Genomic DNA, 144,179 nt, shown 5'->3' with positions numbered 1-144,179 from the left:
TGTATCCATCTCATTCCCTTCTATTCAGAGGGATTGGAGGGGAAAAATACACACACTTTCACCTAATTTTCCCACACACAAACTGTTATATTATGAGAAGCTGCACCAGATCTGTCATGTCACACCCTGTGATGTGGCAACACCCTGTGATTTGCAATCCAGCATGAACCACCCAGGGGAAAGATATAAACCACCTGGGATCACTAGAAATCTATGAAGTTTAGGGAAGATCAAAAACTGAGGAAACCACTGTCAGGAAAAAAAAAAAATCCAATGAAATCCAATGTACTTTTAAAAACATGTAAGTGTTCAAGAGAAGGAGGAACTACAACAAACTAATTCCCCCATCATGCAATGTCAACCCTGTGCAAAGCCATTGTGTCATTCATGTAACCAAGAACTGAAATTGTGAATAGGGTCATGGGGCACTCCTGTAAAAAGTCAGTATGAAGTGGAAAAAAAAAAAAAAAAAGAAAAAAAAAAAGGTCTCAGAGGATAATTTATTAATTTTCAAAATAATAAAAATAATAATAAATTTAAAATAGCTTTAACACCAAAATGAAGTAGCTACTTTGTTAAATAGTGGCAACTGCTAATAGAAAAGACATTGTTTATTTCTTTCCTAACTTTTCACTGTTTTCTTCAGATTCTCCAAGAAATGTTTGGGCTCCCATGGGCCGCTATGTATCTGCTACAGCAAAAGTCCGCTCCCACCTATCATAGAATAAATTAACCTTTCTTCTTGAATCTGGCACTTCTACAAGCTGACATCTGCTCTGCTCAACCCAGCCAATATTTTGTTGATTGTCCTGACCTGTATAAATCACCTAAATTGTATCCACATACTTGAATATCTGTGTTATCTACAACACTGGTTCTTCAGGTGAGTACCACAGAATATATACTATTGCCCTTCAGTATGAATTTCTTGCACTTAGAGCTGGGCTGGTTGCCATTCACACCTGTATTAGGATGACCCTGCTAGCAGCCAACTTTCCACCCAGCTGCTTACTTACACCTCCATCTCAGCAGGACCAGGGTAGAGCCTAGGTGTGAAAAGCTGATGGATTTAGGTGAAGACTGGGCAGTCGCTTCCCAGTTGCCATTGGAGGCAAAACAGACTCAACTTTTGGAAATAATTTATTGACAATTTATTGTCAATTAAGAGAGTCTACATATATATATAATTACTGTTGCCTCCCTTTCCCTTTACTCCAGACTCCTCTACTCTCCCCCATTGGCCCTGTTATGTCACAGGTTACACTTAGTCCCTTCAGCATGGCAACAAGCAGTGGGGCAGGGAGCTGTCATGGTCAGTATACAACTGTTCCTCTCTGCTTCTTCTTCTTCCTCACACCTTTCGTCGTTTCCAGTTTAGGTTCTCAACATGCTGCAAGGGATTTCTGCTCTGTTATAAAGCATCTCCTCTTCCTCCTTCTGACCCCTAACATCCTCTGATCATCTTAATGCAGCGAAGCCTGGTCCAGCCTCTCCTGTTTATATATGGGTACAGGACACAGGGCCAGGATATCTGGGTACAGTACAATGCCACATGGACAACCAACGAATCTGAGTGTGGCAAGAGAAAATTTAATCACAATGGTAGTCTTTTTGCCAGTTGAATCTAGAGGACTGAGATACTGCAATGCATACTCTTTATATTATTAACAATGAAAATATAAATATTATTTAATTATTAAAAGAGGCTTTGAGATTTCCTGAGGGAATACCTAGAGGGCTTAGAAACTCTGAGTTAATTACCTAAACTATCTATGCAGTGCAGTTGATGTAATCGTGAGCACCTGAGGGATGTTTGCCTAATCCTTTTTCAGAAAGGAACCGCCTCATTCTGCCTCTGCTCAGACCTACTCATGCTTTAGTGCCTTTACACTGTAATCTAACCAGGATAGTGTGATCCAGCTACTAAGCCTGTTCATATTTATTGACTGGTCTTATTAACTCAGCACTGATGTTGCAACTAGAGCAGATTTTAGATTAAATGTGTGATTCTACAGCAAAAGGTTTACAACAATGTCCGTGCTAAGCGTTCTCCATCAGAGCCAGTAAGCAGACATTTATGCCAGCAAATCAAAGAAGTAGGAGAAGATGAGCTTAAAACTTCATCTCATCACTCAGGAACTGAAATCGTGAATTTTTAGTACCATACAGAGTAAAATTCTCTTAAACTTTTCTCTTGAAATTGTTCAAGGAAGGAAGAAAGGAAGGAAGGAGTATGTAGCCTGGTACAATTGCAACAATATTGAAAACTGGCTATCATACTCTTTTTTCCCCTACAACGTATAAATTATTTAATTTCCCTAACTTCTATTTTTTTTCTCCTTGTTTAGTCTCCTGATTTGCAGTCAGTAATACCATAAACTCATTTCCAGTAGATGCATTATATTTTCTATATATAGCTTTATATGTATGCTGCCCCATGGTTTTCTTCCCTGGGAGGTTAAGCAGACAATTATAACTTTAATTTCTTTCTTGTATTTATATTATGACATCTTATAACTTCTTTCATGTTGCAACAATGAATTATTATTACATACTTGTTAAAAAATAATAATAATAATAAAAACTTAGATCTGGATAGTTTCTAAAATGCTGAACCTTTACAATGAAATAGAGGATGTACCCAGGTGATTCACTAAAAAATGGTAAGTGGCTATCACTCTTTCTCTGTTCTTACATATCTGTAACACATATATTTTTACACAAATTTTACACAATTATTTGAATAATCAATTATTAAAACAACTTAGTATTTTATTAAAAATTTTAATATAACTTGCATTACCTTCTTTTGAAAGTTATAAGAAAACTTCATGGTTCACTTAGTATTGATTTAAAAAAGGTTCAATGATAAGAAACAAAGATCTTTTGCCGTTGCAAATTAAATTCACGCCACCATGAACATTTTTAAATTTACCCTACAATGGCAGAAAGTGACAATTCAAAACTGCATTGTGCAGACAGTCTTTTACAATTAGTATGGATCATATTAGAATATTTTGAATACTTCTGAAAACAATTATATATGATACAAATACTTATTTGGAGGTTTTTCTCTGTTTCAACATATGTTGTATACCTCTCCTAGGAACAAGCGTTATTGTGGAATGTTTTCCGGCTTTTCCTTTACTTTAGATCCATATTATACACTTTTTGTTACTGGGGAAACTCGTTTTCTTTCTTCTACTTATATAAACTTACACACTTACAGACAAATCCTCATATTCTTTTGGGTCAAGAACATGATTAATTTGATTGCAATTTAATTCCTGTATATGAATTTTCCAGCAAGACTGGATAACAGACACAGATACATTTCCCAATTGCTACAAACCGACACACTCCAAACATGAAACTGCTGCAATTTACTGGGAGACCAAAGTGCTGAGATCATAAGTACAATTTTTTTCCACGGAGGCTGAGCATTTTGAGAGTAGAATATGGCATGGAGAAGTTGCACCTCTATAACTTGAGCCTTTTAATAGCACACAAAACACACCATCCAAAAAACGCTTGCTCCTGTTGAGCTCAGTTCATATTCTGCTCAAGTGGTCATTTGGCCAGGACACCTGCCTCAGGTGCAACTTCACAGTTGCCTTATGCTATCATAAGCTAGCTGCACTTCTGAACAGAACAAGCTCTGCTCCTCCATGCCTTCAGTTTGACTTTCTCATTTTTTCATACACTAAGATTCACATGCATGAATTGTATAATACATGAACCACACACTCACAACTGTGTAACATAGGTCAAGGAACTATTCCTGATGTGTTTTAGATGCATATGTGTGAGTGCACAGGTTAATCTTCAGCTAGAGCCTTAGAAATGCATAAGGGAAGTTGCAGAAATATAACTGTGAAATGAAACCATCTTTTTAATTGCAAGTCCTAGCAACAATGAAGTTGGAATCCCAAGTTCTCATATATCCTACTCTTTCATTCTAAAACATACTTTTTCTTTTTTTTTCTTTTTCTCTTCTTTTTTCTTTTCTCCTTTCTCTCTTTTTTTTTTTTTACTTTCCTCTTTTTTCTTTTTCTTTTTTTAATCGTTTCCACTTCTTTCTTTCTGTTTTTGTTTGTTTGTTTTTCTTTTTCTTTTGATACTTTCCTCTCTGCCCCTTTTTTATTTTTTCCTTAATTCAATCCATTTCATTGAAGCAGATTAAACCATAATTTCACAAACTCTTCCACAGGTATAACCTGTGAAGCCAAATTCTGAAAAGAAAAAGAAAGCATAGGGTTATCTTTAATCAGCTATATCGTTAGAGAGAACTAATGTGAATTGGCAGTGTATATCACCTCACAAAAGTGATCACAAAAGTTACCCAACTTCCACATTGACTTTGAAAAATACTTATTAGGAGTGAAAATATTTGTCAAATATTTTAGACAATGGGTCTGTGCTAAATGACAGGAATTGAGAGTCTGATCCACAGAGGAACAGTTTTATGTTTTGCTGCTTTGCAAAACTGGTCTGCTTTATGTGTATACACATAAATCTTGTTACCAAACAAACAATAGATTTTCTGCTAGTTCACTCCACATTAAATGATTAGTAACTCTTGGGTGGTCTTTCCAAATGATGTGAAGATGCTCCCTATTTTTGTTTGCTATGTTGCTTACACTTGCAAAATGTAACAGGCAACCTTGGAGCCTTGGAAATCCAGCTTTATAAACAGCAGGTGGAGATGAGGAATATTGCTACTTCTCTGAGATAATAAGACAACTCTTGTGTACTGTCAGATTTGTTCACCAGCTGTGGTCTAAAACTCTCTCCCAACCCAAGACACCACGGTTTGAAGAATCCGATCTAGCAAAATATCTTATCACAGTTTAATTTCTTTTTTCCAGATGCACTTTTGCTTTTGTATACTGCTAATCCTAAAGTTGTTAGAATTTCAATTGGCAGATTTCTCTAATCTAATGTTTGTTTAGAAATGTTGCTGTTTATTAGTTATTTTTATATCAGTGAGCATAAATTGAAACCGACAATTGCTCTCACTTGTTTATTGGTAAATTAGATGGTTAGAGTTCTAAGGCAAATATTTATTTTCAGTTGTTTAGACACTTTACAAATTTTAGTAACATTTCTCTGCCTTAAATTTGATTTGGCTGTTCATGATGACTAAGTTCACTAAGCAAACTGAGAACAAGTTTTCAAATGCTCAGCAGACATACAAGAAGAGGAGCATGTGCTTTAATACAATACAGTATGCCTAAAAGTAATTGATAAGAAGGTTCCTGCTCCCTGGTTAAGGCTAGCTAACTCATGGGTAGAGCTGAATAAGGGGCCAAAGTGTAATTCATCATTTCATATTGTAGTCCTCTTAAGGAGCTGTGTGTTTTCCAAGTTCTAAATTTCTAAGTATTACTCAAAATACTTTAGATGTACTTGGAATACAAAATATTTTTCCCACTGTTTGAAAATGATATAACTATCAAACGAAGAACAAAGGGCAAGACAAGTTAGATCTAAAACCAGCAAATGAAATTAACTAGCTCTAGTTAGTTCAGGCCACTTATTCTGTAGCTCAGTCCTTGGGGTCATATAAACCTGATGCACTACTCTTGGCAACACTTCCTCACTTTAAAAAGTTATTGCTACAACTCTACTGTCTCAATTTTGAAACTTTGACTGGAATGTGTTTTGAGACTTTCTCCTATCTCTCTTGAGGCGATCAACTGCATCAAATGTTTTACCCTTGTTGCCAGAACCCTGAATGATCAAGCTCCAGGTTATTGAAATTCAAATTTTGTCACATTCCTGGTAACACCTGACTGTCCTGATGGTCTAGGTCCTTCAGCATTTCCCTGCCAAAACCCACCTTCCTACATTTGCCTTATCTTTGTTTTACTATATAAAAATACAGAGAAAAATTACATCATCCTCCATAAGAGGGCTTTATGGTGGTGGTATTTGGGTACGGAGATCAGAACAGTGATGAAAAATATGCATTTTGCTTTGTCTTTAGTAGGTGGCATCAAAGAAAGAAGTTTGATTGGCATGTTTTCTCCTTTCCATTTTTAAGATTACTGGTATTTTGTTTGAGGGCTTTTATATTTTAAAAGCTCAACAGATCAAAATCAGATAAGAAGATGCACAACTCTGGAGTTCTCATTAAAACCAAATACTGCAATTGTGGAAATGAGAAAAACCATTCTTTTCATTGCATATTTAGCTGGGCTTATCTACAAAATTATTACAAAGCCATGTTACATCTGGAAAAATAATAATAATAATAATAATAAAAAAAGTGTTTGAAAACAATTCTTCTGACAGATTTGTTTTGCAGTACAAATGATGTGGGCATCATATCTGTCCCAAGTCAACACTTCCTCATTAGAACTGCTCAGTATATGGATTTTCAGTATTTGGTACCCTCTGCATGGATTTTCAGCATTTGGTACACTTTTTCCTGAGTTAAAAACTGGCTAGATTTCAGGGCCCAGAGAGTGGTGGTGAATGGAGTGAAATCCAGCTGGCGACCATTCATGAGTGGTGTTCCCCATTGGTCAGTGTTTTCTCCATCCTCTTTAATATCTTTATTGATGACTTCGATGAGGGAATCAGTTTCGCCCTCAGTAAGTTTGCAGATGACGCCAAGTTGGGGGGAAGTATCAGTTTGCTGGAGGATGGGAAGGCCCTACAGAGGGACCTGGACAGGATGGGCCAATGGGATGAGGTTCAATATGGCTAAGTGTGAGATCCTCCACAACAACCCCATGCAATGCTACAGGACTGGGGGAGAGTGGCTCGAAAGCTGTACAGAGGAAAAGGATCTGGGGGTGCTGATGGATGCTCACCTGAACATGAGCCAGAAGTGTGCCCGGGTGGTCAAGACAGCCAACGGCATCCTGGCTTGTATCAGGAGTAGTGTAGCCAGCAGGAACAGGGAGGTGATTGTCCATCAGTACTCTGCTCTGGTAAGGCTGCACCTCAAGTACCGTGTTCAGTTTTGGGACCCTCACTGCATTGGAGGACATCGAGGCCTGGAACATGTCCAGAGAAGGGCTACGAAACTGGTGAAGGGCCCGGAACACAAGTCCTATGAGGAGTGGCTGAGGGAACTGGGGTTGTTTAGTCTGGAGAAGAGGAGGCTCAGGGGAGACCTTATTGCTCTCTACAACTACCTGAAAGGAAGTTGTGGGGAGCTGGGGGTCATCTTCTTCTCACAGGTAACTAGTGATAGGACTACTAGAGGGAATGGCCTCAAGTTGCTCCAGAGGAGGTTCAGGTTGGATATTAGAAGACATTTCTTCTCAGAAGGAATAATTAGGCATTAGAACAGGTTGCCCAGGGAGGTGGTGAGTCGCCTAAGGAAAGGTTGGACCTGGCGCTTAGGGACATGGTTTAGTGGGTGTTATTGGCAGTAGGACGATGGTTGGACCAGATTGTCTTGGAGGTCTTTTCCAAACTTAACAATTCTATGATTCTGTGATTAATTTGAAATAAAATACTGAGTGGAGTCATGGGGAATAACTGTAGTATGTCATTTTGAACTTCCATATAAACTGCACTTTTTTGTCATATCAAAAAAGCACCAGGAATGTAGAAGAACATTAACTTAACCTAAACATGTTGGTTGTTTTTGGTTTGGTTGGTTTTGGTTTTGTTCTTGTTTGTTTATTTGTTTCCTCTGGCTTCTGCAGAAATTACACAGCTTTTTTTAAATGGAACTTTTACTCTGCAAGTCATTTTGGACCTTGCTTGCCTTCTCTTTCTTCCTTTCTTTCACATATAGGCCAGATAATCCACCTCCACAAGTTTTTCCTACTCATCTGTTATGGAAATTACTGGGATGTTAAAATTTCAGAACTGAAATTTGTTTGGAAGAAAAAAGAAAATCAAGGCAATGAGAAAAATAACATTTCATCAAAGAAGTGTACATCAGGTTACAAGGGAGAAAAACAGATAAGTAAATGTATTGAAATTGTAATTAATAACTAGGTTTATGTTCCTTCAACAAAGTGACAATTTAAAATAGACTTTCTTAATGAAAATTTCACTTGAAAAACAGTGTTGTATCAATCCTCCATGACATTTATAATAATGACAAAATATCCTCATGTGTTTTCCTATGTAATATTGTTTAAATGGCATAATAAATGCAGTTTTATGCCCCTTCTGTGTACTAACAGAAAAGTGCGATCCTTTGTTCTGTGCATGACTGCATTTGCACATTATAGAACTATGAAATATTTACAAAGGGAAGGTTAAATCAATACAGCTTTAAAATTTGCACTCCTGTCTTCTGGGACTTATATCATCTTGATTTAATGAAGTAAAAGGAGAGAATGTTGACACACAGAAAAAATATTTCGTTTCCCCTTTATTGTACATACAGAGGGTATTAAAGTAGAATTTACTGGCAATTCATGCTGTAATTAATTATTACCTTTTATGCTCAGGCTATTATTTGAGTTGTCTCATTTGCAAAACACAGAAACTAGCTATTTAGAATAAGAGAAGGAAGAAATGAGATGCATTCAAAAGAAAAGAATAAAATCATTTAACTAGTGTGATCCATTATTAATGGCTTTAACATATAAACCATTCGCTGGGCTAAAAATAAAAAATAAAAAAGATAATAATAATTAAAAAATAATAATAATTTACCAGATTTTCCTAGAGACCATGAAAGAAAAGAAAAAAAAAAAAATAAATACCGGGATATATGAAGACAATGTTTAGACTGTAATTAAGGGAGCGTATACATATAAATGTATGGTCTTTTCTTGTTGCTTTGGTACCTAGGCTCATAAATCAAATTAGCATAAATTATTGTTGCATATACACATTTTTTCAGATCAAATCCACAGCAGGACAGGAATATACCCATTGCTATTCATTAAGCTCTCACTTCACCCATGCAAGAATGGCTATCTTTCTTCTTTAATCTTGAATACAGCTGGATATTTACAGCATATCATTTATTTTATAAATCTAAGGATCATGGCTTTCTTTAGGATTGTTTTCTTCAAAGAGACCTACATTTTCTGTAAATAAATTTTGTCCATTATCAATAATTTTTACATCATGTAGAAATATCTTTCAGAGCCCATTGCTTGGTATTAGCTTCCACATACATTTTACCATTTGCTTCTTCCCACTCATTATTTGTGGAGTATAAGAATTTATGCCAGAGTTCTGCTCCTTGGTTATATTAAATGAAACTTTGATAAACTATAAGAAGGGAATCAAAGTGATTTTAAATGCTTCCTATTATTATCTGCAACCATTCATTTGGAATCTGCTACTATAGAGGCAGGAAAACCTCTCATTTTTTTCCAGTTCTTACCGGCAGTTAAAATTGATAGTAGATAAAATTCAGAAGAAGGTGTGAGTAAATGCTTAATTTAATTCACTCTGTGGATGTTGATGAGTTTCAGCTACTGTACCTAAGGTTTAAGGCTATGTTATGAAATAGTTTCAAACAGAGTTTTTTTGGAAATTAGGAAGACGCCTTCTCATGGGCTGTAAATGTACTTAATGGGGCATTTATTCTGTGGGCTGCCATGGGTAAAGGAAACATGGAGTGAAGGAAAACATTTAGCAAGGGCAACTGAGGGGTATAATCTGAAAACTCTGTTTGGGAAACAATTTATTAGGTGTTCGTGATTACCGAAAATCACACCATTGCCCAACAACTTGTTTCCAAAGTAGATATTTTCCTCTTCTGGTCTGTCTCTTAGTCATGACAGCAAAGCAGCTATCCTAGCCTCTGTGTTGCCCACCTGCACACATCCTTCAGCAACATCTTTGACTTCATTCCAGCCTTCATGTTCAGTAGATATTAGCAGTTCTCCTTTCTTCCTTACCTTACCTCTCAGGACAAATTACACAGAAGTTCAGCCCTCTGTTTGTCTTCCCTTGCATCAGGTTTTCTCTCTAAGCAGCTCTCATTATGCCATGGGATTTTTTCAGGTGTCTATTTATTAAAAAATAGTTACATACATCTGACAATGTTGCACATGGTCCTTTAATGTAGCCAACTGCAAATACATTCCGAGTGTATTTAATTATATGATATATTACCATTACATTGCATATATACTGACAAGTACTCATCAGCTGTGAAATTCAGAGCCTACAAACCACCAGCAATGAAGGGTGTAGAGAACAAGTCTTATGAGGAGTGAGGTAACTGTATTTATGTAGCCTGAGAAAAGGAGGCTCAGGGGAGACCTCATAGCTCTCTCCAACTAGAGAGCTATATATGTATGTATGTAGTGGGGTGGGGATTGGTCTCTTCTACCAAGCAACAAGCAATAAGACAAGAGGTAACAGTTGCTCCAAGGGAGGTTTACATTGGATATTAGGAATAACTTCTTCACTGAAAGGGTTGTGAGGCATTAGAACAGGCTGCCTGGGGAAGTTATTCAGTCACCATCAGAGAGGTATTCAAAAGACATGTAGATGCAGCAGTTAGTGACATGGTGGAGTTATCAGTGCTAGGCTAATGGTTGCACTTGATGATCTTAGAGGTCTTTTCCAACCTAAATGATTCTATGATTCTAAGGTTGGTGGTTTCCATCCATTACCGCTCTTCTCTTACAGTATTTCTTTGTTACCACCAAAATACATCCTCAGAATTTTGCAGTGAGTGAGGCAAGAATATCATACATAGGTCCCATGGTGATAATTTTTAGGATAAGCTCATGTCAGAGAAAAATTGTTTTAAAAATCACAAAATAAGAACACATGACAATATAAACTATAAAGTGATTCAGTGGGCACTGTCAATCTTAAATATGTCTTTTCTCATTTTCAAACACTTTCTTCAGGAATCTGATCATATTTGTCTTTTTTTTTTTTTTTTTTTGTACAATAACATAAGGCAGACATGACAAAAGGTATGCTATGGAAACTAATTAAAATGTAAGAGAGTTTGTAGACTGGGTTTCTAATTTCAGAACAAGATGAACAAGTCACAGTGATCTCAATCAAAACAAAGTTGTTCTTTTTCTCTCATATCTTTGTATTTTTATACCATCCCTCAACAAAACAAAACAAACAAACAAACAAATGTCTAAGTATCTACGTGGGCTATTTCTCAGCAAATCTTAACATTTGCAATTGATTTTACAACACTTGCAATAGGGCTGTGTTGCAGAGCACTTGGGACATATTGCAAACTAAAGGTGCAATTTGAATTTGATCTGGTTAATTCACTTCTGGCAGCCCTGTTTGATAGATTCAGTCAATGAACATGAATGTGAATGTAGATACTGCCTGTTAGAGAATACTGTCCTGGAAAACAAGAATTTGATACCACTAATTACATAGAAAAGGAATAATAGGAACCCAAGTTTTTTGACTAAAACACAGCAGAACAAAAGATTATTTTTCTTCCTTAAAAGCTGTATGCACACAGAGATATCTGTACAGACACATACTTCTGACTTCTGAATTCACACGGTAATGACTTCATTATATGATTTCTGACTTCACAATGAAGGTAAAGGCAGGAGGATATTGATAAATCCAGAACTCCTGTTACAGCCCTTTACAGGTCCATATAGTCTCAGAAGCTTGCAAAGACGTGGCACTGAAGTTCTCTGCCACAAGTCAAATCTGGCAGAAAGCTCTGCATAAGAGTCCAGAACTTTCTCAGTATAATACAAATGTCTTTAAAGGTTTCACATACATTATCACTAAAGACAATTCCTGTCAACTCTGGTTCAAATCAGGATCAGGAAGCCAAGAACAAAGAAAAGCAAACCATGGATGGTCTCTTGACCTTGGAATAATTGTGAAATATTATTAGAGACCATACTGCGAAATAATAATAAATCAGTATTCATTTACATTGAACTAATTTGGTTTAAAGGCAACTTAGAAATATATTTCTATCTTGTGTTTAATTAATTATAATACAGAGTAAGTTGTTTTAGAAGATGAACAAGCTAGACTTTGAGGTAATAATACTTCTGGTAATCAACTTTTCTCTGTAGTCTGATAAAGTATCACCATCTTCACACCAAAGAATGTGATTCCATTTATTATACCACAGATTAACACCAAATTTTATGACATTTACATATTTTCAATCTCTCTAATGAGTTGTGGTTTAAGAACATGAATTGAAAAAATAAAAATTTATTGATATTTTAAAATATACTGTACATAAAGTCTGAGGAACATCTCAGCCAGAGTGTATTACCAATGAAATGTCTGTATTTACACCCTAAAGAGTAATCTAGCATATTTTTTCTTTGTGATTTTAACTCTTCTGTTTCAGGAACATTTAAGTTAAGTATAGCCAGTTCAGACTAAGAAGGTCTGGGTTGCTCTTCACCTTTGAAAATACTCCACAGAGAAAAGGTGGAAGCCAGTAAGTAATAACAATAACAATAATAATTGCATAGAAAGGCATATAGTCACACCTGTTTCACCTACTGTGTTTTGTTCAATCCATCAGCTAGAATTTTAAGTTCTTCTACATTCTCATCTTTGTCCTCCATTTAGTAGCTCTGTGGAACTAGTTTTGCAAAATATGAATTCTTACAGCAACATAAACACTTACTATTATTCTGCCCTTTTCCCAATGTGTACGCAACAAGTAAAGTCATCCTTAGCTGTCAGTGTTATGTGTGCAAGTACCAGCTGATATCAGGTGTGTGTTGACTTTACAGGTCAGACATACAACTCATAAGAAGTGACTGAGGAAAACCAAGCTGTTCCATAAAGACCAAGGCACATCATAACTACCTTATAATGCTAAATACAGTTTAAATTTTGATGAAGGACAAAAAGTCCTGTTTGTATATAAAAATATTTTCAGTTTCACTCACTGATGAAAACTGTTCAATGTTTTTGTGACTTTTGGGCAGAAAGCACTGACAACACTAATTTCAGATAAGGAACTGGAAGTGAAGTCAGAAATCTACATAAACTTAGTACACATTCCTGAATTGCTAGTATTAAACTTGTAAGTGTGCAGATGCATTTTATGCCAGGGTATATGCAAAACACTTGACAGAAAAGATACCTTCCCAACATAATTAACCAATATTTTTCTTTTTTATCATTTTTTTCCTATTATTTGTTTTCTGTCATACTTGGCAAACCCCAGGATGTAATGCTGTACAGAAAAGATAGATTTAATTTTTAATTTCCTTCATTAAAACTTAATCATAGGCAAGCAAATGGAAGGCTTGTTATTTATGGATGATGAACATAAAGTGTCACGGGATGCTTTATGAGACAGACTAAATACGACATAATATTCAGTAAAATAATACAAATAAATACCTGTGGTGCGATACATTGATTTGGAAAAAAAAAAAAAAGGAAAAAAAAAGAGGACTGCTGCTATAGACAATAGTATCTTGCTGCTATGTAAACACTGGCACTGAGCTGCCCTATTTCTTTCAGAGAAACCAAGATTATACCTGTGAAAATGGACCACTACACTGATTTTGTCTTTCCTACTGGTAGACTAATGGTAAGGTATATATTTTATGAGTAGTACAGTGCAATTTTGCTACATGCCATTATGCAATACTAACTTGTTTTCCCTTTACTGCTATTTTTCTGTTGAATTATGACTATCTTAAAACAACAGGATATAAACTGAAGGCAGCAGAATGTCTGGAATTTAGGTTTTTGGGTAGATCTTTAAAGTTTAATATTTTTTAATACAAAATCCCAGGTATATTATAGATCACAATACTATTTATTATTACATTTGCTGAGATTTAAAAGTAAGTTTTGATCACCAAATTATAATTTACAGTAATGATAACAACAAAAATAATAATACAGCTTTAACTGAAGACAGAAACCTATGCCTCACAGAGTGCGTCCTGAGCATCAATTTGCAAGGTCATTTGCTGAATCTTATAAGAAAGTATAAGGGAAAAAAAATATATACTAACTTACCTTGAAAACAACCCCTGCTTTCATCCTTCAAAAGTATGGAGTTCAGCCTAATCAAAAGCACTATGAATTTTATCTTAACATGTAATTTATCTGTAGGATCGCTTACAGTATCTTAAAACAGCCTATTGGATTCCCATGCTGGAATTTACACTAAAACCAGAGGACAGATTTGGTTGCACAACCTGCACCTCTCTGTCACCCTGCCAGAAGCACCACTGCCACTCAGTAGTAGTAGTAGTACTCATGGTAGTGACAAAAAAACAAGTTCTGGTCTGTACCAGCTACAGACCAGAACTTCCAAGTGCTCTGAGACATTTATTTAATACTTATGTCTAGTGTGAAGCAGAGGAAGATATATATTGGCTGATGACATGAAGAAAAATGGATAAAAGAACTGCTAGAAAGAACAATGATTGTCAGAAAGTTAATAACACAATATTGATAGTCCATTGAAATTTAAGGACAATTTAAACACCTATTATCTCCAATGCAGCCAGGACTTTACCTGAAGTTTACAATAGGTATGTACATTATTTGAAATATCATAGCAGTATCAAAAAATATATTCTGTAAAAAAAATTATCAAAAAATTATATTCTGTATTTCGCAAAGCCTCCTCTCCCCTAATTTTTTTCTCCTTTTCTAGAGATAAGAATTAGAGTTAAAAATACTCTGAAGTTCCTGGGGTAAAGGTCTGAAATTGCTTTTAATTAAATGAATAAATCAATAAGTATCATTGTGGCACGATTATGATTTACGAAAACTGAAGCTATATTTCTCACTTTCATAATCTCAGGGCATCATTCAAGGAAGATAAATGTAAAAATGAAGCTGATACTGTGTGAATCTTGCAGAACAACTGAAGATAATTCTGTGTGTTTCTCAAAAAGTCTCTATGATTTACGTGATTAGTTATGAAGGTTTGGATTTTATTTATATTTTTATAGTTTATTGTAAGTGAATATGCTTAGTGTTCCTTTTATTTTTTAATCTATTTGGACCAGAACAGATTAAAAAAAAAAAAAGCAACAAAGGAAAGAAAAAAAGATGTTTAGAAAATAAAATACACTGTATTTGCTATTCTCTATAATGCTATTCCATCAGAATAACAAATTCCCCAGAAAACAAATCCACAAATCCTCTATCTATAAAGCAGAATGCTTTACCTACAACTGCAGATTGTACACATTCCACACATTACCTGACATCTGTCCAGTTGCCACAAATAGCAAAATATAGAAGTGGTTATAGAAAATGTCTTCTGTGTCTTCTCAAAATGAGAGAAAGAAGATCCACCTGAACCAGGTGCCCTGTACCTACACAAAATGGAGCTGACAAGAAGACAAATGAGTAATGGCTTTGGAGATCATTGTCATCTATGTGCTCCATGGTTTCCGTTACATCAAGGACTATTGAAACACATACAGTATTTTCCTTCTAAAGAGAAGTTTATTAAATGTTCTCAGTGAAGTCATTGCTCTATTGAAGTTCAGAGAAGTCTCATTGATTTCAGTGGTTCTTCAGAAAAGCTCTAACAGAAAGATGTGTAATATCCAATATAGAAACACAAACCAGACAACTGCCAGATATATACCTGTGTGATCTATACTTAGGAAAACAACAACAAAAAACAAACAAACAAACGAAAACAGAGCTCTCTGCAGAAAAACACACAGAAATGTAGATAAAACTAATGATTTTGGAGCTGTTCTAAAGTTCCCTGAATCTGTCTCTTGGTGAGGAAATATCTGCTCTTGAGTCAACTGATGACACCTGTATGTACTCAGTTTCTTTTGTGCATGAGCAGCTACAATCAAAGATCTGGTTTAAGTTAAACAATATAATAATAATAATAATAATAATAATAATAATAATAATAATAATAATTTAAATAAATATTTAAATAATTATGGTTATCATTATTGTTATTATTTTATATAATAATACATAATTTATTGTTATTATTGCTATTATTAGGTATATATATTCGTACAATTAATAATAATTTCTGGTAATTAATAACTGATATTTCTATAGTTATTATTATTATATCTCAGGAAGTGTGAATTAAATGATCATGAAAGAGTTACTGTGACCATGAATAACATTTTAAGACTTCCATTTTGACAGAAAAAGGCCATAAATGTTTAAAAGTCACTCTTCCTTCTCCAGCAACTTCCTTTTCTTCCTTCAATCTTCTTGCTACCTCTGACTGTCTGGATGGACCAGTCTGAAATTAATTTGTGAGATGAACCAATGAGCTATCATAACTATGTATGGCGGGCAAACAAGTACAAGCAATTGTATTAATTGGTGAATATAACATAAAGTGCATAAAGATGCATGAACATAGGCATCATATTCAATATAAACACCACTATGCTTGGTGACAGACATCCATTTACTAATTCAAGCCTGTCTATATTGAAAACAATTTTTCTCAAGTATATAACCTACATGTCATGGGTTTAGTTAAGGCTTAACTTTCCCATATTCCTAACATTGAGTTGAGTATGAGTTTCCAAGCAATAACTCAACCAAGATACTACATCACTAGGAAGCTGGAAAGTTAACTGCAAATTTACATGCTAACCCTGAATTTTTATCCCTTTTCTGAATTTACTTTTATCTGTGGAGGCCAGTCTTACTACTCCAGAGGTTGTTGTGTGGACATTCAAGACAGGTTAATTGGGCAATAGCTTCTCCTCATTTTTAATCTCCAATAATGTATCTTGTAATAGTAAATGTAAAAGATTACATAACCTCCTTGCATATCGCCAGTGAAAGCTTTTGTAAGAAAAAGAGTTTCTTTCAGTTGGTATTAGTACTCTGATATTATTTAAGTAGGTGTTACACCCTTAACTTCTACAAATCATGAAAATTCAAGTATTTTTTTTTTTAGTCTTGTGACAACTGATTTATGCTTCAAACAAACAAAAAATATTTGATTTTGCCTGGTCCATGTATTCTTAAATACCTTACAAATCCATCTGAGTGCAAAAAATTGTCATTTTGCATGGGTAAAAAGACAACCATATTTGTTTCAAGGAAAGAATCTGTATCACAGCAAAAAAAATATTTTGTTCAAATGTTAAATATCAAAGAACAGTTCACATGTTTAGGTGTAGAGCAGTACAGCCTGTAAATCCTTTGAGCTATAAATTCAGTTTTACTATTTTAAGTGGGAAGTACAAATGAAACTGAAGACTGCCATTCATCTATGTTTGTCCATGCTACTAATCAACACACCATCTGGCATCCTGTGACCACCAAGCTCAAAGGCAAGATAAATTACAAACAGTAAAGCACGTTAGGACAAAGATGGAAACATGAGGTTTCCTATGATAAACCTGAGGAGGAAATCTATCCACTGATGGCATAGCAGCATGCTCCAGGGGCTCGTTTTCTCTGTGACTTTCATGTAACTTGTTACAACATTTTTTTAACCCATGTTTCTGGTTCATAGCCTTGGAGTGAGTTGACCTTGGTGTACAGTGTACCAGAACTGAGAAGCACTCAGCAAAACAATTCAATCCCCCTGAAGATATTACAGTAAATGCAGTTGAATTTGCCACCTTCACTCCCTGAAGTGCATCTTGCTCATCAAATGATTCTGTTGATTTTACAGTAATACTTTGAATGATTAATGATTAGGAAAGCACAGGGCATGTGTGAGGAAGAGAAGCAGAGTGAAGACCATTATCTAGACCTGAATGATACTGTTATCTGTGTTGAAGTGTTGTGCTAATGAGAATCTCAATGACTTCAGCAGAACTTGTCAGTGCATAAAAATATTTCTTTGGGTCAGTAAGGGTGGAAGGAGCTGGTCTATAATGACTCAGATTTTATAGTGTATCAAAACTGAATATAACTGAATATATTTATTATCCAGTTAGTAGCAGTTAGTAGGTATCGCGTTCCAGCTGACACCACAATGTCACTCCTACTAGCTGATTTAAAACTTGGAGAACATCACTGAGTAATTTTGATTCCTGTAGCTTAGTTTTCTAAATGCATTCAGTTCACGTGTTGCTCTTGATGGAACTGGCTGTCAGTCTGACTGTTCAGAAGGAACTTATTTTATGACACATTAAATATCAAGAAAAAAAAATGAAAAGATAATGAAAGTATGAACTAGAAAAAAAAAAGAAAAAGAAAAAAAATAAAAATAAAAAAAAGAAAGGAAATCACCATCCTTTGACAGTGTTTATGGCTTTTGTGAAAAGGCACAATCTCTTTGTATGTTCTCCATGTGAATATTTCAAGAGAAACCTATACCTTTAAGAGAAAATAACTACTCTCTTTCAAACAAAGCACTTGCACATACAAGTCTCTTGTCCGTAGCTTGTTTTTCAAGGTGATTTAAACCTCTACAAAGATCACCAAGGAGATACATCCCTGATACTTCCCACGGGCATTTTGCTGAGCCAGCCAATGTATGTACTCATGCCATACATCACTTTGGCACCATTAAAGAATTATGAGACCTCACATGGACTTGGAGAAATTAATCACTGCTTAACAGCCTGTGCTTCTGTGTTTATAAAGCCATTTGGAATATCTGCATGTAACCATTAGTTCTCTGAGGACAGCGTATATGCAGGTAATGAACCATGGCATTATGTCACAGCTGAGATAGATAGTTTTCAAATTGATAATTAATATTTTGGAATATTGTTTTATGTATTCTGTGATGTGTTGTTATGATATTTCCAGTCATGCCTAAATATCGAGTAGTGACAAGTACACTCTGAGATAAACACACAAAAATTCAATGAAAAAAAAAAGTGATTAAAAAGCAGGTATTTATATTTAGATATCTAGTAAAAAAATCCAAATTTTTTTCTTTTTAACTTTACCAAAATTATATCTTTTTTTTTAAATAACCATATTTTAGAAATTAGAAAATAAAACATTTTTCCAACTAAGCTGAAACTTTTTATGTATCAGATTAGATATTTATGTCTTTTCTAGGCTATTTTTAAAAATTAATGTTTTGAACAGACCTCTTAAGAATACGGAAACGTGTACAGAAAATGTTCCATTGCAAATGCATTTAACTAGACTCCCTTCATGTTAATGGTAAATGCAGATATACGAGAGGTATTTGTACATAATTCAGACAGTGTGTTTAATGGTGCATTGTAAAGTGAGCTCCACTAATAGAAATGGACTTGGGGAGGAGAACGGGGGTTACTTGTTTTTTTAAGAATAAAGCCAGCAGGTTCTTTACTAGAGTTCCCAAAAGATAGACCTCTTCTAAATATTTACCTTGTTTATATGATTCAACTAGTGTACTTGAACATCAATTAGTCTCCTCAATAAAATAAAAGATGTAGGAAAGTGGAGATTTCTGAAAAGCTGTTTTCTCTAATTTATTCCTCTGTCAAGTTGTTTATCATTATTGAGCTTTATTTTTAAAGTGGAAAAGAAGGTTTTTTGTTGTTGTTGTTTTGGGTATTTTTATTTTTATTTTTATTTTTTTATTGAAGCAAATGAATTTTGAATAGAAGTGCCTTCGAGTGCGTGTTCTCAAGTTTCAGTAGATTTCAGGGTCATGAAGCAATTGGTATGCTAAGATGTGAGTAGGTTATTAGATCATTAGAGATAGCTAGCACTGTGGTTCTGCCACTCATTTAAATCAGTTGTAGAAGCTCAAGAGTTTAATAAATACTAAACTCATTTATTTATTCTTTAGCATTCAACCTAAAATAAAAAAAAAAAAGAACAAAAAAACAAGTGTTTCTAAAAGATGTGACCTAATCCAGCTGACCTGCTGCACATATAATTATGCAAAAGGAAAGAAAAAAAAATCCATCTTGAACACATAACCTATAAGGAAAAGGTGATATTTTTTCCTTACTGTCAAAGTGTAAATGTATCAGCCAGTTTAAAAAGCTATTATGGAAATAAATTAATTCATTTTTAAGATGAGATAAAATTCCTAATGAATAGTTTCCTTTAGAAAATACAATTGGCAGAGAAATAATGTAAATAGTTATATTTACCCCAAACTAGAGAAAATAAGAGAGACCTCTGCTTACAACTTCAGGAATATTGAAAACACTTCCCATACAAGTCCCAGCTTTCTAACTCAGCCCAGGTTTCTACCTCAGCCTTTCCTCAGGGCTGTGTTGCTATCCTGTGTTCCTTATTCCATTTCCTTTTCAAGTTCTTGTTTTCCTTTCAGAAATCTCACTGTACCAGTAAACTTGTTTTGCAGATACTATTATGTTGACTAATAAAACCTTATAACATTCACTAATTAAATTCTACTAAGGCTTTGTTACTTTTCTGTTTTGGTTGGTAATATACTATTCCCCTCATTTTGGCTGAAATAGAGTTAATTTTATTCATAGCTGCTGGTATGTTGCTGTGTTTTGGATTTAGGAGAAAAAATAATATTTATAACACACTGATGTTTTAGTCATTGCAAAGCAGAGCTTATACAGAGCCAGGGACTCGTCTGCTTCTTGTGCTGCCCTGCCAGTGAGGAGGCTGGGGGTGCACCAGGAACTGGGAGGGAACAGAACCAGGACAGCTGACCCAGACTGGCCGAAGGGATATTCCATACCATATGGCATCAAGCTGAACAATAAAACTGGGGGGGAGCTGGCAGGGGTAGGAGGACGGCTGGTGTTCAGGGGTTGGTTAGGCATCAGTCAATGGGTGGTAAGGAATTCCACTGAGCATCACTTGTTTTGTGTATTTATTACTATCAATATTTTCCCCTCCTTTTCTGTCCTGTTAAACTGTCTTTATCTCAACCCATGAATTTTACTTTTCTTTCCAGTGCTCTCCCCCATCCCACTAAGGGGGAATGTGTGAGTGGCAGTATGGTACTTACCTGCCTGCCAGGGTTAAACCACAATGCCTATACCGTATCAGAATATGGTTATATGCATATTCCATATGTGTGTGTATAGTTCTTTCCTTACGTTCATCCTTGAATTAGTGAAAAAGCAAAATTTCCATTTCTCTTTCCAAAAAAATACTTAGTTCTTTTTAATTGGTTTTCAGGGTGAATTAGACAGAAATAAAATAAGTAAAATAGTAAATAAAGAACATAATTAGAATAAAGTAGAGTAGAGAGAATAGAATAGAATAGAATAGAATAGAATAGAATAGAATAGAATAGAATAGAATAGAATAGAATAGAATAGAATAGAATAGAATAGAATAGAATAGAATAGAATAGAATAGAATAGAATAGAATAGAATAGAATAGAATAGAATAGAATAGAATAGAATAGAATAGAATAGAATATTTCAGTTGGAAGGGACCTACAAAGATCACTAAATCCGACTGCCTGACCACTTCAGTGCTAACCAAACATTAACGCACAGTGCAAATGCTTCTTGAACACTGACAGACGTGGAGCATCAAACACCTCTCCAAGAAGCCTGTTACAGTGTTTGACCACCTTCACAGTAAACAAATTTTTCCTGATGTCCAGTCTGATCCTCCCCTGGTGCCATTCCCATGCATCTTGTCACCATTTACCAGGGAGAAGGGACTGGCGCTTCCCTCTCCATTTCCCCTTCTCCAAACATTTTAGAGAGCAATGTGGTCAACTCTCAGTCTCCTTTTCTCCAAAGTAGACAAACCAAGTGTTCTCAGCCTCTCCTCATAGGACATACCTCCCAGCCCTTTTACCAGCTTTGTTGCTCTCCTCTGGATGCTTTCAAGGACTTTACCACCCTTTTCAGACATAGGGTCTGATTTTTTTGGGTGGTCCTGTGTGAAGCCAGGAGTTGGGCTCAATGATTTTTGTGGGTCCCTTCCAGCTTAGGATATTCTATGGTTCTGCGGCTCTTTTTACATTGTGGCAACCAGAACTGTACAAGATATTCAAGGTGAAGATAGACCAATGTTAAATATAGCAGGATGACTACCTCCTTTGACCAGGTGGCTATGCTGTGTTTAATGCACCCCACAATGAGGTTTGCTCTTTTGGCTGCCAGGGCACACTGCTGGCTCATGTTGAGCCTGCTGTCAACCAGCACCTCCAGATCCCTTTCTTCTGAGCAGCTCTCCAGCCCCTCAGATCTCAGGCTTAACCTGTGACTGGGATTGCCCTATCCCAGGTGCAGAACCCAGTATTTACCTTTGTTGAATTTCATGCTGTTACTGGTGGCTCAGTGCTCCAATCTAGCTAGATCCCCCTGCAAGGCCTCTTGCCCCCGCAGGGAGTGAAAACAACCTCATTTTGTCCATAAGAATACTAGGAGGGACAGTATCAAAGGCCCTACTAATATCCAGAATGATTACACCTATCACCTTTCTTTCATCCACCAAGTGGGTGACTTTATCATAGCAGGAGATCAAATTATTAAGACAGAACTTTCCCTTGATGAACCCATGGTGACTACACCTGATAATAGCTTTGTTTCTTAACTTAATTTTAACAGGCTCCAGGATAAGCTTCTCCATAACTTATTCAGGGACTGAGTAGACTAACAGGTCTTTAGTTTCCTAGGTCTTCTCTCGTGCCCTTTTTGTAGATGGGTATTCACAGATTCACAGATTTCTCTAGGTTGGAAGAGACCTCAAGATCATCGAGTCCAACCTCCGACCTAACACTAAGTACTCCACTAAACCATATCCCTAAGCTCTACATCTAAACGTCTTTTAAAGACCTCCAGGGATGGTGACTCCACCACCTCCCTGGGCAGCCCGTTCCAATGCTTAATAACCCTTTCGGTAAAGAAGTACTTCCTAACATCCAACCTAAAACTCCCCTGTCGCAACTTTAGCCCATTCCCCCTCGTCCTGTCACTAGGCACGTGGGAGAATAGACCAACCCCCACCTCTCTACAGCCTCCTTTCAGGTAACTGTAGAGAGCGATGAGGTCGCCCCTGAGCCTCCTCTTCTCCAGGCTGAACAAGCCCAGCTCCCTCAGCCGCTCCTCGTAAGACTTGTTCTCCAGACCCCTCACAAGCTTGGTCGCCCTTCTCTGGACTCGCTCGAGCACGTCCATGTCCTTCCTGTAGCGAGGGGCCCAAAACTGAACACAGTACTCGAGGTGCGGCCTCACCAGAGCCGAGTACAGGGGCACAATCACTTCCCTCGACCTGCTGGCCACACTGCTTCTTATACAGGCCAGGATGCCGTTGGCCTTCTTGGCCACCTGAGCACACTGCTGGCTCATATTCAGCCGACTATCCACCAATACTCCCAGGTCCTTCTCGGCCAGGCAGCTTTCCAGCCACTCATCTCCCAGCCTGTAGCTCTGCTTGGGGTTGTTGCAGCCCAGGTGCAGGACCCGGCACTTGGCCCTGTTGAACTTCATGCAGTTGACCTCAGTCCATCGCTCCAGCCTATCCAGATCCTCCTGCAGAGCCTTCCTGCCCTCGAGCAGATCGACACACGCACTTAGCTTGGTGTCGTCTGCAAACTTACTGAGGGTGCACTGGACGCCCTCATCCAGATCATCAATAAAGATATTAAAGAGGACCGGCCCCAGTACCGAGCCCTGGGGGACTCCACTAGTGACCGGCCTCCAACCAGATTTGACTCCATTCACCACAACTCTCTGGGCCCGGCCATCCAGCCAGTTTCTAACCCAGCGAAGCGTACGCCAGTCCAAGCCCCGAGCAGCCAGTTTCTCGAGGAGAATGTTGTGGGGAACGGTGTCAAAAGCCTTACTGAGGTCAAGGTAGACCACGTCCACAGCCTTTCCCTCATCCACCAAGCGCGTCACTTGGTCATAGAAGGAGATCAGGTTCGTCAAGCAGGACCTGCCTTTCATAAACCCATGCTGACTGGGCCTGATCGCCTGCTTGCCCTGCAAGTGCCGCGTGATGACCCTCAAGATAATCTGCTCCATGAGCTTCCCCGGCACTGAGGTCAAACTGACAGGCCTATAGTTCCCCGGGTCTGCCCTCCGGCCCTTCTTATAGATGGGCGTCACATTGGCTAGCCGCCAGTCAACCGGGACCTCCCCCGATAGCCAGGACTGCCGATAAATGATGGAAAGCGGCTCGGCCAGCTCCTCCGCCAGTTCTCTCAGTACCCTTGGGTGGATCCCATCCGGCCCCATCGACTTGCGCACATCCAAGCTCCGTAGCAGGTCGCCAACCATTTCCTCATGGATAGCGAAGGCCACATCCTGCTCCCCATCCCCTTCCACCAGCTCAGGGCACTGGGTGTCCGGAGAACAACCGGTATTGCCGCTAAAGACTGAGGCAAAGGCGGCATTAAGCACCTCAGCCTTTTCCTCATCCTTAGTAACTAGGTTTCCCCTCGCATCCAGTAAAGGATGGAGATTCTCCCTATTCCTCCGTTTCGCGTTGATGTATTTGTAAAAGGATTTTTTGTTGTCTTTAACGGCAGTAGCCAGATTGAGCTCCAGATGAGCTTTGGCCTTTCTAATTTTCTCCCTGCACAGCCTCGCTACATCCTTGTAGTCCTCCTCAGTGGCCCGCCCTTTTTTCCAAAGATTATAAACCCTCTTTTTTCTGCTAAGCTCCAGCCGCAACTCTCTGTTGAGCCAGGCCGGTCTTCTTCCACGCCGGCTCATCTTTGGGCACGTGGGGACGGACCGCTCCTGTGCCATCACGATTTCCTTCTTGAGGAGCGCCCAGCCTTCCTGGACTCCTCTGCCCTTCAGAACCGCCTCCCAAGGGACTCGGCCAACCAGCGTCCTGAGCAGCTCAAAGTCAGCCCTCCGGAAGTCCAAGACAGCAGTTTTACTGGTCCCCTTCCTGGCCTCGCCAAGAATAGAGAACTCTACTATTTCGTGGTCACTCTGCCCCAGACAGCTTCCGACCACCACATCTCCCACCAGTCCTTCTCTGTTTGTGAAGAGAAGGTCTAGCGGGGCACCACCCCTGGTAGGTTCACTGACCAGCTGCGTCAGGAAGCTATCTCCCACGAATGAAGTTGTCTAGCTTGCAGTCATCAGGGACCTCCTCAGATTCCCATGACCTTTGGTAAACTGTTGAGAGGGGTCCAGCTGTAACAGCCTATAACTCTTTTAGCAATCTGGGTTGAATTCTATAAGGACCCATGGGCTTATGAATGTTGAACTAGTACAATTGTTTCCTTACAATTTCTGTGATCACAGATGGAAAGCCACTGCTCCCTGAGTCAAGGTCCTCCAGCTCTGAGAACTGTGTAGCTTAAGACCTGTCATTACTTACTTAAATAAATAAACAAACAAACAAACAAACAAACCCCTCACCCAGTAGCTCACTACGAAATAATCTTTAACTGCAAAGGCTATATAATCTAATCTCTCCCCTACACACAGTGCAACACCTCCACCCCACCTAGCCTGCCTATCCCTCCTGAAGAGCTGAAAGATGCTATTCCAGCACTCCAATTATGGGACTTGTCCCACCAAGTCTTACTAATACCAATGACATCATGGCTCTGGGAAAGAACCAAGGCTTCTAGTTCATCCTGTTTGCTGTTCATACTGTGTGTGTTGGTATACAAGCACTTCAGATGTGTTCCTCTGTAGTGGGTTTACGTGGCAAGGTTTTGGTAGCAGAGGGCCATAGGGGTGGCTTCTGTGAGAAGGATCTAGAAGCTGCCCCAAGTTTGGTAAGGGCCCCACTGCTGAGCAGAGCTGAGCCAATAAGTGATGTTGTCTTGCGCCTCTGTGAGAGCATATTTAAGACAGGGAAAGAAAAAAAATGCTGCTCCACACAGCAGCTGGGAGAGTGAGAGGAGTGAGATACAGCCTTGCATGCTCCAAGGTCAGTGAAGAAGAAGGGGGAGAGGTGCTCCAGGCGCCGGAGCAGAAGTCCCCTGCAGCTTGTGGTGAGGACCATGGTGAAGCAGGCTGTCCCCATGCAGCCCATGGAGTACCACGGTGGAGCAGGGTTCCACGCTGCAGCCCGTGGAGGAGACCACGGTGGAGCAGGTGGACCTGCACCAACAGAGGCGGTGGCCTGTGGAAGACCCCTGCTGGAGCAGATTCCGGTCCAGACCTGTAGCCCGTGGAGAGGAGATCACGCAGGAGCAGGTGACCTGGCAGGAGCTTCTGCCCGTGGGGGGATCCAGATTGGAGCAGTTTGCTCCTGAGGGATGGACCCCGTGGTACAGACCCACATATGGAGCAGTTCTTGAAGAGCTGCTGCCTGTGGGAAGCCCACACTGGATCAGTTCACCAAGGACTGCATCCCGTGGGAGGGACCCCACAGCACAGGGAATGAGAGTGACCAAGAAGGAGCAGCGGAGAAGAAGTGCTATAGACTGACCATAACCCCCATTCCCCCGTTCCCCTTTGCTGCTTGGGGGGAGGAGGTGGAAGAGGGTGGTTGGGGGGGAAGGTGCTTTTGGTTTCTTTCCTTTGTTTCTCACTTCTCTAGCTTGTTAGTAATTAGCAATAAATCTTACTATCTCCCTATGCTGAGTCTGTTTTTCCCGTCACGATAATTACTGTGTGATCTCCTTGTCCTTATCTCAACCCTTGAGCCCTTTTCATCGTATTTTCTCCCCGTTCCTCTTTGAGGAGGGGGAGTGAGACAGCAGTTGTGGTGGACCTTGGCCACCCACCCGAGTAAAACCAGCACATCCTGAAACCACAGGGGGGCTCCCTGGAGTAGTATAGAATCTCCATTAGCCTTGCCTCCCTCAGAGAGTGCCACACCATCACTTGGCTTAACCTCAGGATTCCTAATAGTATCCCCCTTCCCAACTCTTCCCCCCCTCCACTACCACCCTCCCCTCCAGTTTAAAGCCTTCTCCATCAGTCTTGCCAAGTTACAGGCCAAGACATGTTTCTCCACTTGAGACAGATGGGTTCCACCAGGCCCCAGCCAACTCCTTGCCTTGAATACTCTTCCCTGATTATAAAACCCCAAATTTGGAAGAGTCACTGGTCTTGGAGACGGGAGACTACACAAGCTACAGGCCTCCCTATTTTCTTCAAGGTTTCCTTGTTTTTTTTTTTTCTGGTGTTTTTTTTTTTTTTTTTTTTCACAGCTTTGGGACTACACTTTGAGGACATGAGCTCACTGGTTTCTTTCCCTGTTTCTCCCCATTACCAGGAAGATTGAAGAAAACATTATCTATGCACCTGAGTCCTTTAGTTTTCTCCCCAGGGGGCCTAAAATTCTTTTGTTAGACCTCAGGCTTCCTGTAGCTATGTCACTGGTACACACTTGAAAGAGGTGGAGTGGGTAATAGTCTGAAATCTGTATTTTGCTTGAAACTCAGTGGTAAGTGATCCTAGCCCAGAAGATGCAGCAAACTTCTCTGTGAAGAGGGTCTGGTCTGCAGATGGGAGCCTCCATTCCTTCCAGGAGGGAGTCACTTATGACTATACTTCTCTGCTATTTTTTCACAGCTCTGCACACTGCACTTGCTATGAGGGCTTGGAAGGTCTAACCTTAGAGGTTAGAAGCTATGCAATTTATATTCTGTGCAAGTTATATTCTATGTAAGTAGAAATATTTGCATCACTAGTTTCATCTATACCAAGGTTTTGGAAGTGATATAGTCTCAAAATTCCCACTCAGGAAAACTAAAAGTTTCGTTGAGACCTCCATTGTTAATAAGGAGATGATAGGACACTTAGCAGGTGTGGACATTCACTCTCCTCCTTCCAGGTGGAACAGTGACCTGCACAGAGAGGATTTACTGACAGGTTTGGTTTAATGAGAAGCACCAATACTACAGCTCTCCCTGTAGCTTACTCAGGAGTGATGGTGTCCTAGACAGCAGCCCACTGTTTCTGCCCATGTTCACTGTTCCCCAAAGAAACAGGTCCTACCTGGAAAACAAAAGCACCAGTTTCAAAGACAGAGTCTACCATACAGTCACAGCCTAGGCAATCTGGTAGAAATGCAGGCAGTTCTCCAGCAGCTCAGTAAAAACATGCTTTGAACAACGCATGTCAGGGTCAATTATTCAGTAAGTACTGATAAAGCTCTTTGACTTTAAGTTGTCCAATAAGTTGAGAACAAAGCAGCTTTACACTGAACAGTTTCTTGTTTTATCTGAGCACAACGTATAAAATAGAGCAATAAATAAACCTTATATATTATTTTTATACTTCCTCATCCTAGAGAGATATTAAACCTTGCCTTTGTACTTAGCTCCACAAGAAGATCTTCATTACATATAGAAGAAAATCTGCTGCACTTTCCTCATGGCATCATGGGACTTACATTCAACCATCCTGGATGATTTCTAAAGCAGTTTTGAAAATAGGATTTTGTCCTTTAGGAATCTCATATTAAAAGAAAACAGGACAAAGATTTAATTGCAGCTACTAATGGCCTTCCATCTGACATCCGGGAATGGATATGGACTTCCAGCCATTATCTACTACATTCAAGAAAAACATAGTCTGCTTCTCTGTACTGAATGTACCCACAAAGCACATAGTTTGAAGCTGTCTGAGGGTGATGTGTAGCTTGGGCTTTCCATCCCCATGAGGGACTGGAGTCCATTTGGTGAGCACATGAAGCTGAGTTACTGGTCTAACTTCCCCTCTGAAAAAAATATGGATTGTGGTGACTTAGCTTTAAAATCTCTCTTTTTTTTTTTTTTCTGAACTGAAACACTGAAATTGATTTTGAAATCGTGTATTCGTTTAAAAGAATAATTTCAAATGAGATTTCAGTGCAGTTGCACACATTAAACTGAACAGTAAGTTCACAAGAAATCATGTGGTTTCATGCAGCTCTGCAGTTCTAGCTCCCCAGAAGTTCCAGAACACAAATATCAGAAGCAAATAACATTGGACTAAAACTGAGTACACTGTGGGAGGTGGTTTCTATAATAAGTATGGACAAATGAAGTTAAAATTGTCTCCAAAAAGAAAAACTTTAAGTTATCCAAACTTCTTGGTTTGGAAATTAGGCATAAAATCTCACAATAACATGTTTTTTGTGGGATTTTCAAAGTTGTCTGGTTTTAACTGGATCTTAATTACAGAGAAAAAAATCTTTCTCATGGAATTTATTATTTCTGCTTTTAGCCTTGACATTAGTCAGGAACCACAAAGCTCTATGAGTATTTCAAAAGTTTATGAGTGACTTTAAAAGCTCATTAATAATAATAATAAGAAGAAAACAAATAATAATAATTTTAGGTTTCTGTATAATTATGAGAACCACATAAGCACACTCTTGTTTTTAATATAAAATACTAACAATATTTCATAAACTTTAGTGCCTTCAGAAAAACTGTGTCTATTTCCAGGACCACTTACACCAAACTGGGAGAAGGGAGGTTACTATTAAAAGCACACATTTTCCAAGACACATCTTCAGAAAATACATTAGAATTAATGCATTATTTTTAGCAGAATTTTTACTGTAGTATCTTACTTTGGTTTAATTCCTAAGGATACTATGAACCAATGTAAATTTCAACAACTGGTCTTATGATTGTAAACAGAACTTTAGGGAGATCTCAGCAACATGGCATGCAACCTCATGTATAGATGAATTCCTGTAAAAGACAACAGTTAGGCTCACTGTCTTTTACTTTTCCTAAAATCTTCTGTTTGCATTTGCATTTTCCTCTTAAGCCATATGTAATGTAAATTCAGGCACTCTACCCAGACCACCCAAAAACCACTGATACAAGTCTTTCTAGAGGACACACTTTCTCTCAGATTTTCTTTGAATCGTGTATTTTTCATTTTATAAGCCCCATATTTCTGGAAAAAAAAAAATAAAAGGAATGGAGGAAGGAAGGGAGGAAGGAGAGGAAGGAAGGGAAGGAGGGAGGAAGGAAGGGAAGAAGGAAGGGAGTGAAAAGGGAGGGAGGGAGGGAGGGAGGGAGGGAGAAAGGAAAGAGAGAGAGAGAGAGAAAGAAAGAAAGAAAGAAAAAGGAAGAAAGGAAGGAAGGAAGGAGGGAAGGAAGGAAGGAAGGAAGGAAGGAAGGAAGGAAGGAAGGAAGGAAGGAAGGAAGGAAGGAAGGAAGGAAGGAAGGAAGGAAGGAAGGAAGGAAGGAAGGAAGGAAGAAAAAAGAAAGAAAGAAAGAAAGAAAGAAAGAAAGAAAGAAAGAAAGAAAGAAAGAAAGAAAGAAAGAAAGAAAGAAAGAAAAAGAAAAGAAAGAAAGAAAAAAAGAATCTTCTCTAAGGATGCTTTTCCTGGACCATACCCTTCCAGACATCAGCTATACAGGAAATGACAGGTATTGCTATTTTATGAAATATCATGAGGCTTCATTAAAATGAACAGTTTGAACTCAAGAGAAGAGATGAAGACAGTAGATCATAGAATCATAGAACGGCCTGGATTGGAAGCAACATTAAGGATCATCTAACTCCAACACCCCTGCTATGGACAGGGTTGCCACCCATTAGATCAGGTTGGCCAAGGCCCCATCCAAACTGGACTTCAACACCTCCAGGGAAGGGGCATCCAAAACTTCTTGTGGCAACCTGTTCCAGTGCCTCACTACCCTTACAGTGAAGAATTTCCTCCGAATGTCTAGTCTAAATGTATCCCTTTTCAGTTTATGACCATTCTGCCTTGTCCTATCATTATGTACCCAAGTGCTTCTCCATCTTTTTTATTAGACCCCTTTAAGTATTGAAGAACTGCAAGGAGATCTCCCTTGAGCCTTCTCTTCTCCAAGTCTCCCTCAGATGGCATGCATGGTGTAACTTGTGTGTCTACTTTTCTTCACAGACAAATGAAATATAGAAGTGAGGACATATAAGTACACGACTAACCGTATATAACAAGCTAGATCTAACTATATATAAATATTGGCAGCCTGATATTGACTTCTGAAAAACAGAGCACAATGGAGGCCAAAGCAAGGCTCCTGGGCTATTTAGAATGATACTGTCTGATTTCCAGGTGGTATTTAGAAACATTTTGGTCCTGCCCTCAAAATCTTAAAGGAGAAATAGACAAAGCAAAGGATGAAATAAAAGAAATATTTTCTTCATATTACAGATGGAGAACTACAGCAAGAATATGTAGGTTCTTTTGTAGCATATTACTATGTAAGGTAAGCTATTGCAGGATATGAGATATGCTTTTCCTTTAGAATGTGTCATAACATTTTTTTTTTCTCTGTTTCTCTATGTTCGACAATTTCTTCACAGTAGCCAGACAACAACGGATTTTTATTTGAAGTAGAAAAATAAGGTGGGAAATAACTTCCTCAATCTATTTCTGCGTTGCTTGTAAAGTTAAGGCTTCCTAGATGCAAACTCCACTGCATTGGCTAGGAAGTGAATGCAACCTCATATACAATCATTGCACGCCTCAGTTATGTTTGATTTTTCATGCTCTTTGAACTCTAATTTAAGTGTGAAGTTCACATAATTTGAATTTGGACTTTGGGAATGCTTTTAAAGACTGTGTTTGTGTTGTGATTTGTTATTTAATCCTTTCTTCCAAGGGTAATGAAGAATATCAGGACTGAACTGAGTGACCACATACAGCAAAAGTAGTTTCTTCCACATTGCCTTCATCCTTGCTACATTATATTGTAATATTTCCTTTTTTTGACCAGTTGGTCTGTTTCTTCTATTACCACCTTTGTTCTATGCAGACTACCTGTGGCTCAAATGCCTGATCTGCAAAAATGATTTCAATGAAATACAGACTTCAGAAACTGCCAAGTTATCTCTAAGTCTAACTGCACTACTCTATCAAAAAGAACTTAATACTATAATGAATTCCTAAAATCCACAAGTTGTCAATCAAATAATAATATATTAGGTATTTCTGCAGAGGAACAGTAAATAAAAGTTACATGCCCATCAGGAAAAAAATATATATATATATCAAGAGTTTTGGAATAAATATAAATTCTCTCATCATCTCTAATTGTCACTTGCTGTAGATGTCAAACTAACAGACTAGCAGAATCTAATTTCCTTGTTTGATTCACCATGAAATTAAACTGAACCGACAATTTTTATTTTCACATGGTAAATTCGTCCAACACTATTTAAATCTAGCTAATCAAGTACAGTTATCTGCTGCACACACTCATCTCTCATACCACACCTCTGATTTGCAGTATCCCACATTCACATCTTCCTCTGACAATCTGGCATTGGATTACATTTACAGTTTTGCAAGGTGTAAAGGAATGCATGGACATAGTTAGCAAAGCTGCCATGAACTCTCTAAAGTCGTAGAACTATGGTTGAAAGTTGATGGGCAGGAGGCAAAAATTAAAGTATTGAAAACAAAACAAGCATGCAGACAAAATCTCTAGGATTATCTTTGAATGCATAACAAACAAGCCTAATGTTTTTTTCTTTATAAATAAGCAGTTTATAGATCACTAATAGATCACTTAATACGTTGCTAACTAAAAACATACAAAGAAATATTTGATATTTTAAGTCCCACATCCCACCTTGTGTCAAACATATGCTATACTGAGTGCAGTAGAGCTATAAACACAATGAATCTGAGGTAAGACTATAAACAAGGACCCTCACTTAAAATATTTCTTAATTGGATGAGCTGTACAGTCAACATTTTAAGTCCTGTATAGAGAGATAGAGCTGATCATCCATAAATCATATTTTCCTACAATTAAAAAAAAAAAAAAAAAAAAAAAAAACCAGACTCTGAAGTTAACAGAATAGTCCACATCTCCCTCCTGAACAGAAAAGGTGACTGCATATACTATGAAAAGTATTTGACCTCTTGTAAATTCAAACTCCACCTTTTGGCACTAACAGCAGAGGATGTGACGTATGCTGTAACTAGTGAGAAGAAGTCTATGTACTTCTTTGTAAACTCATAAAATGTGGTTATGCTGGGGAGCAACCTGAGGCCACTGTTTCCTCCTTCCTAGGAAGGGAAGGAAGACACACACAGATCATTAGAGTGCAAAATATTGCTTCCTTAGCTCCTCTTCACACACCTATTACCAGTGGTAGGAAACAAGAGAGAGGCAGTTCCCTGGGTTGCACTTTCTTCTTTGCAGTTCTCCTGGGGTGAGGCAGTGCATTGCAGACTACCTCCTTAGGGCAAGACCTTGTTCAGTTGTTTTGTTTCAATTACTGTCTTCTTGACAACTTTTTCCAAGAACAAACATCTTTCTTGTGGAAAAATTCAGCAAAGTTAGAGAGAGTCAAAGGAGACAATGAAATTACTAAACTGTTTCTCTTCTCCTGTTAAAATAACACAACTACAGTATTTCAGCTCACTTAAGGAGTAATTTTGCTTTGCTGTTTCCCTCCACCCAGGGAGGATTTTTTGTTAGAAACAGTCTGGAACCCTGTAGATTCCCTTCTAATATGGTAAATCATCTAAAGGTTAAAGAATCATGAATATTATAATTAGACAGATAATTTGCATTAGAACAGAGACAAAAGTGGCAGCTCTCTTTCAAGGCTAAAGAACTCTTTCCCTTGGATCAATCCAGAATTTGCAAATACATAGAATCATAGAATGAATCACTGAATCATAGAATGGTTTGGGATGGAAGAGACATTAAAGATCATTGAATTTGAATCTTCCTGCCATGGGCAGGTACACCTCCCACTACATCAGGTTGCTCAAAGCCCCATCCAACCTGGTCTTGAACACTTCTAGGGATGGGCCATCCACATCCCTGGGCAACATGTTCCAGTGCCTCACTGTTTTGGTTTAACCCGGCTGGCAGCTAAACACCACACAGCCGTTCGCTCACCCTCTCCCCTCCCTCTCTGGGATGGGGGAGAGAAACAGGAAAGTGAAGCCTGTGAGTTGAGATAAAGACAGTTTATTAAGACAGGAATATAATAATAATAATAATAATAATAATAATAATAATAATAATAATAATAATAATAATAATTAATAATAGTACTACTACTAACAATGTGTATGAAACAAGTGATGCACAATGCAATTGCTCACCACCCGCTGACTGACGACCAGCCTATCCCTGAGCAGCCGGCCCCCCCACCCTGGCTAGCCACCCCTATATATTGTTTAGGATGACATCAGATGGTATGGAATACCCCTTTGGCCAGTTTGGGTCAGCTGTCCTGGATCTATCCCCTCCCAGCTCTTGCTGCACCCCTAGCCTGACCACTGGCAGGACAGAGCAAGAAGCTGAAAAGTCCTAGGCTTGGTGTAAGCACTGCTCTGTAACAATAAAAACATGAGCATGTTATCAGCGCTCTTCTCATCCTAATCCAAAACATAGCACCCTACCAGCTACTAGGAGGAAAATTAACTCTGTCCTAACTGAAACCAGGACATACTCTCTGAGTAAAGAATTTCTTCTAAATAGCTAATCCAAATCTCTTCTTTTTCAGTTGAAAACCATTCCTCTTTGTCCTATCACCCCACTCCCTGACAGAGTCCCTCCCCAGCTTTCCTGTAGGCCCCCTTTAGGTACTGGAAGGCCACTATAAGGTTTCCCCAGGGCCTTCTCTTTTCCAGACTGAACAACCCCAACTCCCTCAGCTTGTCTTCATAGGAGAGATGTTCCAGCCCTTTGATCATCCTCATGGCCCACCTCTTGTGCTGGGGGCCCCAAAGCTGAACACAGTGCTCCAGGTGGGGACTCACAAGAGCAGAGTAGAGGGGGAGAATCACATCCCTTGAGCTGCTGGCCACACTACTTTTAATGAAGCCTGGTGTACAGTTGGCATTCTGGGCTGATGTTGAGCTTCTCATCAAGCAAAACCCCAAGGTCATTCTTCTCATAGCTTCTCTCAATCCATTCTCTACCAACCCCATATTTGTGTTTGGGGTTGCCTCAGCCAAGATGCAGAACCTTGCATTTGACCTTTTTGAACCTCATGAGGTTCTCACAGGTCCACCTCTCAAGCCTGTCCAGGTCCCTCTGGATGGCATCCCTTCCCTCTAGTGTGTCAACCTCTCTACACAGCTTAGTGTCATTGGTAAAGTTGCTGAGGATCCGCTAAATCTCACTGTCCATGTCACCGACATAGATGTTAAACAGCACTGGTCCCAATACTGACCCCTGAAGAACATACAAATTCGTTGTTTCTCTGCCTTGTCATTACAGCACCATTTCAAGTAGATAACTTGGTCCAAAACATATCATAGAGATATGTCTGAGTACTTTGAGGGAAGATTCCTTTAGGTTTCTAAGGTGCTACTTATCTTCTTCCCAAACAGCATTTGTTATCACCCACTTCACACATTTCCCATTAATTTTTACCTCTCTTTGTAACTTTTATTTCTGTAGCAAAGAAAAAAACTGACCTCAGCTTGAGAACATTTAATTTTCCTCCAAGGCCGACAATTTTTTCATGTATCATCCAGCTCAGACCACAAAAATCTGTTGTTTACAGCATCACCTAACTGCGGTTATTTCTTTTCCAGGAACTTTTCTACCTGTCCTTCTCCCTTTCTGTGCATATGTTTCATATTTTTAGGGTATCTAACTCCTCACATGGTGAAGACCATAAGGGGTCTTCTTATAAATAATTTTATTTGAAGTAACCTTGATGTATGTAACCAATCTCACCAGAATTCCTATTTTATAATCTACTTATAAGCCTAATTAAACTACTATCAGGTAGTAGAGTTAGCACAAGATCCTGTACAACTACCATTTTTTTTTCCAGTAACATCATTTTTCAGTCATTTGGTTCTTATCTCAGAATAATACACCTTATTTCATCCTAATTTTATCTCATAAAAGCACCACATGAATACTAATTTTATATAGAATGAAAAGTATTCTTTTGTTATGTATTTGCAAATCATTATTCTATTTTGTTGGAAGTGACATAATGTGTCAATATAACACAGGAAGTGACATAATATGTCCGTATTAACAAAAGAAATACCTACTTTATTCCTTTATGACAATTTTCCTGTCAAATAAATTAATGCAGTGCCTTGGAAACAGATATTATGTATCAAATTCATGCCTGGAGCTTCTTCGAAGATTGTGAAGTTACAGTAGAGAAGAATTTGACCCCATAAGCACATAAAAGTCAGATTGCCAAAAAATATTTTATAGGGGAAGACAAGGGCAGCTAAAGAAAAACAGTCAATGGATTATTGGGGGGGGGGGGGGAGGAAGATGGGAAGACTTAAAGACTTATGCTTTGGTTTAGGTTCTTCTGAGAGTTAACTACATTTTTTTTTTCAACAACTTTCATGATTTTTGAAGAAATTAAAAATAGAAAAAAAAAAGATTAAACAAATTAAACTGTGTATTTTAAATAAAAATGTAATCCAACTATATGATGAGGAGAGTTTTGTTCCCTGTACTATAACTGTTAGGGAAGCAGTCTTCTCATAAAGAATAGGACAGTGCAAGGGGACATATATATCTAATACCAGCCAGTGATAATGGATACTGAGCTGGCAAAGTGAAAATTTGCATGTAGGTACAAACCACAGAATCACGGAATCACAGAATCATCTAGGTTGGAAGAGACCTCCAAGATCATCTAGTCCAACCTCTGACCTAACACTGACAAGTACTCCGCTAAACCATATCACTAAGCTCTAAATCTAAACATCTTTTAAAGACCTCCAGGGATGGTGGCTGAACCACTTCCTTGGGCAAAATCAATCCTGTGCACCAGTTCTAGTGTGAGATCCTGAAATACCACTTGTTTCAAACAGCAAAAGGAGGCATCACCATATCTTGACAGCATAACTGTTTTCCATTACTTAGTGGCTAGAGTGTAGAGCCTCTCTCTTCACAAGGAGCCGCGTGGAGAAAACAAGAGGCAATGGGTACAAGCTGCACCAGGACAGGTTTTCTCTTGATATAAGAAATATATATATACATATATATATATTTATTATTATTATTATTTTTTTTACAGTGAGAATGATCACTGGAATAACATCCCCCTGGATGCATGTAGTGGAGTCCATGTCACTGAAGGTTTTCAATACCTGACTGGACACAGTACTAGATAATATCACCTAGGCTCTTTTTTTTCTTATGAAGGGCTTGACCTGATGATCTTTTGAGGTCCCTTCCAACCTGGGGTGCTCTATTATCCTCTGATCTTAATGTGTTAGAAAAGACACAAAATAATCCAATCTTGAAAGCCAAATCACATCGTCCTTGCTTACTCAAATGATTTCAGCTAAATTAATGTGATGGTTTTTGGAGCATGGTTGGTAACCTTGAGTGCAAGAATTTCCTTTTCTAGAATTTGAATAATAAATAAACACAATCACACTTTCCGATAATAAGCAATTACTTGAGAAGTTAACACTGCGTGGATCTCATACACATGACTGCAGGTTTCTGCCTAAGGAAGAGGTGAGGAATTTCTCTTCATTCATTTCACCAAATTTCATTTTGAATAGCAGTCTATAGATGTTATCTGTTAACCTTCTATGATTAGGATAATAGGGGTGTCAATGTAACTGACTGATTTTTCATACTGCAAAATTAATTAGGCAGAACAGATGACCAGAAACTTGTGATGAGGATAGTGTAATGAATCCTTGATTTACTAAAATGTACGGTGCCGAATTTATTCATGATCCAGTTTTATATAACTCAGTACAGTTATATCAGCAATGGCCTACTAAGTTCAACATAGTGCATACTCTCTGAATTTCTTAAGAACAAAGAAACAAAAATCCTTTCTTCAAGTTAATGACAAATAAGATTATCTGAAAGGATACTATGTTTAAAAATAAAAAAAAAAAGTGGGGAAAGGCAGAGGAAAGCACTGGAAAACAATAGTGAGAAAACAGGAGCAAAGAAATCCTGAATACAGTTGTATTCACTAATGTCATTATGTCATTGAAAATGTTAGCAATTAGCTTTTGTGCCCCTGTCCACCCCATCCCCCCCCACCAAACATATATATATATATATATATATATATTTCAATTTATTCTTTGGGGATTTTTTTAATTTTATTTTCTGGTGCTGGAGATAATCCACAGCTTTTGTGTTTTAACAGTTGTAAAAATCTTTAAAAGAAAGTAGAGAAGAAAAATTCTAATAAAAAAGGAAGTAATATTTACAATTCCTATTTATGGCTATTATTGAAATAAAAATATGTATTTGGCATTTTAAGGAAAAGACTATAACATTTTTTATATAATCCTTCCCTAGAGATCCAGTAAGGTCATATTGATTCAAAGCACATCTTGATAGATCCAAATCCACAATATGACTCGTGTTTTGAGCTACGTGTGGTTAAGGGCAAAAGAAAAAAAAAGATAATGCTGATGGTATTTTGTTCGGTCAGGAGCACTGTACAGACAAACACAGATCTTAAATCTAAGGTGCAAACTTCATAAAACACAAACAGGTTGTAAACAGTGCAGTTAATTTAAGAAATTGGTCACTGCCTTAACTACAAAGCCACTAACTTGCGAGGCTTAAGCTGCAATTCCAAGATACAGAACGTTTTCTCCTGTTCTCCTACAATATCCCACAGCAGTGTATTGTGTTTTTTTTTTGTTGGTTGGTTATTTTTTTGGTTGGGTTGGGTTGGGTTGGGGGTGGGGGGTGGGGGGGGAATAAGTCAGAAGGAGTTGTTTTTTTTGTTTTTTTGTTTCTTTATTTTAAGCCTGGATCCATTCCATTAGCCACTGTACAGCATGATCCCAATGACTGTTACTCTAATACACAGGAAAACATATTTGAAGGGAAACTTCTTTATCTGTACTTATTTCTCAAACCTAGTTTAATTTTATAATTAAAATACTGTCTCCATTTTCATTTTTGTTGCAAAATCTCAGATTTAGATAATAAAGACTGAAGTATTTAAATTACTTAAAACTGAAAGACAGTGCTTTCTTTCACACTGAAAACCACATACAGCTATTTAAACCTTCAGTCAAGTACAGGCTTTTCACCCTATATGTGAAGAAGGTAAAACGAATAGCTGTCTTCATTAACTGCAATAATGAAAAGAGTACATATATGTTAATATAGTGTCTTGCCTCATGACTTTTATTTTCCAGTCATATGTAGCAAGCATGGTACTTGATTCAGGGTTTCATACACACTTTTATAGTGTAAAGGGACTGTCCAAACTATATTCAACTGAGAATATTTCTTTAACCATCAAAAATGATAAGTCGCCTACACTGATAAAACAGAATGCCTGGCATAATGCACAACATGAGGGAACAAGTCCTTAACAAATATTTCCACCTTTGAACACTGGAATTTTCCAAGGTTTCTGCACAATTTGATATCTGAGGGTAAACAAATTTGGACTTCAAATTTAGAAGTGAATTAGGAAAAACTGACTTCAAAACAAAGCCTGCCATTTCACAAATAGCTATGAAAGAATACAAAAGGTGTTTTAAAATACCTGTTCCTCTTTATATATACAAACCTCCTGAACATTTTCAAGTAACTCTTCCCCCCTTGCAGTTTTAGTAGGTCCGTATTTGTAACAAACTGACCATAAGTAAGTGAAAGAGCTTTTGCAATCATACAGAAAAAAGAGGGAGATAAAATAGATCAGCCATCCACCACATCCACAGGAGGATGATGTTTCTTTGTCATGAAAAAGATAAGAGTTGCACAATAGCGTGGGCGATGAAATGAAGCTGAGTATCTTAAAACACATTGAGATATACTGTGTTCTACTCGATGAGTGTTATTGTAGAGAAAGATATTACAGCAATCTTTTTGAAAATGAGCTCAAGTATATATACCCAAATGAAATGACAATTACATTACCAGAATGATCAGAAAGACTATTTCACTAAATAAAATCATGCTAAATGCTTCTCTAAGGATTCAACACCTACCCATTACAGCCTTCTCAAAACCTGGAATAATACAGCCGGAGCTATTCTGGTGTTGTCTCCAGAGCCCATTACATAGATCAAGACCATTTCTCAACTTCCTTTAGGGTTCAAGTCCAATGGTCTTTGGAACAGATCTGGACAATGGGACTGAAGGCAGCCTCACCTAGTTTGGTGGTGACATTAAACTGGGTGGTGAAGTGGACACATCAGAAAGCAGAGATATTACAGACAGACTTATACAGGTGGGGAGCAGCCTTGCTGAAATGGACCTTGGGGGTCCTGGTGTATGTGACGTAGCAGTGTGTCACTGCAGCAAGGCAAACTGGATCCTGCCCTTTAAGGAAAGACTGCAGGAGTTAGGTCTTTTCACCCTGGAGGAGATGAGGCACTCAGGGACCTCATCTTAGTTTTCCAGTACTTAGAGGGTGGCTAAGTGAGGACAGAAGCTTTTTTAAAAATAGAAGACATATGGAGAAGACAAGGGCAAATGGGTACAAGCTGCACCAGAACAGGTTTGATCTTGATATAAGAAATATATTATTCCCATCAATGGAACAACATCCTCAGGGATGTAGCGGCGTCCCAATTTTGAAGGTTTTCAAGACCAGACTGAACAGGGTGCTAGAAAATCTCATCTATGCACCCTTTTCCTTGACAAGTTGTATCTGATGATCTTTTGAGGTACTTTACAACATCAGCTGTTCTTTCACTTTGTGATTCTGTGAAAACTAACTGAAGAGTTAGCGGTCATGTAATTTGATCCCTCTTTTCAAGGCAGTATTTTACTTCAGCATACCTTCTCTGGTTAGAGGAAAAATAAAGGTAAAGCTTTGTCTGAAACCAAACACCACAGAATACCTGTTTCTAGTTATTCCTCAGTCAAGAACACTACCAGTCACCAAAATGATTTCACAGTTTACAGCAGGGTTGGTCATCTCTCTCTGAGGTCTGTTCATGTTTTCTGAATGCACACCAATGACTGTAAGCTAATAACCTTGTGACAGTATGAAGAGTCCTGAGAAAATTAATACTCTGTGTTTAGCATGGTCCCATTACCTTGGTGTCATAAAAACTCTGAACTGTTGGTATCAGTCCCACATTCACAGTTCTGATATCACTTAAGGATACTAAAAAAGCATATACAACCTTTTAAATGATTAACAAGACAAAGGCCTCTTAAATGGGCATTTTATGTGAGATAAGAGGGGAGTGAAGTCTTCAGTAATTGTTCATATTTCAGGGGGACTTGGCTTTTCATGAATTCATCTCAGTGTCATCTTTCATACATATTACAGTATCGGTTCATTAAAATTCTTGATGCAGCACTGAACTTGGTCAGACTGAAATGGGGCTGACAAACCTCATGTCTGCTGCACAGATAACCAGACCTTATGAAGGTGAAATTAGTTTTCAGGAGCTGTACTGTTCACTTGATTGATTCCGTCTTAGAAGTCATATGACTTAATGTTTCCTGCATGGGCTGCCACTGTCATGCAAACATGACCTGATAACACATTGTCAGGAGCGCTCCAGAGAGCTAACAGCAATCTAACATCTTTCTACTGAGTGTGAAGTTCCATCTGAAATGTGCATACTTGATAAGCAGTTCCTCTTCTTCTATCTGTCCTTTTCATTTTCAGAAAGTTAATCTTCACTGCTTCACTGAGTCTTGTGTTGAAATGAGCTGGCTCAGAAATACAGCAGGTGGCCCCACATGACAGTACATGTGCCTGCTGAGCCCCTGAGGACTGGAAGGTTTTGCCACCATCTCTGGAAACTGATGTGGTTACATTGTGCTGCTCAGCCCCTTTTGAGCAGGTGAACTTTCAGGTATCAGGATAAAAATTCCAATGAACTCAGTTTTATTACTCTTTGGTCCTCAGGTTCAGGATCAGGCATAGAACATAAAACATTTTTTATCTTGAAGAGATATTTCTACTGGGTGTGCCATACAATGTAAGAAATTTATGTTTCCCATGTAACTTCTGTACATAATCTCAGGACATTCCAGAACAATTTCAAGCAATGGCAAGATTCACAAATTATCACAGCAGTGTTTTGTTACACCTTTGTCCCTGAGCAGATGGTGACCTGAATCACCCCTCAGATGGTGATCTGAGTGTCTCTCCCCACACTGTCAGGGGTGCCATCATCTTTCATGGCATACCAGTCAGACCTATATGGTAACACTAGTTGCCCATGCAACTATTGAAATAAATATTTCAAAAAATTAGCTGAATTAGCTCTGAGCACTTTTAAACTTTCTATTCTTTTCAAAGTAGCAGGATTAAATTTCTCCCAAAAAATGTTTCGGTAGACTGTAACACACAGGAAAAATCAAAGTTTAGTTGCTTCGACTGTTCTTTTCACATCTGTTTTCTTGTGACTCTGCAATTATACTGGAGCAATTGATGGAGTTCTCTTCCTTGTGAGATGTGTGCTTCCAAACGGGAAAACAGGAAGAGTTTGCCCAGCACACACATTTTTCCTCCCAAACATCTGGTGTCAGTGTTTTATCTCTTTCAAGAGCTTGATTCAAATACCAGCAAAAAACAAGTAGAATGCTTCTCCAGCTCAACTATAAAAAAGACAACTTTTTCAGCAGGCCGTTTCACCAATTAGAAAGAGTCTGTTCAAATGCTTAAGAATATAACTTTGTGCCATATGTGCTATACAAAATTCGCTCTTACAAATTCACAGCTCTCTTAAACTTTATTTAATGAGCACTGTCTGTACTGCACTACACTGTGAGTAGTCCAGTTGAGCTGTAATAGGAAGCAAGAGCTGCCTTTCTAGGCATTTGAAAGAGGAGAAAACGGAAGAATGAAAAATTATACTTTATTTCCCGTCCACCCTATGGGAGTGCCTTGACAGTGAGACCACTGAACTCGCTTAAAATTATTGTGAAGGCAAAATATATACCGAGATGGACGAACAGAGCTAAAAAGTGCAACCAACTACAGGAGCAGAACCACCCTCCCATTAATCACACTATCTGCAAGAGCCACACTTCTGTCCCTCCATACTGCCTTTGAAAGGACCGTTTATAGTGCAATGGTCTACACCCAGCTAGATTAACCAGGCCTCTTTTTGCTGTCTAATCATACCAGCTATTTTCCACACAATAATGGATTTTCCACATTTGTTTGCAGACATATTGCATAAAACAGGGCACTTGACCACAGTTTGGCAGAGGTGTTTAAATTTAAATTTCCTGTATGAGAACAAAGTCCAACAGCTACTGAAAATCAGGTCTTCCAAATAAAATAATTTTAAAAAGGACATCAGGAGAGGGTGAATACTCCTAAAACAAAATTTCTAGCCATATTTCAAAACCATAACTATGAGAATCTCACATTACATACTGGTAATCACCAGGTAGAAAACTGGGTAGGCAATTAGAATACCCAGTGAATCCACTGCTCAGAGGTTTTGAAAGTAGTCCAATTCAAGAAATGTAGCAATGCAGTGCTCATGAGATAAGGGAATCAGAGAGCACTGGCTTAACAGAGAAGCAATAGACACTGCTGATTCTGCCATTTTGGGTGATTAATCTCCTGCCACAATATTCAAGTCCTGATGGTCCTGAAAATGTCAATGTTTCCACTCCAAAGTATTTTTCTTCTTATAATTTTAAATCCTGACTTAGCTTTGAGAGATCTCTAACACATTAGTGAAGATCAGGTTTGAGACCACCTGATGAAACTAAACATGTACAAGTCTATGGGGCCTGATGACATGCATCCCAGGATCCTGAAGGAATTGGTTGATGTAGTTGCCAACCCTCTCTCCATCATATTTGAAAAGTTCTGACAGTCAGGTGAAGTCTCTGGTGGCTGGAAAAAGAGAAACATCACTCCCATTTTTAAAAAAGGTAGAAATGAGGACCTGGGGACACAGACTAGTGTGCCTCAACTCTGTGCCTGGCAATATCATGGAAAAGATCCTCCTGGAAGCAATGTCGAGGCACATGCAAGTCAAAGAGGTGATACAAGACAGCCAGCATGGCTTCACTAAGGACAAATCATGCCTGACCATTCTGGTGGCTTTCTGTGGTGGAGTGACTACATCAGTTGATGAGGGAACAACAATCAATGTCATCTACTTGGACTTCTGCAAGGCCTTTGACATGGTCCCACATGACATTCTGGCCTCCAAACTGGAGAGCTATTGATTTGACGGGTGGACCATTCAATTGGATAAGGAATTGGCTTGAAGGTCTCACCCAGAAAGTGGTGGTCAATGACTCTATGTCCAAGTGGAGGCTGGTGATGGGTGGTGTACCTCAGGGTTCTGTCCTCGGACTGATATTGTTCTATATATTTATCAACGGCATAGACAGTGGGATCGAGTGCACCCTCAGCAGATTTTCAGATGACACCAAGCTGAGTGGTGTGGTTGATACAACAGAAAGAAGGGAAGCCATCCAAAGGGACCTGGACAAGCTTGAGAAGTGGGCCCACGTGAACCTAATAAGGTTCAAAAAGTCTAAGTGCAGGGTGCTGCACCTGGGCCAGGACAATCCCGGACATGAATACAGAATGGGAGAAGAACTCATTGAGAGCAGCCCTGCAGAGGAAGACATGGGGGTTCTGATGACATGGACAAAGCTTGACGTGAGCCAGCAGTGTGCACTTGCAGCCCAGAAGGCCAACAGCATCTTGGACTACATTAAAAAAGGAGTTGCCAGGATGTTGGGAGAGGTGATTGTCCCCTTCTACTCTGCCCTTGTGAAGCCCCACTTGGAGTACTGCATCCAGGTCTGGAGCCCCCAGCACAAGAAGGATGTGGAGCTGTTAGAGTGGGTCCAGAGGAGGGCTACAAAGATGATCATAGGCTCTCCTATGAAGAAAGGCTGAGAGATCTGGGGCTGTTCAGCCTAAAGAAGAGAAGGCTCTGGGGTGACCTCATTGCAACCTTTCAGTACTTGAAAGGGACTTATAAAAAAGTTGGAGAGCAACCATTTGCTCAATCAGATATTGACAGGACAAGGGGGAATGGTTTTAAACTAGAAGAGGGGAGATTTAGTTTAGAGGTTAGGAGGAAATTCTTCACTCAGTGGGTGGTGAGGCACTGGAACAGGTTGCCCACGGAGGTTGTGGATGCCCCAACCCTGGAGGTGTTCAAGACCAGCTTAGAGGAGGCCCTGAGCAACCTGATCTAGTGGGTGGTGTCCCTGACTATGGCAGGGGGGTTGGAACTAGATGATCTTTAAGATGCCTTCCAACCCAAGCCATTCTATCAGTCTATGATTTTGATATCAGAACTTAAGACTTTAGCCAGATGCACACTGTTAAAACTGTACCTATCATCTGAAACTTAGGAGTTCCTCTAAAGTAAACATGACAACGCACTTAGTCACATGGTCTAAACTTTTGGGCAGATCTGTGCGGTGCCAGGAGTTGGACTTAATGATCCTTATGGGTCCCTTCCAACTCGGGATATTCTATGATTCTATGATTCTATGAAATCCTATTCAGTAGCAAAATAGACATCAGTTTGCCTAAACTAGGTCATTCATTAGAAATTCCTTCTCTGTTAGACTCTTAGAGACTATTTCTGCTTTGGATTTTGGAAATGGCCTACCATTTACAAGGCACTGTTAATATTCAGTCTGAGTAGCACTCATCTGCCATTTCAAAAGTTTCCAATACCTACCTAGGTTCCTTACGAAGACTTAATTTAAGTATTAGTGAATATCTGTAGATCAGAAGTTAATACTATTAGCATAGCTACTTACAGACTTATGAAACATAACTTTAACTCTCAATAATGGCTTTTGACTCCCTAGCTGGCCTTCCAGTAGCATTTACATAACTGATAAATCTTGATTGCAGTTAACAATGAGCATTACTAGACTTTTAGAAATCAATGATGGAAATATGCTAATTGTATTTATCAGATCTTTATGAATAGCTAGTTATTTGGAACACTTTTTTATTCTGTGCATGTGTATTTCTCTTTGTTTGAATTTTACTCTTCTTGGAGCTACCAATCCTGCTTTAATTGCACAAGTGTCACCTAAATCTCACAGGTACACAGGGAGTGTTGTCTTACAGCTCCATTCTCTCAGGTGCTTTACATTTTGGCTCTGCTTGAACATGGCACTTAAACACAGGCATATCATTAAGCGTGTAAGTAGGTCCATTGTATGTAAGCAATGGGTTTAATCAGAAGAGAATGCTTAGCACCCAGATTTCCATCCCAATTGGGCAAAACAGCCCTGATTCTTTGTTTTTCTTTTTTTTTTTTTTTTCTCAATAACATCTTGTTATAGTACTTGAGTATTTTCAGGGTTGATTGCAAGGCATTTCCCAAGCTCTGTCTCTTAAGGAGAATGTTGCTGAGTTTGAAGGGAACCTGTATAGCCCAACCAGAAGTGTACTCTCTTTACTATTTTTTACACAAAGCCTATTTCACTAGTCCTACTTTTCCCTTCCTTCACATTGAAAATGTACATATTTTTTTGTCTGCATATGCTATTCAGTTTACATTTTTCTAACAAGACACCATGTGACTGGATGTCAAAATGTTATTGCATTTTCCTAAGAGTGATGTTACTGGGTTCCTAGTTTAAGAATTACTTTTCCCATGGGCTCAGGGAATCCTGTGTAGGAAAAGACCAGGCAAGAAAGCAATGGGTTGTTTTGTTAAATTACCTTTCCTGCAGTGTTCACATTGATTATATCCTGGCTTCAACTTTATCAGAAAAAGTTCTCAAGATACTTTGGTAATGTAACCATCAAAAACTATAAGAAGTAAGTGTAAAAATTACAGTTTTTTATTTTGGATGCAAAAACACTAAAAAAAAATGTTCCTTAGCCTGTGAGATTTTGTAATGGTATACATGTAGATCTTATAGAGATTTCACTAATAGTTTCACTTTGTTACGATCTGCAACAGTAATACTATACCATCAACCTATTAAGCACACTTAAGTACCAGTTTGATCATCCTGCCTAAAGAAATACATAAGCATTAACATATGAAAATGAGGTATTTATTAGAAAAGTTCTGGAATTCCATAGAACATTTTCTCCCTTCTCTTACGTTTCTCTCTTCCTCATCCTTGTCTCTCCCTCTCCGTTATATATTGAAATATATACACAGTGGAGAAATACTTGTATGTGTGTACAAGTCTACTTATGCACACAAAAAACACACTTCGAAAAAGAAAGGCCTGGTGAAAAAAGAAAAAAAAATGTCCATCAGTATTTTCATTTGCTTTATTTTTATTAACATCCTGCTCAGGAGAGAGATTCAAGTATATACAAAATCCCCCAAAATGATGCACTTGTAAATATTAATTTAATTCAGACATTGTGAAGTTACCATTGTGCAAGTTTCTCTAGATGTTTTTGCAAAGCTTGTTCAGTACTAACTTGTTGACTTATCAATATATCTTCAGTGTTCTGTAAAAAAAAAAAAAGGTCTATGTGGAGATTGCACCAGCCTGCAAGAACTTTGTCATTTGTGTAATAAAAACTGCAAAGGCAAACCCTTAATTTCTTGCACAGGAAAATAGAGTATGCACAGAAGTATGTGAAGTATGGAGAAGTAATAAGATGCTTGCCTGAAGCAACCTCTGATAAGACTGAACCAGGAGAGAATGATCAAGTGAAAGAGGAATGCAGATTTTTATTTCCATGTCTGTCAACTGCAATGGAATCATATCAGAGGCAGATAATGACAAGCAGAATTGTTTCATTAGCTGTGATTAGTCTGTTTGAACATTAGTTCATTGCAGCTACAGATTTAGTACTGGTTTATCACCAGTACATACGTGAGTGCTAGGCAACACACAAGTTAGGTTAGAAAGGGTAATAACTGCAAGAAGTTGTTGAATTAACTTGATATCGCCTCAGAAACAGCAACGAGCAAAGTTAATTATGGCAATAAAATGTGTGGAAGTAACTTATGTGGCCCATGAATATGAAAGTGATGGACTTTATCAGCCTAGGTACTTCAATGGTGCAATAAACTGAAGATCCTTCTTTTATCATCACTGTTACTCAGTGACTCTAATAGCTAAACCAAAAACCTTTGTTAATAAGAGATGGTATGGCCTGCTCTTCAAGCAAGGGCTTGATACTTACTAGGATTTCTTGGACCATCTACAGGCAGCTTAAGTCATGTCTCTGTGTCATGCTCTGGAAAATTCTTCTCCTGCACAGGTAGGTTTAATCAAACAAGCATTTGTTTCAGTGCAGTAGATGAAAGCTGTGAAAAAATGGGGGGAAAAATATGCTGTTTACCTTCCTTTTCTTAAAATGGCACCAAGAGATATGTGATTGCCTAACAAGTTACCTGGCTTGGGTAACCTAACACCTTGAGCATTTTGTTCTCATAAAGCCCGTGGCTACCTGGTTTTGAATTATACTGTTGTGCTGGGGAGTACCAACCACCTGGCTGTAGGCCTGTCCTTACTCCAGCCATTTGACCAGACATTGCCTTTTACATTCCATGTTGATATGCTAGATGCATACTGGATGCCTAGGGGCACTCAATAGATTAATAAGTAGTTTTGTAGCCAGCCCAACCCAAGAATCCCATGAATAATCAATGGTACTTGAGGCTTTTTGGGTAATTGAATTGCAAACCTAGTAGTAACTAGAAATGTATCAGCAGCAGAATTACACTTATGCCTGCCTCTAAATGTACAGGCTAATGGGACCAAAAACAAAACAAAACAAAACACAAACAACAACAAAAACAAAAATCTGATTGTGAGATTTATTTGTCTAATTCTATACTTATATTAAAAAAGGAGAAAAAGGAGTCTCTATAAATTTGTGAATTTGATTAATGTTTTTCATCCTTGTGTCACCTTTTAACAGTGAGTAAACGTGATTCTGGAACACACAGTGACAAGATTTAGAAAGAATCAGAATGCACTAAAGTTAATTTATATATATTTAAAATTACAAGGAAAACTGAACACTGGAAAAGAGATCTCAATAAGTTATTCATGTGTGAGCAGGTAAACAATATCAGATGATTAAAAGTTTGTGTGTAGAATCATCTCTAAATAGGTATTTTAGAACGAGTTCTCTTGTGGAAAGTGAAAAGCAAGGTCAGACTTTCTCTCTATGAAAGAGATTAGAGAACAAATGAATGTTACAGGTTGATGACTAGGATGATGAGGGTTTTCTGATGCATGGTTAAAATCAGTTCCAAGAATTAGTATTGTTTTTTGATATATTTTTTTTCCCCTCCATCAGCAATGACCTCAAAAGATCGAATGATTAAGTCCAAATACCTCACAGAGTGCTAAAACAAAAGCAAACAAGAAAGAAAAAGAAAATTCATCACAATTATCTGTGTTTAACTGCTGAATTAGTAAAAATGTCTTACTCAACAGTTTGAGATTTGTTAGGTGTGGGATGTCACCTTTGGAAGCGGTCAGAGCTAAGATTTTACCACAGGGCTTGTTGCATTTTTTTCAAGTACCAGTGCACTTGTCATATGGCAACTGTTAGTTTCATTATTTCCACAAGCAACATCTGGCACTACTTTTTAATCATTAAGAAGAGCTTCCTCCCAGACCATTATCTTCAGTGGTTTGTTCCCATCTCCCTACCATAGGATTCTGCATTGGATCAGGTAAAGCGACTGTTGTAAGTTGCTATACTGGGCATTTGGCACACTTAAGGGGACAGAGGCACTTCAGAGGACAAGAGATATGAAGAAGTGAAGGGGCGTCTTCTTTCCTGGTGGTTCTGTTATCAAGAACATTTCTATGCCATCACAAACAGGCCTGTTTTGGAAAATTTCTGTCATCCCTCTGAAAATTTCTGATCTCTCAAGCATGTGAAATGCTGCTTCAACTATTTGTAAGGTTACACCACATCAGAAGATTTGGTGTAGTGGAATAGGAACAATAATTGTCTTTACCATTATTCAAGTCAATTGCTAGTTGTGCTTATAAAGCAAAATTAACAACCTCAGAAGAGAATTCACCCTGCCAGACAACAACAGAAAAGCCATAATTGACTACACTAAGTTATTAGTAATACCAAGTACTTCCTCATTGCCCAGCATATCAACTCCATGCAGACTTTTCTCCTGTCTGTTCCTAAATATGACATGTTACTCCAGCTCCTGTGATGATCTGTCATTTTCTGTAATTCAGTTTTTTGTTTCGGTCACATTCCTTCCCACTTCCTGTTAGATAACAGCTATCCACTGTACTTCACATAAAGCTGTAAAAAACTCTCCTGAAATTATTTCTTCACACAAGACTTCTCTTCCATGATTTTTCTTTCAAAACCTTTAGACATACCTGCAGCTTTCTTTCTGTCATTCTTTCTTCTTTCCACCCTCAAGTCCAATCCTCAAATGAACTGTCCAAACCTAAAACTAGGTCAGCCTTTCCCTTCCCTTGTTAAAGCTTCTGCTCACTCTTACACTGGTCTAGTTCCCTCACTCTCCTTTTCACACACCCAAGAACATAACACTTAAAAAATATAAAACTGTTATTTTACATTTCCAGTAGTGACCATTTCCAATTGGTTCCTCATTCAAATATCTCTTTGCATACATTTCTCCAGAGTTTCTCTACTTATTTCGGATGGTCTCTAACTATTTTTCTCCTGCATATGTGCCTGATAATACAACTACCTGACTACCTAGAGGGTAATGTGATTAAATTGAGCATCCTAACTTTACCCTTTAATTTCAGGTAAATAAACCGTGAACACCAAAAAGAAGTCTTACGTACCAAGATAGAAAATGCTGACTGTTAAAAACAATCATGATCTTCCTTAATATCTACCAAATGCTGAAGGCATCTTGTAGCTTGACTGAAAAATTCCCCAGATGATTGTTTCTGCAAACGTCCAAATTTGTCTTCACCTTAGTAGATATCTAAGACCAGGAAAAAACAATGAAAAACTGGCAAAGGGGATGCTTTCAGAACTTACCCAGGACAAGGAAGACTGAGATTTTATACCTCTCTCAGTCTGAAAGAGTTCAGAGACATGTCATAGAGACTAATATATTAGTTGATCAAGTGGCAGTATTTTCCACACCACCTGCTGAGACTAGTCCACTGCACAGAGACATGTTAGATTTGTGAGGCCATAAAAAGAACTGAAGAAAGAGTAACTCTGTAGACTACAAGTTAGGGCATTCAACAAGGAATTAAGATTGTTGGCTAATGCATAAATCACTTTCAGAACATGGAATGGAACTCAAAATTCAGTATATAATACAATATTTGTGTTTATTTTACATACATGTAGCAAAGAAATGTAAATGTGAAAATACTCAGTTTTTAAGCTTCATGTCTGCTCCTGAGCCTTCAAATCTGGAGATGACCCAAATAATGGAATTTTGTGAACAAAGATGAAGAAAAAATGTGAAAGCCTTATTAATTTGTACATGTATTTTATTCCTCTGCATCCATAGAAATGACATCCTGCATTAGCAGAGGAGTTATGGAAAGAAAACAAGTATTGCCTTCAGGAACTTGATTATTCTTAAAACAGGTCAGTTTCTTGATCAGTGTAAATGCACAAAATCCTTCAATCCAAATGAAAATTGTCTTTGAGGTAAGAATGATCTATTCTTAGCCAGATCAAAGACCTGATCCAGCTTTATTAGCTCTGGTGTCAACAAAGAGCGTGGACAGGAATGGGGAATTGGCAGCAAGTGCTGGTCTGCTGCTTTGGTGTGGTCTTAGACCGAATTAGATGTATCATGAAATCACACCCTTAGTTCAGTCAATTTTTGAGGTGACTGATTACAAACCCCAAATACCAAAGCACATGAATTGCTGTGGAAAATAGGTTATAAAACACTCTTCTGGCTGAAACACCATGCAATAGAACATTAATTTAAAACACAAAAGCAGTTGCTACTTAATGGTTACATTATTTTGACATACTATTTGATCAACTACAATCCTAATGGTATTTAGCAATGTTAATTAATTCAACTGTATATAATGTAATATGCTAGACTGGGTGGACAGGCAATATGCAATTAAATGATCAAAGGCAAACTCACCCAGTAGTGTGCTTTCATACCTAAATACATTTCCTTTTATATACTGAAGAAATCTGCATGCTTTACTCATTTCTGATTAGATTTAGACACACACACACACACACGAAAATCTGAATGCACTTATTAGCTAATAATTTCAGGTTAATCCTTCCACCATTTGTTCATAACAGAAAGCTGATTTATCACTATTCAACTGCCACTACTCAAAAAAAAAAAAAAAAGTGAAGCATAACAACTTAAATCTGTTTCATCTGTCAAATATCAAAAGAATTTGATGGAACTGCTGCTGTTTGTAGTCGATATGTTTAAGCTTCCTTATGCTTGTAGGGCAGGGTGAGTTTGGCTTTAATTTAGGATGTAGATTTCATTACAATGAACCTCCTGACATTAACACAGGGCTTTCTTTTTAAAGCTTCACTTTAATTGCTATTCTCATTATTTTGCAAGCTTTTGCCCTAACATATCTCAAGGGTCTTGACAACACACTTCTTCTCTTTTTAAAAAACTGAAGTCGTGATTGTGATAAATTGTTAGGGGCTGTGAATAAACACTAGTTAAATTACAGTATCTAAAATAGCTAATAAGGGAACAATTTATGATGTGGAATTTAAAAGGAATCCCTAATTGCACTTCAGTTTGCTGTGAGGATGCTCCTTCTATAACATTAACAGCTATTTTGTTTTGTGAGCTGGCTCCTTGCCAAGGTTTGAGAGCTAATTGGAATTAGAATAACATTTCTCACAGGCCATTCATTTGCTCAGACTGAGTACAAATTACTATGCAAGGGAGGCTGAGGTTTCCTAATGATACAGGATAATGATGTTTTATTCAGATTTTAACGAGGTGTAATCATTCTGGTTGAGAGAGAAAAAGATTAAGAGGGTGCAACAATTACCAATTTTTACAACTGATTAATCACAAGCCATTACTTGTTCTTGGTCAAATAGGCATTATAATGACTATTACCATTTTCAGCTATTTTTAATGCAAATTGCATTAGCTTGTAAAACCTTGCCAACTATGCCACATAAATGATGTGCCTGAATGAGCAAGAGCAATGAACGCATTAAAAAAATTCACATTGACAATGTACAGAGGAAGGTTTGAGTGATGAGCACATATTTCTAAAATGCTCACCCAGCACAAGGGCCTTTCTAGGCTTTTTCTGCTGCTCAACACATTTTCTTTCTTTCCTTTTCTCCTGCTTTTCTTGTTGAAGTCTGGGTACGTCGTCAGCCTCAAGTAGACACTGTCGCTGGGGAAATGAACAGAACAGTGACTCTATTGAGGTATTCTTCTTTGGAAACTGAAAATACGCTGGTGACATTAAGACCATTCCAGCTGCCAAGCTTTTAGTACACAGGAACTTAGCTTTGACAGCTTCAGAAGCAGAAGGCCTTGTTTAATACCGCACAGTCTGTAAGTATCCACACTCTAAATTCATATTTGGTTTTGGTTTGGCATGTTCCCCAAAACACTTCAGAGTCTTTATTGATTTATTTACTGTAACATCTCTGTAGATGTATCTATACAATGTGAATTGACAAGGTACTTTTAAAAATAAAAAGAGAGAAGTTGTTCTGCTACCACAATGGATAAGGTTCCCTTTCACAGCTAAAATGACTGGCAGATTTTGAAGCAAATGATTAGATGTGAAAGCGTAGGCGGGAAGGACTTAACATTCATAATGTGATTTATTTATTTATTTATTTTTAACACAGATATAAAAGGACCTGGCCATCTGCTGAAACTACTGTGCAAAGCCTTCTCAAAGGGAAATTTGAGAAAATTACTTGTGCTCTGTCTGAGTATCTGTCATCATTAAATCTATAACAATAAATAATGATGTTTGAATTGTTTTCAATATACCAAAATAAAAGCAAATTTCTCAGAAATTCAATGACTGCTATTTAAAATAAATAAATAAATAAATAAATAAATAAAATAAAAGTGTCTTTCTGGAGGACATCATTCTCAGTGATTGCTGTTCAGTCATTTATTATGCCATAGCATCAAGCAGTAGCTGCTCTGCCGTATTACATTTGAGTGGAGATGTAAGTGATATTAATAATCAGGTAGCTTCCCAAGAGGTTCTACAACACTATGCCATATAACTAGACTTCCTGTGCAGTGCAGGTTTATGGTTCCATGGCAAAGAAAGAACTCAAAAACACTGAAAATATCATGATCTTGGAAGCAGATAGATGATATTACGTGAAAGAATATAGTATGAGATAGCCCCTTAAAGTACAGACATACTATATCTGAGAAGCTGGGAGTATTTGACTAGGAAGCACTATGATACACTTGTTGTATATACAATCATCCATAGGTATCAACTTGTGGCTTCATTCCCACATCTCCTTTGGTAAATAAATCACAATTGAAGATAACTTCTCAAGTGTTTATATCTTCAATGTTCTTGGGAAAAGGGTATTGGTTTAAGTGGTCTTAGAAGTATCTCTTACAGGAAAGTCACATTTGTGTATGAATAAGTGTTCATACACATCCAGAGAAAGAGAAAAAAGAAAAAGGAAAGGAAAAAAAAAAAAAGAGAAAGAAAAAAGAGGAAAAGGAAAAGGAAAAGGAAAAGGAAAAGGAAAAGGAAAAGGAAAAGGAAAAGGAAAAGGAAAAGGAAAAGGAAAAGGAAAAGGAAAAGGAAAAGGAAAAGGAAAAGGAAAAGGAAAGATTGTATATATTTTTTGAATATATTATTGAATTCATTTAACAGAATTTTCACATTTCAAGAATGTATTAATAACATTTTACTGTGGGCTTCTAAAAGTGCATGTTATGTATGCCAATCAAAAATCTATATTTTGAAGAAATATAGTGTGGATCAAATAGAGTGACACCAATTTTTATTCAAGCAAGATGAAGATACATAAATTGTTTTTCACTCTGTTGAATGTTTGTTAAATGTATAGTCTAGATCATAAATCAGACCTCTGTTCTTTTGTCAGAGGAATCATATACATGGAAATTTGTATATCGGGGACTTATAATTTGAGAGACTTATAATGTCTCCAAAGATAAGCTTTTTTAAGTCATATATAGACTTTATACCCTGAAACCTACAGAGAGAATATTCTTATTTACTTTTATAGGTTTAATTTAGGTTTGACCAGAAGTACATATCTGATGATAGATAAATGGCAATTGCCACTGAAAGATATGATCACTGGGAAGATTCATTGATGATTTCATCACAAAAGATTATGTCATCAGACATGTCATACTAGACTGAAGAATCTTGAGCACCTAGTTCTTTAGTCAAATCACTGGAGTGCCAATTCATCCACTCCTTATGGCCAGTCTTTTTATTCACCCTCCAGTTTCTGAAGGGGACTGAGAAGTTCTTTCAAGATACTATGGCTGCCTGTTATTTGCCTTCAGGCAACAGAGGAGCACAGCAAGCTCTGATCTTAGAGATGGCTTTTGTTAAAGTGAAACATTCTTAGATATTATCAAGATTATAATTGGTAGTATATGCTCCTTTTAATGTTATTTTTGCAGAAACACATTTGAGATTTTGCTGTACTTGGTTCTTCATTTATTTCCAAAGATATGCAACTTGGAAGTGACATTCTTTTCATCAGACAGGCTCTGTAGCAGAGGAAACAGCCTGGAGCTGGGAAAATGAAAGGAAAAGAGGAAAACTTGCTATGATTCAAATCATTCTTTCTTCCAAAATCAAACTGGTTTAAGTTTTCTGCAACTCTCTCCATCTAATTCTGATAATAACAGGTTGATATGTACAAAAGCTTTTCCTTCAGCTATGTCTGGGCGTTCTAATAATTTACCAGGTCTTTGTTATAAATCTCTTCAAACAGAACACCAAGAGTCTCTGCCCAAAGGACTTTCAAGGATTATTCAGTAACATAGAAAAGTAAAACAGGAGCTTCCAGTTTAATGTACTTGTTCCCTAAGATCAAAAAGTGAGAAAAAATACTGCATGTATCTCTAGAGCAGGCTTCTTCATTTCTGTGAATAAAATGGCTCCTGTGTCAGCAACCATGATACGACTTCTTGAGAAGGAGAGCATGGATATCATTTTTAAAATGCTATACATACATTTTAATTACTATTTTTTTCTTAGAATTTCCCACCAAGTTTTCCTCTAGTTGTGTTCACTCTAATGAGGACCTTTGGCTACTAAGTTTCCACTGAATATTGGATGCACCTATGTGAAAGTTAAATGCTGACCGTGTTTCTAAGATGCTTATGAATAATGCCAGCGTAGAAGACAGAAGAAAGAAATTAACAATAAAGAATTAAATTAAACAAAGTAACCAAGCATCCTACGTGTTTTATCATGAATGTCTGTTTTATTAATTTCTTCTGGATCTCACAGAGGATAAAGGAGAATAACTATAATTAGACCTTTCATTTGACCTTTTCCAATAATTCTATCTTGTATCTGCAGATAAATTTTACTCACCATAATAGCTTTAAGCTAATTAAGTGTTCTTTTAATAAAAATAAATGAATAAAAAAAAAAAAGATACATTTTAGTCCTAATATATCAAGTAGGTTGCAAGTGTTTGTTTTTACAAAATAATGGTTATGGGTGTTTCTTCCCTATCTTACATAAAAGACCAGTTGCCTTTTGTTTTTACACAGAATTGAAGACGTAATTCTTTCAACAACTTGATGAGTTTTGTTTTATTCAATCTGCCCCTGGAAATATACGAGTAAAAGGTCAGGCATCAAAAGATTTATGCTTTCTTTTATGTGTTCTCTTTGTAAAAGACCCTTTCCTTCTCTTGTCTTTGCATATGTGGTTTCTTGTCTGTTTACTATGCAGATTCTAGTAAAAAATAGAAAACTTCTTCCAATCAGAAGAAAGTAATTCACTCACTTTGCAGATTGCAGCAAATATGGAACACAGTAGTCATACAGGGCCAGCAGCCAAAATCCTTTCTGAGTGGGCCACATGCAACAGTGAGCTTTGTAAATCTTTTTTTTTTTTTTTTTAACCTCAGTCACAGTCCTGGATTTATTTTATTTTATTTTATTTTATTTTATTTTATTTTATTTTATTTTATTTTATTTTATTTTATATTTATTTTATTTTATTTTATTTTATTTATTTATTTTATTTTATCTTATCTTATCTTATCTTAATCTTATTTTATTCTATTTAATTTAATTTTATTTTATTTTAATTTAATTTAATTTTTAGGCAGACTGATCTGGCTGCCTTCAGGCCCTACAAAATGATCTGTCACTCTCTACCCAGACAACCTGAAGCAGGCAGTAATGAAGTCAGTTTACCTTGCCTTGCAAATGGGCCTGGTATCTTAGATTGCATAAGACCTTTTAATTTACTAGATTTCCCTCTTAGGGCCTCCTATGCCCTCTTTGTCTTTCTCTGATATTCAAGCATGCTTGCAAACACAGTAATCTGCCCAGGAGGTTCTGGGACAGCCAGAGAGCAACTTGGGGATTTGATTCAGGAAAACTGGGTGTTTCCAAATTAAAGTATGTTCTTCTCCTAATTTGATCTTGTATTGATGATCGTGTGACTTTAATGGCCTTGGAGGCTGATCTATAATAATAAGATAATAATAAAAATAAGTGTAGAGAATGGATGAGCACCCAGCTAAGTCCCATGCTACAGATGTAGCTGGTGTATTTCAAAAAGTCTCATCTCTTGGAGTCACACTGGTGTGAACGGCTGCTCAGGAACAAAAAGTGTGCTTGGTAATTAGGAGGTTTCAAGTCAGACTCTCTCAATGGATTTGACAATTTGATATTGATATTTGGCCTTTCTTTTTGTTGATAATATACAACAGAAGTTCATTGCAATTGTTCACTTCATAAAGGCTTACTTGGCAGATCTGCTGGAGTGTTTCTAATACTGTTTAAAGAAGATCTCCATTCACAGGCTGAATGGTAAAATTTGACCTATGGTTACATTTCATGCAAATTTAAACACGGGTGTGGGCTGAACTACACTTTCCACTGCAGGTGGAAGAGGATAAGGTCACAAAAATCAAAATCTAATGTTTCTGAGAGTCATTGGTATCCATAATGTAACACCTCCATAATAAATTATTGCACTAATTTATTTTACATTAAAAATGAAATAATAATTGATTTTTCCACCTAGAAATGATAAATTTTAATATACAGCTAGAAATTTAGCCATGAACTGTCATTAATTTCCCTAGGAATCATACATCCATTTATTATTAGTAACTTTGAAAACCTTAATCTGTAATTACAAGCACACACAGAAAACTCAGGTTCCAATTATTTAGACTATCACATAGATTATAGACTATCAGGGCAGTGGGAGATAAAAAGAGATTAAGGAAGCCACCCTACAGAGAGCTAAAAACGGGTAATATAGTCTAAGAATGTTTAAAAACAGGTAGAAGTTTAAAAACAGGTAATACAGTTTAAGAAAGTCTTACATTAGCAAGAACAACAACAACAAAATTACTTACTGCAAATACCAATTGTTGTCCTAAGTTTGAGAAATAACTTTATGGAAATACTTAACATCTTATAGGTTGCCAACTGGACCAGAAAATTATAAATCAGATTAACTTAATTGACTAACTCAAATCAATTTCATCATGAATCTAGTTTTTGTTGTTGTTGTTGTTTTGTTTTGTTTGATTGTCTGTTTTTAATGTGTTTTAGACTATTTTTTTCTATTTTTATGAGAAAACATCATGAAAAAAAAAAAAGTTGGAATTCTGCCTTTGACCACCATAAATTAGAAACAATAGTCAGTGGCACTTTAGCAATATAAACACTATCATACATTATATATATATATTTATTATATATATATATATATATTCTTGGTAAGGGTAACCAGGAATTTGCAAAATATGCCACTGGTGTGCAGATACATCAATGGAGTAATTCACTAATAAATTTCTGATCTGAAATATAACACACTCAATGAAAGAACTACCAAAAAAAAAAAAAAGTGTGAGTTAGGGGAAATTCATTTTGAAAGAATTTATCTTTCTCTTCAAAGGCTCATGGTCTCTGGAGTAAAAATGGGAATATTTTCACCTATGTGAGACGCAGAAGCACTTTTAAAGTGATCTTTCTTTTTTCCATTAAGCTTCTGTCTGACAGTAACTTTTCTCTTTCTAAAGACCAGTAAAGAATCATAAGAAAATAAAAATCACTCTTTTACATTTATACTTTCTTTTTTCCCTTTCATGTGAGTGTAGTCAGATTGGTGGTACTTGATGGTAATAATACTTTATATAAGACTATGCATTAGGAAGTGGGATGTAGACTTTGTCAGAATTCAGAACCAACAGCTAATAGCCTTATTTTCAGGTAAAGCTTTCTAACAAGGCTTTGTGGTGGCAGCATATGCTGTATAAAGATGACTGGCAGACAGTAAGAGATCAATACTACTTAGAGATGACGATGATTACTGTCAGCACGCAAGCAAGTTATTATGACCTTATGAAGGGAGTTGAGAAGATGAGCCACACACACATTTGGAGCAAAGCTCTGGCTTTTCTGACTAACGTGCTTAGAAGATCTAGCATTACATATTCATCCCAGATCATTTCAGCAGCATCTTATAAATATTACATCAGTCTGACTTGGGCAATGTCTTATGTCCATCTGTTCACATGACAGTGTAATCCCCAGTTTATAGTAGTTGTACAGTCTCTTCACAGAAAAGCCCTGGAGTGAGTGCAAGGAGAATAACCTCAACACCGACGTCTACATTTTACCTGGATAAAGTGCATGACAGGAACATGAAACAGGGATTTATTTTGGGAATAATCACCACAGGCCTGGCAGAAACTGCATGAAACATTTCTTCCTTCATAGTGCCCTGGTTCACAGGGCCAAATGCACATTCTGCAGAATCCCAGCATTAAGCCCAGGGAAAGGTGGGCTGTGTGTTCTTCCCATTCAGACTGAAGAAAAAGATTACAGAATTGCTTGATATTACTTTATGAATTAATTCCCTTTAGCTACATGTCTTTAAATCATCTATGCCAATAAATATAGCTATTCTGATGACCTATATCACAGTGCAAGTGATTGTTGTTTACGTGCCTCAGATTTTCAGAAATCCTTTTATATCTCTCTTATTGGTATCTAGTTTATAAAAGAAGAGGAAAAAAAATGATGCAGAAATGAGATAAACACAGTTTTAACCATCTTGCACAGGGTTGATGACCTGTTTTCCCAACTCCTCTTCATCATGTTTCTACATCTTTTTTTTTTTTTTTTTCTCATTATATTCCTTCAGAGACCCACTTTTGATACATTCTTTACAAAAACAGACTGGTGCTTTAGAAAAGTAAATGTATTTATGTACCTCCACTAAAAAATCATCACCCACATGTGTGTCATGTCATGATTATAAACCCTTTAATGAAACCATCTCTATTTTGCTACTTCCATGAAGTATTTACCACATGTAGAACTAACATTTTTTTTCTGTGAAAATGAATTTCTCCAACATAGAAATAGCTCTTCATTGAAACAGAGAATCACAGAATGGGAGAGGTTGGAAATGACCTCTGGAGGCCATCTGATCCAACCTTCCCTGCTCAAGAAGAGCCACCTAGAGCAGGTGTTCAGGACTGTGTCCAGACAGCTTTTGAAGATCTCCGAGGAGGGATACACCACAACCTCTCTGGGCAAGTTGTGCCAGTGCTTAGTCACAGTAAAGAAGTTTTTCCTAATATTCAGACAGAACCTCCCATGTTCCAGTTTGTGCTCACTGCCTCTTGTTCTCGCACTGGACACCACTGTAAAGAGCCTCGCTTTGTCTTAATTTCATCCTCCCTTCATGTATACATTGGTGAGATCCACCCTAAATCTCCTCTTCTTCAGGCTGAACAGTCCAAGGTCTTTGAGCCTTTCCTCACAGGAGACGTGCTCCAGTCCCTTTATCATCTTTGTGGCCCTATGTTGGATGCATTCCCTTATGTCTATTTCTCTCTTGCATGAGGGGGCCCTGAACTGAACAAATGTTTTCTCAAATGATCTTCTTAGTGTTATAGTCATGACACGGCAACATAGAGGCTAAGGCACAAAAAAAAAAAAAAAAATGGTTGAAGAACATTTAAAAAGCTCTTTGAGGCCAATGACCATAACCAGAATAAGATTGCTGAGAAGCAGCACGTTGTTCAAAGGTCACAGCAGGGAACACAGGGGAAGAGGAGTGACCTTTTTCTGCAAATGTGAGATACTTAAATTACTTAGAAGCTTAAATAATTCCTGCTCAATCTCAGGAATTCTCAAGAATGAGCAACATCATAACCTGAAATTGTGGATCTAAGCACTTATTCTCCAATAGCATTTAGGAAATTAAAAAAAATAAATAAAAATAAAAAATAAAAAATAAATCCAACAATCTGGGAAAATTTGTCTGCAGCAACAACAAAAAGAGGGAGAGAGAAAGAGAGAGAGAAAGAAATGAAGGGGAGATTTTGCTTTCCTTTTTATACTACTGCTTGAGTTCCACTATGAAGAAATGACTTCCACGACACACATCATCTTTGCCTTCAAAAAATGCTTGCTCCATTGTGCCACCACGTGGAAAGAGAGAAACAAGGGCAGTTGCAGTCAAGCTATGAACTTTCTGGGACTACATCCAATGTGTGAATGGGCATAGCAGAAGAAGCAACATAATGTTATACACAAGCAGAGGGAAAATGGCAAAAAAAAAAAAAAGTCAACACAAGCAGCAACTGAATCAATGTGAAAGCTCCACAGGGATAAATAAACTTCCCCTTCCCTTCCCACCACATCTTGCATAAACCAAACTAATAATAGGAAAAATAAATAGATAGATAAATAGATAGATAGTCAGACAGATAAAAAGAAAAGCCTCCAGCCTATCCAGAAGCAACAAACTATTCAAGTTAGAATTTTACAGAGAGCCAAAAGGAGTCACAATTCAAGTCAACATACACCATTTTCAGTACCCAATCCTAAAGTCACAGAAATCACACCCAGAAACTGTAAGAACCAAGGTAATCCTTCCTAATTGCTCTCCTGTCCAGCCCACAAGTCTGTGATACCTCATGCAAATGACTGAAAGCTAACTTAGGGCTTTTGAATCAAGTTAAAGGTGTCAATGGAGGAAAAACAAACAAACAAACAAAAACTGTTCTGCTTTAGACTCTTAGTCAGCTAGACCAACACCTGTACCATTCCTGCAAACTGGCAGTGTCTGTGTCAAGAAGCTAAGTTGTGGGGAATAAAGGAGAGAGGTTCTAAACACCTGTTTAGTAAAAATTAATGAAACAGCCACTACAAAAAACACTGGGGAAGGAGGCTTAGTTTCTGTAACAACCTAAGGGGTTCAGAATTAAAAGACCTACTTCAACTGATGAGAATACTTGTTACTTGTGAGTCTTCAGACATTATTTGCATACTGGAAGAACTCATAATTTTCCATGATCTGGATCACAAATCATCTCATCTGGCAATCACTACTAACAAAATTTCATTTATTATTTTCTTGGGTTTGGAATTTGAATAAGATATAATAAAGGATCCGAAATTTTGCAACTAAGACAGCTCAACATATGGCACAAATGTAGAAATTACAAATCAGAATGATGAAATTCTTACAAATAATAAATATACAAAACAAAAATCAAGGCAAATTTTCTACAAAGACAATAATGATTGCAAAAGCAACTCAGTTTTCTTTTTTTTGTTTTCTTTTTTTTTTTTTTTTTTCTGCAAAGTAGTATAGCTAACAAAAAGCTGAAGAAGCTCTGGCCTTCAATTCCATCTTTCATTGCACCTATATTACAGTGACTACTCAGATCATTACTTCATGCAGAAGGAGAAATGATTAAAATCACATTGTGACACTTTACTGTTAACACTTTCAGCTGTAAGCTTAAGCACATATAGACAAAGTGCATGCTTTCTCCTCCTCTGCTCCAAGCAAATCAAAGCCACTATGGAATATGATTTTAAAAGATAACAGTGATTGTTCAGCAGAAAGGAGTAGTTTAAGATATTCAGGAAACAGCTGTTCCATAAGTCTTCTTTCATACAAAAAAAAAGATTTTAAATCACTGATCTTTACCTACTTCCATTATAAAAATAAGATGTTTAAAGATCATCATATTTATTTGTAGTCTTATTTGTAGTCTTATTCCAGTTTATATATATATTCATAATATGTAACTATTTTCCTCAAAAAGACAGTTTTATCAAGGTAATATCTTTGAACACAAGCAATTTTGCTCTAGCAATGCGATGTTGCAGGTAGCAGATCTGCCAAATCTTACTATGCCAAGAGGCACAGAAGGACTCATTCTCCTCCACGTTGTTCAAGGAAAAATAGTGACTAAATCATTAAGTTACAATAATCATTAACTTGGAGTCCACATGTACATTTAATAATACTAGTAATACTTAAATATGTCAAATATATGTTAACATTTTTAACAGTTAAATATGTCAAAATGTCAATGATTATTACACTCCTGTTGCCCATCATTCACCCATGTGATCAACATCATTTCTCTGTAATTCTGCCTGCTGTTCTTCAGGGCTGGGATTGTAACACCTGCAAGCTGGAAGCAATTAGGTAACCTTGTCTGCAATCAAATATGAACACACATTATTTAAATGTTGTTATCACTCTGACTGATAGACGTTATCCTGTCAGACACCACTGAAAATCACTACTGAAAGCCCTTTCTACTTTCTCACTTCTAATCTTGTAAAATAACATACCAAAATGAACACAAAGTATTTTTTGTTTATTTGTTTTCAAAATCAGTATTACAGTACCTCATGTGTTAATTATCCGACTTTTCAAAAGTACCAAATACAGATACTTCAGTAAATGTCACAGGATGGAACTGCAGATGCTCAGAAGCCCTAGCAAGACCTATATATCCATATATTCAATCAAATTTTACAATCATTTTAGTTTTTAAAAATAAAGAAAAGTCCTTAAGAACATAAACATCACACTATGTTGGCAACCATGTTATTCTTTGATATTAGGAAAACAGCATATCCATGATTTTGTGCATGTTTACATCACAGTTAAACTCAACACAAGAATCAAACCCCTTTATATAGGAAGTTCTGAGATATAATGTCTTCTTGAGGTATTCATCCTCTAGTACTTTTTTTAAAAAGTTAAGGTATTAAAAAAAAAAAGTGTTTTTTTTCAAAAAGAAAAAAGGAAAAAAGAAAAAGAAAAAAAGGAAAAGGAAAAGGAAAATGGGAAAGGGAGAGGGAGAGGGAAAAGGAGAGGGAGAGGGAGAGGGAGAGAAACAAAAATCTAGTTGTCTGTTAGGTGACAGGAGGAGTCAATTTTGACATTCTTCCTTACATGCTTAAGAACCTTTGTATTAAAGAACAGCAAATATGATTCATAAACATTTCTTGAATGCCTGTATGTCAAGTGTCCAGGCATTTGTCATTTGTACACCTTTTATTGTTCATTTTCTGTATCATTTAGAAACAACAATTTCCAGAAATGTAAAAGCTGCAGTACGTAGGCTTGTATTTCTGTTAGCAAGTCTATCTAAATAGCCTCCAACTGAAAATTTATCAATGAGTAAAAATGTTAATTTCTACTGAGGGAGAAGCCTATAAAGGTATAAACATACTCATTAAAGCTCTCATTAACATGCCCAGACTTTTCTGATGTGAATTAGCAAGGCACACTTTTAGTTCTTTTAGTCCCCATCAGTTGGAGTTGCCAGACTGACTGTGTGAGCTGAGTGTGAAACTGCACCTACTGCAAGGACGGTGGTGACACTGCATTAAATGAAAGCTGAGCAGGAAGCTTCTTCTACAACAGTGAAGCCACAGGCTGTTGGTTTTTCCACTAGTTTGGAGGGTAAAAAAAAAATAAAAAAAAACATAACTATTTTTTTGGCTACAATGATTTCCAAGCTTTGTGACTCCTTGTTTATGAGTGTTTGGTTCACAAAAAAAAAAAAAAAAAAAAAAAAACACGAGTGACATCACCAATCTCAGGGCAATTGGCAAAGCAACACACAAACACACATATGGCTGTATACAGATTTGATGGGAAATGAATGGATCCTAATGAAATTTGGATGCTATACTTGAAAATAGCAAAGGGCAGACCCACCAGCATTGGTAGGTCTGTGACACAAAGATCTAGTGGGTGTTATGTTGATTTACTGTGCATTTGGTGCATACACATGCATGCACATGGTAGGCATTTGCCAGAGCTGCCAGATGTCTAGAAACTGGTAAAACCCTGCCCAAAGTGAAAGCCCAGTAAATAACACCAGAGTGATGAGTTTGGTAGATCTGGACCTTCCTTGCAAGAACTTTAAATAAACAAGACACAAAAGGTTAGGGAGAAATTCATAGAGCTATGTCATCACAACTGTCTTGGCAAATTATACATATAACAAGTTAGGGACTGAGAAAGATCTCCCAGGGCCTGATCTTCCATCCTTCTCCCTAGGACCAACCTTGCTTCCCAAAGAAACTATTCAATAAAATACATTCATGGGTTTTCCATTCCCAGCCCCCACTAAATACACAGAGTCTCAGCACAAAACTAGAGTGCCTGGAGAGAAAAGATTTCTCTCTTCAGCTCTACATCAGATAATCACTTCTATTTCCTCACAATAAGTTTTTTCCATGAAATGAAAATAATTTCAAAGAACACGAACTGGCTATTGAAAGCTATCATTGATGCCTACAGGATGTCATACATCTCCCTTTCAGGAAATTAAAGCAGTAACAAGAGCAGGCAGAGACAGTAAAATGACAATAAAAATGTATTTTAATTAAATTATTCTACAATAAAGCTAAAAGGAATCTAAAAACAAAGGCTGATTATCATCTTCATCATGCTTGTTGAATGGCTTGAGCACAAAATCATTTCAAAATGAGCACTGAGCTAGTTGCAAACAACATTAAGAGTCATCTCTGTTTCTCTTCCCTTCCCCCAATGTCATGCCATCACGACCAGTTTAAATAGCCCTAGTACAACTCAAAATATTACCTGTAAGGAAAAAAATAATAACAATAAAAAAAACTATTCTGAAGAACTTCTTTCCATTGAACATGAAATTAGTTCTTTCTCTGCCAAGAAAAACATTGTTCAAAATATGGCTACATTCTCTTTTCCCACTTTACATTTCATCTTTTTTTAAGGAATAAAACAATCATTTCCTAAGATATCCAGAGAAAAAGACAACTTGATTACAGGGAAAAACTCTTTTTTCATTCCTTTAAGAAGCAAAAGCAAAGATACATTATTAATGACTAAACATACCAAAATAATACTATATGTATTCACAATCCAGTTACTTTTTTCAAACGATGATCATAATCACTTTTTATTTTTATTCATCTTTTATTTTTAGGTGATATTTTCCATTATTTTGGTAAACACCTTCTAACTATAATTTATGAGCCTTTTGGGCTAACTTTCTTGTTTAAATCCAGACTTCTTTTTACAGCAGAAGGACTAGAAATTGTAAATACATAAACATGCTGCTATAACCTGAAGTGAGTTTCTTCACTTTTGCAGTTGTGTGTTAAAGATGTTATTGAAGAAATTCTGATGTGTTAGTGTGAAAATAGGGTTTGGGGGTGGCTATGAATGAGACAGCTGATATTTTAGGAGTGGACGTAGCCTGGGAAAATAATTGAAAAAAGATTATGAGTTAACAAAGCAGAAAAAAAAATGCCTACCCAAACCACATTTGTTTCAAGTTTCCCTTTGTCATTTTGCATGAAACTATAAATAAAAGTTTTTATATAAAGCTTGTGAAAAATTCAAGGGGGGGTGTTAGAGCTTTCACACATTACAAAGGCATGGTTACCCTGGTAAAATTTATACTTTCATAATTATTTTGTTTCTGTACTTCAAATTAACCTTCTATAGTACTGATTTGTTGCTAACATTAGATACTCCTGCAGCAGCTGCTGCTGGTGGGTAACAGCACTGAAAACACATGTTCAGGGGTGCTGAGAGGCAGCTTGAGGGACGGAGGAGAACAAGCACCTTCCAGACCATCATTCTGAAGCAAAATGGGAACACCAGCCCACAGGACAGGATTTACAGATGGTGTGTGATCAGAGACAAAGAGTATAGTGAGGAAACTAGTGTGAAATCTAGGAGGATTGAAGATGAATGGAAAGACCGGAGACATGTAAGATGGACATTGGACAAAAAGGGGCACAGTGGGCACATATAATTAGAACAGGACTAATGGAAAGGGAGTAACAAAACAGTTGACTGGAGTTCCACAATCAGGACGTGACAGGGACAGACACACAGAGTTGCCTACCAGTATCAGACAGAACATAGTAAACTAAATGAAATGTGCACCACTGAAGAAAGCAAAGTTTGGAGAATGAAAAAGGAAAAAAATATATATATTACCTCAAACTCTTTTTTTCTGAAAGCAATTTAAGTATAAAACTTTAGAGTTTATTAGCTTAGATTTTTACATTTATGTATGTGTATATATTTTCACTTTCTAAATTACATATCCAAAATTTCCATACCTTCTATTGATGTCTACAATATGCTGTGGGTTCGACTCTTAATTCTGTGATAACTCTGCCTGATGTAGAAAGAAGAGCAATTAATTTTATCAACACACCTTCCTTCCTTAGCCTATTGTATTCTAATGTATGTGTCCAGGGTGTTTGTTTTTCTTTGGACCTGGTAGATCAGGATCATACAAAGCCCAAAGAGTGAGCAGCTGTAGACTTGAGAAGAGCCTAGCACAATGCAATCTCTTCAGGATCAAAAAGGCTAACTGGATCAGTAGGATGAAGCAATTACAAAGTATTCTCTACAGACCTGGTGGGTTTTGTATGAAAAATGAACAAGGTTACAGTTTCTGCCTTTGTCTAGAAAGCTGTATCAGAAATTGAAGTCTTACTGGTCTCTCAGCAGACAGACCATCATTTGGGGAGCTCTGCATCCAATCACACATTCCCATCAGAAGTAAAATAAAATAAGTGAACCAGCAAATGCCTTCATAAGTCTCACTACCAATTACAAAGATGATCTATTCCTGTGGCAGAAAAGCCACAAAAGTGTGGATGATAGGGTTCACAAGTAAACAGGTCTGCATTCAGCCCTAGCTTGTATAGGGACAGAAATTTCACTATGGTGGATGGACTTGGCCCTGAGGAAACCCACACCCATTCAACAGGAGAGATTTTACAGCTGCAGGGGTTTCACAGTGCATCCTTCTGTCAGAAGTGCGTCTATTCTCCAGGACAGTGTCATGGATAGTCTGCAGCAGTATCTATAACTATTGGCTCAATCATCACAATCAAACAGAACAATCAAACAGAAGTATCTGTTTTCATTTAAAAAAAATATTTACTGTGAGGGTGGTCAAACACTGGAACAAGCTTCGTGGAATTGGTTGATGACCCATGCCTGTCAGTGTTCAAGAGACATGCCCTCACAGAATCACAGAATGGTTGATGTTGGAAGGGACCTCTGAAGATCATCCAGTCTAACCCCCATGCCAGACAGGATCACCTAGAGCACATTGCCAGAAGGGCTTCCAGGTGGGTTTTGAATATTTCCAGAGAAGGAGACTCCACAACCTCTCTGGGTAACCTGTTCTGGTGCTTGGTCACCCTCACGGTAAAGTGCCCCCTCATATTCAGCTGGAACCTCTTGTGCTTCAGTTTGTACCCATTGCCTCTTGTCCTCTCACTGGGCACAACTGAAAACAGACTGGATCCATCCTCTTGAGACCCTCCCCTCAGATATTTATATGCATTGTTGAAATCTCCCCTCAGTCTTCTCTTTTCCAGGCTAAACAGGCCCAGTTCTTTCAGCCGGTCCTCGTATGACAGGTGCTACAGTCCTCTGATCATCTTTGTAGCCCTCCTCTGGACTCACTCCAGTAGCTCCATGTCCCTCTTGTACTGGGGAGCCCAGAACTAGACACAATACTCCAGCTGTGACCTCACCATGCCTGAGTAGAAGGGGAGGGTCACCTCCCTTGACCTGCTGGCAACACTCTTCTGAATGTACCCCAGGTGGTGTGGTAGTTTTCTCGGCAGTTCACGCAGGTCAAGCAGGGAGGGCAGAGGATCCCTCCCCACTCTGGAGACCAGCCCACCTACTGGCTACCTCCCAGACAACAAGCCTAGCCATGGTCACCACCAGGTGGCAAGTACTCACCAAAGCACTCGCCAAGAAGACTGTGGCACCCCAGATAGAGCACCTGCCCAAAGATGCGGCTGTTCAGGTCTCTGGCTGCAAGTAGTGCTTGAACCTGTTGTTACCAATGGATGGTGACAGGAATACCGCCTGCGTGAGATGCGAGCAGGTGGAGGATCTGATCAGCCTGCTGGCAGAGCTCAAGGAGGAGGTGGAGAAATTAAGAACTATCAGGGAGTGTGAGCAGGAGCTATACTGGTGGAGTCACTCCCTGCCACACCTGAGAGAAAGGCACAGGGGCAACACACCCCAAATAGCGATGAACCCCCTGACCTGTCTCAGTCAGGCAGAGAGAGGGGACCTGAGAGATGGAGAGGAATGGAAACAGGTCCCTAATCGGCATCACAGGCAGGACCCCTCCATACTCACCTTACCTCCCCAGGTGCCCTTACACAATAGGTTTGAGGCCCTGAAACTTGAGGGACAGAGTGGTAAGGATGTGGGGGAAAGAACACACAGGAGGCCGTCTACGGCAAGGAAGTCAACTCCACATTTTAAAACTCCTTCCATCAAGAAAGAAATAATGGTAATAATGTTTGTAGGCGACTCCCTTCTGAGGGGAACAGAGGGCCCCATATGTCGGCCAGACTCTACCCATAGGGAATTCTGCTGCCTACCTGGGACCCAGGTCAGGGATATTTCCAGGAAACTTCCCAACTTCCTGGCCCCTCTGATTACTACCCCTGAGTGATATTTCAGGCTGGTAGTGAGGAAATTACTGAGAGAAGCCTGAAGGCTATCAAAAGAGACTTCGGGGGATTGGGGCAGTTAGCGGATGGAGTGGGTGCGCAGGTGGTGTTTTCCTCGATCACTTCAAAGGCAGGGAAGGATACTGATCAGACCTGGAAGGCCCAGCTGATTAATACATGGCTGAGAGGCTGGTGCTGTGGCAGGATTTTTTTTTTTATTATTTTTTGATCGTGGGGAGGTTTACTCAACACCTTGCTTGATGGCTCACGATGGGTCCCACCTGTCTCAAAGGGGGAAACGGATTCTAGCCTGGGAGATGGCAGAGCTCATCAAGAGAGCTTTAAACTAGATATGAAAAGGGATGGGAGGGAAACGAGGCTTTACAGACATGAGCCTGGGGGAGCAGTCCCAGGGTTGGGGGTGAGGGCAATGGTGCAACTGACGTGCATCTTCACCAATGCACGCAACATGTGCAACAAACAGGAGGAGCTGGAAGACATTTTGTGGCAGGCAAACTATGACAGTCGCCATCACTGAAACATGGTGGGGCCACTCTCAAAACTGGAGTGCTACAATGGATGTCTACAAGCTCATCAGAAGGGACAGGCAACTAAGGAGTGGCGGTGACGTGGTTAGAAGTGTTTTGATGTTGTTGAGCTCAGGTTTGTGAATGATAAGGTAGAGTCCTTGTGGATAAGGATCAAGGGGTAGGCCAACAAGGTGGACATCCTGGTGGGGGTCTGTTACAGACTGCCAAACTAGAATGAAGAGATGGATGAGGCATTCCATAAGCAACTGGCAGAAGTAGCTTGATTACTAGCGCTTGTTCTCATGGGGGACTTTAACTTCCTGAACATATGCTGGAAATACAATACAGTCCTGAGGAAGCAGTCCAGGAGGTTCCTGGAGTGCGTGGAAGACAGCTTCCTGACTCAGCTGGTTAGTGAGCCTACCAGAGGAGTTGCCCTGCTAGACCTGTTGTTCATAAGCTGTGAAGGACTGGTGGGAGATGTGGTGGTAGGGACTTGTCTTGGGCAGAGTGACCATGACATGGTAGAGTTCTCTATCCTTGGTGAAGTCAGGAGGGGCATCAGTAAAACTGCTACCTTGGAGTTCCGGAGGGCAGACTTTGAATTGTTCATTTGCTGATAGGAAGGGTCCTTTGGGAGCCAGTCCTGAAGACCGGAGGGATCGAGGAAGGCTGGACACTCCTCAAGAAGGAAGTCTTAAAGTTGTAGGAGCAGGGTGTCCCTGTGTGCCATAAAATAAGCCTGCAGCCTAAAATTGACTGGCCTGTAGTTACTTTTGTTTAGCCCTGAAGTGGCCAGGCAGTTAGACTAGATGTTCTTTGAAGGTCCCTTCCAACAGTACTATTCTATCTAAACCCAGAAGTACCCTCTGCAAAGAGACTGAGGGCAGCAAGAGAAAAGTGAGTGTCCTAATGCCTCTCATACTAATGACCTTTGGCTGCCAGACTAGGAAGGAAAGGTTTCATTTTCAAGAAACAGAAGAGTTTCTTCTCAGTTTTGATGTTATGTTTAGTCATAAAAAATAGTATCCTAAAAGAGATTTTATGTGAACAGTTTGTTGCGGTGGTTTTAGCCAGCTGGGCAGCTGATCTCCAACACAGCTGCTCTCTCACTCCCCTTCCTCAAAGGGAAAGGGGGAGAAAATGTGATGAAAAGGGCTCAAGGGTTGAGATAAGGACAGAGAGATCATTCAACAATTATTGTCATGGGCAAAACAGACTCAGCATCGGGAGATAAATATAATGTATTGCCTATCACTAGCAGACTAGAAAAGTGAGAAACTAAAAATATCCAAAAACACCTTCCACCCATCCACCCTCTTCTATGTCCTCCCCCCAAGAGGCACAGGGAAATGGGGAATGGGGGCTGCGGTCAGTCCCTAATGCTTCGTCTCCACTGCTCCTGGTCAGTCCCTAATGCTTCGTCTCTACTCCTTCATGGTTACCCTCTGCCCCTGCGCCACATGGGGTCTGTCCTACGAGATGCCATCCTTCCCAAACTGATCTTGCATGTGCTTCCCACAGACAACAGTTCTTCAAAAATTGCTCCAGCATGGGTTTGTACCATGGGGTCCATCTGTCAGGAGCAAAATGCTCCAATATGGGTCCCCCACAGGCTCCCCCAAGATCCCCTGCTCCTGCATGGGCTCCTCTCCACGGGCTGCAGCTCCGGCCCGGGGCCTGCTCCTGCGGGGGCTCTCCATGGGCCTCAGCCTCCTCCAGGCCACAGCCACCTGCTCCACCGGGGGCTCCTCCATGGGCTGCAGTGTGGAGATCTGCTCCGTGTGGGACCCATGGGCTGCAGGGGGACAGCCTGCTCCACCAGGGGCCTCTCCACAGGCCTCAGGGGAACTGCTGCTCCGTGCCTGGAACACCTCATGCCCTCCTTCTGCACTGACCTTGGAGTCTGCGGGGCTGGTTCTCACTCCTCACTCTCCCAGCTGCTGTTGTGCAGCAGTTTTTATTTTTGTTTGTTTGGTTGGTTGGTTTTTTTGTTTGTTTTTTTTCCCCCTTTCTTAAATCTGCTCTCACAGATGTGAAAACAACATCACTTATTGGCTCAGGTCTGGTCAGCAGCTGAAACTGGCCCTTATCTAACATGGGGCAGCTTCTGGACTTTTCTCATAGAGGCCACCCCTTCAGCCCCCTGCTACCAAAACCTTGCCACAAAAACCGATATATTTGTAAAAATATTAATTTTCATTACTAACTGTGCAAACTTCTTAAACTAACCAGAATCTGAACTACTGTTTGAGAAAAGAATAGACTGCATTTGTAACCAATTGCTGAAATGTACTTGATATAATCTCTCTGGCAATAACTTTTTTTTTTTTTCCTTCTTCTAATGGAAATGATAGTACTAAAGAAATAATGTACCAGACATGTACCAGCATCAGAAAACAGACAATTCACTTATCATTGGCCATCATGAAAGACGACAAACAATTAGTATATTCACCAGGTCCTAAGCTATGAATTTTAAAATCTCATGCCTAAATAAATATTCTAGTTTCTGTCATTGCTTTATGCCCAACAACTTCAACTGGGCTATGCAGGAACATCTTGGAGCTTTTCTAAACTTGACCATATGTTTTTGAACCTAAGTATCTTTGTAAGTGTCTATTTTAAGGCTTCTGCTTTCCTTTAGGTTTGCAGTAGTGGTGGTCTTTGACACTGCCGTTGGTGGTAGGTATATATGTTGCTTTATTTGTTGCAATTTGCAGACCATAATCTTGCAGAATTAAAGCATTTCTCTATTGCAAAGTAGCTTATAGATAGAAACTTTTATTATTATGTAAAACTTGACCTTGCATATGCACAAGACTAGTACCAGTACCAAAAGTCACATGCAATGAAGCATGAAGAGCAATGTCATTGCTGCTCGTGTTTTTGAAGAAATACCTATACGAGATATTTGTGGTATTATGTCAAGACTATTGTTTTACAACCACTGTACAAATATATTGAAAGCACAACAGTACCTTGTATTTTAGAAGCTAACACCATGATTTGTGGGGCATCTACAGCTACCTTTGAGGGGATGAATTGTTTACCAGAGCACACTCACAGATGTTCTAATTGAGCATGTTTTAAATGCAGAGAAGTATAAAGAAAAATATTTTAGAGTGAGATTAAAAACTTAGCTCAAGCTAAGTTTTTAATAAACTTTAAAAAAGGATTTTATGACTGGTATCGCATTTCCTTTTTCAGCTATATAGATTTAGATGTAAACAGTTTGAAAGAAATAATAATCTCACTCCAAAATATGTATGGTAAATATAGACCCAAGAGAAATAGAGAAAATTAACAGTAGCTGTCACCATGTTGTCTTAGATGTAAAAAAAAATATTATTTTACTATCAAGCATGGATTTATAATAATAATAATAATAATAATAATAATAATAATAATAATAATAATACTCATGGAAAATGTATGGTTTGCCAGAAAAACACAAGAGATGTTAATCTCCCAAGATTTTCCTTGCCCCTTGTTTGTAATTTTTGATTTATACTGACAGATGTTTACAGTTCCTCTCCTTTTCCCATCTTTCTATTGTTTACTTGAACAGCAGTAGTACATCTTAGCTGTTTAAATGAGCTGTATTATAATCAAAGAAGGATTTTCCTGCCTCTGACAGTTATTTATCCTGCTTTCTCTATACTACTGAACTGTTCTTGTCAGGAATAATTTTTATCTCTAATTCACTTTTTTAGGAGCAACTATCTTAGAAATGGTGTGGCACAGACCTTGATTTATTGTTTCCCCTCCATATAAACAATCAGAAAATGCCTACTGGAACACTGTAATGTCTTATGTAGCTAAGAGGGACTATTAGCCAACTAAGATTCCTGATTGTAGGTTAAAGAAAAATCAAATAAAATCTCAATAAGTAAGCAAGCTTAGATTCAAGTAAGATGTGGAATATCAATAGTCACTTGATACATTTTTAAGGTATTTTCAATTAATGATCCATAGATTTCCAAAGTATAACTAGATAAGACTAGATGGAAAAATGGGACTAGGAAGGTACTTTTTTGGTACTCACTGACATCAGGAAATTACAGCAAGCAATACACAAGAAATCAAACATTTCTCTCTGGTAAGTAACTATTAGCTGTGCACACCCCAAAATCAAATGCAACTTGAAAATTCCTGGATGTTATTAGCATGGCCACATACCCTTGGTGTGTTATGGCCTCGCATTCACTCACCACCCAAATCCCCACACACAAATGTATGCTGTCCAAATGTCTAACAGCACTTTGGAACAAAAACAAATTCACATCAGTATTTTTTTATTAGATCCTTGCCTGAGGATATGCTGTGCAATATTCATAAAACAGAAGGAAACATACATGGATTCAACACCACAGAGATAGAAGGAAGAAGAGCATGTTGTTATTGTTTTAAGACAGATATATTGAAGGGACTATTATTTTATTAGTAGTGTTCTAACTGTCATGATTCTGGTGTTATTTGAACAAACTATGCCTTCTATTATTCTCTGTAGTGATACAAAGCTCTGCAGGAGACATGATGCTTTGAACAATTCCTATTTTAGATTACGTCTAGAAATTACATGTTTAAAGCTGAATTTACATGTTGAATGCAAATCTTTGTGACTGAACCAGCATATCAAACTGGTGCAGCTGTACACAATTAGAACAAAATGTGGCTGCTGTTCCAAACAGCCTTTCCTTAGCACCAGTATAAATTGTTGTTGGTTTGTTTGCTAATTCATCATTTATCCCCAACATGTAGGACTATTTGTGAATTAGGAGCTGTTAGTTCAAAAGGATTTCATAAGCCTTGAAAAAAAAAAAAGAAAAAAAAAAAACAAAACCGCACCTTATACCCTATGGTAGCTCTTTGCAACAGAAGCTGCAATTTGGATCTAGATTTCTCTCTTGTCAGGGGGTCTAGTACATTGACATAAGCAATTTGCTTGTGGTTGTTGTTGTTGCTGTTTTTTTCATTTGATTGTTTGTTTTAATTTTAATCACGGTTTAGTCACATTCAGAATTTCCATGTACTCCCTGCCACACACACACACATGCACACACATAAAGGAAACTGCTTTTGTCAGTGATGTCTTTCCATTTTCTAGTCTCAGAAGATGAGATTTGCTAAGGATTCCCATTCAAACTGAGCAGAAGAGCACAATGCAGACAGAATACAAATTCACACTAGGGAAGTGGAACAGGGTTAGCGAAGTGTGCAGTTGGTGAGATTGATGTTGATACCCTTCACTGCCAAGTGAAATGCCAATAATGCTTGTATAGCATTTTGTGAGGGCAATGGGAGTATTGATTCCTGAGCAATAATAAAGAATGAAGCTGCTCTCTCAGGTATAAAAATATTGGCAACTGTTACAAAGAATTGACTCATAGAGGCCTGAGTGTTAGCCTATCTTAATACAAATAATTCAGCTTTCAGAAGGATTTCAGGAGCATCCAGGCATGGTCCTCAGGCACATTCTCTACTATTAATTTATCTGCAGCTTTCACAATCTTCTGTGTCTATCAGCCAATTGGTCTGGTGCAGGGTTTGGGGACAAAATGGATTTCTGAAGGCTTGTTGGGAGTCAATATGAAAAGCCAGTGGGGCCATGAAATTTTAGCATGTATATATATAGGATACATTCCTTTCTCTTCCTGTTTATGAGAAAAAAAAAAAAAAAAGAACATACGGTTTCCATGCACTTCATAAATACATTTAACGTGCACTTGATTGGCAACTGAGATTTCTAGTCTTATATTTTATTGTTTAAAATAGTTTTACTCAGTGAAAGAAATGTGAAGATCCCAGAACATTAAGTTATTACAGGCTATAGTAAATCTTATGTATTCTTTGACAATTTAGAGTATGCTGTTTGCACTTAAGAATGAGTACTAAGTTTTCTGAAAACTTTTGAAGAATCAGCTGTTTTCTGTGGTGTTGAAAAGCAAACACTTTAAAATGACTGACCACTCTTAAAATTGAGAGCCGTGTCTATTCATTCTGTTGACTAACGGGATTCCATTCCATCCATCACTGGCCATCAAAAGCATGACTGAAATAGAAACATTGGGAGTACATATCAACACCTATAATTAAGGCAGTGATGAAACCCACACATTGGTTAGAATTAGCTGTATTTTTTAGTGACCACCTCACCTATGCTCAGTGTAATAATCCACATTCGACAGAACTGCTGCTGATATGGCAAAGCACCAGATTTCTCTCAGCAGTTATTAGATATTAAGGGGAGAAGGAGAGAATCACCTCCCTTGATCTGCTGTCCACGCTTCTTTTGATGCAGCCTAGGACACTGTTGGCCTTCTGGGATGCAAGAATGCCTTGCTGGCTCTTGTTGAGCTGCTCAGCAACTGACACCCCCAAGTCTTCTCCTCAGAGCTGCTCTCAATCCAGTCTTTGCCCAACCTACATTTGTGCATAGGATTGCCTTGACGTGGGTGTAGGACCTTGCACTTGACCTTGTTGAACGTCATGATTTTCACACATGCCCCCCCTGTCAAGACTGCCTAGGACCCTTTGGATGGCATCCGTTCCTTCCAACATGTTGAACATGGAATCAACACATGGGATCTGCAATATCCCTGGTGGAGAACAGAAGGAAAAAAATGACCAATAACTGTGCCTACGGTACAACTATCAAGAATACCTTTGGCTAATGACATAATTAAAACCTAATATTTTGGATTGTTTATAGTTAGACAATATTTTAAAGGGCATAAGGAGGAATTGAATCAGAGCCATATGAAAGAAAGATCATTTATGAAAATTGATACAAAGAAACAATTTTAAATTTACTTATCTTCAGCAGATCCTTTTCTGTGCTTCATCCACCAAGTATGTTCATACATCAGTTACTTTTGAACACTGAAACCTTACAAGTCCACAGCAATACACAATCTTTATTTTCCTCAGTTACTTTATACACAAAGTACACTAGAATGAGAAATTCTTCTTCCAAATCTACAGTTCTTAGTTTCTTTTAGCATCAAATTACTTCTGTCATCACATTGCCTATCAGAGTCATCTCTTATCTTGGCTATCCTATATTAATTAATTATCATCTGAACTTTTTCTTATATGTCTATTCTCTATTTCTCATGCTAGATATACTGAGATTATACTATTAGATATACTAAGAAATTATACTATTAGATATACTAATCCTAGAAAATGAAAGGCTTCCACAGATTTGAAAAAAGCAGCAAGCTGAGCAAGCTGTGTGCGCTTAGAGAAGTGCCTTGTTGTTGATTGTTTTCTTAAAAAAAAAAAAAAAAAAGTATTCCAGAGCCTTTGATTCAAGCTCCCAGACTGTGATGCTACAAGAAAAGTAAAAAAAATACAAAGGTAAAATGAAGATTAATATCAATATCTATTGGGGTGTTAAGCGTAGAGACTACTGCAGGAACTGTCTAGTAAAAATCCACAGTGACAGAGCTGGGGAAGACACATCACTGAATTCATATAAATGTACTGAGCTCAGCTCTTTGACTCCTGCAGGTAATTCCTGTTGGTTAGGACCGTGGAAACACCAAACATCAAAAGTGTCTCAGCTTTGCTACTGGGTCTCATGTCTTAACCTAGATACCATGTTTTTGTTCCTTTACTTGCCAAGGCCAGAATCTAGTTACTCAAGCATGACTCGGAGGGGATTTCAGTGCATTCACCAACACTATTTTCCCCCCCCTTTTACCCACATTTTTCAAACATTTTGTCTAGTCAGCTTAGAAAAAAAAAAAAGCTGTAGGAGGGAGGAAAAATTGTTCCCTGTTGTTTATATATACATATATATATATATGTGCAGTATTTCAAGTCATATGTCTAGTGACGCATTATGGTGAGGACAACTTTCCTTCCTCAATTTGTTGAATAAAACAATTGGTGATGGGCTGAAGGTATTCAAAATCCAGCTATAAATTCATTTATAAAATGAATTTAGTTATCTTGAAAGCTATTAGACTGAATGCCCTAGATACTGAACTCATTGACTTATTCACAGAATTGCTGCAGCGATATATGAAATTGTGCAGGCTTTCAGCACACCATCCCACTAGTGTGCTCCAATCCTGACCTGCTAGAATGACCTATGGGCGAAGAGATTAGTTCAGCCTTTAAGTTCATTTGGGAAAGCACTCCTTCTCTCACTTTAATCAATGGTAAAGCCTCCACAGAATTCAGGTCTTTGTCCTCTAGGAGAGAAGCTGCAACCACTGAACAACCACAGACACTAACGATCAGGAGTAAGTTTTTAAATCGCTGAATGCACATGCAGAAAAAGATGTAATCATACTCCTAGGCACACAGCTCAGGTCTTTGTGTAAGTGTCCAGGTTGCAAAGGATTACTATCTGTCTCAGTTTTCTAGATCTTCTATGTCCTTTGTTTAAATCTTGAGTTCATGATACAATTAATTTGTAACCTCTTTGAATAATGAGTTGCTTCCTCTCTCTTAGCTGCCAAAAGAATAGGAAGGACTCTGGAACCATCCTTACAGAAGCCTAAGTAGATGACATCAGTTGGTCTTCCTGTCTCAACTGATGCAGTCACTCCATCATAGAAGACCACTGGATTGGTCAGGCATGAATTGCCCTTGATGAATCCGTGCTGGCTGTCCCAGATCACCTCTTTGCCCTGTATGTGCCTTAACATTCCCTCCAGGAGGATTTGTTCCATCATCTTCCCAGGCACAGAGGTGAGGCTTACTGGAGTCTGCAGCTCACTGGATTTTCCTTGCTACCTTTTTTAAAAAATGGGAGTGATGTTTCCCATTTCCCAGTCACCAGGGTCTTCACCTGACTGCCATGATTTTTTCAAATATGATGGAGAGTGTCTTGGTAACCCCAGGATGCATGTCATCAGAGCCCATGGTTTAGTAGTTTTTAAGTTGCATCACGAGGTCTCGAAATTACTCTTCACTTACAGTGGGAGGGATTCTACTCTCCCAGCCCCCACCAAGAGGTTTGGAGACACAAGGGAAGTGGGAAGTCTGATCACTAGTGAAGACCAAGGCAAAGAATTTTTTAAGTACCTCTGCCTTCTCCACATCTGTCGTCAGTTCTCCGTCTTCATTTATCACAGGTGATACACTCTCCTTAGTCTTTCTTTTACAGTCAATATACCTGTAGAACCCATTGTTATTCTTTGCATCCCTCACCAAGTTTAGTTCTGTCAGTGCCCTGGCTTTCCTGATCCCATCCCTGCACACCCGGACAGCATTTCTGTACTCTTCCCAGGGCATATGGCCCTGTTTCCACTGTCTGTGCGTTATCTTCTTGTGCCTAAGTTTGACCAACAGGTCCCTTGTTCAGCCATGTTGGTTTCCTACCCCCCCTGCTTGATTTATTACATATAGGAATGGAGAGCTGTTGTGCTCCAAGGAAAATATCCTTAAAGAGTTGCCAACTCTGATCAGATCTGTCCCTAGGCATCATGTCCCATGGGATCTCATCCACTAATTCTTTGAGCTGCTGGAAGTTGGCTCTTCTAAATTTCATGGTCCCGACTTTGCTCTTTGCCAGGCCCATATCCCTCAAGATCACAAACTCAACCAGTGCATGGTCACTGCAACTCAGGCTTCCTCAAATCTTAACCTCCTTAATGAGCTCTTTTGCATTGGTGAGGACCAGGTCCAGCAACGTTTTTCCTCTGGTTGGTTTGTCTAATACCTGGATGAGGAAGTTGTCCCCAATGGACTCCAGGAGTCTCCTGAATTCCTTACTGCCTGCCATGTGGATTTCCCAGCGGACATCCGTGTGGTTGAAATCCCCCAGGAGAATGAGAGCCTGTGCTTCTTAGAGTTGGAGCAAGAAGGTCTCATCCACAGGCTCCCCTTGGTTGGGCGGCCAGTAGTAGACCCCAACTACAAGATGTCCTTTGTTGGTCCAGTCCTTAATTTTTACCCACAGGCTCTCAACCTGCTCTTGGCTGTTTCTTAGAGCGAACTCTTCACAATCTATCAATTTTTAACATAGAGGGCAACTCCCCCACCCTTACTTCCCTGCCTGTCTCTCCTGTAAAGCTTGTAGCCCTCTAGTCCAATGTTCCAGCTGTGTGATTTGTCCCACCACATTTCCACGATAGCAATTAGATCATAGTTTTCTAACTGCACCATGGCTTCCAACTTATTTCCCATGCTGCATGCATTGGTGTAGAGGCACTTCGGCTGGGCTATTGGCGACATCACCTTTCTAGAGAGAGTCCTTCATAATTCTTATGGGATGATTCACAGTTGTTTCCCTGCTGTTTTTTTAAAGTATTGACATTCAGAGGTTCTTTTGATTCACTTACAGGTATATCCCCTTCCCCCACTGGATCTAGTTTAAAGCCCTGCTAATGATTACGGCCAACTTGCTGCCCAAAACACTCTTGCCTCGCTTGTTCAGGTGCACCCCACCCTGTGTCAGCATGCCTGGTCTCTCAAAAGCATGCCCAAGATCATAGAACCCTAAACCCCAGCCATGTCACCATCTATGCATCCATTCATTCACCTGATCCTTACGCTGGCTCCTCCTTGGGTCTCAGTCTCCAACTGGGAGGATTGAGGAGAACACTACTTGTACTCCTGATCCCTTGAGCATCTTTCCAAGGGACATAAAGTGCCTTTTGATGTTTCTGAGTCTCTTTGTTGTGGCCTCAGTTGTCCCTACATGAAACAGCAGGAACATGTGATTGTCCTTAGTTTTGATCAAGCTCGGTAGCCTCTTTGTGACATCACGAATATAGTCCACAGGCAGGCAGCAAACCTCTCTCCAGAGATTGTCTGGGCAGCAAATGGGCACCTCAGTGCCTCTCAGAGAGGAATATGCAATCACCAACACCCTCCGTGGCTTTTTTTGTGGAACTCATTCTTAAAGAAGTGGTTTGCTGGTTTACCCTTTTGCAGTTGTCCTCTTCCTGGGTCTTGACCATTACTGTTGTTGTTGGCACACTCTCCTTTTTTTGAGCCCCAGAGCATCATATCTGTTGTGTAGGGGCACTTCAGGAGAGATTTCTAACTCTGCTCTGAGCAGAGATGAGGGTCTAGACTCCCTTGTCTTGCGAGTCCATCAGTTCTGCCGGTTTCAGGTTCGAAGCCATTTTACCAGCTTTTTCCAAGGAGTTTAAGACAGAGCTGTTGCTCAGCCTGCGCCAGCACATGATACCATGCACTGATCTCTTGCTTGGTTTCCTGGATACATCACAGCCTGACAAGCTCTTCTCACAACCTGGTATTTGCTCAGAGAGTGCATCTATCTGACCACACTATCACCCATGACACCCAATTCTGCCTTCAACCCTAGGAGGACCTCCAGATATTGGAATTGCCTGCAGTCGATGGTCTGAACAGCTCTTTCAGTCCTTGGGAGTTCTGTCTACTGGGGGGTCGTGGCCCCTCCATCTGGGTTTTGATCACAGCCCAGCAGGTGCAGCAGGTGGACACCATTTTTGTCTCACTGAAAAGCCACCTCATGGTGCTTCCAGAATAGACGTTAAGAGATTGGTCTGCCTCCTGCCCTTCCTGCCTGCATGCACTGCCACACAAACTGCCACACCACGCCTGACTGATGCGCCATGCCCTGTTTGCCCATTCTGGTTGCTCTTGCTCCCCAGGGGCTGCCTTTGTATGACAGAGTGGGGGTGCTCCTGGCTCCACCGAAGCCTCATGAGCCACCCTCACAAGGGCTGCCAAGACCTGGTGGCTCCCTCGACTGCCTTGAGTGGCCTCAATGCAGGAAACTGCATACCACAATCCGTCACTCCACTATAGAATTCGCCTGCCCCAGAGCTGATCGCCACATAATATATTCCACATAAGACCCACAGGTGAATTTTCAGCTTCCCCAAGACCTGTGGAGTTTTCATTGCAAGCACTAGCCTTCAAGTCTCAAGTTATTAAGCATGGTTGTAGAGGAAATCTGGAGGTGGAAACCTTGTCAATCACTGACAACAGGTCTTGCTCAACTGATAATAAAACTACTACTGCTCTCTGAGGAAGATTTCTGAAAGCATTTTGGAAAGGCAGCAAGGTGACCTTTCTTTCCAAAAGCCAAAGACCCATGTGTCTGACAGCTTTGATGTATGGCTTGCTAGGATTTTGGATTTTTTGTATTTGTCACCTTCTACCTGACACTCAAGATGTCCCAAAATACTTGAAAATATAAGAGGATGAACTGACATTGTCTTATACCTCTGCATTACTTTACTCTGTGCCCTTTTACACCTAATTTAATTATTCAGACAGACATTATTTGTCTGTCTGTCTTCCTTCTCTTATCCCAAATTTAAATTACTCTTCTCCTCTCATAGAAATTTATCATTATCCTTCTGTTGAACATAGAGTACCATAGCCTGGTCCTGAACCTCTGTGTGCACTCTGCCACTCAGCTCAGCATCAGACCCCTAGTGAACAATGGATTCATTATTATTGTAATTAAGAAAGACAATTAAGGAAGTTCCTGCTACTAGCAAGCCTCAGTAGCCTTACTAGCATAAGCCTTACTAGCCTAACTTCAGCTCAAAGTCAGATTTTTAGTCCTTACTGCTGATCTCACCTCTTTGCAAAGTTTTCACTGGTGTGCTCTCAGACTTTTAAAGACAAACTCATAAGCATTAATTAAAGATTCAGGCACACAGAAAGCATGAAGGAATCCAAAATTGTGCTGAATATAATAGAACTGCAGAAGACAAATAGGAACCATTTGGCTACTTTTCTGTAAACATGATAAGATTTAAGTACACATGTCAACCAGGTGGGGATACTTAAAATTCAGGTCCATAAAAAACACATTAGATTTGAGAAGAGGTTTGCAGATCTGAAATTTTGCCAAACTGCTAAAATCTGAAACAGGAAGACAGAGGAACACGCAGAACTTGACTGTACACCCACAGAAACCAGTGGGAGTCTTTCTGCACATTTCAATCAACATCAGATCAAGACATCTAGCAAGTTTCAAAACTTTAGTATGAGTTTTTCCAGTTTCACAAGTTAGGTAATACACCCAAGTGCACAAACACACCTCAGTGTGATGTAGGAGGAAGTGGAAAATACTGACTTCTCATGTAATGTACATTTTTGTCATCAGAATTCATGTATTAAAAAAGAAATGTAGCTAGATGTATAAAAACTTTCTCTGTATTTCTGAAGTGCAAAAGTGAAATAATTCTAAACACTAACTTTTATCATCTTATTCACATCACTCAAAACAAACAAACAAACAAATAAAAGCCTTTAAGGATCTCAAGTAAACATGTTTACCTTTAAAATATGCATTATAACCAAATATCAGAGACAGCCTTGTGAAGCGTAAAGTACTTCAACAGTGTATAAATGCGATGTGTAGAGGACTTCATAAACATATAAAAAGATGACCCTGATTCAAAAATGTTACAGTCTAATTAGACAGTGTATACATAAGGGAGTGGGAGGAAAAAGAGTGAATTGATGAAAGAATTGAAAAGAAAGGGTAAAAGTTAAGCACACATCTTGTTAGCCTCATGACTCATAAGTGTCTGTGCATATAGACATGCATCTATTCACTAGATGAGTAGGCCAACATTTTCTTCGTCCTCTTTTCTCAAGTTGCATGCCTTCACGAGTCATTCAAAAAGAAGAGTATGAAGGGTTGTCAGACTGCTTAAGGAAGTGGGTTGAAGACAAACGGGGCCATATGGAAGAAGCTGTGAGATCACACTGGGAGAAGCATATTGAGAAAACCTTGCAAGTCCTGCTTTTGGTTTGAACAAAGAAAGATAAAAAAGTAAAAAAGTAAACAGGTAGGCAGCGTTGAATTATATAAGACCTTGAAATGAAATCAAGGTGTTTCAATCAAGATAGCAAATGAGAGGTCATTAAGTTTTGTATCTAGTTAGATAAGGGCTGCTACCTGGCAGCCCTTCCAAATCTGAGTAACAGATCATCACAACTCCACAAGTAGCTTCTTTCCTTAGCTGTATCTACACCACCAATAACTAAAATATGAGTGTGAAGTGACAACTTGAAAATTCCATGTGCTGTATTCATGCTTGTACTTTCTCTGTAATGCAAGGTTAGGAAAAGTTACTGTATTATGGATGTGAAGAACAAGGCTTTCAAACACAAATGTGGCATGGTATTTAGTTTATGCAGCAAGGGAGAAATACAGCAAGCAGCACTAGTGCAGTAGAGAAATAAATTAAAAATTAATAGCTAATAAATGTGGTAACAGCTCTTTACAATGACACACAATTGTCACACAATGACGAACAGCAATTCATTACCAAAAGGTCACTGACAGCTTATCAATATGTTGTCAGAATCATCACAGTGAAGAAAGAAAGAAAGAAAGAGAAAAAAAAGACTGTTTTATAAAGATGTCAATTACTAGTTGTCTCTTAGGTTATAAACTGTCAATTAAACAGCTAGTAAATTACTAAAAAGAGTATTCTAGAGGTTATAAACTGTCAATTAAACAGCTAGTAAATTACTAAAAAGAGTATTCTAGTGTAAATTTTAATTGGCTAGCTATTGCAGTTGTTACCAAAACTAGAAATATGACCAGGATTCAAAGGTTAGAATTGACAGGTGCAGCCTGGTTATATGGCAAGGAAAACAAGTACCTGCCTACTCGCCTCCACCCCACCCCCCAAAAAAAAAAAAAAAAAAGGAAATCATTCACGTTTGTTTATATATATCTACTTGCCCCTCTTGTTTTTTTCACCTTGTGAATGAAAAAAAAAAAAAGACCTTTAAAAGCAATATATCAACTGTTCATAATATTTCATGTAGTACAGAATATTAAAACCTAAGATAAACTTCAAAATTGTGTACTTCATACAGAATGTAAAATAAATAAATAAAATAAAATAAAATAAAATAAAATAAAATAAAATAAAATAAAATAAAATAAAATAAAATAAAATAAAATCCAAAGCACAAATTATGCTAAGGGAATAAGTGGATTTTGTCTGTGAAGCTGAAAGTCATTTGCTTTCATTTTTATGATGATATGCAACAGACAAGGACATGTAGATTTAAAATTGTACATTTCTGTGAAGACTGCATTGACTTCAACATTATATACCCTGCACGATACATAAAATCAGACTGATCCAGCATAATAACACATTCTGATCTTCAAAATTCAGAAGTTTTATAATAGCAGAAAAATAAACTAAACACCATAAAATTCTACTCTCAATTTTTGCTAATTATTATATTTAATATCTATTATACACAATATGCTCAATAGCATGATAATTAAAATTCTAGCTTCTGGTGTTATTATGGTTCCATTTGATGTATGACTATGCCAAAGTCTATCTAAATAGAACTGGCTGTAGCAAACCATGTGCATGGGAGGATGTGAATGTGCAAGCAGGAGAGAAAAGCAGCTTCAGCACAGCTTCTGTGCTTCTGAAGGAAGAGGCACATATCCAGGAACTGTAAAACAGCATGTCGAAAAAATTGTCTCAGTTTATTCCTCAGTTCATGTACCCATTCCTTGACTTTACACTTGCTTTTTTCATATTCACTCTCTGCTCTTTACACACAAATTTTGGCACAGAAGCTAAAAAGTTAACTGTAGATTGAAGAGATTGCTGCCTTAACTCCAGCCTTAATTCATATGAACTAATACAGCTATTCTCCTACTTGAAAAGTTAGGGAAATGTTTCAATATCCTGTACTACTGGGGCAAAGCGTGGAGCAGGCAGAAGAAGTAAGATCCTGATGCTGAGTTGCAGCAGTAATTTCAGTTGAACCAAGTAAAAATGAGTTCAGAATTATGTGTCAGCTATCTGTTTACTTTTTAAAAGGCAATACTTTCTAATAACTTTAGATGTGGATTTTACTAAGCAAGCAATGTATCTCTCCAGTGAAGGATAGTATGGCCAGAGGAAGTGTCTCACCTTAAACGTACAATGTATTTGGATTTAAGCACTTCAGAAGAACAAGGGTGCTCCTTTTTCCAAAGCCGAAAGATTCTTCTGCAGTATTCTACTCTTTCTCCTCTTGGGCCACAACATTTCTGCCAGAGTCTAGCCTCATAATTCCACATACTCACACAAACACTTGCACACCTCCAGGAATATCTCACCTTCAGCCCAAATAGCCTCATGTGGTAGTTTATTTTAAATGTAAAAACAATGATATGTAATTAGTTATCTACTCAGCAAACTTACACAGACTTAATCAAGGTAAAAAGTAGATAAGGGTACACAGAAGCTCTACACACAATCAAATCTCTTACTTGCTGGGCAGCATACTGAAAATTGTACACTGAACTTTAAATAATATTTATCAATACTACACAGGGTTAAGGAATTGTGGGAAAACTGATACATGTCATAACAAGTAATAAAACCATGCAGATTAATACCAGTTAAATAAACAAAAAGGATTCAGACCAAGGTTATGTGAATTTCTTATTATGACCAAAATGAGCCATGAAACTTAAGAGGTGTAATTATACCTCAGGGTGTCAAGGTAATTGTGGCAGTACTTGCACAGAGTCTTGGGATGGAGCAATAACAAATTGCAAAATCATAAAATCATAGAATGGCTTGGGTTGGAAGGGACATTAAAGATATCTAAATCCACCCTGCCTGCTGTAGACAAGGATGCCAAAGGAAAGGAAAGATGAAACAGATCAAAGTGCTACATGACGTGTTGCAGAAGGTGGGGCAGTTGAAATGAGAAGCACAAATCAGACTGTTGAACAATGATAATTAACTGTACTAGAATGAATTCTATTTACTGACATTCTAATTCTTCTAACACCTGATGATAATTTAAAAAAAGTCCACTTGCAGCACAGTACAGAGTAGACAGTTGTACATTTTTTAGAAGTTGTGCATGTTTCACCAGCTAAAACTTCCTAATAATAGGTGAAATATTTTCATTCCAAGCATCAGTTGCAAATGAATCAAGTAGATATTGAAAGGAGACCATCAACCATTTTGCAAATAACATCTGATAAATATGGAAGAGCAAGGAGCCTGACTGTTAAGAAGCGCTTAAATGAGAGTTGTTAAACTTCAGAATGTTATGAAGAATGTCATGTCTGAAATGAGACATTTATTACAAGCACATAATATATTAATATCCCACCTAACCAGCACAGAGGCAGCTTTTGGTTTCAAACTTTAGTGGATGTCTGATAACTACCAGAGGATCTATAAAGAGCATCCCCACATTATTTTGCAAGCCTAAGTGGATCTTCTGATGAATAAAACCTTTCTAGAAAGGAGTTTAAATGTGGCAGGGGAAAGAACAAGCCAAAACCAAACTAATGCACTATATTCTTTTCGAAAAAAAAAAAAATCAAGAATGAAAGCTTGAAGTAGGTTTCTTGCTAATGTTGTAAATATTCTGTAGGTGAAATTAAGGGTCTTTTTATTATTAATTTACACGTATTTTAACTATAAGGTATTTTAAGATATGCTTCTTAGAAAAATCTGTCCTATTTATTAAATCATAATATCCATAGCAGAATAAAGTACTGTAGGCACACAAAGGTTGACTCTCTTTAGAAGCTGCATAAACTGCCTTGTGATAGTGTCTTATTCTCTGAATCTGCTTACAGATTCAATAATTCTCCTTAATCTGCCTCATTTTGAAGAGTAAAAATCAATGAGAAAGACAAAGAAGACAGGAAAATCCTGCATACAGGAGCAAAATATTTCTGGGTTGACAGTATGGTAATTTTTATGCTATTCAGATTCAAAGGTATTCAGAAAAATTGCAATGGTACAACAAAAAGATATGTGATAAGGAAATGGTTCTGAGCTCTTTTGGTGCATTGGAGATACTGTTGAGGATTCTGCCTAAATGATATCTTAATCAAGGTCAATACAGGTAACCAGAGCACATTTGTAGAAATGGTTTTGTCTGAAAAACACATCCAAAGCCACCCTCCTTAAACAATATTGGAAAATATTTAAATACATTAGAACACTTGCGTGTCTTTGGCTCTAATGACTGCAGCTTTTGAAACAGGCTCAAGCCTTTCAAGGTACCAACAAAGTGACAATCTTTCACAACAGTATGAAGGAAATAAAAGGACAGATGTGAATCTTCTTCACATGAGAGAACTTCAGCACTGCTAAATATACTTGCATGTGTATTTTCTCACAAAGAGATGAAGAAATCACTCACTTATAAAGTCTTTAAGAAAAGTCAGGGATACTCAACTATTTTATTTGAAATAGAAATAGTGTGAGAGATCCAGGCTTTCTTCAGGAAGTGCAATTTACCTATGCGCATCAGATGGAAAAATTACCATAAAGAGAAGAGATCCTGTTCTGTAAAGGAAATTAACCACTACTAAAAAAAAAAAAAAAAATTATTTCCTCTCTTTGTGAGCCTTGGAGATCTTCTTAATGTGGAAGAAAAAAATGGATGCATACAGAACAACAAAAGAATACCCCAACCTTGTGTTTACTGAACTTTGTTTTTGAGGGAAAAATAAAACAAAACAAAACAACAACAAAATTTTGCTGAATGGAATTCATCTGTTGAACCAATGCTCATAATAGAGATTAAAATTGTATACATTTTTATTCTCAGTGTTGGCTGGCACAACTGCAATGCATCCACTGTAGGTTGCTGCACAGATGGTGGCTCTTCCTAAGCCAAAACAGGATGGATAATGTGTAAAGTCACAGAATAAAAATGGAAAGTTCTACAGAACAGGCAGACCAATAAGAAGTTGGTCAAATCGATTCTTCATCTTAAGTCCATGAAGTCAGACCATTGTGGGGAACTGAATCTTATCAACTCTACCAAAAAAAAAAAAAACTACTTTTCCAAGGTAATACAGTTTTCAGAAATATGGAGAGAAAAAAAAAAAAAAAAGCAAGGACAGAAGATAGAGAGTTATAGAGTATGTGTCAACTAAAAACAGCAATTATTTTAAAATAAAAATATTTCTAAGAGCTTAAACAACTAGTGATTCCCCTTAGTAAGAACTTCTTGAAATCAGAAACAACACTTACCAGAACATATCTTAAGACTTAAACAGAAGAAAAACAGGATGGAGAAAAAATCTAAAATGAGACCAAGTATCAACACAAATGTGCAAAGGAAAAGCATATCAAATATTACCTACTGTACAAGTGATGAATGCCAAAATAAAGCTTTCATTTATAAACCATATTCTTGAAAATAATTTCAAATTTTGAGGTTATTTGGTTCAATTTTTCAAAAATACCTCTCAAAACAATACTTTTCTTACCTCTGCTTTCATGCAAATGAAAAACACTTCTCAAAACAAAGTAAGGTTTAATATGTTACCATCCTCCTGATCAATGCTATGAAAGCATTGTCAGAACACTCCTGTCACTAATGTTTAAAGCCCTGAACTTCACTTATGCTAGCTGTGCACCAATAAATACACCACAAGCAAGAAAAAAAATCATTCTTGGAACCTGAGAGAAATGTGGAGTGGCACAATTGTATTTAAAGTTTTAGTACAGTCATTTGTAATGGTGTATGAAGATAAGCTTTAGAATCCTTATGAACCAGGTGGTTAGGAATACTGTTTCAAAAACTTTTAATCAATCTTTGGTGAGTTAGTATTACTAAAATACTTAAGCAGAAAAGTTGAAATTTCATTTGATGTGACAGATTCATTTCCTAGCATTGGCAACCACTGAGTTTAGGCATAGTTCACACATTAGTATACGTCCACATGACTATATATAGCTAATATAGCTAAGGAAAACTCTGTGTTAAGGTTTCTGACTGCAGGATATTAATCAATAGACCACTAGCAACTGAACAAATATTTGGATCCCAGATTCCAAGTATTTGCCACCCACCTGTATTTCAGGATTTATAGACTTGAAAGAACGTCATTCCAAATTTAGGTCAACTTCAATATCTATAATATGATTTAGATAAACTTAGATTTTATTTTCTTAACCTTTTAATATTGTTTCACTCTAGATGAAGGTGACTACTGTCCCTTTGCTTAGCTGTAGATAGTGATCTAACTGCTTAACTGGAAGTACCAGAGTTTTTTAATATATAGCAACCGGACACAGTCTATTTCCACAAGGGAGGATCTACGTTTACCTGTCTAAGGAGAAATAACAGAAAATAGGACTTGCTGAAAAATATTTAAACAAACATAACAGTAGCAGAAATAATAACAATAACAGAAGATGACATGAATTAATGACTGAAGAAAAGATACAGAAATATTTGTCACATGAAAAAGTTCCATGACTCATTACAGAAGGAATGATCGGAAGGACTAATTAAAATAAAGATGCCAAAATATACTTCTAGGGAAACTACACAGTAATTCACACTACTTTCATCTGTTTTGAAAACCTTTGAGATACTGACCATATTATAACATCAGTATTGTATTGGCATACCGCTGGATCTCTAAATACCCTCCGAAAGGAAACTGAAACAATTTGAGGAATACATATATATATATATATATATTTTTTTTTTTCTTTGAAGTCTGTATTGACCATCAATAAGTGGATGGACTTATTACTTATAGTAATAAGGACTACTTATAGTAGTCCTTTTTTTTGCAGAGTGGAATGTATTCTGTCATATATTTCAAAACTAAAAGATCATCTTGTTAAAATGCGAGCTCCCTCCCTAATAAATATTAGTACTTTGATATCCATCCACCCATTTTTTGGACCCAGTAGTACTTCAGAGACATCTTGACTTCTACTTAGCCTAAGATTTGTTTAGCTTACAAGATCTGTCTGGACAAAGCCCAGCAACATCATGGCTGCAAAATAAACATCATGGCTGCAAAGTAGTCAAATTTTAGGATCTCAAGGAAAATTAATAATTTTTAAATTCATTTCAGAAGCCTAAAATATTTCATTTAAAATTGACATATATTTTCTCCAAACTAATAAAAAATTTCTATTTTTTTTTTCATTCAGTGATGTTCCTTCCTTGACAAGGCCACATTTATTAAATCATTAACTAAACAGTAGAAGTGTGCAGTAAACTGTTTTTATATGGTTGTTATTTGATGGTCTCCACCCTAATATCCATCCTGTTAATGATCAGAGAATACCCTCACTAATTTGCGTCTTGTACTGATTTTGATAGTGCCATTTGGAGTGCAATAATTCCACATATATTTCTCAACAAATAAGAAAACTTATTCAACCACCATTTTACTGCTAGTGGGATGAGCAAGAGTAGAGGATGACATACTGCAATGTACAGAAACGGTATGCCTTTCTTAAAAATAGTCCAACGGACAGTACAACTGCTTAGAAATTTTGTTGTGAATAGATGTATCATTTATTATAAAAAACAAAACAGGACAAAGAAACAAAAACTATACACTTATGCTTTTTACACATGATTGTACAGAAAGTGTCCTTCACTAAGTGATGGAATATATCTACGGATAAATTGGAATGAAATATGTATATATATATGCATACATATACATGCACAGCCACCACAAAGGGACAGAAGCTGTAGTACAGCCTCCTGTTTCACACAGTCTGATTTTTCAGATCTTCACTTGGTAAATTTAATTTTAATCTATACATTGTTTTTATTAATTAAGAAAAGAAAAGAAAAGAAAAGAAAAGAAAAGAAAAGAAAAGAAAAGAAAAGAAAAGAAAAGAAAAGAAAAGAAAAGAAAAGAAAAGAAAAGAAAAGAAAAGAAAAGAAAAGAAAAGAAAAGAAAAGGAAAGGAAAGGAAAGGAAAGGAAAGGAAAGGAAAGGAAAGGAAAGGAAAGGAAAGGAAAGGAAAGGAAAGGAAAGGAAAGGAAAGGAAAGGAAAGGAAAGGAAAGGAAAGGAAAGAAAAGAAAAGAAAAGAAAAGAAAAGAAAAGAAAAGAAAAGAAAAGAAAAGAAAAGAAAAGAAAAGAAAAGAAAAGAAAAGAAAAGAAAAGAAAAGAAAAGAAAAGAAAAGAAAAGAAAAGAAAAGAAAAGAGAAAAGAAAAGAAAAGAAAAGAAAAGAAAAGAAAAGAAAAGAAAAGAAAAGAAAAGAAAAGAAAAGAAAAGAAAAGAAAAGAAAAGAAAAGAAAAGAAAAGAAAAGAAAAGAAAAGAAAAGAAAAGAAAAGAAAAGAAAAGAAAAGAAAAGAAAAGAAAAGAAAAGAAAAGAAAAGAAAAGAAAAGAAAAAAATAAGCTTTTTCATGGGCTTTATCATTCATAGTTGTATTCATACAGATGCAAGTTAGAGAAAAGAAAAAAAAGCAATCATGTCAAGGAAACATGAGACTGACAAGAGAGAATTACTGTAGGGGTGGGGCTGAGAGTTGTTTTTTTTTTTTAATGGCAGAATTACCTTGCTCCTCTAGACACTGACAGAACTTGAGAAATTGCAATCTGGTAATTGGCAAAAACCTGTCATTTCAAACCCAAAAGAATGCTAAATGCCTTTGTTTCACACTAGAGGTCACCCCCGGTAAGAAAATATAATTGTAGCATCTTTTATTTTCTTCCTGTAGATGTTCCAATATTGAAAATCTGTTCTTTCTAGTGTAGAAGTGTTGGTGTTTTTTGTTTGTTTTTGTTTTTTTGTTTTTTTGAGAGGCTGGAATGCTAAACATCATTTCAGTCAAGCAAAAAGAAACTTCATTAAACTGGATTTGCCTTTTGCTATCATATAGAAACTGTTGTTTACTCACCATATTGACACAGCCTTTGTTAAAGAAACCATGCTCTTGATTTTAGGGATTGTCTGTAAATAAACAATCTGATTATATTTCAACTGAAAAAAAATACCTATCATGACTTTTTTTTTAAAAAAACGTTATTGATAAAGGTCAGCATTGACAGGTGAACACTGCAGTATACATGTACACAAAATATCTGACATTTATTTGCATTTGATTAAAAGAAGTAGAATGTATAGAATACTTGAAGTGAGTACACCTCAATTATTAGTCTTCATAATTTCTTTTGAATTTCAACAAAATGCTTGTATACATCACTGTAAGTCATAAGCTTAAATATTTAGGTGGATTTGCGGAAAAAAAAAACAAAAAACAAAAAACAAAAAACACAACTTTACACAGATATAATGATTATTTGCATGTGTATGACTGCATATATAATCTTCAGTTTCGAACTAAGATTTCATAAATGAGTGTTTGAAAATAGAGAGAAAAAGGTTAGAATTTTTTTATTTATTGGAAACAAGTTTGTAATAAATGTAATTATGAAATGTTTTTAGTTCTTTCATTACTCCATAAAAATGCCACGTATTCATTAAGGAAAACATAAATTGCTTTAAAACTTTTAGTTACCAGAGCTTAAAGTGTTCACTTATCTGTGTTCACTTCATTCTTCCATTTTTCAGCAGGGCAATTTTATTCTTAGGAGAGATACTACTAAGTTTTATACAAAAAGTCTGACTGCAGTAAATAAAAAAGAACTGACAGGATCAGGCCACTTCACCAGCTTTTGGTTACTATGATTCTGAATAGCCTGAAATGATAAATGTGCCAAAGCACGTTGGATAGTCAGTGAACCATAATAGCTACCTTTTCCCTGACGATTCTAGAAAATGATCCATCTGGCTTGACTGGATTTTCCAGCTTCATTTGGATAGGATGTTCATTGTTGAAAATGGATAATGTATGCCACCTTCAAAATGCTGTGAGACAAAATTTTGCATCACATAGTCATGCAGTTCTGTTGTACAGATAGGGATCTACAACAAGCCTTGGGGAACAGAGGGCAAAGTGAAAAACACAACAGAAAACAATAAACAGTAGTTTCATATACAGTTACTATTGTAACATACATACAGCCATGTACAGACTTACATTTCTCAGCCTAAGAGTTCTTGTAATGCCTGTAGACTCTTGTTTGCCTTTAATATACAGAAATTTCTATAATTTAATGAAGAATAAAATAAGTAAATTTATTTTGCTCTTTAATAAAGACAGGAGTGTGGCAAAGTGGTGTCAGTTCTTCTTACCAAATTTTTCTAGTTCATTCCAGACAAAATCATTATATAAATCTAGTATGATAAGGAACAAACACTTCTGTTTTATCTTGTAGGAGTTCATGGAAAATTTTCCTTTGGAAAGAAAATTTGTTTAGGCAAAGACATAAAAACTCAAAGTGGAATTACAAAGTTTGTAAGTCTGAGGAGTCTTACTAAGCTTATTTTAGATTGGCATGGAGTTTAGTTTTAAGTATTTTTTGAATGACAGATTCACTTTCATTTACACATAATGTACTTATGTACGGCGGTGTACTTATGTATGTACATACTTATGTATGGTGGTGTTTAAAGAAAGGTTGGATGTAGTACGTGGGGACGTGGTTTAGTGGGTGATATTGGCGGTAGGATGATGGCTGGACCAGATGATCTTGGAGGTCTTTTCCAACCTTAATGATTCTATGATTCTTCCCCTCTACTCTGCTCTTGTAAGACCCCACCTGGAGTTCATTTCTGGTGCCCCCAGTACAAGAAGAATTATTAGAAAGAGTCCAGAGGAGGACCACGAAGATGATCAAGGGACAGGAGCACATCTCCTGTGAAGAGAGGCTGAGGAAGTTGGGGTTGTTCAGCCTGGAGAAAAGAAGGCTCCAGGGAGACCTTGTAGCAGCCTTCCAGTACCTAAAGGTTGCCCACAGGAAATCTGTAGAGGAACGCTTTTTTCAGGGGGTGGAGTGATAGGACAAGGAGGAATGACTTTGAACTAAAAGAGGGTAGATTTAGATTGAACATTAGGAAGAAGCGCTTTACTATGAGGGTTGTGAGGCACTGGAATAGGTTGCCCAGAGAAGTTGTGGATGCTCCATCCCTGAAAGTGTTCAAGACCAGATTGAATGGGGCTTTGAGCAACCTGGTCTAGTGGAAGGTGTCCCTGCCCATGTCAGGGGAGTTGTAATTAGATGATCTTTAAGGTCCTTCCCAACACAAACCATTCTGTGATTCTATAATTTATGCTAAAAACTTAGCCATGAATAGTAAAGAATAACAGACACACCAGAAAAAAGTTGATACTATCTCAATAATCAAGAACAAAAAATAACCCCAATCTGAGTGTCTTAATAGTTTAGTAGTTAAATTTTAAATTATTTTGCAAGTAAAGTTAAATAACAGCAAAATCAAAACTTGAACTAGTTTTATAAATGAAAAATTGAAAAATTTGATATTTTCTTTGCTATATTGAAATACTTAGTGATTTAGTTCTGATTTGGAAAGGAACTAGCTCTGTCCACTCTAAAAAAGCAAGAAAGATTGATTTTTTTATTTTTATCTTTATTTTTATTTTTATTTTTTTTTACTTCCCAAAAGCTCCTCACAAGCCAATAGTTGTTAACTTTATCATAGATATGCTCACTACTAAAAATTTATTCCTAAAGAACTTTGCATATAATGAACATACAGTATAAATATTTGAGCCAGAATTGAATTTAAGGCATTATGCCCCCATATACTGTAATCATTAAAGATAAAAATTTAGTCTGAAATGAGTAGCAAGCTTCTATGAAGGAGAATCAAAGTCTCTCACATATTTTTCCTTGTGCAAGAGACTCAGTCAGCTCTTAGGATTTTGGTAGGAAAAGTTATTTTAAAGTAAGAGATTGCTTCTCAATTTCTCTCATGTTAAGGTCTAAGTAGAAGTGAAAAAAGACAGAAAAATAAAATGGTTTTCTTAGTAATCTTATTTTTGATATCTTCCACCTTCTTTCTTGTTTCTAACAAAAGGAAATCAAGAATCAATCTCAGTTTGGGAAATTCAAGGAACAATTTATTTCACCTAGAATCCAGAAGTTTTGACGGTTTCAGTTGCCTGGAATTATATCTGAATTTTACAAAACCAAAAAGGCTTGCTTTTTGCCTCTTTCTATGCAAGAGCACAGTCATCTGGCATAGTCCATTTCATTTTAATTAGCCAAGAACTGATTTGAGTGCTGGAAACTATGAAGTTATAGGAAGCTTCACCCTTGCTAATATTCCCAGTTACTCTGCTACAACCGATGCGACTGTTCTGCCAGTACAGATGTCTTTCTTCTGGTGCCAAGCATCCTCACCAAGACCTAGTCACAAGTCTCTACGAAGAGTCAAACTATGCAGTGCAGAAATCCTCTGGTAGCTGGTGGAAGTCTTTGCTATCTGCTGTCTGGGCATAGAGGCACCTGCCTGATGCACTAATCTGAGCACTGAACAGCTCCAGGAAAGAACCTGATATTGGGAATTCTGTCTACTCACAGATTATTTTCACTCTGACTGATTTCATGAACGTTCATACATTCATGTTCAAACATACATACATTCAAATAGATATATGTAACTTCAACCGTGCAACAAAGCAGCCCTGGACTGACAAGGGCCTTGTCACGTATGCTGTTCCCTGTCTGGAAGAGGTTTCAGACAGAACAGAAGATGAGACTAACGTGGAATGACTTCTCTGGCAGAAATCTCATCACACCAAGAGAAGGGCACAGAGTGAATCAGTTCTTCCAGATGGTTTGTAGAAATGCAATTTCAGAGTAAGAGGAAAAGAAAAATAAGGTGGCAGGGAAGCTGGTGGAGAGAGGAAAAAAATAAGCAGCTTTCACCTGATTTCTGACATCAAGCTGCAGCTGAAAGATGGTGGCTGCTATGGTAAAATAGAGGAGGAAAGCAGCAAGCAGAGAAGAGTGGGATGTCTGTGGTACAGCTGAGAGCATTTAGGACTTGAAAGGATAACAATCAAAATCCTGATGAATGCTCAGGAGTGCGACTGTAATAGGGAATGGCAGCTGTTACTGTTTTACTTTATATATTTCACTTAATGTACAAGTTGTTAGCAACAAATTGAGTCCAGGACTGGAGCAGAGGGACAGATAGTCTAAGCCTGAGGTGGAATAAGAAGAGAAGGTGAGAGAGAAGGGAGCTCAGCCTCGCTGGCTGGAGTGGAAAAAAAAAAAACAAAACAAACAAACAAAAAAAAACACAGACAAGAAATTCAGGGAAAGCAAAATTTTCTAATTTTGTTTGCGCAATAAATTCACCTTACTCCCAAATAGAATTACGACATAACTTTATGCCTTTGTGAAGCAGAAAGAACCTTGATTTTTCAGTTTCACCTGGAAGGCTGCAAACAGTAGCCCTCAATTCTGTCCTTAAGAAGAAATATTTGTCAAGTTAATCCACAAGACCATACAGAAGAAAGAGTGCTTGATCTGGATAATCCCCAAGTGGGTGATGCCCAAGTTGTGTGCCTCCAGTATTTCTCATTTTCCACAGTAATTTAGAGTTCAAACCTGTTAAACATCCTTTCCTTTCTTTTTTTTTTCTTTCTTTCTTTTTTTTTTTTTTAATGTAAGTGAAGAGGACCATTCATGGATTGACAAGCCTTTTACTATAAATGTTGGCCATTACTGAAAGATAATACAAATGCCTAAAGCTCTAGTACAGTAATAAAGATTTAATAGTGAGGTGTAAGATGTTTTACAAGACCATTTATTAAGACTGCAAACTAACAAAACAAAACAAAACAAAAAACATAATTTCTATGCTAGAAAACAGGTAAATTAGCATGAGAAAGCACTCAATATTCAGCCCTATTTTTATTTGGTTATAGTGAAAAAATAATAATAAAAAAATGAACAAACAAAATCCTTCTTGCTAAAATTTTTTAAGAGGTTCTGAAAAAAGAGAACTAAAGGGGTTAAATTTTGGATGTTGTGACATACAATGCATAATGCCAATGCATAGGTTTCTATTCTTCTCAAGCCTAATTTACATACTAATTTTTTTTTTCAAACTATGGTATAAATTAAAACACTGCAGTAGGATATGGTTCAGCATGGTTAAAAAAAAAAAAAAAAAAAAAAAAAAAAAAAACAAAACAGCCCTCTCTACAACGGTTTATTTATTTTGTTTAGAAACATGAAAATGCCTATTTTTCTTTGTAATAGAAATCTTCAAATCGATTCAAAGTACCAGTAGTAAACCAACACAACCCATAAACTAGCAGAACTTATAACCATCTGACATCTCAACTTTCTGTCATTAAGCTTGTTGTTTGACAAGTATTTTTTTAAAACAATGTTAACATAACATTCAGTGTTTGAGTAAATGAGAATACACTACAGGGAGATTTCTGTTACTCTAGTTCTGGATGATGGCCCAAACCAAAATTCATGAAAGATTTTCTAGATGTTCAAATGCAGGAAACATTGTGTGCTGTATCTCCTACACTATGACAGCAGATGCCATCATGGTTGCGTAGGAAGAGGGAAGCATAACAACAAAAAGTGAGAACCGTAATATCAGTGAAACAGACAAGTATTTGTTCTTGCAAGTTAAAGCTTTACAGAAGGTGCTCAGACAATTATTGTTGCATTCTTGGTTGGCAGTTTTCTGATTTCCAGCCAGAACTCACATACCTTTCATCATTTTAACGTGGGAAATGACAAGCTGTTCTCAGAGATGAACTGAGCAATGAAGGACAGGAATCTCCCACTTATTTTGTCACATGTGGTATGTATGTTTTTATTTCTGAAACTGCATTTTAAAGTGCACCTGAGACACAATGATTAAACTCACTGCAAATATCCTGACCTCGGCCAAGTTGAGTAAAACACTTTTATACTGGGGCCTACATCCAATTTTATTGAAAATGGCTTGGAAACTTATTTAATTGTGAAATGAAATTAAATATTCATTGTTTTCTTCTTCCACTATGCATGCAACTACAACCATTTTTCATTAGAACTCCATTTGTCTAATGGCCTTTTCTGACTCAGAAAGAAACCAAAACATTGCAGAAATATACCATTACCAAAAAGATGTTTGGTAGGCATTCAGAAACAAGGATACATCCAGTATCTGATAATATGCAGTTTAATGTCTGGTGTCCCTTTTACCTTTTGTTTTTTTCTTCCCTTAATCTTTGTACTGTCCATAGTTAAAGCTATTTTTATCATTATATTCGTTGCCAAAAAGATCTCTCCATTTAGAAACCAACATGTACCTCTCTGACCCTGTTCCAGAGTCTGTCCTTTGACAAGGAACAAGAGCAAGCTGTTGGCTCAGTGTCAATGGCAGGCTTTAAAGTCATCAGCAATAGGAAACAACAAAGAAATTCAAGCCCTCTTCAACTCGAAATTGTCACCTCTTTAACATTCATTCTCGTTTCCCTGCCAGTACAGCAACCAGAAGTCTGCAACAGCCTCAAACTTAAGCCTTAATTAGAAGTAAATTTTACTAGCAAGCCAGGTGGCAGGACATTTTAGGATATATGTGAGTGATTTACAGAAAATAAACTTTAATATATAGAAAAAAATAATAACAAAACAATATTTTAAAAGTAATATCTGGGCTTCTATTCAATTGGTGCATTTGTTTGAACTAATCCCCTCCCCTACACATAAGAGGATTGGAAACAAAAACTCCCCAATAATATGGTCCAACTATATTATACACTTTTCAACTCACAGCAAGTAATATTGACAGGTAACTTTACAGATCCAGTTCATGGCAGGAATATATTTGATCCTTAAATTAGTATTTAAAAATCCAGACTTCATTTTACTATTTATGTGTGTAAATTTACAAATGTCTTCTGAGTTTCTCCTACTATCCATCTGTAGAAAGATAATGATGATCATGTATACTTCTTTTCATGTGGAAAAGAATCTTCTTGAGTAACACTGAAAGTCAATAAATGCATGCTGTTCATGCACTGAAAAGCCCCTTTTGAAAAAGAGAGAAGCTCGGTGAAGCTTTTTTCAATTTTTTACCTATAACACTTAAAGAATACAGTGTGTGTTCCACTTACATAGTCTTCATGGCAGTTTTCATTTACTGTCACCTTGCCATAGCGTGGATTTCAGACAGGATGAAGATACATCTTTGTGTTCTCTCCGCACAGCTCAGCAGATTTAAATCTGTTTGTTTAGACAGGCAGGAGGAGAGACTAAAACAATATATATGAATGTGTAATTGATCCCAATTCTTTCCAACTCCTTGACACTAGGTAAAAGGCAGAGAGTTTCAGGAAAAAACAGACACTTATTTGTCTGTAAGAACAAGCTAATTCATGTAAAAGCAACCTACTTATATTATTAGATTTCCTCATTACCTAGATTGTTAAAAATCATAAATTAGCAAGCTAGAAATATTGAAGATTTAAGTTTTAAACATCAAAAACTTTAAAGGGAGGCATGAGAAGAAAGGAAGAACACTTCTTTTTATTTACCATTTTTGTTTAGTCTTTAGGGTAAACCAAGGTCCAATTTCAAATTTTTCTCTATAACTAAAAGTGAAGAAACTTCTCTCTTTGTTTTCTTATACCCTCAGTGAAAGATGTACTTCCTATTTAATGTCTGTTCTGAGGAATGAGAGCTTGAGGTAAACATTAAACTATCACCATCTTATAAGAAAACAACAAGGACTGGCTGTGTTGCAAAATTGTCACTAGAAAGAAGTAAGTGATTTTCCTGTTGCCTTACCTCATGAATAGATAACAAGTTGCATTCAAAACAAACCAGACATAAGACATTTATTTCTTTGGGTGTGCAGCTGAGCCAGTGCTGCTGCTCAGGTTCCTAAATCTGGAGGAAGACACAACTATTTACAGGGCTATGATGAAAGGCCCTTGCTCTAAACAGTAATTCAAATTCTAGGAGCAGCATGACCACATAGTGTGGCCACCAGTCACGGCTTACCAAGTCCACATTTCAAAGGCCAAATTTCATGAATCTTCAGATCAGACATACTTTAGATAGCAAGCCCACCATAGAGAATGCAGTAGATCTCTGGCTTAAACCATTCGTCTGTTTTCAAAAAAATGAAACACTCTTAGTTTACAAGATATCACAGAAGCATATGATAACATAAAATCTTCCTCAGTCAAAAATAAAACTTTTAAACTGTGTATAATTGAAGATGCATTGTCATCTGCCTGAACCAGTAGCCCAAAAAAGGCATATTCTATTACAGGTAAAACCTAGATAAACATACCCCAACTTTACCTAATATTTGCATTTTTTTTCAGTTTAATCTAAGTACAGCTTTTATTTATTTTTTATTTTATTTTTCCTTCAGTAACAATCCATTGCTTCTCTGATTTTTCTACTGAAGCTATCTCAGCTGATTTGCTTAACAATGTATCAATGACTTCATTTCTTTCTCTCCAATAAAAAACAAGTTCCAGTAGTCTTTTCTCCTTCCTTTCATGAAAACTCAACATCTCTAATGGTTTTTCCAAGCTAGTCTGAATCATTTTTAGGTTGCTCAAAGTGCACAGTGGTAATAGGTCCTTGTCAGCGACAAAGTTTATATTTATGTTCACTGCCTATCTTCACGCTTCTCTCAGTCTGGAGAAGGATTTATAAAAGTCAGATTCCCAGCTGTTCTTACTGCTCACATTTTCGTAATAAATATTGAACATTTTGTAAAAACAAAACAGAGTAGTGAAAAGATGAAAATTAAATAATTGACAATAATATGGACGTAAGTCTGAGCAGCAGGATCAGCAAAACTGTAAGGGTTATTTATATTTCTATAAAATATATCTATCATCTAAAAGATGATTGATAAGTATCTATAATTTAAAATTCAATTGCACTTAGATGGGACTTCCATGGGAACTAAGTGTCCAGCTCCAGCTAAATAACAACAAAATTTTTGAGCCTCTAATTCCCACATTCTACTTTGAAAATCCCAAACATAATCCATTTGGAGAGTATATCTGTCCACCTACATTACTCTCACAGACAGGTTAAACATGCTAGTCCTATGTTATGTAAGTTCAAGCTCACTTAGTCAAATGAGGATGAAAAGGAAATAATTATAAAGGCTGTGGGAGCAAGGATGAAAAATACTTGGTAAACTTATCCTAAGCACAGCAGTTTAGCATTCAGTATAAAAGGAAACATACATTTTTACCTGTGAAGTAAGCATTTGACACTAAAGCAAAGAAATGAAAGAAATGCTACAAAAACTTCAGTTCTGTTTTATGCAGTGTCTCCTCCCTGATGTATTTCTGCAATATTTTCTCAGCTAGAGAACTACAGCAGCTTGAAAACTGTAAGTTCCCTTGGTTGCTGTTTGTTTACAACATAGTACCACCTCTGATTCCACACATTTCTTTTAGGGTAAACTGCCCTTTCAACACCATCAAAGAGAAACGTCTTTTGAATCTCCTTTTCCTTTTTCCTTTTTTTTTTCCTTCTTTTCTCTCTCTTTTTTTTTTTTTTTAATCTTCCTGACAATAGGAGAAATCATGTCTGTGTAAGGGTGCAGTGGGTTATAGTTCAATTTAAGAAAAATCCTTGGAGAATTTAACTTCATCCACAGGCAAACAGAATAAGCTAAATTTTACAATGAAAGGAGGCTGAATTTCTGAAATGGCTTTTCACCTTAGAAACCTGAATTCAAATCCAGTTATGGATGCCACAAAAATAATCTTATGATTGTTCAATTAAAAATATATTTTGGCAGTTCCGATTGCCCAGAATGTACCAGAATGGCAATATTGATGGAAAAAAAAAAAAAAAAAAAAAAAGGTATAAGGTTAAAATCATCATCATCATCATTTCATTTAGGCTTTAGTCTCCTTACTTTATTTAATAGTGAAATTTCCCTCTCCTCAAAACAAGCAATGGAAACTGTGTGCATAAAACAACCAGATCACTCTGTGTCTGCACCAGACCCTCAACTGCATGTGAAAATACAGTCCTGTGAATCATTTAGTATAGCATTCAGCACATGCTGGGACATGCTTTAAAGACAGCTCTGCTCAAGGGCTGTGTTTCACTTCCTCACACAATTAATTGCATTATGAGTCAGAGTTCTAATGAAGATGAGTTGTTATGTCTTTATACAACTGTCCTGGGAGAGAGAGACAGCCACAGAGACAGGGAGTTTGGACAGACATACATTGTTTATCAGGAACAGAATGTCAGGAGATAAATGGTCAGAAACCACAGGATACTTTGGTAGGTCTGTTATAGTGATTTTATTGTCTCAGGTGAACCTTACAAGTCCCTGAAAGCTGAATATAAAGGAGCTTGTTAAGAGCAAGGGAGGAAAGGACACAGCCAGAATAGATAAACAGAAAACATCAGAGTACCTTAAATGTAGTAAGTATCTAAAAGGCCTGCAGTTGCTTGCCTGTAGTTCCAACTGATATATATCCCACATTTAAAAGTATTACAAAGCATTTCCCCAATTTCTAATACTGATAAGGAAGCATAACAGCACCTATCAGTACAAATTTTATTCAAATTTCAACTAATATATCTAAATTGAACTGGATATTTTCCAAGGACCAACATGAGATCATAGAATCAAAGAATCATAGAATATCCCAATTTGGAAGGAGACCACAAAGATCATGAGTCCAACTCCTGGCTTCACACAGGTCTACCCAGAAATTCAGACCATACGACTAAGAGCATAGTCAAAGATCTTAAACTCTGACAGGCTTGGTGCCATGACTACATCCCTGGGAAGCCTGTTCCAGTGCACAACCACCCTCTCAGTGAAGAACCTTTTCCTGATATCCAACCTGAACCTCCCCTGTTGCAGCTTGACTCCATTCATTGGGTCACTGATCGCTGGTCACTGAAGAGCATAGATTGGCACCTGCCCCTCCACTCCCCCTCGTGAGGAAGCTGTAGGCCGCTATGAGGTCTCCCCTCAGCCTCCTTTTTTCCAGGCTGAACAGGCCAAGTGACCTCAGCCGCTCCTCATACGTCTTCCCCTCTAGGCCCTTCACCATCTTTGTAGCCCTTCTCTGGACACTCTCCAATAGCTTCATGTGGGAAAAGAATTCGCAGGGAGTTTTGTGCTGTTTCACGCATCCCTGAATTAGAGATAATGAGGAAAACAGCAGTAGAACCAAAAACTTGAGCAAGGTCGAGATAAAGTAATTTGGCTACAGTGTTAAAGATGAGCTTTGGGCAGTGGCCAATTGCTGGCTGGCTCAAGGCGTGTGTCCGAGGGTCTCTAAACAATTGTATGACAGATTCGGGCGCGTGGACAGTGTGTGGGGCTATGGGGAAAGTATATGTAGTAGTGAAAAAGTGCAATAAACGTCTCCTGTTCAAGAGCCATCAGGAGTCCGTGTCTTGCATCCCTTCAGTTTCACATCCTTTTTGTACTGTGGTGCCCAGAACTGCACGCAGTACTCAAGGTGAGGCTGCACAGTGCAGATTAGAGCGGGACAATCACTTCCCTCAACCGACTAGCAATGCTGTGCTTGATGCACCCCAGGATACAGTTGGCCCTCCTGGCTACCAGGGCACACTGCTGGCTCATATTCAGCTTGCTGTCAACCACAACCCCCAGATCCCTCTCTGTGGGGCTGCTGTCCAGCGTCTCATCGCCCAGTCTGTACGTATAGCCAGGGTTGCCCCTTCCCAGGTGCAGGACCCAACACTTGCTCTTGTTAAACTTCATACGGTTGGTGATTGCCCAGCTATTCAACCTGTCCAGATCAGATATTGCTCAGCTCTCATCTGTCCAGATATTGCAGTTACCTTCAGATTTTGACTGAAATTGGTTCTCATCAAGAATGGATTTTCTCACTGTGTAAGATGCTTCCTTTGCCTTTTTTTTTTTTTCTCCAAATTTGTGCCAAGACGCACAACAGATCATGGAACTGAAATAAAAACAAAGCATAAGAACAATTTAAGACTTGCTCTAATTCCAGACAAACTTCCAGCAAAGACAAAATGAGATAAGTGTTAATGTTCTGATACTCTACAATAAAATTAGGAATTATTGAAACAGTGTAATGAATGACTATTACAACAGAGAAAAACCATTATATTTCTATAATAGTAATACTCTTCAGTCAGCAGACACCCTTAAACTCTGAAAGATATCAGTTCCAAATATTTCCTGCATCAATGGGGCTTGAAAAAAGAAATATCTGCCCAGATTCAACTGATTATTCACAATTTTGTGATTCTGTAAGCAAATTCTTAAATACCTATATCCTTACAATCTATACAGTGAGATTCTGAAGGAAGACTTTGTTTATTCTGGGTAAGTACTTTTTTTTTTTTTAACCAAAATTCAGTATCTGCAAAAATTTTGGATCTTAGGCCCATAAAGAAAAATTTAGTGAACATGATACTCAGTGAACTAGCAGGTAAAATAAATACACACATGCACATATATAGTATCTTTTCCAGCTACCATTTTATGTTATTTTAGGTTTTTCAGTGACCTATTCAACTACTTCCATCACCTTTATCAGTTAGCATGCTACAACTAAGGTTTATTTATTCAACTCATAGAAAATATTTTCAACACCACATTTTCATGACAAATTACGTCTCTCTCTCTCTCTCTCTTTTTTTTTTTTTTTTTTTTTTTTTAATCTTCCTTAGCTTTTTCCCCGTACAAAAATGTAATCCTGATCAATACTGGTAAAAATATTTTCTTTAAAAAAGTTAAATTGATGTACCTGTCTATTACTCATACAGTAACTTATTTCCCAGTTCCTTTTTACCTTCCTCTGAGGTATACACTACCAGTAGTTCTCTTGCTATCAGCTGATACCTGCTTTCTTTGCTTTTCTCTATCTGGCTAATGCAGTTCACCACAATACACTACATTTTCCCTTTTTAGTACCACCTGAGGGCCAAACAAAAAACTTACAGGAGTCAGGTAGGATTTATGAACAGCTTAAGCTCACTCTGTCAATATAAGGAGGAATATCACCAAGCTGCTAACACCCCAGGATCAGGCATAGCATGCTTATAAAGCTGACCTCCCTAAGACAGCAAAGATGTAGCTTTTTTGTCAAAGTGTTTCAGGTTACAGCCATTTTTGTAGAATACTTAATGAATGGATACTTAATGCCAGCACCTTCCTTTTAAAAGTATTGTCATGAAGACAAGGGGAGGGAGGAGGTTGCGGAAGGTTGGGGAGTGCAGGTATTGCTTTTGCTTATTCAAAATTTAGCGGAAAAGAAGAAAATCCCCAGGTCATATGTGCCTGCAAAGATGCTGAAAGACAGGCAGGAAAGGAGTAGATAGCCATCGTGAAGAATAAGCCAGCTATTAGGGAAGAATTAAGGTCATGTAAAGGTTATTTTCCATAGTGTCTTTTTATGTTTTCTTTTTTATTTTAAATATTCAGTGGCATTTTCACACATAAGCTTCTTACAATCACATTGCATTCAAAAAATTTAAGAATTGAGTGTACTCTACTTTTTGTAAAGAGGAGAAACCTCAGAGTGTGTCAATCTCGGTTATTTTACCAAATCATTCACATAGCTCTGATTTGTGCCTCTCTATATGTGTACTTAATGTCTATCCGTCCTATGACTTTACAAAATAACTATCCCAATAGTGTATAAGCAAAGTTTTGCATTTCAAATGCAATTGCAGTCCCATGAGAGCTAGATTAAACACCCAGTTAAGCACTGATTTAAATGTAAAATTAGATTGGATTACCATAATGGCATTCAGCTTGATCTGAACTCAGAATGTTTCTGGGCTCATTTATCCTTGCAGAAAATCACAGTGTTTTGCACTGAGATTAACACTCTGACATGGCAAACAAGCATGCCACATAACGTCTAAGGAAATAAACTTTAAAGTGAAAGAAACCGAAAAGCATAATTACCCAAGGCAAACCGTTTTGTTCATTCAGTGATTACAATGCCTTTTAAAGGCTTATAGTCTACCATAGTATAGAACAATTTAAACCTCAATTGCTTTCCTCTGTGAAACTGAGGCACTTCTCTTTTTTTCCCCTTTGGATGGACTTTTCTTTTAATACAATGGTAGCTCAGACACAGTGTATATCTACCAAGCTTCTCAGAACATGGGAGAGAAAACTCACATCATTACGCATTTACCTTTGCATTAGGTTGCAATGCACAAATAAGCAAATAGCTTAACAATTCCAAATGAGTATAATTTATTTCAGGTTCAAGTATCAGCTTGCTTGTTTTGCTGCTGCTAATCACCTCTTAAATAAACAATTGCTTTATCTATGTACTGTGCCTCATTTCACTTTCAAATTATGCGTGTGTTTTGCTCCTAACAGCTTATTATGATCTATAATTAACAATTTTGCTGAAAGCAGAGCCTTGCATTGAAAAGAGCCCACATGTTATCTGGGAAATACTTGAAAAAGGAGGCCTCTGTTTTAATAACAAACTGACAACTTGAAGTTGTGTATGTATTCTGGTACTATTGTCTTATCCACTCTACTTCAATATATTCATGGATACTCAATATTCAATATATGTAATATATTGCATACAATATTTTTGAAGCAAAAATATTAGTACTTGAAAAGAGATTTTCCACAGCAATTTTGGACATTCCTACAAGCTTGCAGTCATTCCTGGGAAAGTATGAGCAGAATCTAAACATCAAAAGTGAAAAGTGCTGAAACAAAAGAGGACTGGAGACAGAAATTGATGTAGCAGGAACAAAAATGCCCACAAATTCACAAATTCTTAGCAAACGCTGGCATAACCCTTTCCATGACACACTGCTCTATGGCTGGGTTTTGTGCGTGAAGCTAAGGTGACCCTGAGCATCCACTTTGTAGGATGGGTTTATAGAATCCAGAAGTTTTGTGGAAAATTCCTAATATTTTTTTTTTGAAAGGAACAAAATTTATGAGTTTTCATCTATATCACTCTTGCACAATTTTTAAGTCTGCAGTGGAAAAGTGAGGCCGTGAGAAACTGATTTCTAACTGTCTCTGATCATCTGCATGCCTTAAGTGTGAATAATAACCTCAGTAGCACTGCCATGCAAAGGATTGCAATGTGGGCCACACTGGGAGCATTTAGCTTCTACCATAACAAAAAGAAAGAAGCAAGAGTACAGATATAACAGCAGAGCTAAAATTATAACTTACCAACTTAACCAATTAATCATCGTCTTTACCATCTGCATTACAAGCAACTGGTTTTAAAAAATCATATCTCATCTTAGACTATTGGTACAAGAAAGAAGGATGCAGCTCATAACCCCATGACCTGGGGTATCCAGTAAAATGCTTTAATTTATTAAATATCGGAACTTCACTTTTTAATATGTACTTGCTAAATGAAAGAAACAAGTGAAAACAATCAATCAAACAAAAAAGTATTCAACAAAAAAAAGGTTTTTGGAAGAACTTGCAGAGCAACCCATAAATCTTAGAGGAATAATTCCAAGTTCTTCCATATAAATCCCCTCTTTTTTTTTTTTTTTTTTAACTTTATGTGCACACAACCGAAGTATATATTATACATTCTTCAGGGCAAAAATATTGTTACTTAAATTACATTCATATGATTCCTTGATTAAAAAAAAAAAAATCAATTTGCCAAATCAATTTTTCTTAAACAAGTTCATCATACTCTGGAGCAATAAGCCAATCAATAGGGAATGTTTTTCAGATGCTTTGCAGCCATCCCACTTTAGTAATTGCTAGAATTTCATATTGACAGGTGATAGGATGCTTTGAAGGATGAATTGATCTGTTAGCCTGTAGTGCTACAAGGCAACAACGAAACAATAAAGGTATACTCCCAGAGGGTCAGGGTTTGGAAATCAAACAGGAGGTAAGCTGTTACATTATGCATTTGACCCTGGAGGTAATTCAAAAGTGCAAGTTCCTTGGTTGCATTTGAGGCCACAAAAAGGAAAGAGGAAAGGAACAGCTACTGCATAATTATGAAATGATTTTTTAAAGAAGAAAAGGATGTTGCATAACACCACTTGATGGCGTGTGCTAGATGCATGGCACCAAACAAAAATAAACCAGAAACAAATCCAGAAGGTTGCTAAATGTTCATCAACATCCCTAAGATTTCTTGGTTTTGGTCACAAGTTATTGGATCATAGAATCATAGAATGTTTTGGGTTGGAAAGGATCTTAAAGATCATCTAACTCTAACCCCCATGCTACAGGCAGGTATGCCACCCACTAAACCAGGTTGGCCAAGGCCCCATCCAAACTAGACTTGAACACCTCCAGGGATAGGGCATCCAAAATTTCTTTGGGCAACCTGTTCCAGGGCCTCACTGCCCTTACATTGACAAATTTTCTCCTAATGTCTAGTCTAAATCTATCCTCTTTTAGTTTAAGACCATTCCCCTTGTCCTATCATTATGTACCCAAGTAAAGAGTCCTTCTCCATCTTTCTTATAAGACCCCTTTAGGTATTGAAAGGTCACAATGAGGTCTCCCTGGAGCCTTCTATTCTCCAGGATGAACATGCCCAGCTCTCTCAGCCTTTCTTCATAGGACAAGTGCTCCAGCTCACTGATCATCTTCACAGCCCTCCTCTGGACTCGCTCAAACAGGTCCACATCATACATGTGCTGGGGGCCCCAAACCTAGGTCCAGCGCTCCTGGTGGGGACTCACAAGGGCAGAGTAGAGGGGGACAACAACTTCCCTTGACCTGCTGGCCACGCCTCTTTTGATGCAGCCCGGAATGCAGTTGGCCTTCTGGGCTGCTAGCATGCACTGTTAACAGGATAGTCATGAGAAATTACACGTAAGCAGCTAGAGTGAGTAAAAGGATTTCTTACTAACAATATAGAGTGGAAAATTATTTGCCCTGTAATTATCTTCAACAGCTGCACTCCATATTTCCACAACCTACCATCTCAGCATGATATCACAATATATAAAAAACAGCTACTGAAATCAAGGCTTGATTCATTAGAAAGAGTACTCCCAGTTGTGTGCTCAGGTCATATTCTTGCATACCTTTTGCAGAAACATGGCAAAGCCCAGAATCTATCCACAAAGCTGAAAGGAAAATTTAAGGCCTGTATTCATGTCACAGAATCGCAGAATCACAGAATTGTAGGCGTTGGAAGGGACCTCAAGAGATCATCAGGTCCAACCCCCCTGCCAAAGCAGGTTCCCTAGAGCAGGTTGCCCAGGTAGGCGTCCAGGAGGGCCTTGAATATCTCTAGAGAAGGAGATTCCACAACCTCCCTGGGCAGCCTGTTCCAGTGCTCCATCACCCTCACTGTGAAGAAGTTCTTTCGCATGTTGGTGCAGAACTTCCTGTGATCCATTTTGTGGCCATTGCGCCTTGTCCTGTCCCCACAAACCACTGAAAAGAGGTTGGCCAAATCCCTCTGTCTCCCACACTTAAGATATTTGTAAATATTAATAAGATCCCCAAATACTAATGGCCAAAGGTTTGGACTTTATCTAGGCTCAGTTAAACCACTGACTTGGCTACAAGAGTGAAAATTAAAAAAAAAAAAAAAGACATTTTTTTCAACATTTCTGAAAGTCTCTAATTGAGGAAGAAGCAATTAGATAAGGATATCAAACAACAGTATCAAATCTCAGCCCAGAGAAGTTAAAAGCATTGTGATCTGCAGGCACAGGATTCAGTACTGCCCTCTGTTACTTAAGTACTTGGAGCTTTCACACCTTAGGACAGACTCAGGCGTGGAGAGCACTGTGCTGCACAGCACAGAGCACTAGTGCTATCAAACACACACTTCAGGCACCACTGCCAGTGAGCAGCACCTGCCTCCTGTAAATGTAACCAGACACCAAGAATGCTTGAAAGCTTTCTTTTCCCTTTCTGGTCATTAGTTCAAACCAACTCAGTATCTCTGTTAAGCCGATACAAGTAGATTAGCGGAATATATGGAAAGCTAGTCATGGCACCACAAATTTTTTTTTTTCCTTGTGGAAAACTGGGACACTGGTATGCACTTCTTCCAGAGGAAGTAAAAGAGAAAAGCCCTGTACTGGGAAAACAATTGAGTGATACCAGAACTTAAATTAGGAATAGTACTATCTGGGTGACATGTTAGGCCATGTAGTCTCACTGAATATATATCTTAATGAAAACCTTTACTCATCTTGCAAAATACTTCTTCTGACATAATCTGAGCAGTGTCTCAATATGACACAGCCAGGACATGACTCTTAGACTGCCTTAAAACTATGTATTTCCAAAGAACCTGGGAATACTTGTCATATCATATCCTAGTCCACCATTTAGACCACGCACCCAAGTCTACAACAACTGGAATCTGCAAATAAGTCAACTTGAAAGTAATTTTTAAAACTCTTCACAATCAAAGTTTCGTTGATCTCGAGATACAATGTCAATATCACATATTGTATGAAAAATATGTAATTAGTTATGTCAGTTTTAAAATCTGATTTTTATATGTATACTTTTTTATTTTTATGAGAATAATCACCAGATCTTTTCACATTCTTATCTCTGTGCCTAGCTGGAAAGTTGCATAAAGAAAAAAATCTTAATAGTATCAGGAAATGCTCTTTAACATAGCATTTGCAAAGCTGTAAGAGCTAATTTGGCACAGCTGGGTCTATGACAGACAAGCCCAACTGCAATGAATAAATAACTACTATTAGGCACGCTAAAGGAACTTAGTGATATGGACAGAAACCAGTACCCAGTTCTGAAGCAGTTAAACTGAATCACCCATAGATTTCGTATGAAAATATTCAACCTCAGCAGCACAATCTCTGAACATGTGCTACTATAAAATAGGTATGATAGGAATTGATAGAAATTGAGTGTTAATATTGCACCTCATTGTTAGAATGAAAAGCTAAAAATGCATTTTTGGTTTTGAAATGAACAATTGTACAGCTGCCACGTTAGTGTGGATCATAATGCAAGGAGAAAGCAACAGCAGCAAGTACAGGGGCCGAGAGGCTTGGTTTATGTTCCTAACTCTTACTTATTTACCCCTTCTCCCCATCTATCTTTAGTAGGGTCATTTTCTGTTGCATCTTATCCATTCAGATACATGTTATAACAGAGTTTTCCACACCATGTGGGGGATATCATTAATGTGTTTTTACCGAAAGAAATAAGTTCAGCAAATTAGACCATTTTTCACAAGTCACGCTGTTATTCTCTTAGTTTGCCATTCCTGCAGTTCTTAATCTTAGTGACTGAGAAAGTGCTATTTCTGGTTTTATTGATTTTAAAAGTATGGGTCTTGTGCTTACATTCTGCTACTTGAGTTGAACAGCTTCTAACAAAGGAAAATTAGTTCAGTATTTATTACCATAAAGTGCGCTGTCAGCCAAGAGAAAAGTAAGAAAGAAGCAGAGCATGTCTCACTTGTGCTCAAAGTGGCACAAGCACAAAATCATTTATAAAATCTGACTAACTCTTTTTGTTGCTAAGCACAAATTTAAGGATACATCTGATCATCTAGGCCCATAACACAGCTGAGGTGTGCCATTTCTGAACCATATCCCTGTAATAAAAAACATCTTGTTAACAAACATCCAGTAGACACTGAGATTTTTAATAGGGTGTACATATAGGCTTTTATCCTGCTCTTTGTGGTAGAAGGGCAGGAAGAGGAAATTCCTCCATTAATTCAGGAAATTCCTCCATTAATTCATCTCCTAGTTCTGCTGCAGGACCACAGGCAAGCAACTCCACTACCCCTTACTAGTGTTACCTATCTTCATTTCCAGTTCCTCTCAACAAGGACTGTTTCATTAAAGACTTGTTCAGCCCCTAACAGTGCAGTTAAAAACCCCAAGGCAGTTAATTCAGTGGCAATTGACAGCAGTTGCCTTAAACAGAGAGGTAGACCTAAACATAGCCTCTCCATGCCAGAGTACCATAATCAGTTTCCAATAGATGCCACAAACTGCAAGTAAGCTTCTAGAGAGAAGTAATTTGAAAAGGTGGTTGCAACAAGAAACAGAAGAAAATAAAGAAAATTTGAAAGACATCTTTAATGTCAGAAGAATCCTTTCTACCTACTAATACCAGTGAATGCTAACAGCCTGCAGCTCATCAAGGCTTCCCAACACACAGCACCTGAAAGCTGAGTGAGAAACCTCTGGTATTGATTCCTCTGCAGGGGTGCTGAGAGACATGTCCTGCGCAGCTAGCTACCAGCTGTGAATTCATGCCCAGCAGCAAAGCCTTCCTGGATCAGGCTGCAGCCTATTGCCCCAGCTGCAGCAGTTAAACACATTCAAAGCAATTTTTCTGAGAAGTGCACATTTCATATGTGCACTTCATGTGTACACAACGGATACTCACAAAGTAAATAGGACATCTGAAACAGAACAGTAAGAGCACAGGTTAAGACTACAAAACAGTCATATCCTTACAACTAGTGTACCCTAGGAGCTATTTGGAAAAGGCTATTTTTCCCTGACTAAAAGAGTGCTTTGTTTTCATTTACCTTTTCGTACTCTGAGTTACCAGTAGCTTCTGAAATTACCCAAAGAGCTGAAGATGGGAATACTATCCCCATAATTCCCTTAAAAACAGGATGACACCTGATGAGGACTCTACTGACATGTACAATTGAAGAGTAGCACCAGAAAAAGCATCAAACACTTCTGATATTGTAAGGTGTCTATATGTACACCAGCAGTACATATATAAATATAAACACCACATATATATACCACACATATATATGTGGTAGCCTGAGGCTGCCAGAAACTTTGCCTGCTGAATGAATTATAGAACAGGAAGCAGATGGGCTGTGTATATGAAACAACCACTATCTGGCATGATGTGCTGCGCAATTTGGCTGCAAAGATTAAATTGAGCTATTGAATGTTTAATACACTATGCATAACAAATACAGCCAGAGCCACAAAACAGCATAAATTACAGAATTGGTATTCACGCTGCCTTTCCCAGGAATCAATACACTGCCACAGCTCATAAGAGTCTGTTGTTTAATACACATAAAGAAGAGAAGAATTCTTCTATTAAAATGAGTTATCTGGGCTATTTACCAAAGGCAGTGATTTAACAGTGGTAAAGTCTATGTAGTGCTGTTGAATGCAGATGATAATACTTCTTGTCCTTGTCGGCCTATTTCATTGCTCCTATCAGTTGCTGCTGCTGCAAGGTCCCCTGGGTACATTAGCAGTCAGCCCAGGAAGTGTGTTTAAGTAATGGACATAATGTTCACATTTGCTAGACCAGCCTTCTCCCTAATCATGAATTATTCTTCCCCAAGGCTCAATTGGAACATTACTTTAGAAGCAGAAGATTTAATCCTTTTCAGCTGATTGGAGGGAATGATTACAGTATTATTTTCTTGTACAGGCTGTCTCCAGTGAAGGTGCCTTTTTCTGTCCCCATCTTTAATAGGCAGCAATCTTTATTTCCCTGGAGGGAAATGGCAATGAATTCAAAATGGGATAAATCTCCAGGAATGCGAGGTGCTGAGACTGTAGATCACTGCTGGTTAGTTAATTAGTTTAGCCTCTGCTTGTTTTATCTCCAGGACAGAACACCTTGCTACAAGGGAAAAGGAGGAAAGCATGCAAATAACCAATCCCACTGCCTACAAAACTCAACCTCTGTGCACCTTATTTTTAGACAGTAACCTACAGCTTTGATTTTTATTTGAAGTGATCAGTCAAATAAGCAGTGCACTCTTTCCTTGGACCATTCCAACTCCTAAGGATTATTCAACCTGCAGAAATGGATTACATCTTTATCCAGTGGAAACTGTTAAAACAGATACAGACAGGAGACAACAAAAGGAGACATTTATAGACTAACGTGAACGTGATTGCTGTTGACATACAGAGATGTGTTTACTCAGACAGTGAATCTTGCACTCTGTGAGATGGAAAAATAAATACATTCATCACACACAGAAGCTAAATGCACCTTTGAACACTGGACCCACAACAACAGTTTAAGTTTTTAATTACTGATATTTCAGCGTCAAAGGTGGAAAAAAGATCATCTGTCTTCTGCTTGAGAATATGGTTTGAAAATCTAATAATTCTCAATCACTTTTCTTTCAATATACTGGGGTAAAAGTGAGTACTCTGAAGGTTTTCAAATCCCTGCACTGAATTAAATGAAAGCATTAAATTAAAGTTTTTCCTACAGTATATGCACACAATTTTTATTTCCCCTAAAGGTTTCCTCATGGGACCTACTTTTAAAGCAGTAAATAGAGGAGAAGAAGAAATACAGGCTCATTAATACATTTGTAACCCAAAACCTGATCAGTCCACCATCTTTAATTTAGAGAAAGGCACCAAACTGACGTTTGCAATTTATTTACAATTACACAAGATCATGCTATCCTGACCTTGCTTATAAGTATATTATATGGCCAGGAGATGAGTACAATGCTTGCAAAGAGTAGAAAATCAAGAATGCCTGGGGCTGACATTTTTCAATCTCTACAACAGCAGATAAAATATATATATATATAAAAAAAATAATCCCAAAACAATCTTTAGAGTGAATTTTGCAGGAACAGGACATTGTAGAATAATGATTATTTTGTTAAATCTAAAACATAAAAAATATGAATGAGAGGCTTTTTAAGGACTATGCCAACTTGGTTACCTTTCTGTTTTTTTCTTTGATAGAAAAAGTTATATTGTAATACAGAATTAGAGATATGTAAGTTAAAAGTAGAACCATTTATTTATAGCCACTTCAACCGTTTAAAAGAATGATGCTGCAGTTCTTGATAAGTTGAAAGGTCACAGAGAGCTTTTACCTTGGCACATGGAGAGGGGTGTGAGGATTTTCTCAGTACGTGAAACTGGAAAGTGCTGATGTTCCCACTCTATGGGCTCATGCTACAAGCAAAGCACAAAATCTTTCCCCTGAGGTTCCTCCCTCAAGCATTTCAAACTGAACTCAGTCACCAACTGCGTAAGAGTTAGCCCATAAACTATGTTTGGATTTTACATTATTTGGTTTCATTTTTTGCTGCATTTACACTTCTTTGCATAATGGGTAACATTCACAGTCCAGTTATTCTCACTAAAACTCATCTAAATTTAATTTGCTACAAGCAATGATGCACAGCCTTAGTTTGAACAGAAACTCTACAAATGTCACAAATGAGACTTGCATATAAGATTTTTTTTCCTTAATGTATAGTGCATTGTCCTTCTAGATCTGGACTCTTAGCTGTAACAATATATAATTGTGGACATAGATTTACTTTGAAAAGAAATAAATTCATCACTTTACTGAGCTCCAGGGAAGTGTGTGAAGTTTTATTTATAGATAGGTAGGTAGATAGGTAGATAGGTAGATAGGTAGATTGATAGATAGATAGATAGATAGATAGATAGATAGATAGATAGATAGATAAAGCAGTCTTGAGACTGAAAAAAATCAGAAGAATGATGGCTGGTGCTGAACACAGTTGGTTCTAAAGATAATTAACATCTGTATACTAAACTATTGCCAGTAGTGGAAAAAGAGTTTCCTGGAGACCCTTACTTCAATAGATTTATTTTTATTTTATGTTTTTAATATTTGACCCCTAACTGCAGGTACACTTAGCACTTCTGAAAGACAGATTATTAATTCAAATGTAATCACCTGTGGGAGCTCCTAATATTGGAGAATACAAGTATGAATCCTTGCAAATTTTGCAAGAGGAAAAGGTGAACATAGAAAACAGAGCCCTCCCACACCAGTAAGGTAAAAAGAGAGTTGGGATTTCTTCATCTGTGATGTGTTAACAAGGGTTGGGAGGTATGGCAGCTGACAGCAGCAACTCTCAGGAATTTTAATCCGCATATGACTCAAATAGCATAGTCAATATTCCTCTGTAAGTAGTATTTCCACCAGTAAATATTGGGTTGGGTTAGCTAATACTTAAAAATATCCTTTTGTCTTTATCACAGATAGGTATTATTTTTATTGAAAAACTCAATATTCTTCCTATATTGAAGACCCTTATTAGAGGAACTGCATAAATCTAGTAAGAGACCACCTGTTCGCAAAGTAATAACTGAAAGATAAGCAGTTCAGATTGGCAAGCGCAGAGGTTATGTACACTGGTATAAGGAGGAGGCAGGAAAATCATACACAATGCACAACAGCAATTTCCCCATTACATTATCCAGAGCACACACACAGCATGCGTGTGCTAATTTGTTATCTCAAGATGTTTAATGCCACTAGCAAACTTCTCTGTGTCTACGTTCATACATCCATGCATTAGTCTTGTATGTGACAGAGTTAATTTTCTCAGTAGTGGCTTGTATGGTGTTGTGTTTTGTTTTTTGAGGCCCTGAGCAACCTGATCTAGTGGGTGGCGTCCCTGCCTATGGCAGGGGGATTGGAACTAGATGAGCTTTGAAGTCCCTTCCAACCCAAGGCATTCTATGATTCTATGATAAACACCGATGTTTTAGTTGTTGCTGAGCAGAGCTTACACTGAGTAAAGGACTTTTCCATTTCTCACCCTACCCCACCTGTGAGGAAGGCTGGGAGTGCACAAGAGGTTGGGAGGGGACATAGCCAGGACAGCTGACTCTAACTGACCAGTAGGATATTCCATTTCATATGACATTATACACAGCAGTAAAAGTTGGCAGAAAGAAGAAGGCTGGAGGAGGAATATTTGGAGTTATGGCATTTGTCTTCATAAGTTACAATTACACATGATGAAGCCCTGCTCTCCTGGAAATGGCTAAACACCTGCCTGCTCATGGGAACTAGTGAATTTGTTTTGCTTGCATGTGCCGCTTTTCTTTTACCTACTAATCTCTTTGCCTTGACCCACAAGATTTCTCACTGTTACCCTTCCAAATCTCTCCCTCATCCCACTGTGTAACAGTGAGTGAGCAACTGTGTGGGGCTCAGCTGCCTACAGGTGTTAAAGTGCAAACCTAGTATTATTTCTTCAGTCATTTCTGTCTTCTCCAGTGACTCCATATTCTCCCTCTTCAGAGGCTCTGTAATCTTGGTTCCTCAAGATTTGGTATTACCATTGCTTCACTAGTGGTGATGCAAGCTGGAGCCATTCGAGGAAGGCTTGCAATTGCTTGTGTATGATTTGCCTTAGTTTAGTCCCAGATTGGTAATTCATCATTTCTGGATTAGTAGGATCTGGTGTGTATTCCTGCAGATACTCATAACTGGGACAGTGTCTTCCAGTGAAAAGGAAGCTGAACAGGACTTCAAGAACAGTAGAGATAAGCCACACCTGAACTCTTTTGAAAACCCACTCTATTTCTAAGTTGCATAAACATCACACATGAAGAACATTATGCTCTGGCTATAATTCTCACAGCTATTTCTTTCAATCATCTGTCGTTGAAAGCAACATTACAATCAACCTTTATGTAGTCTAGTGGAATAGAGATATATAAAATTATTGATAATGATAGTGAATAGAAGACACTTCCCAGCTGCAGGAAGATGTTGCATTTAAAAAAAAATGTTCAAGGCTATTTATTTTTTGATTCTGTGGAAAGAAAAAAAAATATATGAAAGTATTTGCTCTGAATGCATTCTGTGAATTAACTAACAAACAAGAAAAGGATAACTACACCAATCATCTCTTCTTCATCCAGTGAAATGAGTTTGACATGATTTCTCTGTTATTTGTAGATAACTGCCAAAGCCAGAAATTGTCTGAAAGTATATTTGTACTCGTGAAAAGAGCAATCCCACACAAAGCAGGCACCAAAACCAACACATGGATGACAGTTTACTGCAGTGAGGCCACCAGTAATTACTGTCCAGAACACAAAACAAAACAAACAACAAACAAAAACAACAACAAAAGCTTAAAATCAGTAAGCTTAATGAATAAATCTCCTCCAACAAGAGTTATCACAGAGAAAAGTGAATGACTAAGAAGCAGTGAGGCATTCCACATTATTCTGATCTTAAAAGCAAGTGTCACAAGTTTATAACTGCCTCATGTGATTAAGTTTCCTGAAACAGCAGCCCTACTTCCATGTTTAGGGTGTAAATATTAATATTTCTGTAATAATTCTAATACAATATAGGTTTTTTTTTTCCATCTGAAAGAGCAAAAACTGGAACTCAAGTCTTTTACTTTAGTCCCCAGCTAGACAGTCATGTTCATTCCACTTGGTCCAACAGAGGAAGGTGGAGAGAAAGGAGAGACAGAGGGAGAGAGAGAAAGAACCAGGGGAGTGGTCACTAATGTATTGTGTGTGAAGACCAACTCCATAGGTTTGCTTCAGATGAGTGAAAAACACTCATCTGACCTCTGGCTGGTAGACCAGAACTCACGGGACATGGTGCCTGAGGAACAAGGTGGTAGAAAGAGGAAAAAAAATATTTTTGAATGCTGACAAGGCTCAGGGACCAAGTGTTTCTGCACTAACAAGATCAAAACACTTCTAAGCAGACCTTTGCAGACTAAGAACTTTTTCTGCTGAAAAGAAAAAGGAAAAGGTAACTAAAAACTTGTGCATGGAGGTGTGAATCATGTTTTTGGATCTTTCTATTTATATTGCTTCTTAGGGTCTAACAAGATTTTTGAGAGAATGAGGCATCAAGTATACCGAGGAATTGTATCCAAGTGTGGATTAACAGAGCTTTATACTAGATTCAGCAGGGGAAGGGGGTGTACCTCTGAGTGATAGAAAAGAATCAGGGAACACCAGCATTTTAGGAAGCAACAGGAAAATACCTGTGAATCGTTTCAAAGGAATTAATGACAGCTCCTTTAAAGAGGTGATGTGGTTGATAGTCCAGCTGAAGTGCCTCTACACCAATGCACGCAGCATGGGAAACAGGGAGAGGGTTGGAAAGCCACAGTAAAATTAGAAAACTATGACCTAATTGATATCACAGAAAGGTGGTGGGATGAGTCGCACAACTGGAATACTGCATTCAAGGACTTCAATGACCTGGACATCTGCTGGAAAAGGTACACAGCAGGCTGTGAGCAATCCAGAAGACTCCTGGAGTGCATTGATGATAACCTCCTGGTCCAGATATTAGAAAAAACAACCAGAGGAGAAGTGCTACTGGTGTTGACTCATTAAATGAGCTCATTAAAGAGATTAAGATTGGAGGCTGTCTGGGCTGCAGTGACTATGTCCTGGCTGAGCATGTGATCTCGAGGAATATGGGCCTGGTGAAGAGCAAAGTCAGGACCCAGAATTTTCAAAGAGTTAAATTCCAGCTGTTTAAAGAATTAGTGGATGGGACCCCCTGGGACACTGTCCTTAGGGACAAAGGAACTCATCAGCGCTGTCAACACTTTAAGGATGCTTTTCTTAGAGAGCAAGAGCTCTCCATCCCCATGTGTAAGAAATAAGGCAGGAAAGGCAGGAAACTGGCATGGCTGAACAACCTGAGGTCAACCTGAGGCACAAGGAGGAAATGCACAGGCAGTGGAACCAAGGATATGTGGCCTGGAAAGAGTACAGGGATGCTGTTTGTATGTGCAGGTATGGGATCAGGAAAGCCAAGGCACAGATGGAACTGAGCTTGGCAAGGGATGCTAAAAATATCAAGATGGGATTCTATAGCTATATTGGCCAGAAAAGAAAGGCCAAGGAAATCATAACCCCTCTGACAAATGAGAAAGGGGAACCAGTAATGACAGACATGGAGAAGGCTGAGGCAGTCAACAAATTCTTTGCCTCAGTCTTCATTGTCAGGCAGGCTTCTCTTGTCTCTCAAGTCTCTGAACCACTGGATGGGGCTGGAGGAGCAAAGTTCCTCTCACCATAAGCAAAGAGCTGTTTCAGGACCACCTGATGAAAATGAACAGGTCCATGGGGCCTGATGACATTCATCCCAGGGTCAGCAAGGAACTGGCTGATGTAGTTGCCAAGCCTCTCTCCATCATATTTGAAAAGTCATGGCAGTCAGGTGAAGCCCCCAGTGACTGGAAAAAGGGAAATATTACTCCCATTTTTAAAAAGGGTAGAAAGGAAGACCCAGGGAACTACAGACCAGCGAACCTCACTTCTGTGCCTGGGAAATCATGGAACAGATTCTCCTTGAAGCAGTATCAAGACACATGAAGGACAAGGAGGTGATCCGAGACAGCCAGCATGGCTTCATCAAGGGCAAATCTTGCCTTACCAATCTGGTGGCCTTCTATGATGGAGTGACTGTATCAGTAGACAAGGGAAAACTGACCAATGCCATCAACCTGGACTTCCGTAAGGCCTTTGACACAGTCCCATATTACATCCTGGTTTCCAAACTGGAGAGAGATGGATTTGAAGGATGGACCATTCAGTGGATAAGGAGTTGGCTGGATGGCCACAAACACAGAGATGTGGTCAACAGCTCTACGTCCAGGTGGAGGCTGGTGATGAGTGGTGTTCCTCAGGGGTCCATCTTGGGACTGGTGTTGTTTAACATCACTATCAATGACACAAATGGTGGGAGTGAGTACACCCTCAGAAAGGTTTCAGATGACACCAAACTGAGTGGTACAGTTGATGCAGCAGAAGGAACGGATGCAATCCAAAGGGGCTTGAACAAGTTTGAGAAGTGAGCTGATGTGAACTTAATGAGGTTCAAATAGTCCAAGTGTAAGGTGCTACACTTGTGTAGAGGCAGTCCCAGACGTGAAGACAGGCTGAAAGAACAACACATTTTGATCAGCCCTGCAGAGAAGGACATGCAGGATGTGGTGGACAGGAAGCTCAGCGTGAGCCAGCAGTGCATGCTTGCAGCCCAGAATGCAAACTGTATCCTGGGATTCATCAACAGAGGTGTGGACAGCGGGTCAGGGAGGGGATTGTCCCCCTCTGCTCTGTGCTTGTGAAGCCTCACTTGGAGTATTGCATCAGGGTCTGGGGCCCCCAGCATAAGAAAGACATGGACCTGTTAAGAGTGGGTCCAGAGTGGGTCCAGAAGAGGGCCACAAGGATGATCAGAGGGCTGAAACACCTCTTCTATGAAGACAGACTAAGAGAGTTGGGGTTGTTCAGCCTGAAGAAAAGATGGCTCTGGGGAGACCTCACTACCACCTTTCAGTACTTAAAGGGGGCTTATGAAAAAGATGGAGAGTGACTTTTTAGATGGGCAGATAGTGACAGGACAAGGGGGAATGTCTTTAATCTAAAAGAGGGTACAATTAGAGTAGATGTTAGAAGGAAATTCTTCACTCAGAGGGTGGTGGGGCACTAAAACAGGTTGCCCAGAGAATTTGTGGATGCCCCATCCCTGGAGGTGTTTAAGGCTAGGTTGGATGGGGCCCTGTGCAACCCGATCTAGTGGGTAGCATTCCTGCCAATGGCAGGGGACTTGAAACTAGATGCTCTTTATGGTCCCTTCCAACCAAAGCCATTCTATGATATGATTCTATAAATGAAGTATCAAATACATTGAGGATTTGAATACAGCTGCATCAAACACATTAACACCTGGTCAACTTTCCTGCCACAAGGCTGGTATTATAATACCAAAGTTAGGCTTTTACTGTTGTCATACATTAAGCAGTAGTGTGGAAATAGTAGCACCCTCTGGTATGTTGAGTTTATTGCGCCCATTAAAGGGAGGGGCATATTCCAACTGAACCATGGAAGTCCTTAACTGTAGTTTTCTCACCATCACAATAAAGTTAGAAACCCCTTCAAGAAACCTAAGTTACCATTATTTGTAAACTAGTTGAAGTGCAAAAGTATTGTTATAGATAGTTTCTTCTTCTTTCTCTTTCTCTTTCTCTTTCTCTTCCCGTTTCTCTTCCTGTTTCTCTTTCTTTCTCTTTCTCTTTCTCTTTCTCTTTCTCTTTCTCTTTCTCTTTCTCTTTCTCTTTCTCTTTCTCTTTCTCTTTCTCTTTCTCTTTCTCTTTCTCTTTCTCTTTCTCTTTCTCTTTCTCTTTCTCTTTCTCTTTCTCTTTCTCTTTCTCTTTCTCTTTCTCTTTCTCTTTCTCTTTCTCTTTCTCTTTCTCTTTCTCTTTCTCTTTCTCTTTCTCTTTCTTTCTCTTTCTCTTTCTCTTTCTCTTTCTTTCTCTTTCTCTTTCTCTTTCTCTTTCTCTTTCTTTCTCTTTCTCTTCTCTTTCTTTCCTTCTCTTTCTCTTTCTCTTTCTCTTTCTCTTTCTCTTTCTCTTTCTCTTTCTCTTTCTCTTTCTCTTTCTCTTTCTCTTTCTCTTTCTCTTTCTCTTTCTCTTTCTCTTTCTCTTTCTCTTTCTCTTTCTCTTTCTCTTTCTCTTTCTCTCTCTCTTTCTCTTTCTCTCTCTCTCTCTCTTTCTCTCTCTCTCTTTCTCTCTCTCTTCCTTTCTTTTCCTTTTTCTTTCTTTCTTTCTTTCTTTCTTTCTTTCTTTCTTTCTTTCTTTCTTTCTTTCTTTTTTTCTCTCTCTCTTTTTCTTTTTTTTTCTTTTTCTTTTTCTTTTTTTTTCTTTTTCTTTTTCTTTTTCTTTTTCTTTTTCTTTTTCTTTTTCTTTTTCTTTTTCTTTTTCTTTTTCTTTTTCTTTTTCTTTTTCTTTTTTCTTTTTCTTTTTCTTTTTCTTTTTCTTTTTCTTTTTCTTTTTCTTTTTCTTTTTCTTTTTCTTTTTCTTTTTTTCCTTTTCTTTTTCTTTTTCTTTTTCTTTTTCTTTTTCTTTTTCTTTTTCTTTTTCTTTTTCTTTTTCTTTTTTTCTTTTTCTTTTTCTTTTTCTTTTTTTCCTTTTCTTTTTCTTTTTCTTTTTCTTTTTCTTTTTCTTTTTCTTTTTCTTTTTCTTTTTCTTTTTCTTTTTCTTTTTCTTTTTCTTTTTCTTTTTCTTTTTCTTTTTCTTTTTCTTTTTCTTTTTCTTTCTCTTTCTCTTTCTCTTTCTCTTTTTCTTTTCTTCTTCTTCTTCTTCTTCTTCTTCTTCTTCTTCTTCTTCTTCTTCTTCTTCTTCTTCTTCTTTCCTTCCTTCCTTCCTTCCTTCCTTCCTTCCTTCCTTCCTTCCTTCCTTCCTTCCTTCCTTCCTTCCTTCCTTCCTTCCTTCCTTCCTTCCTTCCTTCCTTCCCTCCAAGTACTTTTAGAAAAAAATGTATGGACATGGTTGGATGAAGTATTGCAGTACATTGCAACATTTAAAGGGGCAATAAACTCATTATGCCTTTGGAACAGCAAGACTGTATGTTTAATAACATCTTTCTCTAGCTATTCTGTAATGTCCACAGGGAGATGCCAGAAAATAACACATGGGAATTTCGTTCTCAAGCAAAGAAAACAGTATGTAGACCTTCAACATTCAAGGGTCAGTGTAACAGAATTTAAAAGATGTTTTTCCAAAAACAGCTTTAAGAGAGACAGTACGGCTCTAATGAAGCAAGGAAAGCTAATATTCTATCCTTTTTTGATAAATTGGGAAGATCTATATTGTCAATCAACTAAAGAATCAATTGGAATCGTGGATTACTCTGAGAATATATCCATCTTTTGACTTCACTGAAATCATGCTGTCATACAAGTCCTATGAATATCCTTTAGTCTTTACTCACTTGTACAGTGTTTGAGACTGTGCACTGACATACTTGCGAATCAGTTATCACAAATATAACACATTACTAAGTACCAACTGTGCTTGTGACTCTGTCAGAATGTTTCTTCTCTTGAAGCGCACAAATGTCAGGTTGGGGTAATAACGTACTCAACACTTAAGGTAACTTTAGTCCAACAGAAAGCTATGGCCTTCTCTCTCTCTCTCTCTCTTTAACCCAGAAAGAAAGATTTTACTGGCAAATAAAATATTCATTTTTGAACTCATACTTTGGTACTGAAAGGATGAGATGCATCCAGACTCCAACTATTCCAAGGCTCCAAAGTCTTTAACAAAATTTCCAGATAATCGTATGCATATGCACTTTTTAAAATTAATTCTATGTATCAAAAGATTTTGTCTGTCTGAAGCTTTTTGTGAAGATAACTGTATGTGGAAGGATTTCATACTCTTCTCTAATAAAAGTATAACATCCACAATAATGTACATGGCCATTCAGTTTTCAAGAGAATACTGAAATTTCAATATATGCTCCCATCTACCTAAAGGTGACATCTACATATGCCTGTAAATACCATATAAAAAAAATGCAATACCACCACCTCAAGTAGAGTTGTTTCTCCCTTATTCTCTCATTCACGTGAGTATCACTCTGTTAAAACAAAATCTATATAACCTGAAGATATTTAAATTTACCTTAACATCCGGTCATAGGCTTATACCCCAACTCTACAATTCATGCATGTAGAGCCACTGCCCAGAAAATGAGGCTTCATTTTTTCACATTTACAAGTTTGCAGTACAGTTATTGTCATTGTAAAAACATTTCCCGATAAACCACATATAAAGGAACTGTATTTTGAATAATAAATCATTGTACAAAAGAGGGAGAAAAAGCATCCTAGCTCTTATCATTTCTGTAGTCTAGTCAGCTGAACTCTATACACTGCATTTCCCATGAAGACACTAAGAGTAAATGATGAAGAACCAGTTGACTGCTCCTCTCATTTTCTCAATTAGGCAGCTTGGATTTTGATTTCAAATTGTCAGCTGGCAGGAAGCCTGGAAGATCAGTAGAGTGAAAACCCAATATGGTGGGGGTCAGAAAACTATCCTAGGATTATTCATAGCCTTCCATCATCCCTTTTGCAAGCAGGTAGAGTGTGCAACAGCAAGGGAGGTGTTTTAACTCCCATAGCCTCAGCTCAACAGCTTTGCCACAGTGCTACAACCAAGTGTGAAATAATTGCTTACTTCCACTTGCTTGGTTGTTACCACAAATTAATAAGGACAGAGCAGAAGGTAGACTGAGAGGAGAAAGAGTAGTGCTTTTCAGCAGGAGGGATGATCAAGCATACCCCAGGGCAGCTACCAAGCCCGACCTGATGCATAAGTGGGTGACAGCAGCAGATGTGGGACAAAGGCAACTTAAAGCCATGGCGTGCTTCACAAGACAGGAAGTTTGGCTGGCCTCTGACCTGAGAAGAAAATTAACCTACTGTGACCAATTGATTTGCCTGTAAAACAGAAATGCTCTTGGCAGGTGTGTGGTTTGGAAAACCTTTTCAAAGTGGAGCAAATCATACCCCCATAGTTTGCACCAGTCTGAACCCCAGACCACTGCTATCATTCTACCCTCAGGAGAATTCTCACTCTTCATCTCACACTTGCCACATAAAAAATGACACATTTTCAAACAATCTGCTTATTTTAAAAACTGCTGTGGTATCCAGGCTCTCTCTCTCTCTCTCTCTCTCCCCCTCTCTCTCTCTCTCTCTTTCTGACCTTTTTTTTAGTTAAAGCAATTCTATTTGCTCTTCAGTATTTAGAAGTAAAAGCTTAATCCCCAAGGAAATGTATGGTACACATTTCCAACTGCAGTATGCACTTATTTGTGAAAGCCAGGAGTTGTTTTATAAATGTATTTGGGAAACACAAGGTTTTTCAGCCAGTCAGGACATTTTCCTATTTAAACATTGATTTAAAAACCTTGCCAAGCAAACCAGGAAGTTGAGAGAGAAATCTTGCAGTGAACAGAAAAGCAGCTGTTTTCTCTCCCTGAAGTCTTACTAATTTAACCAATTGTTTCTTTAAACAACAACAGCAACAATAATGAAGACAAACTTTAGCTTTTGTTAAACATGTCACAAGCAGAAGATGTGTGTTGACTAAATTGGTATTTTTCCATGTGAAGGGCGTGAGAGGGCATATAAATTTAATCACATGCTATGTTTCAATACCATTTTAGTATGTGATGGGACAAAATATTCTTCGCTGCTGCTTTAAGATTCCTAAAGAATTCCCAAGCAAAACTTTTCAAGCACTTGCAGAAAATCAGTGCATTAAAATATCACTGAAAAGCTTTGAACTTTGGCTCTTCAGATGAAAACTGCTTTAATGCAATGTCAGGCTGAGAGATTTGATTGTAGTATAAGTGGATTAAAACAAACAAACAAAAAAAAAAACAAAAACATATATTTACCCCATGAATAAAAGTAAATAAATAAATTCTCCATGACAATTAACAGCATCCTGTGCTGTTGTCTTTACAGTGACTTTATCTGAATATCACATGACCTTGTTTACAAATAGTGATTTTGAAATGCCAAGCCTCTGAGTTCAGACACCTTTTTTTTTTTTTTTTTTTTTTTCTTTCCTTTCCGGTCAGCTGCCTTTAACAATTTTCTCTTTTCTACAAATATCTGTAGCCAGAGCATCTATTTTCTGCACATGAGCAAGGACACTTGTGCACTAAGAAAGCACTACCACTTACAATGCTTTTCACTCCTCTTCTGTTTAAAGTCTTGTTGGTAAAGAAGCATAAACAATAACGGGAGTCTCGGGTCACCAAGTATAAGACACAGAGAGTGAAGAGTAAAGTAAACCAGGGCTTCAGAACTAATAATGGTTCCATGAGCTCAATAACATTTTAGGTAGTCAGGCCTGATTAGCAGTTCAGCAGTATGCAACTACACAAGTTTCATATACTATTACACAAAAGGAACCTCACCTAAAGGTCCAGGGGCAGGACACCCATCTTTCATACCTCAGAAACTCATTTGCCTTGAGACTCTCCATTTCTTAGCTCCTCTATGCAGGCAGACCTAGGGCATTCATATTACCTACCAACATGACAACCCTTTTTTTAAACTCATTTGAACAAAAATTGTACTTCCATAGTGCATTTAATACAGGCAAGAGCTTGTGTCCAAAAGCATAGTATTGAAATGTAAAGGAAATTCTTAAGAAGTCTTTAAAATCTTTTACAGTCCTCTCTGCTGATGAAGGGGTAGGCAGAGAAAGCAGGTATAATGATTTACCAAAATTACAGCCACAGCAGTTCCTGAAACTCTGTTAGTCCTGCCTGAACCAGTTAAGCTCCCACATCAGGAACAGAAGAGGTGTTTCCTGCTGGAAGCCACCAATGCAGTTGTATTTGTATGCATGTGCAGAAATCTAATTGCTACCTAGGGGAAAGAAATACACCATACCTTAATATTTGTGGCATACTTGTACTTGTGCAAAGGTATACCTGTGGGTCTATTTATGAATGATTTGCAGCAGATAGCTGGACAGTTCATTCAGCAGATAAACTGTGGGAAAGAGCAGCTATACTTGAAATAAGCTCAGCCCATCAGGTGACATTTGCAGTTACTAGCACACATCTTCAAAAAAAAAAAAAAAAAAGTGGACTTTAATTTTTTGCCCAACGTGCACATAGGTGAGCAGTGGGGTGATTAACAGTGCTATTTTGGATGCCATCCCTATGGAAAGGAGGGTCACTCAGCTGTGCCGACCTGTTGAGCCAGTGCTATTCTGTGCCTGGCTATGCTTTGCTCTGCTTCTGAAGGTTCAGCCCAGCCCCAATGACATGCAAAACCTCCAGCCTGGTCTAATGAGCCTCATTATTTCTCCTTCCTTTTGTTTCCCTGTGTAATTCTGCATCTGCTGGTGAAAATGCCTTTCCCTGAGGACAAAATGAACCAGGCACTAGTTAAATCACTGCTTCTGTGCTCCAGGAGCTCCATCCCATGCATGGGGCCAGCCATGGCACCACCACTATGCGGGCCTGGAACAGTGCCGTCTGGAGAAGGCCCCGACAGCTGGAGGCATCCGCCCTCCAGGCCTGGTGCATATGGCACGGGAAAGCTGCAGACCACTCCAGTTCTCCACAGAGTGCTGGCAAGCCTCACAGGCCTGGCTCTCCTTCGCCGTTCTCAACTGCTGCCACAGATGTCCAAACTTTATAACAGAGATGAGCCTGGACGCCTGCAAAAACAGCTGGAAGCAAGGAGTGGGAGCCAACCTAATTGGCTGCAGTACAGGCCATGGCTGTGTTAAAAGAGGAAGCAAGAGGAAAGAAAAGGAGCTGCCTTCAGAGACTGCAGCCACCACTTAAACAGTTGAAATAATTAAATAGTTTATCCTATCCTTGCTTCTTCACTTAAAAACCTGCAGTCAGAGCCAGGGAGGCCCACTGTATCTTGCACAAATGTGGTCTGTTCTTGTGAAAAAAATTAGACATCCTAGGTTAAAAGTTGCATCAGACATCAGCGCTCCTGGTCGAAGAAATGCCCTGCTGAGTTTCAGTTACAGCCAGAAGATCACGAGATCATTCGGGAGCACGCACCATGTCTTCCAGCATATTCTAAGCATAATAGTGTTTTCAGCAACTCCTTGGGAAAACAAAACAAACCAAAATAAAACTAACAAAACCACAAACACTCTTACATTTACTAGTGCCATAGTAAAATAGTGCCCAGGTATTTCTACTATGTGGAAAAATAGGAAAAAAAAAATCTGAGCTACCTTAAAAGCACATACAAATGTACTGTTTGGAATTAGGGCATTAGGTGAACAGGCACAAGCAGCTGCCTATTGCATGTGGACAGTCTACGGTTACTAACTTCAACCAAAAAAACTCAACTAAAACAATTATGAGACCTCTCTTTTGCCACATAGCACATAAACCAGTTTTGCCACTACCTGGCAAATCTTCTGGGCAGAGCACTCTTACCTAAATCAACTAAAAAAGTAGTAGAAACAGTTTCAAAGGCATAAGTGACATTCAAACTGCAGGGTCCAGGAGTACTTTCTAGTGCCTAAATCCAGATGTGGCCCCAGGCAAGAAATCAAACACCAACATGCAGCAAAGATACGTGGCACACTCCAATGAACCCTTGGGAAGGAATCCCAGAGACACAGACTGAGAAAAGACTATGATACACCATGAGGAGATCTCTGATGTGGTTGAGCTGCGACAAAGATATCAGCACATCATTGTGGAACAGTCCAGAGAAAGCCAACAACGAAATTATTTCTGCAATAGCATCTAACAGATTAAGAGGAAAAACTGGACTAGAAATGAAAACATTAAAGATTTGACAGATATTGTCCCAGTCACAGGACCTTGCTACTGCTCTATGATTCTCTCACTTCTGTAATCTCTCTCTTTTGAATGGGCTATTAAATATTTATTTATTTATTTATTTATTCTCTGAAGTAAAAAAAAAAAAAAAAACAATCCCATATGTGACTATTTAACAAAGTCATAAATTTTGGTAATTCCATCAATATTTGGCTGTTGCTAATTTTCTCATGGATTAGAAGACAAACAAAGAAACAAACAATAACAACAACAACAAAAAGACAGCTCAGACTCTCATGTGCCACTTTCATTTTATTAAGAATTTTAATGTTCTGGCAACACACCAACCGATGTCCTTTGCCATGACTAGAATATATGATATACTATTAGAAGGATATTATATCAACTACACTAGAGATAGAAGACATTTTCCTAATAGGAAAAACAAGCATAATTTATAAACCAACTCTTCTGCATCATGGCTCACAATTTCACTAGTCTTCTAAGCAAACATCTTTAAAATGATTTCCAATGATCTAAACTAATAAGCAGACCTTGGCCTCTCCAGAAATCTGCTTGCTAGAGTATAATGGGATAAAGCCTTTGAGAGAAGACGGGCCCAAGAGAGCTGATTCAAGGATCACCTCCTCCAATTTCAAGAGCAATGCAGCCTAATGAAGAGGAAGTTGGGCAAAAAAACAGGAGGCCTTCATGTATGAACAGGGAGCTCCTGGTTAAATTCAAAAACAAAAAGGAAGCCTACAGAAGGTGGATGCAAGGACAGACTAGGAGAAATACAGAGAAATCATCCAAGCAGCCAGGGATCAGGTAAGGAAAGCTAAAGCTTTAGAATTAAATCTAGCCAGGGGCATCCAGCGCAAAAAGGACTTGTATATCAATGATAAATGGAAAATTAGGGAAAATGTAGGCCCTGTTTGGAAGGAAATTGGAGACCTGGTTACTTGGGATATGGAGAAGACTGAGGTAAACAATGACTTTTTTGCATGGGTCTTCACCATCAAGAACTCCAGCCACACTGACCAAGTTGCAGAAGGGAAAGGCAGGGACTGGGAGAATGAAGAAACACCCACTGTAGGAGTAGATCAGGTAGGTTCCAGACCAGCTAAGGAACCTGAAAGTGCATAAGTCCATTGAACCTGATGAGATACATCTGCAGGTCCTGAGGGAACAGGCAGATGTGGTTGCTAAGCCAATGTCTACCATATTTGAGAAGTCATGGCAGTCTGGCGAAGTTCCCACTGACTGGAAGAGGGGAAACATAACCCCCAGTTTTAAAAAGGGAAAAAAGGAAGACTCAGGGAACTACAGGCCAGTCAGTTTCACCTCTGTGCTGAGCAAGATCATGGAGTAGGTCCTCCTGGAAACTATGCTAGGACACACGGAAAATAAGGTGGTGACTCGTGACAGCACACATGGCTTCACTAAAGGCATATCATGCCTGACAAATCTGGTGCCCTTCTGTGATGGGGTTATGGCATTGTTGCATGGGGGAAGAGCAACTAATATCATCTACCTGGACTTGTGCTAAGTGTTTGACACTGTACCCCATGAAATCCTTGTCTCTAAACTGGAAACATGGGTGAATATGAAGCACAGGGAGTTCCATGTGAATGTGAGAGGACACTTCTTTACTGTGAGGATGACAGAGCACTGGAAGAGGTTGTCCAGAGAGGATGTGGAGTCCCCTTCTCTGGAGATATTCAAAACTCACCTGGATGCCATCCTGCACAATATGCTCTAGGTGATCCTCCTTGTCAGGTGGTTGGACTAGATGATCTTCAGAGGTCCATTCCAACCTCGGCCTTTCTGTGATTCTGTGATTCTGTGATTCTGTGATTTGATGGATGGACCACTTGGTGGGTAAAGAATTGGCTGGATGGTCACACTCATAGAATCATAGAATCACAGAATATCTTGGGTTGGACGGGACCCACAAGGATCATTGAGTTCAACTCCTGGCTTCACACAGGTCTACCCCAGAATTCAGATCACGTAACTCAGAGCACAGTCCAAACACTTCTTAAACTCTGACAGGCTTGGTGCTGTGACTACATCCCTGGGGAGCCTGTTCCAGTCCACAACCACCCTCTCAGTGAAGAACCTTTTCCTGATATCCAGCCTGACCCTCTCCTGTCAAAGAGTTGTGGACAATGGCTCAATGTCCAGGTGGAGATCAGTACCGAGCAGTGTTTCTTGGGGATAGGTAGTGGGACCAGCACTATTTAACATCTTTGTCAGTGACATAGACAGTGGGATCAAGTACACCCTCAGTAAGTTTTCTGATGACACCAAGCTGTGTGGTGTGGTTGGCATACTGGAGAGAAGGTATGCCATCTGGAGGGACGTGGACAGACATGAGAGGTGGGCCTATGTGAACCTCAAGAAGTTCAGCGAGGCCAAGTGCAAGGTCCTGCAATTGGGCCAGGGTAATCCTAAGCACAAATACAGGCTGGGTGGAGAATGGATTGAGAGAAGCCCTGAGGAGAACAACTTGGATGTGTTGGTTAAAGAAAAACTCAACATGGGTCAGCAATTTGCTCCTGCAGCACAAAAAGCCAACCATATCCTGGCTGCAGCAAAGAACCAGGTTGAGCCAGCAGATCGAGGGAGGCAATTCTCCTTATCTGCTCTGCTCTCGTGAGACCCCACCTAGAGTACTGTGTTCAGTTCTGGGGCCCCCAACATAAGAAGGACATGGATGTGTTCTAACGAGTCCAGAGGAGGGCCACGAGGATGATCAGAGGGTTGGAGCACCTCCCCTATGAGGTCAGGTTGAGGGAGATGAGGTTGTTCACCCTGGAGAAGAGAAAGCTCCAGGGAGACCTTACAGCAGCCTTCAGTACCTAAAGGGGGCCTACAAGAAAGCTGGAAAGGGACTCTTTATTGGGGAGTGCAGTGATAGGACAAGGGCTGGTGGTTTATACTGAAAGAGATTTAGATAAGCTCTTCAGAAGAAAGTCTTTCTTTACTATGAGGGTGGTGAGGCAGTGGAACAGGTTGCCCATGAGGGTAGGGGGGGCAAACTAGGTGATCTTTAAGGTCTCTTCCAACTTAAACCATTCTATGATTCTATGAAACTAACGGAAGTATGGCCCCACCCTTTTTTTTTTTTTTTGGTCTTCACATAATTTTTGTAGGTATGAAAGTTCATCTTCCATGTCTACTGTCTGTAAAACATTTTGCAGGCTCTAGCAGGCAATTCTTGAAATGCTTTCCATCTGAAATCCATCATTTTCAAGTAACATAAAAAGCAACATTCAGTATTTCTTTGCTTTTGCCTTTAAAAATAGTGATCAATTACCACTCAGAATGCAAATTACCAGATGCATCTTATCAAGATTGTCACAAGGCTAAATTCTTTAGATGAGAACTAATGCATCAGAGCTTAGTTATAGCTGAGTATGGTTTGAGCATTGCTCTCTCCAGAATTCTGCACTAAGTTACTCACTGACCTTGTAAAACAACATTTCACTATTTGTAAACAAAAAAATTAATAAATAAAACAAAACAGTTATAGACTACTAGCTGAAAGTAAGAAAAAAATATTAACTAGCTAGCTTTTTCCAAGACAGAAAGTAAATCAATTGCAGTTTAATAAGCAAGTTTATGGCTTGTTATGTGTTTCACTGGCTCATTCTGATTTTCTCTGAAGAATCTGGAAAACATGGAAGCAGAGTCTATTCTGAAACACAGGGACAGTCAATCATACTACCTTGAAAAGTTAAAAGAGATAGAGAGAGAAGTAGTAGTAAGCAGGATAAGGTCAACACATTAACATTTACATGAATTCAGATCCCATATAACAGTAATCCTCTTCAGTGACAGGCAAACCATCAGAGGGGTGGAAATTAGACTTCAACATTAATTCAAAATGCCTGGTTTAACCTTTAGAAAATAATTCAATTTTCTCTTTCTTTTCTTATCCCATTCCTCTGTTTCCATACAAAATTATCCATGTATTTTTCAAGCTTTCTATTGAAATTTGGAGAAACTCTCCATACACACTTTCCAAGACTCAAAGTACATGTGGGACTTTTACACTCCTTTTAAACTCACTCACCTCTTTCCTGTAGACTTAACTGAACTAATAGAAACTAACAAAAGAATGAGTCAAAATTAGCTTCTCTTCATCCCATAATACCACTCGACAAATGTTAGTAGTCACTACCTGGGAGTTCCAGGTGAACTTTCAGTAACAAATCACCTGACAACAGACAAATGGGACTAAATCTATGAAGAAGTGAACTCATCATTTTTTATCAAAAGAAGAGTTAAGAATTGAAGTTCCTATGGAGGAACACAAAACGGGCAGAAAAAGAAAAAAAGAAAAAGAAAAAAAAAAAAGAGAAAATCCCATATTTTAAGGAAATGGAACTTGAAAATACTTAGGAATAGGAGAAGACTAAGCTTTAAAAAGTACTTAATTTTGTATTACTCTATATGGCTAAGCAGGGCTACAATCATACTTTACACAGGAATCCTTTGTATTTCCCATGTCAGGTGTGTGGCAGCTTGCAGGATCTACAAAACTGCAGCTCTGGAAAGAATCAGTTTAAGTAATCTGTCTGGCCTAGATTAACAGGATCATGAAGAGATAATACAGTGCCTTTGTCTCAGACAGGACACCAAATGATTAAGATACACAAACCAACAGGACAAAACACACTTATCCGAACTGGTAGGAGTCAACCCGCCTTGCTGAATGCCAATCTGCCAATGTGGAAATTTTGCCAGTACTGCAATATCCTTATTCCTGACCACACCAACACTGGTCCTTCTTCCGTTCTGGAAAAATAATTTTGTTTACCTTCACCTAGGTTAGTGTGAGAGTGCATATGATACCACATCACTCTCATAAAAAAGAGAAGGCTCTAGGGAGACTTCACTGTAGCCATCCAGTACCTAAAGGGGGCCTATGGGAAAGCTGTGAAGCGACTCCTTGTTGGGGAGTGGAGTGATAGGACAAGGAGTAATGGCATTAAACTGAAAAAGGTGGGTTTAGATTAGATATACAGAAGAAATTATGTACTATGAGGGCGGTGAGGCATAGGAACAGGTTGCCCAGAGAAGCTGTGGATGCCCCATCCTTTAAAGTGCTCAAGCCCAGATGGATAGGGCTTTGAGCAACATGGTTTAGTGGGAGATGCGCATGGCAGGGGGGGTGGACCAGATGATCTTTAAGGTCCTTTCCAATCAAAATCATTCTATCACTCTATGATTTTAAACTAAACATAAAATACCTTAATAGTTTCAAAATAGCACAACTTTTGGTAAAGGCAATCATCTGCTGTTTCTCTGTAGGTAAGGTACTGCATAAGGCACATATAGGCAAAACCGAAGATAACCAGTCCTAAATAGGATGAGACATTGGAACATTATTGAAGGCAAACTCATGCAGAAGTTCTGAAAATGTGTTCATGCTCCCTGACGACATTAAATTCTTCATGCAAGGACTTCAGAGAACTGTTTCTCCCCACCCCTTCATGCTTGCAAGGGGAAGTGAGGGCCCCATGGGCACAGGTGACAGTGAGCTCTAGGCTGGCACTTGGAAAAACAAGAGGTGCTTTTCTATTTTGTCTACCTGTCATCACCTCCAGGTAACGTGGAATGTGCTGTGAAGCAGGACAACACAAAAAATATGGTTCTTAGACTGGAAGTTACAACAACAGAAAAGAAAATCACAGATTACAGTTTTTGAAAAAAAATATATGGCTGTTTATTCCACTTCATTTCTATATGGGAAGGAAGGAAGGAAGGAAGGAAGGAAGGAAGGAAGGAAGGAAGGAAGGAAGGAAGGAAGGAAGGAAGGAAGGAAGGAAGGAAGGAAGGAAGGAAGGAAGGAAGGAAGGGAGGAAGGGAGGAAGGGAGGGAGGGAGGGAGGGAGGGAGGGAGGGAGGGAGGGAGGAAGGGAGGAAGGGAGGAAGGGAGGAAGGGAGGAAGGGAGGAAGGGAGGAAGGGAGGAGGGAAGGAGGGAAGGAGGGAAGGAGGGAAGGAGGGAAGGAGGGAAGGAAGGAAGGAAGGAAGGAAGGAAGGAAGGAAGGAAGGAAGGAAGGAAGGAAGGAAAGGAAGGAAGGAAGGAAGGAAGGAAGGAGGGAAGGAAGGGAGGAAGGAAAGACAATAAATCTGATACAAAATAATCTTCCTTGTTTTATTTGCTTCCATCATCACTGTGGTCAAGAAGTTCAATTCTTCTCATTTCTTGTCTGGCACTGACTGACTTTATTTTAAGTAGAAACCACTAGATTACTCGGTTGCCAAACTGCTGCATTTTTAAACATTCTAAATAGGACATTAGTTCATAGCATGAATGTTTTGAAATCTGATCAACAAGCTGTTTCTCAATACATTAAGCAAAGCAAGCAAAATTAGGCTGGTTTATGTCAGGTACTTAGCACAAATCCCTTAATAATGTGTTTGAGTGCAGAAACCATTAATAAATGCATAATTCCCTAAGACAGCCTTGATTAATTAAGTCATATGTGTATCCTTCTAATTAAAAAAAGAACATTAGGCAGATGAGTGGAATTTCTGAGTACAGAATTCAAAGGCTGTTTTGCTTTTATTTGAACAATGAAAGAAAAGCTGCTTGTTACTGTAGCTGCCAAAGAGCAAGTAAAGTGCCGACACAAAGCCCCCAACCTCTGACTTATTTTAAATAAATAAATATTTATTTGACGTTTTGCAGTCTGATTTTTATTCAGGTAGCTGTTTGATTAACCCAGGCTGTTCAGATTAGAAGGGCAGCTAATGCTAGTATATACTTGAACAAATATGTTGGTTGCATTTCTTCCCAAGCAAATTGTCTAAAGACAAAGTCATAGAGGTTTTTAAACTTCCTGGGAGAACTATTTTATGAAAACGAAAAATAACAGTCTAATGATCCACTCCAAAATTCCCAAGTACTTACCTTACTCTTCTGTGGACAGCAAAGTAATAACTATTAGTAAATGCATAGCTCTTCTGTTTAAACAATTAGCTTTTTGAGGTTTCTTTTTAAAACAAATAAACAAAAATTGAATGAACAGAAAACATAATAATGTTCTGAGGCCTAATATGAGCATGAAAAATTCTGCTTAGCTAACAGATACTGTTAAAAATAATAATTTTCCCATGGTTATTTTAGTGGATAAGTACAATTGATCACAGGAAGTACAATTTGCTATAAGAATTGTGTAAGAGCTATTCATGGTAAAATCTGAGTCTCAGAAAGAGGAACTTGGTGAAGCCAAAAGGATAGAATAAGTTACTGAGATCTAAATCTGGTGCCTATCAACCACAGACAACAGACTGATCTGCAGGATTAGTCCCACTCAGGGAAAGGACTTCACTGCTTTGAGAAGGAGGTTGAACTTGATGAACTCCAGAGATCCCTTCCAACTTAAATTATTCTGTGATGTGTGGGCCCCTGAGGCACCAACTTATTTACAGGAACACAATGTCATATGGCTGTTTAATTACAGGGAAATGCTTTGATTTTCATGAGAAACCAACTAAATATCTGGGAGCAAAAGTGAAAACAGTAGTCAACAATGAGTAAGCAGTAGCCGCTGATAGACCTGATACACATTTGAAAAAATACACCACATCTCTAGGGCATGGAGGGTTTGGGAAAGGAGAAACATGGTCACTGGATTGATTTGACTAAGATTTGTCACTGTCCCATGGAACATTACCGGGACTCAGAGTAGCTAACAAAGCTGGCCTCCTGGCCTGAAAGAGTCTAAATGTCAGACATCAGATACAGTTATGAGGCCACAGATGATGATTCAAAGGGATTAAGTCTTTAATTCTTCAGCTGCTATATCTTAGACAATCAACACAGTCAACACTCAACAATAACAATCAAACCAGCCCAACATAAAACCAGCCAGATTTGTACTACTACCAGTATGTAGTAGTAATTGTTTGACACAGACAGATTTCTAGGCCTTATGACTAGGCAATTAACTAAATCCCAACAAGAGTTACAAGAGAGAAAGAAAACCCAGCATTACTGCTAGTCTTTCCCTTGAGACTTCAGCTAAAAGAGAGTAGGCTGCAGCTACTGAGAGACAGATCTGAAGCTTAAATGTACAGTCCAAGTTTGTAGTTATGAAGAAGCCATTACATTACTACCATCTCATATAAAACAGTTAGAGAGCATCCAAAGTAGTGCTACAATGATGGCAAAGGGTCTAGAGGGGAAGACATATGAGGAGTGGCTGAAGTCACTTTGTTCAGCTTAGGGAAGACTGAGGGGAGACCTGATGTTTGTTTACAGTTTCCTAACGGGGGGGAGCAGAAGGGCAGACATTGATCTCTGTTTTCTGGTGAACAGCGATGGGACCTGGGTGAACAGCATGGAGCTGCAACAGGGTGGATGTTAGGAGAAGGTTCTTCACCAAGAGGGTGGTTGGGCATCAGAAAAGGCTCTGCAAGGAAGTGGTGATGTCACCAAACCTGCTGGTGTTCAAGAAGGACAACACGCTTAAACATATGGACTGATTTTTGAGTGGTCCTGTATGGAGCCACAAGTTGGACTCAAAGATCCTTTTGGGTCCTTTCCAACTCAGGATATTCTATGATTCCATGATTCTACCTCAATGAGAACAATATGACTTGCTGCATTAGTTATGAGAAATAGGTCACATGAGAGTGCAACTTTGGTGCAATCAGAAATGTGGCTTTGAATTAAGAAACCATCTCCTTCATTAGAAAAAATGCATATAGTTCACAGCATGCTCATAATTTCAGTTCCAAGTCCCAAATTTGGCTAACATGGCATCCATGGAGAAGTACGTAAGGAGAGGAAAAAAAATAACCTGTTGTACTGCTCCTTTAGAATGGGTGTTATCTGAATGCATGAGGCTTCCAGAGACCGATCTTCTTCTATTCACAGACCTTTAAGAACTAAAAATTCCAAGATGATGCAGCTGGCACTAGTGGTATCCTTGACCTGAGGATCTCCACTTAGAGACAGTTAAGTACCTCTGTCCAGAAAGGTGTGCAGCACTGCGCTTACCATTGTCCTTTTCAGCAATAGTATATATGCAGGTATCTACCAGACTTTCTGCTTTGTAGACTTATTCAAGGCTACTACTCTTCAAAAATCCACTAAAGGCAGCTTAGGCAAACGAAGTATCCAGCACAAAGCGATAAATCCCATTCCTAAAGGGTTTGAGTATTGTGGTGGATCTTCAAAGACAAGATACCAGAAGAAACCAAAAAGAATATGTTCCGTAAAGCTAGAAAGTTAGAAAACATTTAAATCAGGAGGTAGGGCCCATTGTTACAAGAATCAGACTTGTAAATTGCTTGCTCAGTGGCAAGGTCAATACTTATGATTGATCGATTGATTGATAGATAGATAGATAGATAGATAGATAGATAAAGACAAACAATCAGTTTTGGATTTAATCTCAAAGATCAAAAATATTCCAAAAAAAGTATTCCAAAGGGGTCTTAATTTAATGTAGTAGACTGAGAGGAAGGTACACCCATCCTACAAGTCAGTCACCTATTCCACAAGTCCTGCTTTCGAACACAACTCAAACTTTAAGTGCCTTCCTGGACTGCAGATAATTCCATACAATAGTTTCTTACTTCTACAAAAACTATTGTCTTTCTAAACCATAGTTATGAGCATAGTTTCTCCTGTTGTTCAGAGTCCTCAGTTTGCTCCTGTGTTGTTCCCCACCTCCCATGCCCTGGGTCTTCTGCTTTTCACTCTACACTCTGGAAGATTTCCCAAGCTTATTATACTCTTAGGAACATGCAACCTCCCTCATCCCCCATTCATCAAATTTCTTCTTTCCTTTCCGTCTTTCAACTGCCTGTCCACAGCTTTGTAAAAAGCCTTTATATATATATTTATTTATATAATTATTATTTTTTTTAAATATATTTTTCAAATCTTCTTTCTCTACTTTGCAGAAAATTGTTTATTGTTCAACTCTAGGAGACCAAGATGACTCTTGTTTTTTCATTTCCCATAAACCTACAGCAAAACAGTGTTTAGACTATGCATATTGACATATGACAAAAACAAGGCAAAATATCTGGCAGTTTTAAGTTTTACTGTCCAAGAATAGCACCTCCGTGTTTCTAAGGCGTCTCACTGATGGGTCTCTGGGACAGACTACAGAAGCTAACTTCCTGTAGACAAGTTTCCACAACAGTTACATTTTTCTCCCTTGTACACAATTTGAACGTTATTAAATGTTTGCAGACTATTCACTGCAGGAGGTGAGGACACAGACAGTTCAGACAAAAGCCTGAAACTGGGATAAGCACTGAAAATCTGGAACCTACCTAATGGCCAAGGGGCTGAAGCCAGGACCAGGATGCAAGCTGAGGCTGAAGCCAAAGACAGGAACCAAACAAGCTGCCAAGAGGTAAGAACCAGAGCCAGGATATGATCCAAGGGTTGGGAGTCAGAGCCAAGATGCAAGCCAAAGGTCAGGAACAGCTGCCAGGGGCTTGGATCAACAGCAAGTTTCAACCGTTCAACAGCTGAAGAGAAAATGCAAGCAGTGCTTTAACTCCCAGCAACCAACTACGTGGGATGGCCACACGTGTGATCATGCTGCTGGAAAGTAACAGGCCTCCCTCACCCAGCAATTTCTAACAGGCCCCAGCTAGCTGAGGACTCAGGCCAAACCTAGCAGTCCAGACCCAAATAAGCTGCAAAGCAGTCCATCACAGCTAAGTATCAGCAGTGGAACATGAGGTAAAGGCTAAGAGTGGCATCAGTTTTCTTGTTCCCATAGGTCTGAATCAGCCCGATAACATGGTTCACTGCACTTAGCACATGCCTGTGGTGTTGCTTCCTTGTGCCTCTAGTGGAGAGAGCTGCAGCATACAGTACTGCCATTGTATATCAGGAAATAGGATAGCTAGACGACCGATATGGAAATCAAAACACAGAAAAGTTACAGGTGCAAAAACATTTCTGAAGTTAGTTTCATCAACAAACTTGTGGATAAGAAAACAGGTATTTCAGTTAAGCCAGTTGGAAAGCTGGCCCCTTTATCAATAATTAAGCTGTCACAGTTGCTTAAACAAAATTTTGAAAAAAAAAAAAAAAAAAGACTGTCTAAACACATCCTTGTGTGAAATAGCAGACAAACTGCCATGAGGGCATAATTTACTCACTCTCTCCTATAAAGTCTATGAACTGAGAATTAGAAGCTTCAGAAATCAGGGCAGAAGAACAGCACAAAATATCTTATCACAATCTTTGGGTAGCCAAGGGAAAGGAAACCCATTAATTGCATCCAAGCTGTAGATGTAACAACGGAGCTTATCTAACTAGTGAGCTAATAAACCCGAGTGGTGGAGGAATGAACCCAAACAAGATAATCAGAGCGCAGTGAACTGACAAAACCAAAGCTCACTCAGTTAGAAGTTTTGATGAAATCACAGAATCACAGAATTGTAGGGGTTGGAAGGGACCTCCAGAGATCATCAGGTCCAACCCCCCCCCCTAAAGCAGGCTCCCTAGAGCAGGTTGCACAACAAAATAAAGTTAAATAAAGTTGTCTAATTTATTCTGATTAAATACCTTGCATTTTCCAAAACTTCATCTTCTCTGTATCATGTCTGAAACAGCTTTTAGTGAGATACACACATTTTTCCTTTAAAAGTCTTTTTTTCTTTTCTTTTTTAGATGTTAAATTACAGGTTGCATAAGAAGAAACAAATTTTACATTATCAGCATCCAAAATAATCAAGATATAATCAAATAATCAATTACGGTCTTCATTATCTTCCATATTTGGCTTTTATATCTCTCTGACTCAGGTCACATGAATGTCTGCTTATGAGGAAGAATTGTGATATTTTCACTCCATTGTCTTTACAGAGTTTATAAATGCATAAAAAGCTGAATTAAGTTTGGGTTAGAATTTATAGTAGTTTCCAGCCTTTACACACATTATAAATGTGTATGTATACAGGTGTGAAAAGCTGTAGAAGAGAGAAAAGAGAAAAATGGAGAACAGAAAAGGCTTCCCTAGGTAGAAAGAAGGTAAGTGGTAAGGCTGTATACTGATATCCATAGTAAAGATGTGTCCAGCAAACCTTACTAGTTTTGGTTATATTACACGGCCACTCTTTGTCCCAAACAATATACATGATGTCCCTGTTTGCAGTGATGTCAAAATCATATACAGACGTTATTTTAATAGTATGTGCCAGGAAAGAAAGAAAAAAAAAAAAAAAAAAGAGGACAAAAATGAAGTTGACATATTTTTTTCAGCTTTGCTTGCAAATAACTACACTGCCAAAATATAGATGAGCTTCCTTTCTAGGTGAAAAGATGGTTTGTGGTATTAATATCTCTTCTTGCTGGAATCTCTATGGGTGCACCTACTTCTAGTTAAAAGATTTTTGTTTTGTTTGTAAGATCTTGTAAAAGATGTTGGTTTGTTTAAATAAAAACTTATTTTTGAAAGCATCAGCATTCCTGTGGGATTACAAAATCTGCATCTTGGTACTTTAAGTTCGACTGCTTTTCCCTTGTACTGGAAGGGTGGAACATGAGTCAATGATCCCAATGAACTGTGTATTGAAGTTACAGGCTAAAAGAAAGCATAAACAACATAACATAGATATGTAGATTGATCTAGGAAAATCCCATTGAAGACAAATACCAAGAAAAAAAGTAGACTTAAATGAGATTAGAGATTGCCCCATTTATTGAGTTTTTAGGTGTACCACAATATTATGTTTTAAAAGGTAACATAAGGAAAAAAATGTATAAAACATGCATTCTAAATAAAGTATATTAAAAAGAGTAAGTGATAGGGCCATGTCAATCCAAACCTCCGAAATAATAGCTGTTTCTCTAGTTTGTTAAAGAAACCAATACTAAGGCTTCAGGTCTTCTAACACTTTAGGCTTTCATGTTGCTATCTTCACCAGAAAAGCAGCACAGCTTTTAAGCCAAGCTGTCCTCAGTGAAAGAGGCTGTGAAATGATAGCAGAGAGGCTTCCAGATGAAAGTCTGAAAGAAAAGAGTAATCCTTTCTCTACTCTCTATGGGAACCATGAACTGCGCTTAGGAGATGGATATAATATTTCTTACCGCTGCTCAGGTACCATTACTTAAGTACTGTTTTTTTCTTTCCTTGAAGGCCTAAATCTTTCTAGTTGAGTACTGAAATATATCTGATATCAGTAGTGGTAATACAATAATTGGTCCTCCATTTGTTACATAGGTGTCAGGCATCACCCAGACATGAATGTTACAGTCTAATACGGGATTCTTTTGGAGACTAAAGAAATATCTATGCATTGTTAGGGTCAAGTCACTTGGAGTTGTTACTTTACTTTTAGAATGTCCAGAAACCATTTACTTAGACCACCCCTAAAGCCGAGAAGAGTAAAATAGCTTTCAGATTCTTTTTTAGCCTGAGGTCTAAAAACACTTTGTGACAAGGTTTTGACATATGTCCTACAAATAGAAGCTAAGTTCTCTACAGGGGGAAGTACCAGGATGCTATTAGAGCTGGATGGGTTGTTAACAACACAGGTGTCCCTGTAATTTTGCAGCTGCCTGGAGGGCTCATCAGATAACTCTTAAACATCAGCAAGTGCCTGGAGGCAAAACCGTATGGGATAAAAGGATTCTTCCAATAAAATAGTTTCTTACTTGTAAATCCTACTAATTTATGACTCTGTGTTAATGCCTCAAGCTCTTTGAAGAACTATTACATAAATCTTTTTTAACTGCATTATCATCTCTTGCACACAAACCATAATTTATTCTAAGGACTTCAAAGGTCATCAGTTTTCCTGGCTTCAGCTCCAGTCTGACATGGCAATCCATTAAAAACAGAGACACTTTTCTCAACAAAGTTTTTCACTTTAAATTACCAGATGACTGAAACTGTTAAGTGCTCACTCCCAGACAAACAGTCATCATATTTTTATCATCTTTAAAAGCTTCTGTTCATCTGTGCAGTCTCTTAAGATATCAGCCATCTTCCCTAGGGTCTGTATTTTTCAAGAATTACACAATATCCTCATTATGGTATGTTAATGTATATTCTGACCTTGCTGAGTTGTGTCCGTAGTATTATCCCAAACAAACTCAGAATGGAGCAAACATCAGTGAGAACCTTCTGCTTTGAAGAATTAGGAAGAAAAAAGGCAGCCTTTTCCAAGTATTTCAAGCTATTTTTCTTTGGTGTTCCATACAGATCTGCTTGCTTCACATCTGTTTATACCCATGGTTTGAATATCCTTTCTGTATCAAAAGGATAAAACTTCTGTAAAAATATTTTGAGTGTTTCTCATGGTAAGTCCAAAAGATACCTCCAGAGGAACTGGAAAAATATACAACTAAAAGAGAAAACAAATTATAAAGGCTTGAAAGCAACTCAAACAAAGAGGGATTTAGCAAATGGAAAAGGCAGCTGTAATGTCTGAACTCTCTTTATCAGTATTCTAACAAATAACACCTCCTGTGCTTTAAATATTTAATGTGAAATCCATGGATTTATATAGCTTACAAAATGCCAGAGGCTTGTTATCTTTACAGATTGTATGACAGGAATATTCATATCATTTGATTCCACTGTTTAAGACAACAGGAATTTCTCCAGGTGTTAATGGTAGATAACTTGTGTACTGCTTCAATAATCTGCTAATTATAGAATCCCTCAGGTAGAACAATGTAATTAATCTGATTAAATTATTTATATTTCTGGAAAGCAAAATCTTATTAGGTCCTTGGCATTTGACTTCATATATTATGCAGCTGTGTTTGTAGTTTATGGTGTGGAGGAAAAGGTCTGTAGTT

General features: G+C 38.1%; 1 protein-coding gene across 1 annotated transcript; it reads right to left on the bottom strand.

Moving 5' to 3' along the window:
* Positions 1–46,672: 46,672 nt before the first annotated feature.
* Positions 46,673–105,067, bottom strand: LOC310889448 (uncharacterized protein). Its single transcript, XM_083816919.1, has 7 exons — positions 93,697–105,067; positions 93,412–93,524; positions 92,554–92,606; positions 52,673–52,790; positions 50,247–50,392; positions 47,623–47,746; positions 46,673–46,938 (listed from the first exon to the last, which is right to left on the bottom strand). Exons 2-5 carry the CDS (start codon positions 93,469–93,471, stop codon positions 50,297–50,299), a joined length of 327 nt encoding a protein of 108 aa, XP_083673045.1. The 5' UTR covers positions 93,472–93,524; positions 93,697–105,067; the 3' UTR covers positions 46,673–46,938; positions 47,623–47,746; positions 50,247–50,296.
* Positions 105,068–144,179: the final 39,112 nt, after the last annotated feature.

Source organism: Anser anser, assembly GCF_964211835.1.
Source record: "Anser anser genome assembly, chromosome: Z".
In the NCBI taxonomy this organism is placed as follows: domain Eukaryota; kingdom Metazoa; phylum Chordata; class Aves; order Anseriformes; family Anatidae; genus Anser; species Anser anser.
Note: the sequence above shows the minus strand (reverse complement) of the source record. Positions and strands in the feature narration are given on the sequence as shown.

Excerpts from the sequence above, each read along its gene's own strand:
- LOC310889448 (XM_083816919.1), bottom strand. The coding sequence starts at position 93,471 with ATGAAGCTGGAAAATCCAGTCAAGCCAGATGGATCATTTTCTAGAATC. Across the intron at positions 92,607-93,411 it reads CTAGAATCGTCAGGGAAAAG|ACAATCCCTAAAATCAAGAG; the intron begins GTAGCTATTATG and ends GTTTATTTACAG. Across the intron at positions 50,393-52,672 it reads TAGAAAGGCCCTTGTGCTGG|ATATCTACTAAGGTGAAGAC; the intron begins GTGAGCATTTTA and ends TCCTGGTCTTAG.